The following is a 144,179-nucleotide window of genomic DNA, read 5'->3' as shown; positions in this document are numbered from 1 at the left end:
AACCACAAAAGCATTCTCTTCGCACACTGCTCCCCATTTCATTTCCTTTTATCTGTCTCTCAAACACTGAAATGCAACACACAGCAAATGCATACAGAAAATAAAGAGGGGGAAAAAAAACAAGGGGTATTTTTGGATAACTAGCGGACTACCAAAACCACTTGCTAGTCTATCAAGCCTAACGTCTTTTTGGACTTACTCGGCAGATGGAAATGGGACAATCTATGCCCTGTTTAATTATTAGCCAGGTAGACAATGAACCAGTCCAAACTTTTAAGACTATTCTACTACTAAAAATAAAAACCTTCCCCTAAAATTTGTTTTTAAGCAGCTACCAGTTAGTGCTGGATGCAGTAGGAGACCCAGAACCAGGACGCTGGGAGAAGTCAACAGGTTGCAACAGACCCAAGCCTTCTTGGGGCCACCCAGGGTTGCAGACCCTTTCCTCTGGGAAGAACAACCTTTTACTGGGTGGAGTGCTGTGACATCCTGTCGGATCATTGCATGGGCACTTCAAATGTGTGGACCCTTATTGCTGGGGGAGAACCCCTACCCGTTACAATCTATCAGACCTTTGCTCAAACTATACCCTCCAGGAACAGTGGCGTTCCTAGCCAGGATGGCACCCGGGGTGGATCGCCGATGCGCCCCCCCCCCCAGCGAAATGACCCCCCCCCCCGGGTGCACGCTGCGGCACGCTTCTGTCGGCTCCGAAAAGTTCGCTAACTTTGCTCGTTTGCTGCAGCTCCCTCTGCCCCGGAACAGGAAGTAACCTGTTCCGGGGCAGAGGGAGCTGCAGCGAACGAGCGAAGATAGCGAACTCGGAGCCAGGCGCGTGCCGCAGCAACCCCCAGCGGCGTGCACCCGGGGCGGACCGCCCCCACCTTGGTACGCCACTGTCCAGGAATACCTATAAATAGATGCATTCTTCACATACCTACTATACATGCAGGAAAGAGCTTTACACTGAGATTAAAAAAAAACTTTTATAAAATTTAAAATTACCCTCTATCTGAGCAAAGTGCACAGGAAAATGCTCCACTGCAAAATAAATATTTAAAGGAAAGTTACCAGAAGAAAGCTATTTTTTCCCCGAGTTTGTTTTTCTCAATATTCCTGTCCAAGACGTTGTAGCAGATGTTGGTCGTAGCACCCTTCATACATTCCACAAAGATCTTCCCTTTCGTGACATCGAAGTTGTACCGCAGGAATGGTGCAGAATGGTGGTTTCTCCAGTAAAATTCCTCAGCAATCTCGCCCCAGAACCCTGTGAAAATAATTGTTCCAGATTAGCACGATACACCATGGTGCTTATTTCTGAAGCACCGGATTTCTTAAAATACCAACGTGGACCGTCCATATGCTTGAAATGTCCAAATCCCAATTTTGCAAAAGGCAGAAAAGGGACGTCAACACTGTAGTACATCCAAATAGCAAGGGGGGGGGGGGGGGGTGCGTTTTGGATGGGACTAGGGAGAGACCAAAATCAGGACATCTAGCAGCGATGACCAAATGGGAAGAAACATTCAAGCCGAAAAAGGACGTCTTGTAGGCTTGTTTCAGTCACATCCAGGGAACAAAGGGTGCTCTGATTGGATTAAGGGCATGAACACTTCCTTAATCCCCACTAGCAGGTGCTGTCCACCTTCCTCTCCTCTGAAAGAGAAGCTGAAAGGGGAAACCAGGTTCTAGGACAGCTTCAGGAATTATGGGCCATTCTTAGCAAAGCAGGAAGCAAGTCTGAGAGGAGCAGTGTAGTGGTAAGTACAGCGGACTAGAACCAAGGGACCCAGATTCAAGTCTCACTTTAATGCTTATTTTGTCAGCCACTTGCATGCCTGAAGGCTATTGGTGTACATTCGGGTTCAGTAGGTATTTTTCTGTTCCTGGAGGGCTCACAATTACAAACTAAGGGTATATTTACTAAGGGGGACTAGGAATTGCCGTTAACATAGATTTTAGCATATCTATATATATAAAAGGCAACCCCAACGTTCAGAAGCCTCCACGGAAGTTGAGGCGCCCGAGATATCCGGTGTGCCCTGGAGTGTCTGCACCGCCCTCGCGTCAAAACGTCATGAGGCGTCATAACGTCATGACGTCGAGGGCGGAGCTACTGACACTCGAGGGCCAAAATGGTCCACATCGAACAAGGCAAGTAGCTTCGAGGGACGGAGGGAGGGGGCCCCTTGCTAGCGCCCGTTTCATTCCGCTCAGAAATGGGCATTTTTTCCTAGTGTTAACTATAAATCTAATGCTATTTTTTTTTTGTTGGGGAGGTGGGGATGTTTCATGCAGGTCGTGCGTTAACGGCAAGGTTTTAACACGGGAGCACTTAGCAACTCATATAGGAATCGGTGATCCAGTGTTAACTCAGCTGTTTCCCATTAGCATGCGTTAATGAGGATGTACCAACAGGATTATTTTGCAAAGCCCGTATGATGTCTTCTCCCAGAAAAATTGCTGTTTGAATATTTTACTGCTGTTAATTATCTATTGCTTATGTTTGGATTTACTCTTGCTGTACACCGCCTTGAGTGAATTCCTTCAAAAAAAAGGTGGTAAATAAACGAGCAGATCAAAGTGACATCCAAAGAATGTCACACTATATATATCTTTTATTTTTTGTTTTGATTACACAATCCTTTGGATGTCATTTTGATCTGCTCATTTATTCTCCATGTTGGATCTTGCAGATTGTTTGCCTTGTTGTTTTTTTTAAAAAGGTGGTAAATAAATCCTAATATTATTATTATTATTATTATTAGCATTTGTATAGCGCTACCAGACGCACGCAGCGCTGAACACCTGATACAAAGAGACAGTCCCTGCTCAAAAGAGCTTACAATCTAAGTAAATAAAAATATTACCACAGAATACCTTAATGCAGTTAACCCTGTCAGTGCCCGTTAAGGGTCCTTTTACTAAGGCATCCAGGCGCCTACACGCGTCTAATGCACAGCAAATTGGAACTACCGCCCGGCTACCGAACGCACCAGGAAGTAATTCCACTTCTGACGCACGTCTAAAACACACGATAGAAAATACTTTCCATTTTCTACTGCGGAGCGCTTACCCGGCGGTAATTGGCAGTTTACACATGCTGATGCTTACTGCTCGGTTAGTGCGCGAGACCCTTTACCGCAAAGTCAATGGGTGGCGATAAGTCTCAGGCCAAACATGGACCCCTGCTGATTTAAACTTTGCCACAGGCCTATTTTTGGCCACAAAAATTAAAAAGGCCTTTTTTCCAGATGGGCTGAAAAAAAATGGGTATGCGCACATCCAAAACATGTGCCTACACCAGTGCAGACCGCTTTTCGGTGTGCCTTAGTAAAAGGGCCCCTTAATGCTCTTTAGTAAACAACCCTATAAAAAAAAGTTAAAGTAGGATTTGAACTTGGGTCCCTGGGTTTAAAGTCCACTGCATTAATAACGGTCGCCCCTCTGCTCTGCAGGGACGTCTGTCTGGCCATTCTTCTAAGGATGCCAGACAGACGTCCTTGTCCCTGATTTTTTTTGGTGTTCTCTCTCTCCTGCTCCTGTTGGGACCCCATCACATCAAACTGTTCGAAGTTTCCAGAACATGGATGTCCGATTCACATGTATTTTAGAACAAGCTGTGTCCTGGTCTAAGATACATGGCGACATCATGACTCAGACATCTTCAAAAATACCGCTCATAACCATTAAGAACACTACATGGTTTCACAGTAGGTTTTGCACAAGAATCTACAACAAATATAATAATATACACATCTGAATGAAAGGGTATGGAAGCATGGGTGGGGGGAAGATTTGGGGGAAGAATACAGAGTATGCCTCATGGAACTATTTCTTGTCTGAAAGCATTTACTATATCAAAGTATCTATGCTGATAGTGTTTCTCCTATAAAAATTAATTAGGCTAGTATGGGGGGGGGGGTGGGGGGGGGCTTTATTTCTGTGGAACTCCCAGTAAAACATTGCGTTTGAGTTATTCCCTTAAATTTTAAGTTGTGTCCCCAGATGCTCATGACCCCTTATGTATATTTAATAACATCCACGACAGCAGAAACATTTCTGATTTTGTGTGGAGTCATACTAATATAACAGAGGACAGCAGAAACAGGAACTGGTTCGGAGTTCCTGTCCTTTATTTTGTAATTTGTAAACTGCTTTGCTGTCTTGCACAAAGGGTGGTATATTAAGATTAATAAACCAAACCACTGGCTGCTCCATTATTCAGGTCCCCATTGCTCAGGAAACTGTCCTGTTGTAGGATACTGTTCCTTATCCCACTCGGTTTCCTGTGGTCTTCCACCAAGTTAGATGCAAGCCCTGCCTAGGCAGTTCTTAGTCTAGCTGGTTAGCCCTCCCAGCTCTATGGATCACACATCCGCTAATAAATCAGCTTATTTCCCATTCAGCATCCATATGTTATTCCAGGGTTTGTGGCCACAGGTTGCCAGAACCTGGTCTCTTCCTGCATCTCACATGGGGGAATTCCACCTTCGGACACCACTTCCCTGTTCAAGACTTTTTAGGGTCATCCCTTCCTCAGGGGTCAGCTCGCTTGGGCTCTAGTTCCTCCTTGTTAAGTTCTGCCACCACCAGCAACCATGGGCTCAACCCAAGGGGATGGCAGCCTCTGCAGGCAGAAGCCATCCTCCACTTGGTCTAGCTGGAGCCTCCTAGACAGTCAAGTTGTCCTATGACTGCTGGTTCCTCCAACAAATATGAAGATTACATATGGTTCACAACTGCCCAAAAAAATAAGTTTTAACAAAATTAATTTACTACAATCCAAATGTAGCCAACTGGAAATCTGCATATCATCTGCATATAGCATGCAGTTTAACCCCATGCTACAATGTAGAAAATTAACCGCTGAACATATATATGAAAAGGTAGAGGCTCCAGAACAAAGGACTTGTGGTAGGTCTTAGAGGATCTCTCCACCCCACCCTGATTTTCAACTTTGATAGAAACAATGGGGGTGGGGGTGGGACGGGTTCTTAGCCACTGGCTCCTAAGTCCAAAAAAAAAATGTCAAGGGCTGATTTACATGTGATATCTGTTTTATCGTAATCTACTGGGTACTGTTGGTTTATTGATATTCTTACATAAATAGAAGATTCAGTAAGAAGGTGGTGCCCATTTTCATGGCTTCGTAACTAACTTTTTTCCATATGAAAAAAAACCCCATCAGGAAATAGTCTAATACAGAAACCCATATATGGAATACACAGTTTATGGATATGGGGGGGGGGGGGGGGGGGGATTCATCACCAAAATTATTCTTGAGCTCTAAAATAAAGGAAACCAACTTTCCCTTATCAGAGTAACACTGAGATCTCATAATCACTGTGTAAACAGCATAAACTTCCTTGGGAGAAGGATCTCCTGAAACCAACTGCCTTAGACACTGCAAATTATGTTTGTAATTTACCAAAACCAAGTCTACCACCACCAGATATTTTTCAATAGATCCATCCTAGAAATACTCCAGTCTGTCTAGCAGGGCAGTTGATCACACACATAATCCTTTGACGAGACTTGATTCTGCAATATTTTGGTCTCCCTAGCACAGGGGGTGGGCAACCACTGTCCAAAGGCCACAACCTAGTTGGGTTTTCAAGATTTCCACAATGAACATGCATGAAATTGCACACAATGGAGGCAGTACATGCAAATCAAATAGATCTCATGCATATTCACTGTGGCAATCTGGGTTGTGGTCCTCAAGGACCATGGCTGCCCACCCCTGCCCAAATAAATCTCATGCATATTCACTGTGGCAATCTGGATTGTGGTCCTCAAGGACCATGGGTGCCCACCTCTGCCCAAATAGATCTCATGCATATTCATTGTGGCAATCTGGGTTGTGGTCCTCAAGGATCATGGCTGCCCACCCCTGCCCCAGAATAATCAAATTGTCTTTAATGACAGACCCACTGAAGATTTCACGTCTCCCATTTTCTTTTCCAAAGCATCTACACAAAGTCACTTTGTAATTCTAGCTTTCAAGTCTACACTATTTTCTAGGTCCTCCACTTTCCTCTAAAAGTATTTATATCAATTCATCCACAGTCTGCCATTACATCCTACAAGCAGGGGTTCTCAACCCAGTCCCCAGGCAACACCCAGCCTACTGGGTTTTCAGGTGGGGCCCAGGGCAGAAACTGAGGGAGCCCCTGATCCCCCCCCCCCCGATCTCCCCACCTACATTGCTACTACATGATCCAGGCATCTCTTCCCCTTCCACCCACCACAGTCCGTCCCCTTCTCCTCACATTGCGGTATTATTTAAAAATTTTATTTCTCTTCTCATAGGGTTCCCGGCGCGGCAGACATCCTCACAAGCTGCCCTGAAACTTTCCCTCTTTGCCGCAATCCACCCAGGTGGAAACAGGAAATTGCAACAGACGGGGGCAGATCGCAGCAGAAAGAAAGATTTGGTGTATCCGGAGGCAGCTTGTGAGAATGGCTGCCGCACCGGGGCCCCTCTGAGAAGGGAAATAAAGGTTTAAGGAAGGTTGGGAAGGAAGAAGATGACTGTGGTGGGGAGAAGGGGAAGAAATGTCTGGATCGCTGTGGGGCCCAAGGCAGCCCCCTGTGAATATGCATGTGCATACCAAGGAGGCAGTGCTGTCAAGTTACCCATTCCAGGAGGGGGACTTTTTGGGCGGTCCTGGTTTTCAACTTACATTCCAAAGCAGTGTAGTATTTGTAGTCCATGACTCTAACCACTGAAATCAATGCTGCAGGTCCCATAATGCACCAGGATGAGGTTGGCAGAAATCCGGGACTGGCTAAAAAGTCTCTCTTCTGAAATGGGTAAATTGGCAGCTCTGGACTTGTGAACAGTCCTGCACGCCAGTGCTAACAGCAACCACCAAGCTAACGCTCTGGTATCAGTGAGAAAGTTTCACTTGGAAGTGACCTGGCAAGAGGAAAGCTTCCAGATCTCAAGCTCAGCAACAGCTCTGCCTCTAACCATCAAAGGGTTAATAGACTTACTGCTGCTTTATCTCCCTATGCTCCCATAACCAGGCATTGCATTCCCTCTACACCATGGGAATTCGTGAACCTGCTTGCTACAAACATTACCAGACTAGCGGAATTACCCACTGGTCCTCTGATAACATCTTCTCAAAAAATAAAAATCTGGATTCCTCTTATGTTTAACTATAATGAGAAAAGCAAGAACTACCCTTGAAAAAAAAAAAACACAGTAAGAAAACAGAGGAAGTCTGCCAGCACTTATCTTTCCTCTATTAAAATTTTCTCTTTTTTTTAATGTAAGATTTCACCTTCCTGCATGTCATTAAAGCCTTTCAAAATACCAAAAGCTTTTACTGCCTGGTCGTCACACCATCCTCAAGGACAGCAACAGGTCATGTTTTTCAGGGCTGCAAGTGAAGGCCAAGGTTTTAGCAATTCTCCCTATCCTTATTTTTCTCCACAGACTACATTTTAAATACAAATGCTTCAAAAAACAAATTTAATTTGACCAGTCATTTCATCCTAAAGTAACTGTCAAACATTATGTTGAAAAAGGCAAAAGGAGTTATACTGAGCATGTCTGGTCCAACTCTGTTGGGTTTTTTGAGCGCATATATATTTTTAATGTTTACTGTGGGATGTTATTAAAGGTATGTTTTTTGTACAGCCTGGGCACCTTTTTGGGACACGCTGACTTCAGTAGCCCGCAGTAGAATCTTGAATTCCTGAGGATGGAGGGGGGGGGGGGGGGTGATGTCAGTTCGAATGGGAGGGAGGTGTGAAAATGGGAGGGGGAGGGAGGGGGAAAATCTTTGAAAAATTGGTACTTGCATGAGAGAGGACTGGTTTAGATCTGTATTGTAAAGTTTCATATATTTCTTGTGTCCTGTTACTGTGCTTTATGTTAATAAACATGAGTTAAAAAAAAAAAGGTATGTTTGAAGACCACCGATATACCGGTCCGTGTTTCACATATGCTTCAGTAGGAAACCTCCACGTTGGGACCAGTGCCAGTGAATCTGAAATGGACTTTTGCAAAATGTCAATAAACTCATTATTCTACATTTTTTTTCAAAACCTTGATGGTTAACACAATTTTGGATGATTATTTTCACAAACAAACACGGTAACTCTCACAGCTGATTGTCTCAGTCTACATAAGCTGAGCGGATTCTCAACATTTATGTAGAGGAGTGTGGTAGCCGTGTTAGTCCACTCTTAAGGTTATCAATAGAAATCAAACAAAATAAAACATGGAAAAGAAAATAAGATGATCCCTTTTTTATTGGACATAACTTAATACATTTCTTGATTAGCTTTCAAAGGTTGCCCTTCTTCCTCAGATCGGAAATAAGCAAATGTGCTAGCTGACAGTGTATATAAGTGAAAACATTCAAGCATTACTATGACAGTCTGACAGGGTGGGAGGATGGGGGGTGGGTCGGAGGTATGCATGGGGACATCAAAGCATATCATTGATATTCTAACAGGATGGGTGTGGATAGGTGAGGGGTGGGGTGATCAACAGAGACATACAGCTTTATGGTTTATAATGGGCTAGGAACCCCAGGTCCTTGTTAAGTCCTTTCTGTTGGGTGTTAAAATATTCAATCATTCTGACTTCAAAGGTCTTACGTTCTTGTATGGTTTTAAATTTACCTTTCAGTATTCTTACTGTGAAATCACTGGTACAGTGTCCTGGTTCTGTGAAGTGCTGTCCCACCAGGGTGGGGGCCCTACAGGAGGATGAATTACTGAAAGAGATATTCCCATCCCCACCAGTACTGGCCTTCCGACAGCCACCCAACTTAAAACACAAGCTAATCAGAAGTAAACTTCCATCACAGACTGAAAAGAAACAGAAGGGCACACGTCCCTGTAATTTATCCAGTTGCAAACTATGCCAAAATATTTCACAGGACCCCACAGTTATCCACAAAGGAAAGATATTCAACATAAAGGGATCTTTCACTTGCTCATCTTCCAATGTGGTATATATCATTCAGTGTAAAAAATGTAACGAAGGATGCTATATTGGAGAAACAGGCCAGATGCTTAAGACAAGATTCAATTTACATAGACATCATATGAACAATACAGCCAGTAGGGCCCCCACCCCGGTGGGACAGCACTTCACAGAACCAGGACACTGTACCAGTGATTTCACAGTAAGAATACTGAAAGGTAACTTTAAAACCATGCATACCTCCTACCCACCCCCATCCTCCCACCCTGTCAGACTGTCATAGTAATGCTTGAAGGTTTTTCACTTATATACACTGTCAGCTAACACATTTGCTTATTTCCGATCTGACGAAGAAGGGCAACCTTCGAAAGCTAATCAAGAAATGTATTAAGTTATGTCCAATAAAAAAAGGTATCATCTTATTTTCTTTTCCATGTTTTATTTTGTTTGATTTCTATTGTCAACATTTATGTTTAAATCCTTTTTACTGCGTTCAAGATCATCAATTTACACAACCACAAAGTGCCTTTCCAAATATACTTAAGTCTCGGTACACATATTAGCAGACAAAATAAACACTGCACAGTGATTTAACATAAATCCCCTCTCCTCTCTCTCTTGCACTGCTGCATCTCTACTATATCTAAAGAATTAAATTCTGTCAATTGTTCGTGATATGGTTATCTGCAACTGGGATTATCGTGGGTCAAACTTTTTCCCATATTTGATGAAATATAATTTCTGGCTAGATTTTTTTTAATATGGATTTATTTACCGCCTTTGTGAAGGAATTCACTCAAGGCAGTGTACAGTAAGAATAAACCCAACATAAGGAACAGACAATTACAGCAGTAAAAATATTCAAACAACACAAAGCATGGCATAGTATACTACTTGCAATGTCAACAGCTGCACCTTCCCAATTGCAAAGGACAAGTACAAAACATATCATGCATCTAACTTCCCCTACCTGGGATCCCAACTCTGGAATGCTCCGCCAAGACACATTCGGTCAATAAGTGAATATCTTCACTTTAGGAAACTATTGAAAGCCCATCTATTCAAACAGGTTTACCCGAATGACCTGACAGTACCATAAGTAATCATAAGCAATCCATCTGTTTACCGGTTCAACTAATTATTAACAACAATGACTCCGAAAACATCTCCTACCAACCTTCTTACCCTCCATGCTCTTCCCAACTTCTCCTTTATCGCCCCACCTCCTTACCCATCCCCTCTCTCACATCTCTTCTATTCCATTTACTCCTTGTTCATTTGTCCTACCACATACCTTCTTTGTTGATTCTGATACTACCGATTGTATTCCCTTGTTTCTATGTAAGCCGCATTGAGCCTGCGATGAGCGGGAAAGCGCAGGGTACAAATGTAATAATAATTAATCTCTCTATATAAAAAGCAACACCAACGTTCTATGAAGCCTCCAGCCGGAAGTGTGAAGGGGGCGAGATATCCGGTTTCCCTATGAGTGTCTGCCCCGCCCTCTCTGTAACACAGTCAGTGAAGGAAAACAGCAGAGCACGAAATCAAATCGCTGGCTCTGTAACAGTGAAGGACTCAGAGGGGGGAGGGGAGAGAGGCCAGAGGGCAGGGACACACACACTCCCACATGCACACAGAAGAAAACATTGCTAGCCCCCGTTTCATTTGCATCAGAAACGGGGCTTTTTTTACTAGTAATAAATAAAACACAATCCACAATAAATTAATAGACAAAATAGGGTGTAAGCAAAGATGGAGCACATAGACAGATAATGTAGAGAAACAGGAATCTACTATAATAAAAAGCACCCTCAACGTTCTGAGGACACTGACGTCACTGCAGGCACTCACACACCGGTTCGTAAGTTCATGGTGGTGAAGCCACAACACTCACCATGAGGCATATTTTCAAAGCACTTTGGGAGGCTAAGTTCCATAGGTTTCTATGGAACTTTGGGAGGCTAAGTGCTTTGAAAATATGCCTCCATGTCTTCATGCCCCACCCTCGCGTCACACATGACGACGTCGAGGGCGGAAAAAGAAAACAAGGCAAATGAACGCACGGGGAGCAGTAGGGAAACACGCTCCGCTTCCCTACTCCTCCCCTTTCAAGAAATCCCAGGCGCCGCTGACGTGCCCATCACCCCGGCCCCTTTCACCCCACCCCTTTCAAGGTACCGCCCCGCCCCCCCGTAGCACACTCGTCCCCTCATCACCTTCCCTCCCTCCTGTCGCCTCCCCTCCCGCCACTATCCCTGGTGGTCTAGCGGTACCTGTTCGCTCGGGCAGGAACGAAGGAACCCCCGCTTTCCTGCCCGGAGCACTGCTGCTAGCTGCCCGGCTGCATCGTGTCTGAGTCCGGCTCTCGGCGATTCAAAATGGCCGCTGAGAGTTGAAGCTGCCTCACGAGACTTCAACTCACGGCGGCCATTTTGAAACACCAAGAGCCAGACTCCCACACGATGCAGCAAGGCAGCTAGCAGCACCGCTACGGGCAGGAAAGAGGGGGCTCTTTCTTTCCTGCCCTGACCGAACAGGTACCTCTATACCACCAGGGAGACTAGCGTAAGGGGAGAGGAAGGGACTCCCGTGCCCGCTAGCGCCCGTTTCATCAGAGGCAGAAACGGGCCTTTTTTACTAGTAAGAAAATAAGGTACTAGTTAAAGAAAGTTGCAAATGAGGTCAGAAAGGAGGTTGAGCATCATCTTTGCTACGGAAGGAGTGGGTAAACATGTCCTGCTATAATATGTGCAGCTGGTGTCATTTACTTCTTCCGTTAAAGGCCTGGTTGAAGAGCTAAGCTTTCACCTGCTTCCTGAAGTAAGAGTCTTGTGTTAAGCGAAGCCTTTCAGGGAGTCCATTGCAGAGCATGGGGGCTACTCCGGAGAAGGCTTGCTTGCGGGTATCACAGTGTGATGTCCTTTAGAGAGGGTGTGGTTAGGGAAACTCCTTGAGAGGATCTTAGTGACCTTGAAGGTGTGTAGAGGGGGATTCTGTTCTTCAAGTACTCTGGGCCATTTCCTTTAAGGGCCTTGAAGGTCAGAGTTTTAAATTTAGCCCTGTATTGTACTGGTAGCCATGAATTTTATGCAGAAATGGTGTGATGTGGTCACATCACTTACAACCTCCTGTTAGTCTTGCTGCAGCATTCTGAATCAATTGGAGCTAGTGCAAACCCTTTGTAGTCAGACCAGTGTAGAATGCATTACAATAATCCTGTCTTTTGATGTTATCATGGCACGCACAACTGAGACAAGGCTTGCCTTTTCAATGTAAGGAGACAGGCAGCTTAAGTTGTCGCAAGTGACGGAAACTGCTTTTTGCTTGGATTTGGGGGATCAGAGTAAGTGCCGAATCGAGCTGTATTCCAAGGTTCCTGACTTGTGATTTGAGGGGGAGTTCATATTTTCCAAAAGAGATTTTGACGTCAGGTCTGTCCCCATTTGTGACCCATAGACGCTCAGTTTCACTTGGGTTCAGGTGTTGTTTTTAAGCTCATTCTTGAACTGATGTTAGACAGGTAGTCAGTTTATTCAGGGCTGTGGGTAAGTATTGCGTTGCAAGACTCAGTCTTCATAAGAGTAATCATTTGAGATCTGCAAGCTTGAATTGACTATGCATTAAGTGAGGCCATAGAGTAAATATAGGGTTTTTTTTTAGCCATTCGCGCTGAGAATGGAGGCGACAATAATAAATCTGTCAAACAGAATTGATGGGGTCAGCTGAATCCTACAGGTACAGGGATCTGAAATTCAAGCAATTGTCTTGACACCAAAACAAAACCACCACTGGGCATTGCCAAAACATATAAGTTAGTGTTGCAGAGTCATTCCTGCATTTAGGACAATGCCCTGTGGTAGTTAATCCAGCTAGAAGAGCACGACGAAGGGTCGAATGCGGTCTAAGACCAAATTGATATCATAATTCCCAACACTGCGCATTATTCATGAATTTCCGCACTCCAAGCACACGTGCCTTCAATAGGTCACCAGTGAAAGCTAGATGCAGTTCCTTGTTCCATTTTCCGGACAATCTAGCTCAATCTGTTTCTGCAGTTCTTTCCGGGAGATATTTATGGTGAAACGCCAATGGTACTTTTAATTCAGAACTAAAAGGTGTCATTAACATCTCTTGAACATCCTCACAAAGATCTTCCCATGGCAAACTTGTTACATAATGACAGAGTTCGGAGTAGGCAAATAAATCTTTATCCAACAAGGAGAACTCGTTTGAGATCTGAAAAGGACTTCGTTTTACCCTTTTTCAGTCACAACACGCAGCAGGTCTCTTCTACTTTTATTCTCCCAGGCTTGAAATGACTTATTGTCAATGCCTGGAAGAAAGGCCGGGTTGTAAAAAAAAAAAATGGACATAAACGGAGTCACCTTTGCAGAAAAAATGATGGCGCCTAAAAAGCCAGCACCATATTGCTTTCAACGTTCTCTCAAAAAAAGATATAGTGGAATTAGAAACGGTTGACAGTAGAGCAACCAAAATGATAAAGGGATGGAACTCCTCCCGTATGAGCAAAGGCTAAAGAGGTTTGGCCTCTTCATCTTGGAAATGAGATGGCTAAGGGGGGGATAAGATTGAGGTCTACAAAATTCTGAGTGGTATACAATGAGCAGAAGCAAATTGATTTTTCACTACAAAGACTAGAGGAGACAATGAAATTACATGAAAATACTTTTAAAACAAAAAGGAAATTTTTTTTTATGCAAATAATAGCTCTGGAACTCACTGCCAGAGGATGTGGTAATGGCAGTTAACACATCTGGGTTTAAAAAAGGGTTTGGACAAGTTCCTGGCGGAAAAGTCCATAAGTACTTTGTGTACATTAATTACAGATGGTCTATTTTTAACCAAACTCACTTGGTCTTCTCCAACAAGAGTCAGTAGTATTCTAGCAGTCGATCTACTAACACTCTAGTTAATAGATCGACGGCCATTTACTCTTCAGAAAAGCTTTGAAGACCCATCTCTTTAGAAAATCCTACCTCAATGATCCAACTTACCTAAAGTCCACCCACATGATTCTGTACCGATGACTGTTATACATCGACCATCTCTCCTATTCTCCTTATGTTCATCCCTCCATCGCTTTCCTCTCCATCCTTCCTTCGCCCATCTCCCTACGTTCATTCCCTTCTACACTTAATCCCTCCTATTACTTCTTACTTATTCATTAACCACATTATTATTATGTTTTCTACAATTTGTACAATCTTCTTAAAGACTTTGTTATTTCTTTTTTACTTGTTACTATGTAAGTCGCATTGAGCCTGCCATGTGTGGGAAAGTGCGGGGTACAAATGTAATAAATAAAATAGTTTAATACCAATGGTAATGAAAGATATCGGACAACATGAATCAGCTAATTCTTGTAGCTGATTCAGCTTTGGGATTAAAGAAATCAGGGCAGTATCGGCATGTTGCGGAAAACAGCCTTGCTGAATTACCGCTACATAATAAGACAAAAGGGGCCCCACCCAGCATCTACAATTGCAAGAGCTTGTAAAATTCACCAGTGAAACCATCAGGCCCTGGCGCCATGAACACACCCGTGCTACAATATTTTCCATTCAAGGCCCAGACCTTTGGAATTCCCTACCCAATTCTTTGCTCAATGTAGACTCTAGTTGCTTTCAAAAAAGAACTTAAAAACATTTCTATTTCATGATGCATTTGCCTAGGTATTTGAATATTTATAATTGTTCCTCTCTTCTCTGAATACTTAAGAGCATCCCTTAGTGTTTATCCCCCTCCTCCTTTTTTTAATATTGGAGTTCTTCCCCATCAACATCAGTTCTATATTCATTAATAATTTTATCATGAAATTGTAAGCTGCTGAAAGAAGCTATAAATAGGGCCACGAACCTTTATGTAAGGAAAGTAAATAAAAGCAAGAGAAAAAGGAAACCGATATGGTTCTCCAAGCAAGTGGCTGAGAAAATAAAGGCTAAAGAGTTGGCATTCCAAAAATACAAAAAAAAACTCAAGAAAAGGGACACGAGGAGGAATACCGGATGAAACTGAAAGAAGCCAAGCGAGAGATACGTCTGACAAAAGCGCAAACAGAAGAACAAATGGCTAGAAATGTGAAGGCAGTAGAACTAGAGGACATGAATGAGATTGAAGGGGGGCAGACACAAGAAAAATGTCAGGAAGTATTTTTTCACGGAGAGAGTAGTGGATGCTTGGATGCCCTCCCGCGGAGGTGGTGGAAACGAAAATGGTAACGGAATTCAAACATGCGTGGGATAAACATAAAGGAATCCTGCTCAGAAGGAATGGATCCTAAGGAGCTTAGCCGAGATTGGGTGGCAAAGCCGGTGGCGGGAGACGGAGATGGTGCTGGGCAGACTTAAACGGTCTGTGCCAGAGCCGATGGTGGGAGGCAGGACTGGTGGTTTGGAGGCGGGGATAGTGCTGGGCAGACTTATACGGTCTGTGCCAGAACCGGTGGTGGGAGGCGGGGCTGGTGGTTGGGAGGCGGGGATAGTGCTGGGCAGACTTATACGGTCTGTGCCTGGAAAAGGACAGGTACAAATCAAGGTAAGGTATCCACAAAAAGTAGCACATGTGAGTTTATCTTGTTGGGCTGACTGGATGGACTGCGCAGGTCTTTTTCTGCCGTCATCTACTATGTTACTATGTTATGTTACTATTGTACTTCCGGGTTAGTAAGAAATAATAAACTCAAAACTTAACTTTTAATGATTTTATCATTTTCTGTAATTCTTTGGCCTGTAATGGTTTATTCAGTGACTCCAGTGACCCATTTGGTAGGTGTGGAATACCTGATCTACAGAGATATTCTAAAATCTCCATACCTTGCACGTTCCCCTCGGCATATAAACATTGTAAATGTTCAGAATTTGAGCTACTTCCTCACTGTTCTCAACATTTATGGGCACAAACTATTTCAGAATACAAAGTTAAGTGTTTAGACTGGTCTAATTAAGTTTGTTTTTTGAAGCACTTAGATTTGATTGAAAGTACATAATTAGATTGCTGGGTTATTTATTTTCAATGGATATTTCTGACCCTCTGTGTAGTTTTTCACCCTGGGACACAATGGTGTATTTAAAATGTAAAAGCCTTAGCTCCAAGATGCTCCTGTTTTTCAATCAAACAATAGCATTTGCAATTACTACTACTACTATTTAGCATTTCTATAGCGCTACAAGGCATACGCAGCGCTGCACAAACATAGAAGAAAGACAGTCCCTGCTCAAAGAGCTTACAATCTAATAGACAAAAAAAATAAAGTAAGCAAATCAAATCAATTAATGTGTACAGGAATGAGGAGGGTAGGAGGGTAGGTGGAGGCGAGAGGAAAGAAAAAGATCAGAACATCAAATCCAGTTTTTTGGTGGATTACAGTATGTTTACTTTATAAATATGAAATGAAAGCACCTGAAAAAAAAAAACACACACAACGCATTGTAATGACAATATAGAAAACTATGCAAGACTATTTTACTAATGACTAATTTTAATCCTTGTCATTTCATTTGTACACAATATTTTCTTTTTGTTGAACTAACAGGGACTCCATTTGTTTACTGTATTTTCTTAAGTATTGTTTTGTATGCACTCTTCATCAGGGCAATGCAAAAAGATACCACCTACAGCTTAAAGACCTTTATTGCAACTGTTTATGAAGGGCTAAAACAACAACTACCCTACTTGGGGGTCAACAACAACTGAAACCACAGCTGGAGTTGGCTGACCTCTTTGAAATTAGCACAAGAAATGTTAATTAACTCAAAACACCGCCTTGCCCATTGTATTAATCCCGACCAGAAACTGCCAGGACAAGGAAAGGTTGCCAGACTTGAGCAGCTGTTGCATTCTGGCAAAATGAGCACAGTGAAATCCCAAGCAGGTCATAGACATGGTCATAGGAGCCGACTCTGTCCCCCAGATTGGGAAAATTGCATGCATGAGTCCAAGGAAGGGTCGTTTCCTTTAGGCTTAGCAAAGTTGGCTGCTATGCACATGGTTACTTCTCTTGCTTCCTTCTCCTATGCCTGTAGTGAAAGGCTAAAAGCGAAATTAATAGTATCCTAAAAGCGCTGCAACCACCTGGATTCAATCCTCTCCATTGCCTTTAAACAGAGAACTTTTTGCAAAGCTCAGATGCTTCGAATTGCTGTCTAGCCCCCATGCAACAACTCCAATGCAGCAGCAGAGGAAAGTTTCCGGACTCACCTGTGGGGTCCTCCAGGGAGCGGCGGTACAGCTCCTCGTAGCGCTGCAAGGAGGACACATGGGCCGCCCGGCAGAAGTCCGGAGCCGCCTGGTACAGCCCGTCCTGGCCGGACCCCTTTGGCAAGGCCATGCTGGGGACAGGAAACGGGTCAGAGCACCGGTGGCGAGGACTCGGCTGCTCCCAGGACCAGAGAAGGGAGGGAGGTGTGTCGTCGTCAATCCGGCACCGCCCGATACGGTCAATGTCACACCGCGCGCGCCACGGGCGGCCCAGATCTCGCGCTCGCTCGCTGGCTGCTGAGTGACGCCTCCTGCGCGAGACCTGCCAATGAGCGTGGCAAGGGGGCGGGGCCAGGCTGCAGCAGGCGCCTTTAATTCTGAGCAAAACTTTTTAGCCGGCGGGAACTGGGGTTTCATAGTGGTTTTTTGCCCTTACGCCAAGCCCCCTCCCTACCCATCTTCAAATCCCTCTTCAATGTTGCTTTCGGCACCTAACCTTTAGACCTTTCAGGAAATCTAGACTGCCCCAATTTGACTGACTGTACATTTGTCTTTTAGATTGTAAGCTCCTGTGAGCAGGGACCGTCCTTCCACGTTAAATTGTACAGCGCTGCGTAACCCTAGTAGCGCTTTAGAAATGTTAAGTAGTAGTAGTAGTATTACATATAGCAGTGATTTAACCAGAGCTGAGATTGTGATGTCATAATGCCTCATTCCACCAATGCCTAAGAGCCAACCTCATCAGTGATGTCACAATGGCTTGATTGTCCTATATTTGTCTCACTCTTATCTATTAGATTGTAAGCTCTTTGAGCAGGGACTGTCTCTCTTTGTTAAATTGTACAGCGCTGCGTAACCCTAGTAGCGCTCTAGAAATGTTAAGTAGTAGTAGTAGTATTACATATCGCAGTGATTTAACCAGAGCTGAGATTGTGATGTCATAATGCCTCATTCCACCAATGCTTAAGAGCCAACCTCATCAGTGATGTCACAATGGCTTGATTGTCCTATATTTGTCTCACTCTTATCTATTAAATTGTAAGCTCTTTGAGCAGGGACTAGTAAGTAAGCAGGGCACTAGTAAGTAAGGGGAGGGGAGGCTAGCAATCTGCCCATTTGTCCAGAAATCCGGACAAACCGGCAGATTGGCAAAACCCACCCGGTTACCCAGACATGCCCTCAAAAAGAGGCCATGTCCGGGTAAATCCGGACATATGGAACCCTACAGCAAAGGTACCTTGCAGCGGGGGCAGGGTCAAAAGTAGGGGGGGGGCGGACTAAATCTGTGAGGGCCCATGCCCCCACCTAGCTATGTACCGGGGCAATGAAGGATTAGTGATTTACCCCAAGTCACAGGAGCTGCAGTGGGAATTGAACCCAGTTCCCATCCCGGAGCCAACTCTTTCACTAGTACTAAATATGCACCTTGCACTGCAATCCAACACTTCTAGTCCCCGTACTAACGCAGCAGGAAGGATTGTTAGAAATCTAAGCGTGCCCTAACATCTCATTGCAGGAAGCAGAGGTGGAGCCTGGTTGGGCAGAGGCCAATCCAGCAGCATAGTAACATAGTAGATGACGGTAGAAAAAGACCTGCATGGTCCATCCAGTCTGCCCAAGACAAACTCATATGTGTATACCTTACCTTGAATTTGTACCTGTCCTTTTCAGGGCACAGACCGTACAAGTCTGCCCAGCAGTATTTCCCGCCTCCCGCCTCCCAACCACCAGTTCCGCCTCCCATCACCGGCTCTGGCACAGATCGTATAAGTCCGCCCTCCCCTATCCTCGCCTCCCAACCACCAACCCCTCTTCCCCCCACCTTCTCCGCCACCCAATTTCGGCTAAGCTTCTGAGGATCCATTCCTACTGCACTCTTAGTGTAATCGGTAGCATTCCCACAGTAGGACCTAACTCCGTTTTCCCCAACCAAGCTTAGGAGAATGGCATTCTGTGCACCTTTGCAGAGCTAAAGTTGTTCTTCAGCTGGAGGGGCTTTGAGATCCTCATCCCTAGTTCAGGTATTTATATTGTGGATTAAGATGAGGTGGGACAGCTATTCCTAAACCCACCCAAATGTTGATGTACAGAAAGTCTGAGAATAGCTGTGTGCAGAGGAGCCAACTGAGGTGGTGCTCAGGACCCCCCAAAACTCAGCAAGCTCATTCATTGTGTCCAAGAGTAACTTGTATCACCCCTCTCCTCAAGTCACTTCATTGGCTTCCGATCAGGTACCGCATTCAGTTCACGCTTCTGCTACTAACCTACAAATGCACTCGATCTGCAGCCCCTCCTTACCTCTCAACCCTCATCTCCCCTTACGTTCCTACCCGTAACCTCCGCTCTCAAGACAAATCCCACCTTTCAGTACCCTTCTCCACCACCGCCAACTCCAGGCTCCGCCCTTTCTGCCTCGCCTCACCCCACAAGTGGAACAAACTCCCCGAGCCCATACGTCAGGCCCCCTCCCTGCCCATCTTCAAATCTCTGCTTAAAGCCCACCTCTTCAATGTCGCTTTCGGCACCTAACCACTACACCTCTACCCAGGAAATGTAGACTGCCCCAACTTGACATTTCGTTCTTTAGATTGTAAGCTCCTTTGAGCAGGGACCGTCCTGCTTTGTTTATTTTGTACAGCGCTGCGTAACCCTAGTAGCGCTCTAGAAATGTTAAGTAGTAGTAGTATTGTGTTTGGCATCCCCACTTATTTTAAAATGTTAGCACCTGTGTCTGTGTGACTACAGGGATGAAGCTCCCCAAAATGTAATTTACTTCCACAAAGTGAGACTTTTCTTCAGACAGTGCACATGTGGGTAAATTCAAGAAAAGTCACCTAAACAGACACCATCCATAGGGGGTGGAGTCAATTTTGTAATGCAAATTCCACACAGAATTTGTTGCCGGAGAACCAGTCTTACATAACTTTCTGCATCTTGTTTAGCTAATTTTTGTAATTTACTACTACTACTTATCATTTCTATAGCGCTACTAGAGGTACGCAGCGCTGTACACTTGAACATGAAGAGACAGTCCCTGCTCCACAGAGCTTACAATCTAATTAGGACAGACAAACAGGACAAACAAAAGATAAGGGAATATTAAAATGAGGATGCTGTGCTCTTCTCCACCCCCACCACTGGCTGCTGTAAGGATCTCTGGACTCCGGTTACCTGCCTCATGTTCTGCAACAAAGACTTTGTAAGTTAACTTATGATTCAGATCTGTTATCTTGTCGCAAATTTCTCCTGTAGCAAGATCCTTAAAACTACCTCATTTGTAACCTTATTACATTACCTGTATTGTAAATAAACCTTTTAAAATTTGGCCTTTTATGTTCTGAGCGCATGTTCTTAAACCTTGCAGTGCAGGTTAATGTAATTCAACAAATATAATATTTAATTCCCCCTTATTCTTGCAATTGTAAATCTTATTACCTTATAGGTAATTGGTGGAGAATAGAATCAAAATATATCTTAAAACTTAGAAATACAGCACATGTTGCAACCACATGCTCTGAGCAATTCCCTCTATTCTTAAATATTATATTAGGACTGTAACACATTCTGCTCCTATAGAGAAATATAACATATAAAATATTTTATTTCTTTCTGATTAACCTTTAGATAATTTGTCTCCAGTATTTTCCTGAAATCTTGGATCACATGTATGGACTTAAGTATAATTTTCCTGTTAATGTGAAGCTTAAGCTTCACTTTTTATTTCCTGTTTGTTTTATTATTTTTACATAATTTGTAGATTATTAGATACTTTTCCTGAACAAGAGGATTGTCTTGTAAAATATTGGATAATATTAATAAATATATAAATAAATAAAAAATATTTTATTTCAACTCAAATAATATTTAAGGTAACATTTTAAAGAACAGAAAGGTCACTCATAGTGTAGTCAATACTTTATTAGACTAGGTTAATGTGTGTTACTGGCTTTTGAGAGTCAATGCAGAAAAGTATCTCCTGACACCTTCGTTGCTGACCTTTCTTTCCACGTTTCCCAGTGGACTACTATTAAACTGAAAATGTAGTAGTGTGGTTGTTGTACGAAGATTAATGGCAAGTGAAATATAAGTTAATTGGCACTGTGAGCAATATCCAAAGACAACAGAATGCTGTGGACAATTTTGATTACAAAAACGTGCAGGTAAGGCATATTTCTTGCACAACTTATCTGGCCTGTTACTGTTCTAGGGATGAATTAGTTTTGCAAGCTGTAATGGAATAGAATTTTAAAGATTCTTTTTCAACCCTGTCTGGACCGACCAGTGCACTCGGGGGGTCTGTATTGTTAATTAGAAGTAGTTCCGTTTCATTTATTGTTTAAATGTTATCTTAAAGGATTGCTTTTCTACCCTGTTTTTGCCGCATAATGCACTCTGAAGTCTTTTGCCTTTGACTGAAAGTAACTTCTCTTGGAATGCAGGAGATAAGACACAGCTCTAACCAATTTGGGATGCAAAGGGGAGGATGGCACTTGTTTCCCCAACACCAGCTCGGCCACCTGGACTTGGGAAAGCATGCGATCACATTCCCACAGACGTAAGCAGAGAAGTATTCCGTAATTTCCCTTAGCTCTGAACGTGAGCTCAGAGCCTAATAAAAGGGAGGACTTGTCACAGCACAGTGGGGTTCATCTGTGAGTAACGTACGGACTGCGCAGAGATATGGTCCTGGTCTAAAGCTCCTAGCTCTCACGCTGCGTGAACCGGGCCCCCCCCCCCCCCCCCCAGCTGTTGTTAATAGCCTGGATGATGGAGAACCAGTGATGACTGTATGTATAGTGTAATTATTGTTTACTAGTAAAAAAAAGGCCCATTTCTTAACGCAATGAAACGGGCGCTAGCAATGTAATGAGTTCGTGCCATTAATGTTTCCACGGTTGTATTCTGAATATAATTGTTGTTTACATATGTAAGATTTCTTTATATACAATATTTTTTGTGTAAACTGTGTTACAATGTGGTAAACGTTTTCCTTGTTCAGGCCCTTCAATCAGTTTAACAATCACATCAGAAGAGCTCCTTACTCGTGAGAATGGAACATACAGTTGCCCATGTGAGAGACTGAGAGTGACAGTGTGTTTTACAGACGGTGTAAGAGAGAGATACACAGAGTAATAGAGTATGTGCGTGTGTGTGATGTCTGTGTGTGTGTATGTGTTTGAGTGACAAAGTGATTAAATGTTTGTCTTCCCTTCCCTCCACTGATGTTGGTACCTCCCTGTATATGATTGTTTGTTAGAGATTCAATCCACTCCACTTCCCTCCTCCAAGTTCCGTTCTGTCTGACTGGTTCTTTGTTCCTGTGACGTCGCGTTTGTTTGCTTGGCAACTATGCAGCGTTCCGTTTCCTCGACGTGAGGGCGGGGACAGTGAGAGCCAATGAAACGCTGAACTACAGACTTACGAACCCTACAGTGCCACAGAGTCAGCTTCAGAATGTTGGAGGTGCGTTTTATTATATAGGATATGACTAGTTGTGTTGATTTCTTTCCTGGTCTAATAACTCTTTCCATTGCTTAGATGTAGAGACCAGTGATGTAATGATTGTTTATACAGCTAACCACTGTATATATGCTAACCATTATATACATATATATACGAATCCAAAATAATCCACGGTATTTATTGAGCAGTCTGTGTTACTGAGACAGGTGTAAATCCATAGCAGAACACAAGCCTTCTCACAGTTGCTGGTCTTCAGCTTCATAAAGATGTTCTGCAGGCTGATGCGACAGATGCATTAATCTGCCAAAGGGAAAAAAAAAGTAGACAAAAGAAAAAAAAATTGCAGGAAATTAATGAAAAATGACTGCATATTAATCAGTGTTTGTTTAAACAGACTTTGAAAAATGTGTGGTATCTTCTGTATCATTAGACAACTCTTACATTTATCAAATACAATAGAAATACACAAAACACAAACCAGAGATCATTTATTTTTGTTTGTTACCTAATGACAATACAATTAGAGTAGGTATTCTCAGTCCAGCCCTTGGGCACATCCAGTCAGGCTTTCAAGATACCTACAATGAATATGCATGAGAAAGATTTACATGCACTGCCTACTAGCAATTCCCGTGAAGCCCATGCAAAGTGAATGGGCTTTGTGAGCATTGCCACGCTGGGAATCACTAACACTGTTTGGTAAAAGAGGCCCCCATATGTTAAATCTTTATCATGCCCATTGATTGTGGATATCCTGAAAACTTGACTGGCTGGGTGTGTCCCAGTTTGAGACTAGGTTGAGAACCTGTGCTCTAAATATAAACAACCACTGCAAAATCTACATCACATGGCAGTAGAGAATCCACCACAGAAAAAGGGGGTGGAGAAAAACACGTCAAGTGCTTTGCTTCCCAGAAAACAGCCTTTATTGAACACTAGTAAAAAAAGGCCCGTTTCTGCCGCTGATGAAACGGGCCCTAGCCGGCACCAGACTCCCTTCCCTTCACCTTACGCTTGTGTCCTTGGTGGTCTAGAGGTACCTGTTCAGTCGGGGCAGGAAAGAAAGAGCCCCCTCTTTCCTGCCCGTAGCAGTGCTGCTAGCTTCCTTGCTGCATCGTGTGGGAGTCCGGCGCTCGGCGTTTCAAAATGGCTGCCGAGAATTGAAGTCTCGCAAGGCAGCTTCAACTCTCGGCGGCCATTTTGATTCGCCGTGAGCCGGACTCAGACACGATGCAGCCGGGCAGCTAGCAGCAGTGCTCCGGGCAGGAAAGCGGGGGTTCCTTCGTTCTTGCCCGAGCGAACAGGTACCGCTAGACCACCAGGGATAGTGGCGTAAGGGGACGGGAGGTGACAGGGGGGAGGGAAGGTGATGAGGGGAAGAGTGTGGTACCGGGGGCGGGCCGGTACCTTGAAAGGGGCCGGGGTGATGGGCACGTCGGTGTTTGCGGCTGGGATTTGTTGGAAGGGGAGGAGTAGGGAAACACGCTGCGCGTGTTTCCCTACTGCTCCCCGTGCGTTGATTTGCTTTGTTTTCGTGTTCCGCCCTCGACGTCATCACGTGTGACACGAGGGCGGGGCATGCCGACATGGTGAGTGTTGTGGCTTCACCACCATGAACTTACGAACCGGTGTGTGAGTGCCTGCAGTGACGTCAGTGTCCTCAGAACGTTGAGGGTGCGTTTTATTATAGTAGATAACATGCTAGTTTGGTAGAGATTTGGACTTCCCACCTTTTGTTGGTAGTAGAGAATCCACACCATGGCATGGTACGAAGGCAACAAGCTAATAAGGAAACAAAGCAAATCCTGTCTGCTCCGAGGACATTCAGAGCCAGATTTTATACTAGGTGACAAATCCAGAAAGGTGCCTAGTTGAAGACTAGTTTATAAAGTAACAGAGACACTTATTGGAGAAATTTGGACTTCCCTGTTAAAGTTTCCTTTCTTAAGTCCAGCCAGACCAGTCTAAACAAGTGGGTGGGTTACGTTCCCTGCCACCAGATGGAGCCAAAGGAAAAGCAGCTCAAAGATGACTTGAGTGTTTGCCTTCCCCACCTCAGAAATAATGTAACTTTTTTTTCTCCTTTTGTGGGCTGCTCCTGTTTTGTTCTCTTTAGCGTGTTTAGCCCTTATTATCTTACTTGTAACCCCTTATTGAGAGACTTTGAGGCATATTTTCAAAGCCCTTAGCCTTGCAAAGTTCCATAGAAACCTATGGAACTTTGGAAGGCTAAGTGCTTTGAAAATATGCCTCTTTGTATATCGCTGAGATACCACCAATCAAAGGGTATATTAAAGTAAACTGATTCACTTACATGAGCGCACAGCTCTGGAACGCATTACCACGTAACCTGAAAGCCGTCCATGAACTAACCAACTTCCGGAAGCTACTAAAGACCCATCTCTTCGACAAGACCTATCACAAAGACCAAGTCATGTGAAATTCTACGACAAGACCTATCACAAAGACCAAGACATGCGAAACTCACACTTATAGCATGAATGTAAATCAAGACCTCTTGTCTCTTACTCTAACGCTTTCCATCACCATCCAACACAAACCCTGCTGTAACTCCAAATGCTTAACCTCTTCTCATTTCCACTATCCATGTTGAATTGTAAGCCACATTGAGCCTGCAAAGAGGTGGGATAATGTGGGATACAAATGCAATAAAATAAATAAATAAGTATATATCATTGGATAATTTTATTAAAGGCCTTTTGTGCGTGTAAAAAAGCCTTTATAAAATTAATTCCCCCCCCCCCCCCCCACCCATGAGAGTACTTTCAAAGCTATTTCCACAGGTAAAGTGGTAGAAGTGGGTTCCTATGAAATGCCACTCCTACATGCATACTGCCATTTCACATGTACTTTTTTTTTTTTTTTAGGTGGTGGTGGGATTTGGAATGAAAGGCACATGATGGTGGTAAAATTATGTATCATACCTGATAATTTTCTTTCCATTAATCATAGCTGATCAATCCATAGACTGGTGGGTTGTGTCCATCTACCAGCAGGTGGAGATAGAGAGCAATCTTTTGCCTCCCTATATGTGGTCATGTGCTGCCGGAAACTCCTCAGTATGTCGATATCAAAGCTCCATCCGCAGGACTCAGCACTTAGAGAATTACACCCACAAAGGGACACTCTGCCCAGCTCACTACCGCCAAAGCGGGGGAGGGGAATCCGTCCAGCTCATCCCCGCGGAGCGGGGGAGGGACACCACACCCGCCAATACGGGGGGATCTGGCTTATCCTGCTACCGCAACCGCGAGAGGAGCTGGCTTACCCAAACACCGCCGAAGCAGGAGGGATACAAAGCTACCCTACTGCCGCACGAAGCGGGAGGGAGCGCCGGCATAATTTAGTTACCAATCCAGCCACCGCCGAAATGGGGGGAGAGGAATGCAGCAGCTCACTGTAACACAGAATCGTTTCAACTCAAGGAAAATCCAACTGGAAGAACTTGAACACGAAGTCTTCCTGAACAGGAACTGAAGATTAAACTTGAACCTGAAATATAACCAGAACAAAAACAATACAGATATCTGGGCAGGGCTATGGATTGATCTGCTATGATTAATGGAAAGAAAATTATCAGGTATGATACATAATTTTACCTTCCATTTCATGAAGCAGATCAATCCATAGACTGGTGGGATGTACCGAAGCAGTACTCACCCAGGGCGGGACATTGAAATCCCTGAACGCAAGACTGAAGCTCCAAACTGGGCCTCGGCCCGAGCAGCCACATCCAAGCGGTAATGTCGCGAGAAGGTATGAGCCGACGACCAAGTTGCCGCTCTACAAATCTCTTCCAAGGAGACGGATCTGGACTCTGCCATCGATGCCGCTTGTGCTCTAGTAGAGTGCGCCTTCAGCTGAATAGGCGAAAGCTTCCCTGCTGCCACATAAGCTGCCGCAATCGTCTCCTTGACCCAACGTGCCACAGTAGGTTTAGATGCCTGCAGACCCTTACGAGGGCCTGCGAATAGCACAAACAGGTGATCCGACTTCCGGAAGTCATTGGTCACTTCCAAGTATCTGAAGATGACTCGTCTCACATCCAGACATTTGAGAGCCAGGTACTCCTCTGGGTAATCCTCCCTATGAAAGGAGGGTAGACAAAGCTGCTGATTCACATGGAAGCGAGAAACAATCTTGGGCAGAAAGGAAGGCACTGGGCGAATCAACACTCCTGCCTCAGTGAACCGCAGGAACGGCTCTCGGCAGGAGAGTGCCTGGATCTCAGAAACTCTTCTGGCTGAAGTGATGGCTACCAAAAAGACCGCTTTCAACATCAGGTCCTTCAGAGATGCCCTCGACAAGGGCTCAAAAGGCGGCTTCTGCAAGGCCCGTAGCACCAGATTGAGATTCCACGTAGGCACTATCGAGTGCAGAGGAGGGCGCAGGTGATTAACTCCTTTGAGAAAGCGCACCACATCTGGCTGCTAGAGCCGCCATCTGGACTTTTCAGCGAACTGAGAGATAGGCCTTCTCCAGACCCTCTTGCAGGAACGCCAACACTGAAGATATTGGAGCAGTGGAGGGCGATAGAGAGCCTGCCTTGCACCACGATGCAAAGGTACGCCAAATCCTGGCATAAGTAGAAGAAGTAGAGCGCTTCCTCGCTCTCAGCATAGTGGTGATGACCTTGTCTGAGAAGCCCTTCTTCCTCAGCTGCTTCCGCTCAAGAGCCAGACCGTAAGACCAAAGGGAGAGGGATCCTCCATCACCATGGGACCCTGATGCAAGAGGCCCCGCTCCGCTTGCAGCCTCAGGGGGCCGTCCACTGTGAGCCCGATTAAGTCCGCATACCAGGAACATCTGGGCCAATCCAGACCCACCAGGATCACCCGGCCCGGATGCTTTGCCACACGGCCTAGAACTCTGCCCATCATGGGCCAGGGCGGGAACACATAGAGAAGCTCCTGAGCCGGCCACTGCTGGAGAAGAGCATCGAATCCCAGAGATCGAGGGTCCTGTCCTCTGCTGAAGAACCGCGGCACTTGGCAATTGGCCGAGGACGCCATCAGATCCAGGCTCGGCAGGCCCCAGCGCCTCGTGATGTCCAAGAACGCCCGAGCCGACAGCTGCCACTCTCCGGGATCCAAAGTATGGTGACTGAGAAAGTCCGCCTTGACATTCATGACTTCCGCAATGGGGGCCGACGACAGCTATTCCAGATTCGCTTCCGCCCACAGGCATAGTTTCATGGCCTCCTTGGCTAGAGGAGCGCTCCTGGTACCTCCCTGGCGATTGACATAGGCCACTGCCGTGGCATTGTCCGACAGGACCCATACTGGTCTCAGCACCAGGGCCGGGAGAAACTCCAGAAGCGCCAACCGAATGGCTCGGAGTTCCAGGAGGTTGATAGACATCTTCGCCTCTGCAGGCGACCAGAGCCCCTGCGCTGTCCTTCCCAGGCAGTGGGCTCCCCAGCCCGTCAAGCAGGCATCCGTCGTGACGACAACCCACTCCGGGGTCGTGAGAGGCATTCCAGCAGACAGCTTGTCTGGCCTCAGCCACCAACTCAGCGCCTTGCACACTGTTGGATCCAAGGGAAGGCGTGCAGCGTAATCCTCCGATACTGGAGTCCACCGCTGCAGCAGGAAGTGCTGTAGTGGTCTCATATAGGCCCTGGCCCAGGGCACTACCTCCATCGTGGCCATCATGGAGCCCAAGAGCTGCATATAGTCCCAAGCCCGAAGAGTAGAGGCTGTTAGGAACTGGTACACTTGGGCCCGAAGCTTGACGCTCTGGCTGTCTGGCAGGAACACTCTGCCCACTAGGGTGTCGAATCGAACTCCCAAGTACTCCAGGGACTGAGTCGGGCGCAGCTGACTTTTCTCCCAGTTGATGACCCATCCCAGGGAGCTCAGAAGAGCAATCACCCTGTCCGTAGCCTTCCCACACTCTGCATAAGAGGGGGCTCAGATCAACCAGTCGTCCAGATAGGGATGAACTTGTACTCCTTCCTTGCGGAGGTAAGCCGCGATGACCACCATCACTTTGGAGAAGGTCCGTGGAGCAGTCGCCAACCCGAAAGGGAGGGCTCTGAACTGGAAGTGTCGGCCCAGGACTGCAAAGCGCAGGAAGCGCTGATGAGGAGGCCAGATAGGAATATGTAAGTAAGCTTCCTTGATGTCCAAGGATGCCAGGAATTCTACTTTCTTCACCGCAGCTATTACGGAGCGGAGAGTCTCCATCCGGAAGTGCCGAACTTTCAAGGCCCGATTGACTTCCTTGAGGTTGAGAATAGGCCGAGCAGAACCTCCTTTCTTTGGCACCACAAAGTAAATGAAGTAACGCCCCTTGCCAAGTTGATCTACTGGCACCGGGACCACCGTGCCCAGGCGGATCAGGTTGTTCAAAGTCTGCTGCACAGCAGCTGCTTTGACCGGAGACTTGCAGGGAGAGTTTAGAAACCCGTCTCTCAAGGGCCGGCAGAGCTCCAGCTTGTAGCCGTCTCTGATGACTTCCAGAACCCAAGCGTCTGAAGTTACCCTAGTCCACTCACCCAGGAATGAGGACAACCTTCCTCCTATCTGCTCTGGGCCATGGACCAGGGCCCCGTCATTGGGTACGCGACCTTGGGGGTGGGCCGGAGGACGAACCTCTGGGCCGGTGGTCCCTGCGAAAGGAATGCTGCTTGGGGGAGAAGTTCCGTTTGAAGGAAGAGGAAGCAGAGGAGCCCGACTTGCTCGGGCGATACCGACGGGCCTCCTGAAATCGGCCCTTGGAGGAACCAGGGCAAGCACTGCTGGCCCGAGCCCTGACCTCCGGCAACCTCTTGCCCTTAGACGTGCCGAGCTCCGTCACGATTTTGTCCAGCTCGTCCCCAAAGAACAGCTTGCCTTTAAAAGGCAAGTTGGCTAAGCGAGATTTTGAGGCATGGTCAGCAGACCAGTGCTTAAGCCAGAGCCACCGCCGCACAGAGACTGTCTGAGCCATACCTTTGGCCGAGGCTCTCAAGACATCATACAGCAAGTCTGCCAAGTAGGCCAAGCCCGACTTCAGGGCCGGCCAATCCTCCTTCAAGGAGGAATCTGAGGGGGAAGCCCGCTGCAAAACAGTCAGGCACGCCCGAGGGGGAAGCCCGCTGCAAAACAGTCAGGCACGCCCTAGCCACATAGGAGCTGCAAACCGAGGCTTGCAAACTCAGGGCAGCCGCCTCAAAGGGCACCTTTAAGGCCACCTCCAATCTCCTGTCCTGAGCGTCCTTCAGGGCAGTGCCCCCTTCCACCGGCAGCGCCGTTTTCTTAGTCACGGCAGTGATTAAAGAATCTACTGTAGGCCAGATAAAGGCTTCCCGTTCCCCCTCTGGCAGAGGATACCAACGGGACATAGCCCTGGCTACCTTAAGGCTCGCTTCAGGGACATTCCATTGAGCCGAAATTAAGGTCTGCATGGCTTCATGAACGTGGAAGATTCTAGGCGGGCGCTTCGTTCCCAGCATAATGGCAGAGCCAGCAGAGGCTGAGAGAGGGCCTTCCTCCGGAGAGGAAATCTTCAAAATGCTCATGGCCTGCACTAGAAGGTTGGGCAAATCCTCTGAGTGAAAAAGCTGCGCTGCAGAGGGGTCATCTGCTCCATCCGAGCGAGGATCAGTCTCCTCCATAGAATCCGCTAAGGACCTCTGGGAGAACTCAGACACGCTGCCGTCATCCACATCAGAGGAGACAGAGTCCCCTAGGGCCTGAAGATCCACCCGAGGGCTTTTGATCATAGAGGGCTCATCACCCTTATCAGACAGGGGAGCAGGGGCAGCGTTTTGCATAAGAAAGGCCTGATGCAGCAGCAAAATGAACTCAGGGGAGAAACCCCCCAGCCTGTGCACTTCTGTAGCCTGGGCCACGGCCCTAGAGGCGCTCTCAACCTGTGCTCCTAAGAGCGGGGGAGAGGCACGCTGCACGTCCAAAATGGCGTCCGGCACGACACTCCGCGAAGGAGCCGTGCGGGAAGAATGGCGCTTTAATTTCGCCGACTTTTTACCGTCGCCCAAGTCAAGGGCGACCATACTATTAACGTCTCCCACCTCGAGGGCGGCCCAAGAAGAAGCCGTCCGAGCAGCATGGCCGGCCACAACCGGGAGGGCGGCCAGCGGGGGATGGGCGCCTAAGGCGGGAAAAACCGCCGCACCGGAGGAAAACCTGGGGAACTCTCCCGACTCCGAAAAGGCGCCCAAAAAAGGCGACTCTGCCTTCGGGCCCCCCGCTTCCCCGCTAGACGCGTTCCGGAGACTGTCTTTTCGAGCCCTTGCCATCCGACGCCATTAGCCACGTGGAGACCGTTCGGGGAACCCCCTGCCCGCTAGTAAAAGGTAAAATTACCTGCTTCTCGCTCCGAGCTGCAACGATTTGGAGTCCCAGTGAGCAGCTGCAAAGAAAGACGTTTTTCTCTCAAAGACGTCTTTCTGTTTTTTGTGTTTTTTTTTAAAAACGGAGCCAGCAGGAGGGGGGAGAAAAGGAGGGACCTGGCACCACCAGGTTTGCACTTGCTCACGAAGAGCCCTCAACCCCAGGTACTCAACAAAACCTAAACAATTAGGCTTGGAGACCTAGCCAGAGCTGCTGCTGTGTGTGACCACCACCTGCTGAGATAGAGAACATACTGAGGAGTTTCCGGCAGCACATGACCACATATAGGGAGGCAAAAGTTTGCTCTCTATCTCCACCTGCTGGTAGATGGACACAACCCACCAGTCTATGGATTGATCTGCTTGGTGAAATGGAAATTTCTGTTCTTATTCCATTTAAGTCTATCTGATATAAATCATTCTACTCTTCAACACTGTATGACATTAATAGCACATTGGCTGTTAGATTACAAGCTAAAATTGACTATTGAAAAATAAATTTCTCTGTTTTCATGCTAAACCAGAAAATATCCCAAAGTCTAATTAGTATTGGTCAGGTCAAGTATGAATTTTTTTCATCAATTAAACTTCTAGGGATCTACTACTACTGCTACTATTTAGCATTTCTATAGCGCTACAAGGCGTACGCAGCGCTCCACAAACATAGAAGAAAGACAGTCCCTGCTCAAAGAGCTTACAATCTAATAGACAAAAAAATAAAGTAAGCAAATCAATTCAATTAATGGTTGATAGTTCACTATCTTTAGAAAGTCAGGTTTCTTCTTTAGTGAAAAAGTGTTTTTTTTTTATGATGAGAAAGCTAAGATGTGTTCAGAATTACTTTGAAGTAGAGGAGTTTAGAGTTTTGGTTCAGTCACTTTCGATTCCACAGTTAGATTACTGCAGTCTTACATATTTGAGTTGCAGTAAAAACCTGTTGAAGAATCCAGACAATTCAGAACACAGCTGTTCGCCTAATTTTTGGCCTTACAAAGTTTGATCAAGCTACGTTAAACTTCACTGGCTTCCAACTGAACCCAGAATCATTCCATGTAGAAGCCTGCGCGGCCACATTGGTGATCTGCAAGGGCCGACTTCTACATGGAATGTTGCTAGAATCTCAAATAGTAGCAACAGTGGAGCTAGTGGTTAGGGTGGTGGACTTTGGTCCTGAGGAACTGAGTTCGATTCCCGGCACAGGCAGCTCCTTGTGACTCTGGGCAAGTCACTTAACCTTCCATTGCCCCATGTAAGCCGCATTGAGCCTGCCATGAGTGGGCAAGTGTGGGGTACAAATGTAACAAAAATAAAATAGATACTATTGGAGATTCTACATGGAATGTTGCTACTATTGGAGATTCTACATGGAATGTTGCTATTCCACTAGCAACATTCCATGTAGAAGCCTGCGCGGCCACATTGGTGATCTGCAAGGGCCAACTTCTACAAGGAATGTTGCTAAATAGCAACATTCCATGTAGAATCTCAAATAGTAGCAACAGTGGAGGAGTGGCCTAGTGGTTAGGGTGGTGGACTTTGGTCCTGAGGAACTGAGTTCGATTCCCAGCACAGGCAGCTCCTTGTGACTCTGGGCAAGTCACTTAACCCTCCATTGCTCCATGTAAGCCACATTGAGCCTGCCATGAGTGGGAAAGCGCAGGGTACAAATGTAACAGAAAAAAAAACGTCCAAGAGAAAAACCACCCACAACGTAGCCGCTGGGATGTCTGGGGGCCACATCATTCTTAGTAAAGTGGCCAAACAGACATCCCAGCAGAGCAGTCGGGCAGCCTTGGAGGCAGTGCAGTAGATTTCACATAAGAAGGTCCCAGGTCCACATCTCATCGTTACCCATTATAATTGTATGCTAAGCCCTCCAAGAGCACAAAAGTATCTACTGTATACCACTACAATAGCTCTCAAGCTTGCGGGGTTCAAATGTAACAAAAGAAAACAACAATATAGTAATAGTAAGAGTTTAAGAATGTGTGAATTAACATTGAGAGGTGAACAAGGATAGGATAAGCAAGGGGAAAAGAGATTGGGAGGCATAGGAGCCGGTGCTGTGGGTGCTGTGGGTGCTTGAGCACCCCCAATATAGAGAATACTCATCGAATGTGACCAGGGAGGGGTTATTTCCACTGGGCTTAGCACCCCCAATAATTCTGAAACGTTGGCTCCTATGTTGGGAGGGGTATGGTGTAGGGAAGATTAAGACGAAAAGACTGGGGGATGAGCATAAGGAGATTTGGAGACATGGTCTAAGGTATAATCATCATCAAAACAGGAGTCATATGGGTGGGTCTATAAGGTTAAGTTGGGTCGTTAGGGTAAGCTTTCTTGAAAAGATGGGTCTAACATTTTTCTGAAGGGTAGATAAGTCGTTAATTGTTCGGATGGATCTTGGTAGAGCGTTCCAAAGCTGGCTGCCCAAAAAGGAGAAACTGGATGCGTAAGAGGTTTTGTATTTGATTCCTTTGCAGTTGGGAAGGTGCAAACTGAGGTAATTACGTGAAGACATTGATCTGTTTCTGATTGGGAGATCGATCAGGTTATTCATGTAGCTAGGAGATTCTCCGTATATGATCTTATGAACCAGTGTATGGACTTTGAAGTTTATTCTTTCTCTGATTGGGTTGGTTTTGAACATCAGACAGGTGAGAACAAATTTACCTCTCAATTACTCCTCCGAACCCTAAACACTAAAACTGAGCATGCATGTGACGAAAGAGGAAGCAAGGCAGGCAATGCGCAGAGAACAGCGGTAGAGAAAGGCTTCAGCTGGAGGGGTTTGTGGCAGGGAGGCAGGCCATATTGTGCCCCCCCACCCCCACTTTGGGGTCAGGACTCCCAAACACTGAGGTCTGGCTACACCCGTTTTGGAGCACCCTGGGGGCCGAGTCAGCACTTGGCCGGTTAAGTTTCGATATTCAGTACTCAATCAGCCAAGAGTCCTATCTTTAGGCGGTTCACCATGGTTGATTAAGTGCTGAATACTGCAGTTAACCGGCTAAGGTTTCGCCGGATCTGTAAACCCAGAAATTCAATGCCAGAGCCCAGGCACGGCCCAGCAGTGGATTTCCAGGTAGAATGCCGGCGCTTGAACTTCGACCTCTATGTGTGTATTTTTCCACTGCCAGATAGGAAATACACAAATTCCAAAGGTTCAGCCAAGCCACACTCTGTCCATGCTTCCTTCAAATCAGAGAAATACTGAAAACGAAAGCAAAGACCAAGACCGTATGGCCCATCGGGTCTGCAGATAAAGGGATAGGCTCATGTGGAAGCTGAACCCAGAACCTTTCACACCCCTAAGCAAGAATCATAGACCAGAGGTGGGCAACCTAAAGCCCGCCACCCATGGAAAGTGTACACAGAAAATGTCATTAACCAGAGTTTTGGCAATTTGAAATACTGTATTTCGCAAATATTTTCAGAATAGCCAATCTAGCAGTTTCCACTGTTTTTAAAATGTTTGCTGATTTGTCTATCACAGGTAGTCTGTGGAGCTGTGTGCGTTTCTGGTTCAGACATTACGTAACGTTGTGGCTCGCTAGGCAGAGTATTGACCTTTCACACGGCCCTCTGTTTATAAAGGTTGCCCACCCCTGTCCTAGGCCAGCAAGCCACTGCTTGTACATCTTAAGCAGTTACTTTTTTTAAAAAATCACTATTTAGGGGGTAAGCCCAACGCAGGTTTACCGCTCGCTAAACCGGAAGTACCGCTGGGCTACAGCGGCAGACCAGCGGTAGCTCCCACCCCCAGCGTGCGCCATTTCCGGCACTACAAAAATACTTTTTAAATTTTTGTAGTGCCAGTGTTTACCCAGCAGTAAAACTGCCCGGTTACCGCGGGAGCCCTTACCACCAACTCAATGGGTGGCGGTAACTGCTCCCCCTCCCTCCTCCCCCCCCCCCCCCCCCGAAATGGCTGCATAGTAAGTGCTTCACTTGCCACACAGCCATATCTTTAAAAACAAAACAGCCTTTTACCCACTGCGGTACAAGGGGGCCTCACCGCACATCACAAACACGCACTGATGCCAACGCAGGGCCCCCTTTTGCTGCATCTGAGTAAAAGGACCCCTTATTTATTTGCTAGCCGTTAAGCCCGTTAAAACAGGCGAGATTTGTGTTTTGCAAAATGTAATAATTCTCCCCTCCATCCATCCATCCATGTCCAGCAACCCTGCTCTCTCCCCTGCCCTCCCTCCCATGTCCAGCAGCCCCTCCTGTATCCCCTGGCCTCCCCCTGTCCACCAACCATCCTCTCTCCCCTGCCCTCCCCCCATATCCAGCAACCCTCCTCTTTCCCTTGGACTCCCCCCCCCTGTCCACCAACCCTGCTCTCCCATGCCCTCCCCCCATGTCCAGCAACCCTCCTCTCTCCCCTGCCCTCCCCTCCCCTATCCATGTCCAACGACCCTGCTCTCTCTCCTGCCCTACCCCCCATGTCCAGAAGCCCTCCTGTCTCCCCTGGCCTCACCCCGTCCACCGACACTCCTCTCTCCCTGCCCTCCCCCCATATCCAGCAACCCTCCTCTTTCCCTTGGCCTCCCCCCCCGCTCTCTCCCTTGACCTCCCCCCATGTCCAGCAACCCTCCTCTCTGCTCTCTCCCCATGTCCAGCAACCCTCCTCGCCGCCGCTCCCCCCACCTCCGTGCAGGGCCCCCTGCACTGACATGAGAACGCCTCTCACCTCCGTGTGAAAGCGCTGCAGGCAGCAGCAGATCGCTCTGCTGCTGCCTGCAGCGCTTCCACACGGAGGTGAGAGGTACTGTCATGTCAGTGCAGTGGGCCGATACGGAGGAGAGCGGCGGCGGCGGCAACGACGTCAGGGATGGGAGGGGTGGAGGTTGGTGCGCCGGCGATGATGCTTCGTTTCCAGGCTCCAGCGGCAGCTTCCCTCTCTGTTCCGCCCTCTGACGTCATCACGTCATGACGTGAGGATGGGACAGAGAGGGAAGTCTCTACTGTGCATTTGCGGGTGAGTCGGTCACTTGTCATTTATATGTTTGATGTTCCAATCAATCCACTGGCTCTTAGCAGATTAAACACGTACATACATAATATTGTCACAAACTGAACTTGACAAAAGAAAATTACATACTTACATGTGTAAATGGTATCTAGCTATATTAAGGGGACAACATTTCCAAGCAGAACCCAATATAAATGTGTACTTTGCTATTCTGAAGCTACTACTCAAGTTAAAATAGAGCTCTTTTGCACCCACATACGTATCAGTGGTGAATAAATGTACGGTATTTTCTTCTCTTGCTAATACGGATACCATACCACTGTTTTGAAATTCCTAACAATGGTCTTAACTGTCCGGGGTTGCTGCCTCCCAACTACTTACTGCAATAACCATGAATATTTAGAATCGGTACAAACCTGGAGTAAGTCTGGACCAGTTTTGTTCTGACGGAGAACTGTAGCTCTTCGTGTCAAAATTTTTCGCATGCGGTCAAAGTACGTTTCTTGGCAGATGCAAGGATTTGATTTGCATCCTATTTCTATGGCTACGTCTAACTGTTTCTCATCTTCTACAGAAGTGCAATGTAAGTTCTCCAGTGTATTGTTGCGTTCAACTGCGTCATCGTTAAAATTCCTAGCGCGATCAAAGGGTCTTGAAGCGTTTTCACTTTTCAAACAACTTGAACTATTTTTCACTCCTCTTTCAAAGAATAAAACTCTTTCTTTGAATTGGTTTGTCTCGGACATTAACTTGGATATGTCATGTACAGACGAAAAACGGGCTAAATTATTACCACTGCTTGAAGGCTCGCTAGCTTTACCCAATATAGTCTTCTCATTTTGGCAATCTGCTATTATTTTGCAGTAACAGATCGTTTCTATTTGCTGCTGCTGTGGAGCTTCTCTCTCTAAACTGACCTTCTTTTTGGCTTTTAAAAGTACCTGGCTTCCAGGTCTACTTGGCAAAGGTACACCCTGTGGTATACGGCCACATTTGCAATAGGGTTCACAGTTAAGCTCCACACTTCCTGGCACAATGGAATAGTCCGGTTTCGTTCGGTTTGCACTTACATCCTGCTCTGCATATTCCTCTTCTGATTTACTTTTTTTCATATCGCAGCATACTTCATACAGACTTATTTTATAGGCTTCCATTTTATTTCTCTATCCAACCTCAAACGCGTCTCGGGAAACCTTCACTTGAAAGCAGAACTGGTAAAAAACCGCCTCGGGTGCATGAATCTTTTTTTTGTTTTTTTAAATGCGACGTCTACGGAGAAAGCTGGTAATTTCTTTGAAGAAATCTCTGGGGCGATCAGAAAAGCAAGAACTTCCTTATTGCTACTGTTGCTTGGTGGAATTACAAGGCGCCGTTTTCAATGTGGTTTCTCACATTCTGTACCTACGAAGAAAGACAATGCTCTAGGTCACTTTCAGTGTTTGAGAATCATCAACTGAATTGTTCTTTAGGAGTTAAATTTGTTCTGGAAACTTCAATTCTAAAAGAGAAAAGGTAGGCTAGCCTAGTGGCAGTGCTGTATTCATCTCTGCTTTTGCTATGGGGATGCAGAAACAGCCACTAGGGGGAGGGTGTCTCAGACATCACTTAACAGTGACACTTACTGGTCAGATTTAGGACCAGAGGGAGTCACGGTCTGTTATACCTGGCCAGTGACCTTTACTGCAATGGATGGCTAAAGAAGAGGTCATAAAATAGGGGAAAATTCCCAGATAGACGCAAATGAAGGCTCATAGCATTGTAGCCTGATGGAGGCTAATTTCAACTGAGTTAGAAACCAAGAGGAACAGAAAAACAAAATCTGTCAGGCAAAAAATATGAAACACAGGGATGCAGAGGACAAAACAAAGAAGAAATTAGGTCTTACCTGATAATTTTCTTTCCATTAGCCCTTCCTGCTATTCCAGAACCTTTGGAATAGTTGTGTCCATCAACCAGCAGGTGGAGATAGAGAACTGAAAACTGAGCTGAGGCATCTCTCTCTTGGCATCCAGTCCAGCTCCTCAGCAAGTACATAGGCAAGCAGTAAGAGAAACTCAAAATAAACACAGCCACCTTAAACAACTCACCAGATGAGCGAACACTTGTGGACCTCTCTCATCTCTTGACAACTTGTAGAGAACAAGAGACATACAGAAAGCACCATGCAAGGCGAGTCATTATTTGACCCATTACTTTGTACAGACTAAACATCTCAGAAACCTTGGGCGGGCCTCTGGAATAGTGGGAAGGACTAATGGAAAGAAAATGATCAGGTAAGTTCTAATTTCTCCTTCCATTACACATAGCTTCAAACTGCACTTGTGGGATGTTTAAAAGCAACCCCTAGTGGGTGGGATCCTGGTGCCGCCGCCCTGAGGGCCAAAGCCCCAAAACTGGCTCCACCCTGTAGTACTTGGCAAAGGTATGCAGCGTCGATCACGTCGCCGCCTTGCAAATATCTGCCAGAAACAGTAAGCTGGTCTCCACCCAGGATGTCGCTGTACGCCTCGTAGAAAGGCCTGAGGAGACTGCTTCCCCACAAGCAAATAAGCTGATGCGATAATCTCATTCAGCAGCCATCTAGCAATCGTGGGCATGAAGCCATAAGGCCAAGCCTCTTGACCAAAAAAGTACAGTCTGTCCGATTTGCAAAACTCGCTCATGACTACCAGATATTTAAGGAGGACTCTACTTACATCGAGAAGCTTCAAGGAAGGATACTGAGCCTCCTTGCCCTCACTGTGAAATGCTGATACCACTTTGGAAGAAAGAAGGAACCATGAGCAGGGAAACCCCTGCCTTCGAAAAGAAAAAGGATCCCAACAAGAGAGCCTGAAGCTTCGAAACCCAATGTGCTGATGCAACAGCCACCAAGAACACTGTCTTTCAAGGAGGCCTTCTGAAGTGGCTCAAAAAGGAGGCTTCTAAAGAGCCCGAAGGACTAAAATTAAAGGTTTCACTCTGGACATGGCGTATGAAATGGAGGCTGAAAGCGAACGATGTCCCGGTGAGCCGCAAGAGATGTCTTCTGTAGTCGGCCCCTGAAACAGGCCAAAGCCGCAACCTAAACTTTAGAGAGACCAACAACAATCCTTTCTGAAGGCCTGCCTGAAGAAATGTTAGGATGTGCACAATCTAAGCAGAGAAGGGAGAAAGTCAGCAGCCCTTGAATGTCCTCCCTACACCTTCACATACACCATGAATGTAGAGCATTTCCAAGCCTGAACCAAGGTAGCAATGATCAAATCAAAATAACCTTTTCAGCTCAAGCGATGCTGGCGGGTTCCACAGTGGGAACACAAATGCCTCCACAGGAGTTGCCATTCACCCCCAACTGTCATGAGCACACCATAATATGTCCCAAGCAGCGAGTCAGGATTCCTCCCCTGGCTGCACCCAAATAGAACTTGCAGCCCTCCAAGAAGTTCTCAGTGAAACTAGTCAGTCTTACCATTGCCAGCTGCTCCCTTCAAGTTCTCAGTCGCCACAAGTCTTAACACGGATGAGAAAGGTTAAGGACTGATACACTGTCCCATGCTCTCCAACAAACCTCTTTCCTTTTATTTATTTACTAGCCGTTAAGCCCGTAAAAACGGGCGGGTATTGGAATGTTTTTTTTCCCCAAGGCCCCCCTCCCGTTGCAGCTGCAAAGCCCCTGCCATCCTCCTTCCCTGCCAGCTCCAAGGCCCCCTCTGTCCCTCCCTCCCAGCTCCAAGGCTCCAGTCCTCCCCCCTTCCCAGCTGCAAGGCCCCCTGCCCTCCCTCCCCGTTCCAAGGCCCTCCCCCCCAGCTCCCAAGGCCCCCTTCCCTCCCTCCCAGTTCCAAGGCCCCCTGCTCTCCCTCACAACTGTAAGGGGCCCCATTCCCTCACAACTGTAAGGGCCCCCCTGCCCTCCCTCCCAGCTCCAAGGCTCCAGTCCTCCCCCCTTCCCAGCTGCAAGGCCCCCTGCCTGCCCGCCCTCCCTCCCTCCCAGTTCCAAGGCCCCAGGCCTCCCCCCAGCTCCCAAGGCCCCCTGCCCTCCCTCCCACCCAGTTCCAAGGCCCCAGGCCCCCCCCCCCAGCTCCCAAGGCCCCCTTCCCTCCCGCCCTCCCAGTTCCAAGGCCCCCTGCTCTCCCTCACAACTGTAACAGCCCCCCTGCCCTCCAGCTCCAAGGCTCCAGTCCTCCCCCCTTCCCAGCTGCAAGGCCCCCCGCCCTCCCTCCCAGTTCCAAGGCCCAGGCCCCCCCAGCTCCCAAGGCCCCCCCAGCTCCCTCCCTCCCAGTTCCAAGGCCCCCTGCTCTCCCTCACAACTGTAAGGGCCCCCCTGCCCTCCCTCCCAGCTCCAAGGCTCCAGTCCTCCCCCCTTCCCAGCTGCAAGTCCCCCCGCCCTCCCTCCCACCCAGTTCCAAGGCCCCAGGCCCCCCCAGCTCCCCAGGCCCCCCCAGCTCCCCAGGCCCCCTTCCCTCCCTCCCTCCCAGTTCCAAGGCCCCAGACCCCCCCAGCTCCCCAGGCCCCCTTCCTTCCCTCCCTCCCAGCTCCAAGGCCCCCCTCCTTCTGAGACGCCCCATGTCCCCCCCCCCCCCAAGGTAGCCGCTCCCGCCCCCCCCACGCCGGAGTCGCCACCACCCCCCCCTTCACCCGGCCCCTCTCTTCGTTATTCAACTTACAGCAGCGCCGAAACAGCAGCAAGCAGTAGCTCCCGTTGGCCTTCCTTCACTGCCTGTGCCTCGCCCTCGTGTGACGTCACGTCGGCGAGGGCGGGGCACAGGCAGGGAAGGAAGGCCGACGGGAGCTGAAGCTGAGCTGCTTGCTGCTGTTTCGGCGCTGCTGTAAGTTCAATAACGAAGAGAGGGCCCGGGCCGGGTGAAGGGGGGGGTGGTGGCGACTCCGGGGGGGGGGGGGGGGGGAGCGGTAGCGACGTCAGCGGTTCCCTCCCTCCCCTTCAGCGCAGTTTCCCTCTCTGTCCCGCCCCCCTTCCCCGTCATCACGTCTTGACGCGGGGGCGGGACAGAGAGGGAAGTCTCTACTGCGCATTTGCAGGTGAGTCGGTCACTTGCCATTTATAGGTTTGATTTAAAGGCTGTTGTGCTGGAAAAGGAGAGCTCCACAGGAAACAGGGGAAGAGGTGATGGAAGGGAAGAAGTAAATTTGTGGGGCAACAGAGACAGGGATCCGGAGATCTCCAGATATGACTCTCCAGACTCAAGCCACTCACAAAGCTCAACTGGGGACCAGCTGACCAACTGGACCAGGAGCAAAGCGCTCAAAACAAGAGGCTGAAAATGTGTCCATTAACCTGCTGAAGATAGAAAATGCCAAGGAGCTTGGATGAAAACAGGTGAGCCTATCTAGTTCATAGTAACATAGTAGATGACGGCAGAAAAAGACCTGCACGGTCCATCCAGTCTGCCCAAGAAGATAAATTCATATGTGCTACTTTTTTATTTGTACTGTCCTCTTCAGTGCACAGACCGTATAAGTCTGGCCAGCCCTATCCCCGCCTCCCAACTCCCAAACCCGCCTCCCACCACCAGCTCTGGCACAGACTGTATAAGTCTGCCCAGCACTATCCTCGCCTTCCAACTACCAGTCCCGCCTCCCACCACCAGCTCTGGCACAGACCGTATAAGTCTGCCCAGCACTATCCCTGCCTCCCACCACCGGCTCTGGCACAGACCGTATAAGTCTGCCCAGCACTTTCCCCGCCGCCCAACCACCAGCCCCAGCACAGACCGTATAAGTCTGCCCAGCACTAGCCCCGTCTCCTAACCACCAACTCTGCCACCCATTCTAGGCTAAGCTCCTGAGGATCCCTTCCTTCTGCACAGGATTCCTTTATGTTTATCCCATGCATGTTTGAATTCCGTTACTGTTTTCATCTCCACCACCTCCTGCGGGAGGGCATTCCAAGCATCCACCACCCTCTCCGTGAAAAAATACTTCCTGACATTCTTCTTGAGTCTGCCCCCCTTCAATCTCAATTCATGCCCTTTCGTTCTACCGCCTTCCCATCTCCGGAAAAGGTTTGTTTGCGGATTAATACCTTTCAAATATTTGAACGTCTGTATCATATCACCCCTGTTCCTCCTTTCCTCCAGGGTATACATGTCCAGGTCAGCAAGTCTCTCCTCATACGTCTTGGAACGCAAATCCCATACCATCCTCGTAGCTTTTCTTTGCACCGCTTCAATTCTTTTTACATCCTTAGCAAGATACGGCCTCCAAAACTGAACATAATACTCCAGGTGGGGCCTCACCAACGACTTGTACAGGGGCATCAACACCTCTTTTCTTCTGCTGGTCACACCTCTCTCTATACAGCCTAGTAACCTTCTAGCTACGGCCACCGCCTTGTCACACTGTTTCATCGCCTTCAGATCCTATCACCCCAAGATCCCTCTCCCCATCCGTACCTAGCAGACTCTCACCGCCTAACACATACGCCTCTCTTGGATTTCTACTCCCTAAGTGCATCACTTTGCATTTCTTCGCATTGAATTTTAATTGCCATTATATGGGATGAAGCCATTAGGCGGAGCTTGCCGGCAGTAGGCAGAGCTTGGTGCCGTTCTACTACACCCAAAATAATAGCAACCACTATTGAAAACAATAGCAAACGATTATCAGAAATAACGGACTGCCTAGCTGTAGTCCACCTGTAAAAACTCTAAAGCTTCCCATATCTAGATATAAATATTATGAAATAAAAATTGAATATCACTAAAACAGCTTAAAAAATTATGTCAGCTGGTAGAAACACTATTCTATACAATACAGATGGCCAAATTTCAGTGAGAATATCCTGTTTCCTAATGGGTTGTTGTAATCTGCCTTGGAAAGCCCTGGTGTTGTAAAGATGGAATACACTGAAATGAAATGGAAGTAAAATTAAACTGTACTTTCATTGGGGCACATGGAATCACATCTTCATCTGTTTTGTAGAAGTTTACATTTTAGATACACAAATGGATTATTCTGTTTTGAGCAAGTTTCGGGGCAAGTGGTTTTATTGGTTAAAATAAAAATAAATATTTTGTTTCGTGCAGATCTCTTTTTTTTTTTTAAACATAACTAAATGGGCTATAAGTCCATTGATTTTATTTTATTTTGTTCTTGAGATGCCTTATACTGTGCCAAACTGAAAACTCTTCTCTCTATCTGGTTGATAACAAAAGGAGCTCAAACACTATCCACCTAAAAGGTTGTTTTTGTGGCTGTACATGAAGAATTGTGATATTGAATACATAAGTATGTTTGTGTCCCTAATCATGCATCCAAAGTTTATGTAATCCTTTCAAGAAAGCCAGTTAATCACAGAGGCATGGTATGGTCGCATTTTCAATATGGTAATACTAGGGCCCAGCTAAGGAACAGGTTATTTTGAGTTAGACTTCACTGGACCAAACTTGCTCTCCTTGTGCCATCACCATCTAGCTGGACAGGCAGTGTCTTAAAAGATGGAGGATAAAGGATTTAAAAAAAATATTTATAATCACACATTATCCCAAGCAAAGTCAGGTTCAATGTGGCTTACACTTGAAAATACAGTGAGACAGAATAATAAAATTCAATTATATCATGAGAGCGGATTAGCATATATACCCAACTGGGCATTTAAAAGTCTGTCCTTTAATGATGCCGCATGCTTAGAAATCATAACTACAGACAGTTATTCAAATATTATCACATGCATATACCAGAACAGGAATCCATACACCCGTTGCAAAAGTAAACAACTTCTACAGAGTACATCCAAAACTTAACTATACAGCAGATGTACAGATAAGCAGGACCCAAAGCAGTACAAAACAAGTAAAGTCAGAGACAACACGGTTCATACCTAATTGTTCAACCACTCATAGGATTCGCCTTTGGGTTTAAAAAGCAAAATCATGTGCATGTAAGAACTGGATAAACAAATTAAAACAAGGTTTAAAGCAAATGCCCTTAATATGTAATATTTGATAGCAATAATGAAACAGTGATGGAATATTCACATAACAACAGATTTATTTTCCATTGAACATAAATCGACTTTGTATGAACTTGGCGGCTAATAATGTGCTCAACTGGACAACGTTGGCACGTTTAGACCGACACTGGACTTCTGCATGAAGGTAGCTCTGCCCTCATTATTTAATATGTCTTTTAAATAGTAGTAATAAAAAAATATCAAGTGTATTTTTATAATATACCACTGCAATCCACAAAACAAAAGGACCTACCTCCCAGAAACGCCACAAGATCATCTCGCAAATTTCTCAACCTGCACTATCCCAGCTGCAAAGGACTTAAATACAAGCTGATGCATGGCTCCACCTTCTCCTACATGGGCACGCAATTATGGAATGCATTGCCTACAGACTTAAAAGCAATCAACGAAATAAATATCTTTCGAAAATCTCTGAAGACATTTTTCTTCAACAAGGCCTACAAAGAGAACCTATAACCTCACCGAACCACCTCAGCAATCCACTAAACCATGAACCCCCACCTTATATAACTACCCAATCACTCCCTTCCTTCCTTTTTCTTCCTTTACCTAATCGCCACACATCACTAATTGTACTTGACATACTGAAACGTCAATGTAAACAAAACTATGTAAGCCACATTGAGCCTGCAAATAGGTGGGAAAATGTGGGATACAAATGCAACAAATAATAATAATAAGTTCCCACATACCATCATCTAGGCACAGGTTAAAAAAAACAAAAAACGATTTTAAACGCTCCCAAGTTTCAATCTAATTTATGTTTGACATGGAATATAAATGCCATAAGTAAAAAAATAAACAGAAGCTCTAACCCCCCCCCCCCCTCCCCATTTACAAAGCTGTGCAGCAATGCTGACAGCCCATTGATAGTGGATGGGCTGTGTTTGCATTACTGTATCGACAGCTGCTAGCGCGGATTTGTAAACAGGGGCCTAAATGTTGAGCAGATGTTTCTCATAACATGACGGCTATTTTAGTGGCCCTTTACGAGGAGAGAAAGAATCTCTGTACAAATATAACACTTGCTAGGGTGTCCCCTTAACCCAGCCCCTCCAAATGCCACACTGATTACGATTTATAACAAATTACTACCCTACCCACTGGAGCTGGCTCTGTGGGTGCTGGAGCGTCCTCAACAATGAGAAAATTCCTGGAATGCGTCTAGGTAGGGGTTATTTCCATCGGACTCAGCACCCCCAATAATTTTGAAAAGTTGGCTCCTATGACTCCACCTATGAAAAGTTATTCCATTGTTATACATCCTCTGTGTACAACCGTATCCTGCACAAGCTGGCATTTTTTTAAAATATAAGTGAGATTAAATAAAAATGCTACCGACAATAAAGGACGACAACGTGGATGCAGCAGTTCATAGGTTTGTTTGCGTTGAGTGTACTGGGATGACGGCTACACAGGGAAAGGGAAACAGAGGCTAACCTAACTGGCTTCAACTTTTTGAAGTCATCCCATCTGCTGTTTTCATCCTAACTCCTTTCGAAAATACTGAGGAGCTGGACTGGATGCCAAGAGAGATGTCTCACTCAGTTTTCAGTTCTCCATCTCCACCTGCTGGTTGATGGACACAACTATCCCACAAGTTCTGGAATAGTGGGAAGCTAAGTAATGGAAGCCCGTGCAAGCCCTTAAGTGCTGTTGTGAGAAACAGCAGACCCAAGCAAAAGCACAGGGTTGACGTCTGTTTCCTGTGTCTAAATTTAAAGTATCCATGCTAAAAAAAAAAAAACACCCAAAGTGAAAATGCACATTGGTGTGTTTCCTGTGCCTAAATACGTGTCCAAGCTAAAAAAAATAATTACAAACGCTTATATTTAGGCACAGAAAACAGATGCCAATGTGTGCTTCATGTTCAGGTTTTTTACCAGGCGAATGCGCACAGGAGTCGAGCTTACAGTGGAATTCTGCGCATGTGCCATGCACAATCCTCCTGCCGAACTCCCTAATGCTCAATGCTATGAGCGCGCCTATTTTTGCATCTCATCAGCATTGAGCATGACATTGTTCTGGTGGTATTTTTACAGTGTTATTCGGAACAGCGCTAGAGTTTTGAGCATCAGGGCCTCAGTGCTTGAAAGGCAGGAGCACAGAAAAGCTGCTTCTTGTTTTAAAGGCATCAATACAGGCTAGAGAATGACATGGGGACAAAGTCTGTCCCCGTTCTGTGGGTTTGGTTCCCGTCCCCACGGCCCTTGTCTCTGTCCTCGCAGGTTTTGTCCCCGTTCCCATCCCTGTGGGCTCTGTCCTCAACCTCATCTGCAAAAGCCTCGAACACTTAGGATTTTATATTTAAATCTTTTTATTAAAGTATAAAAAGGAACAATATGCTAGTGTTGATTATAAATCACAAAAAGAAAACAATAATAAAAACAAGCAACCTCCCCCCCCCCATGCAAATTTTGCTAGTTGTGGTCAGCATGTTTGCTTGTTTTTCCAAAAAAATCAAAATATTGTCATCTGCATCACTCAAACATAAATAACAGTCCAGTTCATCAACAGGCTTCAAAGTAGAAAATGACATGGGGACTAAGTTTGTCCCCATCCTCGTGGGATCTGTCCCCGTGTCATTCTCTACTACAGGTCTCTAATATGCACAGGACAGATATACTCACCCTCGAGACTGGAAAAATGCAACTGACTTTCAATCTTCCTGGGAGAGCTTGTTTCTTCATGATTCAGTCAAAGGATGTTTCACCTCCCTGTTTATTATGGCAGAGAGATGGTAAATCGTGGGTCAGAGGCAGTTTTAGTCTCTCAAGGAAGAAGAGAGTCAGACCGTACTGGACATTATGGTCTTTCATTCATTATCCGATTATGTGTTACTTTTTCTAGTTTTCCATTACCAATACTAATGTATCTTTGCTGGTTGTTGTTATTACTTTTTCCTTGATGCTCAGGCTGCGAGGGAGAGAGGGAATACGCGGGAGCAAGAGGACAGAGACAGGTGGGGGTGCTCATGGACCTACAGCACCGGTGCAAATGCCTCCAGGCAGGGGCGTAGGTTGGCCGGGACATGGGCCCCCAAAGATTTAGCCCTGGCCCCCTCTACTTTCGACCCTCCCCTGCCAGCCGTAGTCTTCTTCAGCGCCGGTCTCCGGTGTGTTCGCAGATCAGCGAACACGCCAAGGGGGTTGGGGACCCCCACCAGCAAAGGTACTTGGCGGCGGTGGGGGGGGGGGGGTCTGAAATGGTGGCGGAGGCTAAAATATGCCCCCCCCCACCTTGGGCTCTGGACCCCCCTCCCTCCTGGCTATGCCCCTGCTTTTCCCAGGCTCACTGAAACTTGGGGGACTGACTATATTGATTCTAAAGTACTACTACTTTTCATTTCTATAGCGCTACAAGGCATACGCAGCGCTGCACACCACACACAAAATGCCAGTCCCTGCTCCAAGAGCTTACAATCTAGTACCCAAGCGTTTCACACCTAGCAAGCGACCGCCTGAATTATGCAACACCCCGAGCTCTGTCTAATTGAGGAGCAGAGCGGCCACGTCTTACCTCGGAGCTCGAGTCCGGTCCTCCGACCAGCTCCGGCACCGATCACAGGCACGTGCTCAGGTCCTGGCGCTCTCGCGCGCCGCTGTACTACCCTCCTCCCTGCAGCACCCCTGCACCTGTCGGCATAATGACGCCTACGTCAGCACCGCGGGGCGGGCTCAGCTGTGCTCCAGGCCGGGGAGGGGAAGCGAGAGTGCTTTCTCCCCCCCCCCCATCGGTGCACTTTCGCTTGTCACCTTTAGTTTAAATCGAATGCAATGCGTTCCACAAAGCCTCCCCCAAGTACTTTATACTGAGGCAGGTGGGCGGAACCTGGGGAATTTTTGCCGTCCTCCAAATTGCAAATGCATTGCTTTGGCTGAGTAAAGTGAGGTTGCTTACCTGGAGTCGGGGTTCTCCCTCGGACACCAGATAATGCAGACGCACTTGGTTAAGTTCCCTTTCTAGCTTGATACCTTAAAGCAGTAGCCAGTGCTTCCCACTTGCTGATTTCATTGATCTGCTCAGGTAGTCTATAATGAGTTTGCTACAAAGGAATACAAACAAAAAAGTATTTGGAGCCTTGGCATATTTTCAAAGCACTTAGCCTTCCAAAGTTCCATAGGTTTCTAAGGCACTTTGGAAGGCTAAGTGCTTTGAAAATGAGAATCCTTTGTAGTCAATTAAGTTACTGTATTTCTGGATACAAGGATGTCGACTAGTGTTGCAAAACAAATTGCGTCCTTCTGTCTTCTCTCTCTCTCTCTTTTTTTAAAGGGAAGATGTGTGCATTATCCTGTTCACAGAGAACTGTTATAGGTAACTACCCTTACTTCGTGCACAACTAGGATAATGGCCCAATGGGAGGCACCAAGTGTGACTGCATTGTCCCAGTTGTGCACGGAGAAAGTGAGCTTTCTTTTAACGTGGGTTCTCTGTGAACGAGATAATGCAACCTTTCTTGGTGCATCCCAAACAGAGTTGCCCAGGTGAACAACCTGAGAGAGAGAGAGCAGGGGTGGAAGCAAAAGAACCTCAAGCAAAAAAGATTCTTAAGCATGGCTGGGCCAAACCTACCAGCTGAAGCTGCTGCACTGTCAAGGGAGTAGTATTTTATAAAAGGCCATGTTGCAGCTCTACAGATGCCTCGGAGATGTGCCATAGAGGCAAATGTTACTCGCAGACGATTTGCTCTAATTATGCTAGGTAGCTCTACATTAGCTTGCTGGTAACAGAAGAATATCTGCTAGCCAAGAACATAAGCGTTTTGAGAGAATCTCCCATGGACTGAAGATGGAGAGAAACAGAGATCTTTGCTATGGTTTAGACAGTAAAAACAAAAAAAAGTGCTCGTCTGCAGTATAAATTATGTAGAGAATCTTCTTCTGTATGATGTTGAGGCTTAAGAAAGAACATAGGCAGTACAATGTCTTTTGGTTATTATGAAAGGCTGATACTGCTTTACGTAGGAAGTCGAGATGAGTGCGCCATTGGATTGCTTTTATTTTATATCTAAAGCCAATTAAACCTGTGCATAAAACAAACCTACATACGAGGAATATCCAGCTTTCCTTACTCTCTTTCGAATGCCTAGAACCTGCAAACTCTGTCTCTCTCACAGGACTGTAAAGTACTCTAAACTAAACCAACACACAGAAACAAGTACCATTGGTGACACCAGAATGAGGCTTGGAATGCAGTCTGAGAGAGGCCATTGGAGCACTAAAATGAGGCTTGATGAACACTGGAAGAGTTAATTGGATCACTAGAGTGAGGCTTGGCTTTGCAATGCTCTGCCAGTGGAGCACCAAAAAGAGGTTTGCATATACCCTGAGAAGCCATTGGAGCATCAGACTGAGCCTTGAAGTACCTTGAGAGGCCATTGGAGCACCAGAATGAGGTTGGGAATGCACAGCTGGAACCTCAGACTGAGGTTTGAAGAACTCATTGGTTGAATAGTGAATACCGCCCCCCTTCAAAAAAAAAAAAAGAGACCCAGAAATGCACAAGCACACACACACAACCCGTCACAGTGCACAAGTCTGCAGCCAGCCATCAAAAGTAGTTCAATTTGGTGGGCAACCCTGGTGGAAATTTATTTTCTGTACTCCAGTGGTAAAATCAGTGCAATCTGGTTGGGACGGAATAACTGGAAGTTGGAATCTGAGCAGGGGGTAGGAAGAGTTGTAATTTTGGTTCAGAGAGGCTTTGCAGAATAAGCTTCTTGTGATGAGGTTATGTGACAGCCACTGAAGCTCTTTCTGTGAACTTTGAAATATTGTAACCATGTGATTTATCTTCTTTACTGAGTGCAGTGAAATGTGTGTTTCTGTTGCTGGAGGCAGGTAGGCAGTTCAGTGGTTCTCAACCCAGCCAGTGGGCTTTTCAAAATACACTACCCGCTTGGTATGTATGAACACATAGCTCATGGGTGTTCATTTTGGATAGCCTGAAATTATGACTGGCTTGGAGTGCCCTGAGGACTAGGTTGAGAACACCTGAATGAGTTTGATACTAGGTGTAATTTGTGTGTGGATTCTACTTCTGGATATTGTGTCTGCAGGCAAAGTGAAGTATTTTCTCTAAGATATTAAGCAAAGGGAAGATTTGACTGGATTAAACTTAATACGCAGTGACAAAAATATGCTGGTTTCAGGGGAAGAGTTAAAAGAAAAAAATGCAGGAAGGAAGAAGCCTCAGAGAACTTACATTTTGAACCGTGGGTTGGTTTCCCATTTAATCCGATTAAATTTAAGATAATTATTCAGGGAGGAGCTAGGGAGCTTAACCTGGACAGAAGCATAGTTTGAGAGTTCATCTGAAAAGAGACTGTTTTGCTAGTTCTGCAGAACAGCCCAAACTAGAAGTTAAGGACCGTAACCTGAGCCAGCCAAAGGTGAAACATGGCCCGTGTTGGCAGCGGGTCCATCAGAAAATTAAGACAAGTGGCGTTGAACTTATATATAAAATGTAAGAGAGAGAAGAGATTTTTTTTTAATGTTTGCTATTACAATGATGGCGTTATAAATGGTAATCAATAAACAGTGACCGATGAGGAAGCAGGCAAACTGTGGATTGAGTGGTCCATGTGAAAAAAGTTGCCACTGAGGTCCAGAAGACTGTTATATGGTGTTGTGATAATTGAGCTTTTAGTGTTGAATGAATCAATATATAACATAATATTGGACACAACTTTAAATGGTCCCTAATTCAATTAAAATATCTAGGAATATGGCTTAATTAAGATTTAGAACAAACTATATACATTAATACAAAAAAAACCCCAACTTTGACCATCCTAACTCTTCCTTTCCCTCTCTAAGTTCTCCCCAATTGTCTTTACCATACATGTATCTCACTGTACCATAATATCACCTTGATATTAATCGCAACTTGTATTTGTTCATACCGAAAATCGGTTAACGCCGATTACAGTACCATGTAAGCCACATTGAGCCTGCAAAAAGGTGGGAAAATGTGGGATACAAATGCAAAATAAATAAATAAAAAGCTACCACAAAATGGTAGATACAATCAAAATGGTACTAACCCCACAGATTACTATTAATGAATCTTTTTATTGATTATAGACACCCAAAAAAACTGTACCATGTGAACACTAATGAAAAACAGTGTTTGGTACAAAATCATACAACCAACTTCACCCCCTTCCCGAGACACCCCCCCCCCTCCTTTAAATTCTGTTGACCATCAGCAGAAATAAACTTAAGTAGTCTGAGGCCTGGACACTGATGACCTAGAACCGGCATCAAATCCTCCCAACTATAAAAAGGATGGTGATGGCTTTTATCATAAAGTTATGTTTTGAATGTTCTGTTGGTGATCATTGTTCTTCAAAAAGATACTGATGTATTACCATAATCTGTCATCAATAAAAATGTTGAAATATAGAGAGGTACTCTCTAGTAGGACCTTGAAAGGCATTCAGAACTTGACTTCTCGTTCTGGGTAATTATTGAGTTCAAATAAGGTTCTGAATCTGATACCTATAGATGAATTATATATTGATGATGCTACCTGGGTACTGCTGTAAATAATTTTACAAACAAATTGGTTCAAATTGTCTAAATTCCTTTGGGAAAACAAGCCTCCAAGGATGGCTATTAAAACAACGATAAGGATGGTATTAACGTTCCTGATTTCTATTCTTATCACACTGCTTCAATATGGTATCTATTGGCTAGCATCAGATGCGTCACGAGCAAGAATTTATATGGTTGCAACTTGAACGGGAAATGTCTCCTCTTACTTTACATTGACTCCCAACTTGTATAATAACGTCCAAGGTCATAGATCTTAGACTATTATTAGAGACTCATAAAGTCTTACTGTTATTAGACAAATGTCTAAAATCGGCTGTTGAAACTCCCTTAACATGTCATTTTGGTATGATCCCAAATTTAAAATTGATCCCTCAATTATATTTTTGCTCCTTTGTCATTCTCATGGTATATGGTCTTTGAAAATAACTTTTGCCTTAACAAAAAAATATAACTCCATAAATTTTGAAAACTTAACAAGAAACCTCTTCTATTTATGATCCAACTAAAAAAAAATTCGTAGTGGAAGGCAAGTTTGTCTCACCCATCTACAACATTCTTAATAATTTCTTTTTTTCATGCATATCTTGGACTTCAAAAGTCTGGGAACAAGATCTGGAAATTACTGCTCAAACTGTAAACTGGGAATACCTTTTGGTATAAGTCAACATAAAATGGAGGCTGAATATTGACACTGTTTAGAAAATGGAGGCTGAACATTGACAATACCGAACTTTGCTGGCATTGTAAACAAACTAATGGCACCTTAACTAATATGATCTTTGACTGCTCATGTATTCATACTTTCTGGCAAAAGATACGGTCAACTGTTCAAAAAATTATAAAAATCAACAGCTCAATTTCACCATCCATCATCCTATGTTCAGAAATTCCTTTACAACTAGATGATAGAGAACGATCTTTCCGTTTCTTTTATAAAGCCATTCTAGCGATTCCCACGTGGCAAATGAGAAGACACCCGTAGGAATTGAATGGGCTTCTTCTCATTTACGTGCAGGTATTGCTAATTTGGTGCCTTCTATTTGGCTTATTAATTGCTCTTGCAATCCAAATGATTCTTGGAAGACTGACACAGACCTGAGTATCTTTTGTGCTTTTATTTTTTGGTTCTGTTTGGTTCGTGTACTTTAGGCCCTCTCTTTATTGATATCTTTTGGTGGCCTACAATTCGTCCTAAGAGTCCAGACAGCGGGTCACCTTAGTTGTAGTTCAAAGGCAGTGGGTTACAGTAAGGTAGGAATAACTTGTGAATCAGGATCACAATTTTTTTTTAATGTTCATTATCCTGTATTAGTTTGAGATCTCTGCCAAAATTAGTTTTTATCAGTTTGGCGATTTGATCTTGCCTAGATTAATTATAAAAATCGTGAAATAAGATGGATAATGAAGGGTTGGGTGGGAGGTTGGGTTGGAAATATAACTTGTTAAAAATGTTGAACAACACATGTTTTTGTTCGAATTAGTGTTATCTTTATTCATTTGCTCAATAAAAAATTGTTTCCAGTTAAATACGAACTTAAGGCTGCAGAAAAACAAAACAATAGATACCATATGATTTGTAAGATCTGGAAACCTCTTGAAACGTATCTTTCACGGATTTAATCCATCTCATCAATGGCTATTATGATTGTTTTTCTGTTAGTTGTAGTATTTCTTCCCTTCTGACATTCACAATGATATAATCTATATATATAAAAGGCACCTCCAACGTTCCAATGATGCCTCAAGCCGGAAACTTGAGGCGCCCGAGATATCCGGTTTGGCCTTCAGTCAGTTTAGCTTCGCCCTCGCATCAAAACGCGATGACGATGAGGGCGGGGCTGGGAAAGGCAGGGATTCAGTGAAACGCGATGACACAAACTCGCAACCAAGTGAATGAAGGAGGGAAGGACAAGGGGGGTGTGCAACTCCGAAGGGAGGGACGGAGGGGGGGTCTGGAACTCGGGAGGGAGTGGGGGGGGGATTACCTTGCTAGCGCCCATTTTATTTTTTCCCGAAACGGGCATTTCTTACTAGTTATGTTTATAATTCATGTTTTATATAGTTCTCTTCAGTTGTATTGTTTCTTATAAAAAATTCAATAAAATGTTTGAACTTAAAAAAAAAAAAAATTCAACAACCAACGTTGATTGGTGCAGCTCTTCAAGATTTGGGAAAATGCTTTTACACAACAGCATTATTTTCAAGATTTGGAGATTTGATTGCTTTCGGTGTTTAATGCCCAAAGCAAATGCTGTTTCTTTTGATGCTTCTACTTCCCAACGTACTGAACTGGTGACAATTAAAAAACAAAAAACACAGAAAAGAAAAATTAAGAATTTAAAGGGTGCTGTATCCTTACTTGAGTTGGGTTTTTAGTCTGACTTCTCTGGTGCCACCTTCCCTGCACCTCATGAATATCCCCTTGGATATTTTCATTTAATATGACATTGTATTACTACTCTTAACCAGTTGCCCAGTACAAAGCGGTTTACAGCCAAAAACCAAAACAAGAATGTTATAAAATCTTACAAATAATGAAAGTGATACAACACGACGCCCTCAAAAATAAGAAATAGTGGAACAAGCATTTGTGCTAAAACATGGCTTTATCAGGAGTTCTATTAGTCATTTGTTGGTATGAGATTACTGTCAGGGGCATAATCGAAAAAGGACGCCCATCTTCCGACACAAGTCCTTCTCTCAGGGTCGCCCAAGTCGGCATCATCGAAAGCCGATTTTGGACGTCCTCAACTGCTTTCCATCGTGGGGACGACCAAAGTTCATGGGGGCGTGTCGGCACGGTACTGAAGGCGGGACTGCGCGTGCTTAAGAGATGGACGTCCTCGGCCAATAATGGAAAAAAGAAGGGCGTCCCTGACGAGCATTTGGCCGACTTTACTTGGTCCAATTTTTTTCACGACCAAGCCTCGAAAAGGTGCCCGAATTGACCAGATGACCTCCCCTTACTCCCCCAGTGGTCACCAACCCCCTCCCACCCAAAAAACATTAAGAAACATTTTTTTCCAGCCTGTATGCCAGCCTCAAATGTCATACCGAGCTCCATCACAGCAGTCTGCGGGTCCCTGGATCAGTTTTTAGTGGGTGCAGTGCACTTCAGGCAGGCGGACCCAGGCCCATCCCCCCCCCATCTGTTACACTTGTGATGGTAAATGTGAGCCCTCCAAAACCCACTGTACCCACATGTAGGTGCCCCCCACTTCACCCCTTAGGGCTATGGTAGTGCTGTACAGTTGCGGGGAGTGGGTTTTGGGGGGCTCAGCTCCCAAGGTAAGGGAGCTATGCACCTGGGAGCAATTTGTGAAGTCCACTGCAGTGCCCCCTAGGGTGCCCGGTTGGTGTCCTGGCATGTGAGGGGGGCCAGTGCACTACGAATGCTGGCTGGCTCCTCCCACGTCCAAATGGCTTGGATTTGGGCGTTTCCAAGATGGGCGTCCTCGGTTTCCATTATCACCGAAAAGCGAGGTCACCCATCTCTAAGGTCGACCATCTCTAAGGTCGACTGAAATGTTGAGATTTGGGCGTCCCCGACCGTATTATCGAAACGAAAGATGGGACGGCCATCTTGTTTCGATAATAAGGGATGCCCCGCCCCTTCGCGGGGACATCCTCAGAGATGGGCGTCCTTAGAGATGGGCGTCCCCATTTGAAAATGCCCCTCCATGTAAGACTCTATGGGCCCCATTTACTAAGCTGCGCTAGAGGTGTGTTAGTGCTTTTAGCATGCATTAACCATTAGCGTGTGCTTACTGTGTAGGCACCCACAATATTTCTATTGGCGCCTACACAGCGTGAGCTAATTTTGTGCACGCGGTAAAAACGCTAGCGCACCTTAGTAAACAGGGCCCTATTTATTTAAATGTTGTTATAGTGATACGTTATTTTCCTGTTTTGTTCCTTTTAGTAATCTCACAATGACAGCACCATGGGACGATATTTTACTCAACAAGCAGCTGATTGAAGACGTGGTTCCGATTGCTGTGGATGCAGCCCTGCTTCAAGGGGTCCTGATGAGAACGAAGGAGGAGCCCAATGCCTCAGATGTGCGTAGAAAGAAATGTTTGGACGTCAAGAAAGCACGTTTTTTTTATGCTGCAAAAATTGCAGCCAAAATCTAGCACACTTCATATCCCAATTGTGTTTTCCCCTCCCCGCTTACCTATCATATATTGTAGTTCCAGCCGTGTTTTCCCTTCACTGTCGCTACCATCTTGGAAACCATGGGAATGCAGTGGAGCACATTTTTCTAACTGTATAAATAAACTGTATAGTGGTCTTTCCATAAAGTCTAGCACGACCTTGCAGCCAACACCTACATGATTTGTGATTGCTGGTTTGCCTTTTCTGCCTCACAGGAGCTCGATTCAGAAGAGCAGGATAAATTCTGGCTCCTGCTTGTTTACTAAAGCGTGGTAAAGGGTGGCAGTTAACAGAGAGGCATTGCAATTATTGGGAAACATTCTGGGAATCTGCTCCTACGCTTAGCATGCATTAAATGCCCTGCTTTATAAGGTGCTGTTATTTCTGTCTCCCAGTCTAGTCTCTAGAAAGAAAATAGATAGAGGATGCAAATATTTGGATATCTAGCAGACTTCAATAAAATACAAGAAGGTAGCGTTTCTCACAGAGTGAAAAACTCCAGGAGTAGGGATAACCTTATGAAATGTTAATAATACAGTGGGTGGGCATCAATAGGCAGACTGGTTGAACCAAGTGGTTCTTGTCTTCCAGCATTTTGTCTGTTTCTGAGTAGGGCAATGCTCAAACTTTCAGGGTAGGTAAAATATCTCTTTTTCTTTCCTGAGGTCACTGTTCAGTGCTCATGTTGTGTCCCTTATACCAAGGGTGTTACAGACCACTAATGTGTCCTCCACCCGAGACCACCCTTTGTGCTGTATTTATGATTTGAGGTTTCCTGGTGTGTAGCTGTTATCTCCCCTGAAGTCGCTCTTTGTGTTATATTTATGGAGTGGGGTTCTTAGTGTGTAGCTGTGATCTCCCCTGAGGCCACTCTAGGGTTCTTAGTGTGTAACTGTGATCTCTCCTGAGGCCACTCTTTAGGGTTCTTAGTGTGGTAACTGTGATCTCTCCTGAGGCCACTCTTTAGGGTTCTTAGTGTGGTAACTGTGATCTCTCCTGAGGCCACTCGTTAGGGTTCTTAGTGTGTAACTGTGATCTCCCCTGAGGCCACTCGTTAGGGTTCTTAGTGTGTAACTGTGATCTCCCCTGAGGCCACTGTTTGAGGTTCTTAGTGTGTAACTGTGATCTCCCCTGAGGCCACTGTTTGAGGTTCTTAGTGTGTAACTGTGATCTCTCCTGAGGCCACTCGTTAGGGTTCTTAGTGTGTAACTGTGATCTCCCCCGAGGCCACTCGTTAGGGTTCTTAGTGTGTAACTGTGATCTCCCCCAAGGCCACTCTTTAGGGTTCTTAGTGTGTAACTGTGATCTCCCCTGAGGCCACTGTTTGAGGTTCTTAGTGTGTAGCTGTTATCTCCCCCGAGGCCACTCGTTAGGGTTCTTAGTGTGTAACTGTGATCTCCCCCGAGGCCACTCGTTAGGGTTCTTAGTGTGTAACTGTGATCTCCCCCGAGGCCACTCTTTAGGGTTCTTAGTGTGTAACTGTTATCTCCCCCGAGGCCACTCTTTAGGGTTCTTAGTGTGTAACTGTGATCTCTCCTGAGGCCACTGTTTGAGGTTCTTAGTGTGTAGCTGTGATCTCCCCTGAGGCCACCTTAGCTGCTGGTACTGTTTTTCATATTGAGGATATCCAGTTGTGTTTATTTTCTTTACTTTTAAAAGAATGCTCATGTGGAACAGTTGGAGCTTTCAACTTTATGCATTCCTTTGCTAGAGAAATTAAATAGCGTGCTGAAAGTTATTAGGCTTATCTTTTTTTTTTTTTTCTGCAGATGGTGAATTACGCTCCATTTTCCTTGTTCCCATCTCCTGTTCCTAGAACCCTGTTTGAAGAGGCCAGAGCTGTTCAACAAGACTTCAATCTACTGGTGAACTTAGTCAGCCAGGATTTTAGGTTCCTGAAACAAACTCTTGCTAGGTATTTAAAAGCAATTATATGTTAAATTATTTTGTTCCCTCATCATGAGTATGTATGGACTTGGCGAACGCCTTTATGGTACTACTACTTATTTCTATAGCGCTACTAGACATGAACATGAAGAGGCAGTCCCTGCTCAACGGACCTTACAATCTAATTAGGACAGACAAACAGGACAAACAAGGGATAAGGACAAAGAGTAGCAAGATTCCGGAATCCCAAGAGTAGAAAGATTCTGTGCAGAATCCCAAAAAGCAGCAAGATTCCGGAATCCCAAAGAGTAGAAAGATTCTGTGCAGAATCCCAAAGAGTAGCAAGATTCCGGAATCCCAAAGACTACTACTACTACTACTACTTATCATTTCTATAGCGCTACTATACGTACGTAACGCTGTACACTTGAACATGAAGAGGCAGTCCCTGCTCGACAGAGCTTACAATCTAATTAGGACAAACAAACAAGACAAATAAGAAATAAGGGAATATTAAAGTGAGGATGATAAAATAAGCGTTCTGAACAAGTGAATAAGGGTTAGGAGCAGTGGTGTGCTGGAGCAGGCTCTCACGGGCTCGCGAGAGCCGTTTGTTAAATTTTGAAGAATTTTGGGAGCTGGTTGTTAAAGTAGGCCCTCCATGGCTACTTTAACCCTTGGGCCCCACCTCAATTCTCTGTTACTTTGCTGGTGGGGATGCTGAGCTTCGCCAGCCAAGTGAATAGACTGCTGCTGCTCCCCGCTCCTGATTTCCAGCTCTGAGCAACAGACTGAGACTTCTCCTGCATGTGCAAGAAGTCCCAGCTTACTGCTCAGAGCCAGAAACAAGCAGTGGGGTGTGGTGACAGTCCATAGCATGCCTATATGAGGTGGAGAGAGAGGGGCATGCGTTGTCCCCCCCAGTCCACCCATGCCCCCCCCCCCCCCCCAAATTGCAGGGCTGGCTATGCCCAGAGAGAGAGAGCCCGTTGTTAAAAATTTACCAGCACACCCCTGGTTAGGAGTTAAAAGCAGCATCAAAAAGGTGGGCTTTTAGCTTAGATTTACGGTATACAGTACTATGTAAGCCACATTGATCCTGCAAATAAGTGGGAAAATGTGGGATACAAATGTAACAAATAAAATTATAAGAAACATGAACATTAGGCAAGCAGAGGTGGTCCTGGAAACCAAGATGTACCACTATAAATTACACAAACAGTTTATTAAAACTAATAAAAGTGCAACACCCAATATGGCCGTGTTTCACTAATACATGTGCATCAGGGGTGTAAGGAACCATACAACACGCACCAAATTTCCAAAGAGTGCTAACAGAAAGTGATTAGCTCCAGACACAAACTGGAAATATAGGGGTTCATTTTCAAAAGAAGAAAACTGTCTTGGCAGAAGGACGTTTTTCTCTCAAACATCCAAGTTGCAATTTTTTTACACCCCAATTTTAGATGTTTTGCTCCACGGTTCGTCCAGATTTCAAGGGGGTGTGTTGGGGGTGGGGCCAAAAGAAAGATGTTTTTCTGCAGTAGTGGAGCAAAATGAAAACATCCAGGGCCCAAATTAAGATCTTTTTAGATAGACCTGTTTGAATCACACCTAAGTGACCGAAAGTTGCCCCAAATGACCACTGGAGGGATTAAGAGATAACACCCCCTTACTCTTCCAGTGGTCACTGACACCCTTCGAGCTCCCTAAGGTACATAAGTACATAAGCATCGCCATGCTGGGACAAACCAAGGGTCCATCGAGCCCAGCACCCTGTCACCGACAGCAGCCAAAAGAACAAGCAATTTGTCCTGCCCATCCTAGAAATACTGTATTATTCCCTCGTCCATTCGATAATATTCTTTGGCTTTTTCCTCCAGGAAGCCGTCCAACCCTTTTTTGAAGTCCGCTAAGTTCACCACCTTTTCCGGCAGCAAATTCCAGAGTTTAACTGTGCGTTGAGTGAAGAAACATTTCCTCCGATTCGTTTTAAATTTACCACACTGCAGCTACATCGCATGCCCCCTTGTCCTAGTATTTTTGGAAAGCGTAAACAGACGCTCCACATCGACCCGTTCCATTCCACTCATTATCTTATACACCTCTACATATCAGGTGTGACGGTGATAGTACATACCAAAGTCTATGACGGCTTCAGATATATTGTCCATAGCTATAGAGCTTCAAGCAGGTCCCAGGAGTAACTTAGTGGTCAGTGCAGTGGACTGTAGTGAAGGGGACCCAGGCCCGTATCCTGGTACACTTTGGTGGACCATGTGAGCCCTCCAAAAACACTAAATATCTACTGTACCTTCATATTGGTGACACCTGCAAGCTTGAGAGCTATTGTAGTGGTATACAGTAGATACTTTTGTGCTCTTGGAGGGCTCAACATACAATTATAATGGGTAACGATGAGATGTGTACCTGGGACCTTCTTATGTGAAATCTACTGCACTGCCTCCAAGGCTGCTCGACTGCTCTGCTGGGATGTCTGTTTGGCCACTTTACTAAGAATGATGGCCCCCAGACATCCCAGCGGCTACGTTGTGGGTGGTTTTTCTCTTGGATGTTTTTTTTTTCTGTTACATTTGTACCCTGCGCTTTCCCACTCATGGCAGGCTCAATGCGGCTTACATGGGGCAATGGAGGGGTTAAGTGACTTGCCCAGAGTCACAAGGAGCTGCCTGTGCCTGAAGTGGGAATCGAACTCAGTTCCTCAGGACCAAAGTCCACCACCCTAACCACTAGGCCACTCCTCCACTGTTGCTACTATTGGAGATTCTACATGGACTGTTGCTATTCCACTAGAAGTCGGCCCTTGCAGATCACCAATGTGGCTGCGCAGGCTTCTGCTTCTGTGAGTCTGACGTCCTGCACGTACGTGTAGGTCGTCAGACTCACAGAAACAGAAGCCTGCGCAGCCTTCTACATGGAATGTTGCTAGTGGAATAGCAACATTCCATGTAGAATCTCCAATAGTATCTATTTTATTTTTGTTACATTTGTACCCCGCGCTTTCCCACTCATGGCAGGCTCAATGCGGCAGGCAATGGAGGGTTAAGTGACTTGCCCAGAGTCACAAGGAGCTACCTGTTCCGGGAATCGAACTCAGTTCCTCAGTTCGCCAGGACCAAAGTCCACCACCCTAACCACTAGGCCACTCCTCCACTGTTGCTACTATTTGAGATTCTACATGGAATGTTGCTATTCCACTAGCAACATTCCATGTAGAAGTCGGCCCTTGCAGATCACCAATGTGGCCGCGCAGGCTTCTGCTTCTGTGAGTCTGACGTCCTGCACGAAACAGAAGCCTGCGCAGCCTTCTACATGGAATGTTGCTAGTGGAATAGCAACATTCCATGTAGAATCTCCAATAGTAGCAACATTCCATGTAGAATGTCCAATAGTATCTATTTTATTTTTGTTACATTTGTACCCTGCGCTTTCCCATTCATGGCAGGCTCAATGCGGCTTACATGGGGCAATGGAGGGTTAAGTGACTTGCCCAGAGTCACAAGGAGCTGCCTGTGCCTGAAGTGGGAATCAGACTCAGTTCCTCAGATCCCCAGGACCAAAGTCCAGCACCCTAACCACTAGGCCACTCCTCTACTGTTGCTACTATAACCACTAGGCCACTCCTCCACTGTTGCTACTGTTTCAGATTCTACATGGAATGTTGCTATTCCACTAGAAGTCGGCCCTTGCAGATCACCAATGTGGCCGCGCAGGCTTCTGCTTCTGTGAGTACGTGCAGGACGTCAGACTCACAGAAACGGAAGCCTGCGCAGCCTTCTACATGGAATGTTGCTAGTGGAATAGCAACATTCCATGTAGAATCTCCAATAGTAGCAACATTCCATGTAGAATCTCCAATAGTAGCAACATTCCATGTAGAATCTCCAATAGTATCTATTTTATTTTTGTTACATTTGTATCCTGCGCTTTCCCACTCATGGCAGGCTCAATGCGGCTTACATGGGGCAATGGAGGGTTAAGTGACTTGCCCAGAGTCACAAGAAGCTGCCTGTGCCTGAAGTGAGAATCAAACTCAGTTCCTCAGGACCAAAGTCCACCACCCTAACCACTAGGCCACTCCTCCGCCATTTTCCAAAGTGGTCCCAAAGGAAAATGGACTGAGCAGGGGGGGGGGGGGGGGGGGGGGGAGGGGCAGCGGCAGCCTTGTACCAGTTGCTTGGGCCAAACAGTCTCCCATGGCAACGGCAGTTTCATTTTTTCTTTCCCTCCGTGTAATTAGCACCAAATTTTTAACCAAAGAACCTTTTTGTATATTTTTCAGTACAGTCAAAGTGGATGAGTTTGTAGCTCAGCTCTTTAAAATCTACAGACACGTTCTTGAAGAGGGAGTGGCTCAGGTAAATGAAAACCGATATCTGAGTAACTAAGAATTTAATAAAACATTCTTATGTGTTCTGGTACATCTTATGTTTCCAGTGGCGTACCAAGGGGGGGGGGGGGGGGCGGTCCGCCCCGGGTACACGCCACTGGGGGGTGCCGCGGCGCGCGCCTGCTCTGAGTTCGCTGACTTCGCCCGTTCGTTGCAGCTCCCTCTGCTCTGCCCTGGAACAGGTTACTTCCTGTTCCGGGTCAGAGGGAACTGCAGCGAACGCGCAAAGTCAGGGAACTCTGAGCAGGCGCGCGCTGCGGCACCCCACCCCCCAGCGGTGTGCACCCGGGGGGGGGTCCACGCTGCATCGGGGGGGGGGGTGCTGCAACCGGGGGGGCGGGGCGCCGCCCCAGGTGTCCGCCCCTCTAGGAATGCCACTGTATGTTTTAACAATTTTTATTGATGATGTCACATGATAGCACGCTCATTTGTTTTGTTTTTTTTATTTATTTTATTTTTATAAACAGTGCATCAATGTGTGCTCGCAGGCACTTTAAACTTACAAATTGCAGTTATACTTAAAAACACAGAAATCGCAAGCTGAACCTTCCATATCAATTAAACAATGTTTACCCGCATGGCCCACACCACACACTGTATTTTCCATTTTCCCCCCTCTTCCTATCCTGATCCCCCAGAGTCATCCTCCATTCTCACCATCCTATCCCATTCCATTGCCCAACAGTCATATCCCATTCACCCCCTCCCCCCCTCCCCCTCCTCTACATCCCCTTGTAAAGATAACACTCTTAAACATTCCGTCCACATGCTATGATATTGTATAGTAGCAAGCTTTGATGCGTTAGAGTAAATGCGGCACTCATTCTCCCCAAATGCTCTCATCTTAGCATACCACACCTCCACTGGAGCGCTCTCCGTGGAGGTCCAGAATTGTAATATCGTTTTCTTTATCAATAGGAGAGAGGTATATGAATTTCCTGCATGGTTTAGAAAGGCCCTGGGCTATGAGTATAGTTTGATCCCCCAATAATAAGGATGCATAATCCCATTCAATCTGCCTTTTTGTGACTTCTCTGATTACCTGAAATGCCCGGTTCCACACAGAGAGAGACGGGCATTCTAGAAAAGAATGTGTGAGACTCCCCCATCCCTGCCTACATTTAGTACATTGGCCTTCCCCCCATAACCCCATGGCCACTCCCCTAGCCTTAGTAATGTATGCCCTTTGCAGTATCTTATATTGCGTTTCCTGCAAATCCGCTACCTTTACCATGTCATAAATAGTGGGGAAGAGCTTACTGAATTGTTTTGTGGTATAGTTCATATTCAACTCTTGATTCCACTGGTCTGTCAATCTCTCCATCCCCCCTATGGGCCCATTCATAAGTAAGATTTTGTACCATGTGGAGAGGCTGTTTGCCTTGAATGGTGTACGTAGCAGGATCTTATCTAAAGGCCCCCATTGCCATTGAACCCCATATGCCCTTACTAGAGAGGAAAAATAGTGGCGCACTTGAAGGTACTGTAGGAAGTGATGGTTGGGAATGTCCCACCTGTCTTTCAGTTGAGCAAAAGATTGTAAATGTTCCTGCCCCTGTTCCATAAGGTGACCCAGCATCACACAGCCCTGATCCCTCCATTTATCAAACACAGAGTGTCGTATTCCTGCAGGAAAGTCCGCGTTGCCCACCATTCCTAAGAAAGGAGAGACCTCCGGTACCCGATTCTGGTGCTCTCTCCACCACTTCCACGCCCTCCGCAAGGGTTGCAAAAAAGCCAGCCTCCCTGCTGTGTCATATACAGTACTGGGTTTCATGTGTAGCACGCTCATTTGATTAAGGACATGACAGGAATGAAATTTGTCGATCTTATGTACAATAATCTTAAGCTGCTATCATCAAATTTTGTTTTGTTACAGTTTCCTCCCCCATCCCCCACCCCCTTACTCCTTATTGCCTTTAACATACGCCTTGTGCAAATAAAGAAACAGTATACAGCAATGAACATTAAACTCAAACATTAATTAGCTCATGTTTTGTTCTGTGTTTGATCGCCTTGTTTGATATTAATCCCCCCTCCCACTCATCTCCCTCAACCCCTTTCTGAAAAATTCCCACACCACGCTTCATGGTCTATTCATACGTGTTCTGGTACATCTTAAAGGTATACCGTTAAGAAGGCTTTCTTTCATTCTTTTTATATTGAACTTGTCACTTCTCATCTTGAGGTGGAGCCCCAGAGATATGCTTGGTTGGTGGACAAGAGGCCTAAGAATTCTGCTCCAGCAGAGACTTCCACTAGGGGAGGGGGGGGGGGGTCGTCTTTCTTTTCCATGCCTATGCTTCATTACTTGTCATAGCCAATATTTTGGTGAAAGTGAGAGAGCACAGGAAAGGACAGGTCAGGATTCAAGATGGCAGATTGAGAGTGTCGGGCTCTGAAACGCTGCATTTGATTTCCTGAAAATTCTCGTCTTCTTGCTTACCGTATGGGTAAGAAACGTAAAGGATGGCGGAGGCGCTTTATGGACTCTTTTCTGAGTCAGGCCGAGGCAGTAGCAGCTTCTGCTCTGGAGGACTCGCTTGGAGCATCGCTGGCAGAAGGTGGGTCAGTAATGGAGCTGGAAGTTTCTCTGTCTCCAGAGCGACGGTTCCCCCTGTTAATGACACGAGTGAGCCATATCCTGGAGCCAAGTGTTTCAGGCTCCATGGAGGAGGCTCCCGTGAAGCCCAGAGTTGTTGGAGTGGCCGGGCAGGATACCAACTCGGCAGGGGGATTGCAGCAAGCAGTGGAGGGTGGTTCATGCTCTAGAGATGGGTCACGTCACCCGCAAGCTCTTTGTAAGTCTAAGTGCTTTGAAACTGAGCCCCATAGTCTCAGAGACGGAAAAAAACGTTCAAGATTGTTGTTGGAAAGAAGCAGCAGTGGTCAAATGTATGAGTGTGGTGCATCGGAGATTAGAAGCGTTAGAGAAATCCGAGATTTATTAACGTTCCCCGTGTGCCAACTATATCTGCTTTGGATATGTATAAGAAGTTTGTTATTACTGTTTTGAAGGTGTCTGTTGAATCGGTTCAGTTTTGACGTTTGGATTCAGGAGTATATATCCTGTTTCTTGAATATGTTGTTAGCCCAATGCCTGTGAATAAGGACATTTTCAGAACACTTGAGAGGTCTTTTAGAAAGCGGTGGCATAGCCACAGGTGGGCCTGGGCCCACCCAATTAAGGCTCAGGCCCACCCAACAGTAGCACACGTTTAGCGGTAGCTGGTGGGGATCCCAAGCTCCGCCAGCTGAAGACTTCCCCCTGATGGTAATGAAAACGCTATTCTCCACGATACTGGTACCTGCGCATGCTCAGTTTTCAGCGCATGCCTGCTGTGGACTACTAAGGTGGAAAGAAGTGTTTTCCCACCAGCTGAGATTTTTTTTGGTGGTGGGTGAAGGGGAGAACACTTGATGCCCACCCACTTCTTGCCTAGACCCACCAAAATCTGTTGTCTGGCTACGCCCCTGGGTGGTAAGCCAAACGCAGGCGGTAGTTCTGGCTGGAGCGCACACCATTTCCGGCACTCCGGGAATTTTTTTTCCCCGTAGCATGGTGCTAACCTGGCGGTAATCAGCCATCGCCACATTTTACCACGTGGCCATTTTTTTTTCTTTTGGGCATTTTACTGGCTGTGGGAAAAACGGCCCCTGCTGCTACCTCAGGGCCCTTTTTCCCGCAGCTTAGTAAAAGGACCCCTTGGTGAAGAATCTAATACTTTCTATTCCCCAGACAGTTATTAGTATTGTAATTTTTTATGGTACTTTAGCAATGTGTAAACATACACAAATCTTGTCAATCTTTACTCCATTTTTTTAATTTTCAAAATGTAAATAAAAATGTCCGTTGATGCCATTTTGGGGACTTTTGAGTAACACTATCGAGGTTTTACTTATTGGCAGTAAGGTACAGTGATATGACATCAAAACCAGTGCTGGGCAGACTTCTGTGGTCTACGCCCTGATCATGACTGAATAAATATGGATGGGCTTGAGTGTAAATTTATGGGGCTTTGACGTTAGCTTTAGAACTTTTAGTACAAGAACAGTGCTGGGCAGACTTCTGCGATGTGTGCCCTGAGAATGGCAAGGACAAATCAAACTCTTGTATACATATAAAGTATCTTGTTGGGCAGACTGGATGGACCGTACAGGTCTTTATCTGCCGTCATTTACTATGTTATGACATCTTTAATGGTGATATTGGAAAAATACACTTTTCCCTTTTATGTGATTTTTCTAAGATTAAGCAGTATTTTAAATCCATTGTTGAGGTAATTTCTAAAGCTGTTCCTGCCTCACATTGGGTAAAACATGCACTTTTGACCATATTGCACATAATTTTGCCCACTGGGAAAGAAATCATTCTTGGAGGTGGATTTGGAACTACATTCATACTTAGGAATTTTCAAAAGTTATGTGTGTTTCTGCTCGGTAAAGAGATCCACACAAATTACCAGGTCTAAATATGCATGTGGGTACTTTTACCTGGGCCAGACGTCACGCGGAGTCCAAGGAGTGAAAAGATTTTGCTTTTTACAGTACAGGAATTGATAGAATTGTCTCTTTTACCAGTGTGTTTCTCTGTCTTTTTTTCAGTCTGTGTTTTTAGGAATAAATCGTTCTGACTACATGTTTGACCGTGGCACTGATGGGATTGTAGCCCTGAAACAGATTGAGATTAACACCATTGCTGCCAGTTTTGGGGGACTGGCCTCAAGAACCCCAGATGTACATCGGTGAGAGAATCCTGCAGTGAGATTTGCTGCAGACCCTTGACGCTGTGTTGCAATGAGGAAGCAGAAATCCCCACTGTTTCTTCTGCAGCAGAAGCCAGATGAAGGGAAAGAGACTGGATAAAGACTTGGGGGTACATGAGAGAGATAGAGACTGAGTAAAGACTAGGGGAGTACACGAGAGAACGCGAGAGAGACTGGGCGAAGACTCGGGGGGGGGGGGGGGGGGGGGAGGTAACATGAGAGAGAGAGAGACTGGTTGAAAGCTGGAGAACGGACAATGCACCGTATTTTGCCACTATTTGACTGAATGCAGCAAAATATGATGGTGTGTATTTTACTTCTCCGAATGTTACAAAATGTAAAATGTAGCCTTGATAGAAAAAGTTGGACAAACCTGGCTTAGACCGTAGGAGACGTAAAGAGGTCCCTCATTTATTTTTAATGTTTAAATTTGTTTATTAATTTTCATTAAATACAAAGATATCATCTTTGATAAGATACACCAATATAAGTCAGTTTTTAAAGGAAATTATATAAAGAGGCAAAGTTATAATATTATATTAGTTAGAGGTCCCTCATTTTAATAGACAACTGTGAACTAGGGAATAAATTTGTTAATAAAGAAGTGGGTGTCGACAGAATATTTATCTTACTAATATGAGCAGTCTACTTTAAAGGGACCATATAGAGTAAGTGTGGGGATTAAATCAATCAACAATCTTCATATCATCCCAAACACTAAAGAATTAAATCATTTTTAGTATTCTCACAGTGTGTCCATTACTAACTCCTTCATGTTTAAGTAAGCGGGGATCTTCAGAATTTATAACAGCAGAAAACCATCTAAAAAACTTTTCAGTTATACTGATGGTCATAGATCAACCCGTTTTCTCCTCATTTCTTATTTATTTTCAATCGTTTCTTGAATAAACGTCTTCTTAAAAATTTCTTAAATACTTTTTAAATCTTTTTTCCAGAAGAAATGGAATAATGTAACTTAGCTTTGAAGAAACTTAAAGCAGCATTGTATCTCCAATTTAAACCTCTACATTATTCCATTTCTTCTGGAAAAAGATTTAAAAAGTATTTAAGAAATTTTTAAGAAGTTTATTCAAGAAACGATTGAAAATAAATAAGAAATGAGGAGAAAACGGGTTGATCTATGACCATCAGTATAACTGAAAAGTTTTTTAGATGGTTTTCTGCTGTTATAAATTCTGAAGATCCCCGCTTACTTAAACATGAAGGAGTTAGTAATGGACACACTGTGAGAATACTAAAAATGATTTAATTTTTTAGTGTTTGGGATGATATGAAGATTCTTACTAATATGATGCATTTAACTGATACAGGGAGATTAAACATTGCTTCAGCTGCTTTATGGGAGAGCTTTCCGTAAATTTTATGTAAACCATCTAGATAATTAGCTAATAAATGTGGACGAATCTGTACATTTTCCCATCGATTATGCACCCAAAATGGAGTCATTAACAGCTGTTGAATTTCCTCTGACAGGCATGTGCTGACTGTACTGGGGAAATCGGAAGAAGCTTCCCGTTTATTATCAAATCATCCAGCCGAAGGCATCGCTGCTGGCATTGCTCTGGCATGGAAGCTGTATGGTTCAGACAAGTAAGATCTATGGGGACAGGTTTTTAAATGTTCACTTCTATATGCAGAGCACTGTACGAGATCTGATTCATGTTCTAGTCTTTCCTTCTGAAGAGTTTGTGTGAACATAGACATTGGAGAGACAGTGATAGAAAGAGAGAGAGAGAGGGAGGGTTGTGACACCTTCAGCCATCTTTTTGCTTTGGCGCCAGCCCACATCAGCTGTCAATCTAACCAGCTCCCCTCCTCCCCCAGTGTCTGTCTGTATCAGCCCCCTTCCAGCCAGACAGCAACCTCACAAAGGTTGCCTTCTTCTTCCCCCCCTCCCCCCATGGTGTCTTCCAGTGCATACATAGACACAGGCATGCAGCTCTGCTTCCTTCCCTGCACCACCCCAGTAGCTGCACTCTGCACACACCCTCCTATGACGTCCCCAAACTTCCTTTCTCCTGCTTTTCTCTCTCCTGCGCTTTTCATTATAAATGGAAGGGGAAGGGAGTGGCTGTATCCTTCCGAAATCAGATCCAGCATGGTGGACTTTGATCCTGGGGAACTGAGTTCAATTCCCACTGCAGCTCCTTGTGACTGTGGGCAAGTCACTTAACCCTCCATTGCCCCTGGTACAAAATAAGTACCTGAATATATGTAAACCGCTTTGAATGTAGTTGCAAAAACCTCAGAAAGGCGGTATATCAAGTCCCATTTCCCTTATGACATCACAATACCAGAAGTGAGCCAAGTATCGGGCAATCAAGCCATTGTGACATCAGTGATGAGGTTGGCTCTTATTGGTGGAATGAGTGGAGGAGTAGCCTAGTGGTTAGTGCAGTGGACTTTGATCCTGGGGAACTGAGTTCTTCGATTCCCACTGCAGCTCCTTGTGAATCTGGGCAAGTCACTTAATCCTCCATTGCCCCTGGTACAAAATAAGTACCTGAATATATGTAAACCGCTTTGAATGTAGTTGCAAAAACCTCAGTAAGGCGGTATATCAAGTCCCATTTCCCTTTCCCCATTTACCTTATGACATCACAGTATCAGAAGTCAGCCAAGTAAGGGGCAATCAAGCCATTGTGACATCACTGATGAGGTTGGCTCTTATTGGTGGAATGAGTGGAGGAGTAGCCTAGTGGTTAGTGCAGTGGACTTTCTGGGGAGCTGGGTTCAATTCCCACTGCAGCTCCTTGTGACTCTGGGCAAGTCATATAACCCTCCATTGCCCCTGGTACAAAATAAGTACCTGAATATATGTAAACCGCTTTGAATGTAGTTGCAAAAAAACCTCAGAAAGGCAGTATATAAGTCCCATTTCCCTTTCCTCGTCCATTTCTACAAAAAGTGCAGGAGAGGGATGGGAGAGAGAAGAAAGGAGGAGACCACTTTACCCCTATGATCAGAGCTAATAGTGTGGCCAGATTTGCATGCTATTAGCTCTGATCATCGGGGCATTATTTCCCTGTGCTGTTCTGGCGCTAATTTTAGAGCGCTGGTTGGAACTGCACAGGGCGTCCGATGCCTGTATTGCCACCGAGCACAGGTCTGACTGAATATTCACCTGCCTTTGTACCTGACTGAGAGACCTTCCCCTCCTCCTAAACCTGTCTGAGCACAGGTCTGCCTGGGATCCCTGGACCATCTAGTGTAGCCAAGTGTGAGCCGGCCTGAGAGCACTCATCTGGGCTTTGCACGATTGCTGAATTTGAACGCGTCTGAGACCCTTAGCGCCTTTACTGCTACCAAGCAGAGAGGAAGTGGCCTATTGGTTAGAGCAATGCTGTTGAAAACCAGGGTTCAAGTCATTTTCTGCCATCAACACTCCTTGGACAAGTCACAGACTCTGAGGTGGGGATATTTTATACCTGAATACTTACTGCACTGTATAACACCATCGGTGCTATAAAAATAAATGTTATTATTAAGCACAGTCTAACGCACTCGTTGAATGAAATGCTTGTGTGTCTGTTTCAGGGCTGTTGTGTTGTTCTTGGTGGAAAACATCCAGAGGAATATTTTTGATCACCGTTATATAGAAAATGAACTGTGGAAGAGGTAATCATGTGAAGCTGGTTAGACGGAAACTTCCATAAGTTAGACGGAAGCTGGTTAGACGGAAACTTCCAGTATTGCCATACTGGGAAAAACCAAAGGTCCATCAAGCCCAGCATCCTGTTCCCAACAGTGGCCAATCCAGGTCACAAGTACCTGGCAAGATCCCAAAAAAGTACTGCTTATTCCAGAAATAGTGGATTTTCCCCAAGTCCATTTAATAATGGTCTATGGACTTTTCCTTTAGGAAGCCGTCCAAACGTTTTTTAAACTCCGCTAAGCTAACTGCCTTTACCACATTCTCTGGCAATGAATTCCAGAGTTTAATTACACATTGATTGAAGAACAATTTTCTCTGATTCGTTTTAAATTTACTACATTCTAGCTTCATCGCATGCCCCCTAGTCCTAGTATTTTTGGAAAGCGTAAACAGACGCTTCACATCTACCCGTTCAACTCCACTCATTTGATAAGTAACGTAGTAGCTTTTGCAGGGCTTAATTTGTAGACATAAGGAAGTGGAACTGTGGGGAGGGGGCAGGTGGTTAGGCCAAGGGCAGGGGTAGCAGGAGAAGGGAGGCTGGATTAGGGAGCAGAGTGATTGTTTCAGACTCCCTCCCTCTTCGCCTCTTCTCTGCAGGCTGCCTGGAAGGGAGGGGCCAGAGCACAGCAACCCTGCTGCTCTGGATTCTGGAGTCCAAACAAAAGCGACAGAACTGCATTCCAGCCCTGAGCGTTTTGTATTTATATTGAATATGTTTTGGCTTAGATGATCATTTTAAGATCGGGCAAGTGGTATAATTTTTTTTTTTTTTTTTAGATAAGTCAACATCTAATATAGCTGTAACCCCCCTGTATTCTCAATTTAATATTATTACTTGGGTTATTTATTTATTTGTGACATTTATATCCTGCATTATCCCATTGTGGCTTACAATAAACAGTATAGGATACGTAACAAAGAATAATGCATACGAAAGTAATTTGTTGTAAGAATCCAGTTTTACAATACAGTATCATAAACATACTCTCGCCTTAGGAGGGTCATATACTTTGAAGTACCCATGCAGATGCCTGGTAACAATTAATAATGCTAGTTATGTTTTTCTTGACCCCAAAAAGCTGGCTGAATTTATTATTTCTAAGGAAAAGGGAAATGTTCAGCCCTGAATGACCCCATAGGATGCTGGTTGTACCTTCTAGTGGGCGTCTAACGCTCACCCCTCTGAGTGATTGCTTTTAAAAGGAGGATCATACCTCCTCTGTTTTTTTTTCCTTCTTGTTTTATTTTTCCTATATCTTGTTCCTAAATTATGGTGGTCAATATGTATAAGAAATATTTCTTGTTTATTTAATTTAATGACGAGAGATGTATCTCTGTTGAATATCATTTCCAAATCCTGCATTTATATTAGTATGAATGTATATATATCCAAGTATGTTTTTTTTAAAATATTTTATTTATAATTTTTCAAAAAACAATAACATAACATAGTAACATAGTAGATGACGGTAGATAAAGACCTCAGAAGCTTAGCTGAAATTGGGTGGCGGAGCAGTTGGGGGGAAGAGGGGGTGGTGGTTGGGAAGCAAGGATAGGGGAGGGCAGACTTATATACGGTCTGTACCAGAGCCGGTGATGGGAGGCGGGACTGGCGGTTGGGAGGCGGGAAATACTGCTGGGCAGACTTATATGGTCTGTGCCCTGAAAAGGACAGGTACAAATTCAAGGTAAGGTATACACATATGAGTTTGTCTTGGGCAGACTGGATGGACCATGCAGGTCTTTTTCTGCCGTCATCTACTATGTTACTATGTTATGTTATTGTTTTTTGAAAAATTATAAATAAAATATTTTAAAAAAAACATACTTGGATATATATATATATATATATATATATATATATATATATCAAGCCAGGCACTAATGTGAATAAAATACCTGAATTACTGCTGAATGTGAGTTACCACATTTGAATTAATGACCATTTTTGACAATTCACATTATGCAGGCATTGGGATGATTTTCAAGTAGCCTGTGGTGCCTGCAGGTCTCTGAGTGCAATATTGGATGCACCTATGGGTCTACAAGTACAATATACTTGCAAGCTTGCCATTTTCAAAAAGCAAACCCCCATATAGGGTTTCCTTTTGAAAATGCAGGCTGGCTGGGAGCAGGACTGTATCTGTACATTTGCAGTCCCGAGTGCAGGCTTGGAATGCACTTTCCGTTGAGCTGGAGTTTCAGAAAAACAAATTGAAAACCTATTTGGTAATGGTATTTGGTAGGAATGAGTTTTTGTTAGCTTTGGTGCTAGGAGACTGCAAGAACTGTTTTAAATTGATGGTTTGAGTGTGATGTTTGTAATTTTATTATTTGTATTGATTTGTTACTCACTGATGGATATAAATCAGAACTGTTTTTTGTTGTTCCTCTTTTTCTTCTCCATTTCGCAATCCCACCCCTGCATTTCTTCCCTTGCTAATATGTTTTTAAAAAGATATCTTGTCACATTGCTTTACTGTCTTAGCTATACAAGATCTCCACCTCCCTGTGTAAAGTAAGCTTTTGTATCCCAATGTGGTGGTTAATTGTGTATTGTTAATGTGCATATGCAAGAAAAATTTAGTTTGTTTTCGTTTATTTTTCCCGACTTGATGTATTTTTTTTTTCATTTAGTTATGTGCATTTGTTTTAAATACAGAAATTTCCATTACGTAGCTTCCCACTATTCCAAAACCTGTAGGATGTGTTTAATAAAATTTATGTTTATATTTAATAAATTTGTGTCCATCAACCAGCAGGTGGAGCTAGAGAACTGAAAACTGAGACATCTCTCTCTTGGCATCCGGTCCAGCTCCTTCACTATTTACGTTGACAAGCAGTAAAAGAAACTCAGAATAAACTACACCGGCTACCGTTGAAAGAACGAACCACATTCAAAATCTGCACGATTGTTCATAAAATCATTTACGGAGGTGCCCCGACTTACATGCTAGGCCTCGTAGACCTGCCACCCAGAAATGCTAAGAGATCTACCCGCACCTTTCTTAACCTACACTTCCCCAACTGCAAAGGAATAAAATACAAACTAACACACGCGTCTAGCTTCTCTTATATAAGCACGCAGATGTGGAACTCTCTCCCAATTAACCTAAGAACGATCAAAGAACTGACCGATTTCCGCAAATCCCCAAAGACATACCTCTTTAGCAAAGCCTACCACGAAAACCCTTAACTAACGACAACACAATACCTAACCAAAATAGCACAGAATGTATTTTCCAATAATGACTTGTTCAAACCTACCTGTATTCCTTTACCTCTCTGTAATACCAATTGTTTTCGCTAACCTGGTATAGTTATGCTATAACAGGTCTCTGTAAGCCACATTGAGACTGCAAATAGGTGGGAAAATGTGGGATACAAGTGCAATAAATAATAATAATAAACAACTTGTTAACCTAACACTAACCAGACGAGAAAACGCGTGTGGACCTCTCTCATCTCCGGACAACTTGTAGAGAACAAGAGATATGCAGAAAGCACCATACAAGGTGACGGTTGTTATGTGACCCATTACTTTGCACCAACTAAACATCTCAGAACCCTTGGTTGGGCCTTAGGAAAAGTGGAAAGGTCTAATGCAAGGAAAATGATCAGGTAAGACCTAATTTGTACTTCCATTATTATAGCTTCCCACTTTTCCAGAAATGGGTCAGATAACGACTATTACCTTGCATGGTGCTTCCTGCATATCTTTTGTTCTGTACAGGTTGTCCGGAGATGAGAGAGGTCCACACGCATTTCGTCCGGTTAGTGTTAGGTTAATAAGTTGTTTAAGGTGGTTGTGTTTATTCTGTGTTTCTCCTTACCGCTTGTCTATGCAAATACTGAGGCGCTGGACTGGATGCCAAGAGAGAGATGTCTCAGTTTTCAGTTCTCTGTCTCCACCTGCTGGTTGATGGACAGAGCTATCCCACAGGTTCTGGAATAGTGGGAAGGACTAATGGAAAGAAAATGATCAGGTAAGAGCTAATTTCTCCTTTCGTGCACACTAAATTGATTTAACACACACTGCCCGACTCTAAGTTGATTAGTGTGTATTAGATTTAATATGTGCTAAATTGAATATTTTTTTTTAAGGCTAACAAACCGAATGTGTACAGTATTAACGAATGCACATCCCTGTGATGTGTCCCTGTAACGCGATTCTGAATGATCTAATGGTTATAAAGGTGCCGCCAGCCTGAGTGCTGCTTCTAATGAGGATTTATATTACAGTGATACTGTCTTTGTGATTATTCACAGGAAGATCTCTGTCATCCGGAGGAGGCTGTGTGACGTGGCTGAGAGAGCATCTTTAGATAAAGACAGAAGACTTTACATGTAAGTGCACTTAGACTAGTGTCTGCCCTGGCAGCATTAATACATACTTTGACTGCTCCCTGAAAAGTGCTCTGATTCTTCACTGATGGAAGGGGTTTGTCATTTGGCATTATTGAATCCTTGGAACCCTTCCTTCTTATGAACTTCTCTGTCCTGAGAGAGAGGAGACAAATCACAAGTTCTGTCACAACAAGCCTTTTAGCTCCAAGAGAAAGAAGCAGTGGAGGGGAAAAAAAAACCTTAAACAGATCTCAATTTTAAATATAGATTTGAGGCATTTTGGCCAAGAAAGACTGAAGTAAGATTATGCACGCTTCTAGGAGCAGACACGTTTAATTTATTGTTTCAGGTTTTATGAGAAACACTTTTTGAAATCTTACGGTATCTCAAATTGTGAGTGCTGCTTCTGCAGTATTTTTTGATCCTGACTCATGTAACCAGGTGTGAATGTGTGAGTGGGTGTCTGTATTTCCTGAGATTAACAGACAATAAACAATCTGGACCATTCTAACCCTTGAGGTAATGTTTCCAGATGGGTTAGTTTCATGCATACCATGACAGAATGAACCTCATGGCTACGTCAGGGTATGTTGAAGAAAATGTTTCCTTAGCATTACTAACAGATCAGTCCAAAATGTGAGGGTTATGCCCATTGACCAGCAGGTGGAGATGGAGAGTATAGAATTGTGCTGAGCTCATAAGAGCCCTAAAAACAAGATCAAAAAGAGCACCAAGGGTCGTCAAGCTCTTTTTGATCTTGTTCTCTGTGTTCTGTGCTTCGACCCTCTTTTTGTTGCTGCTCCTAAGAGCCCTGTGCAGTTCTCACTATCATTAGAAGTTATGAGAGTCCTTACGAGATATCTTGATGTCGCTAGTGAATTCTGCTTGTCCAATTGGTTGGTTGTCCTATTTGTAGTAGGTCCAAAGAAAAGGACAACCAACTTCCAAGATAACTATTTCATGTTGACTCGTGGCATACAGGGAGCAGGCATTGTTTGGCATTTACTACTTTCTTCAGGCGCTTTGGGTTCCTGCCCTAGGTGAAGACTGCTTGATTACATCCCACATGTTCTGGACTGATCTGATGGGAATGCTAAGAGAGAAGAAATTGGGTCTTACCTGCTAATTTTCATTCCTTTAGTACCACCAGATCAGTCCAACTTGCTCCTATTAATGTTTCTCCTGTTCAACAGTGTTTCCTCTCTTTACTCGATTGTTCAGGCTTTCCGGTTGATAGTGTTTTTGTTGCTATTAATTTTTTTTTTTTATATAGGCTATGGTACAGTAGTATATAGAAGGAAAAGTCCTAAAGTGGGCTCCCTCTGCTTTGTTACAAATATTGAATTTTGTAGAAAAACATACAATAAAGCCGTGTGGATGGTTCTCTACCTCAACAATAATGAGAAAAAAAACCCCACTGCTTTGATGCGCTAATCAAATCGTAAGTAAATTTTAAACACAGTTAAATCGCACTGTTACATGAAGGAGGTGACTGAATGCATGCGCGTTCGTTTTGTGCGGAAATGGCAGCCATATTGTGTGTCCAATGGGAAAACATTTCTATTGTCTTGCACATGTGCTGTCATGGTGGATAGCCACATAAAAAAATATGATGCCCTTACAGATATGCACCTATAATCTTGGCTTCCACCCTGCGCACGCTGAAGGTGCTTTAAAATTGTTTTTTTCTAGTTTACATAAAAATGTTATTCTATTCCAGTGGATTACAGAACACACGGCTGTTACAGTACTCTGAAACCCACACACAACACTAAATTAACCTTCTGGGGCTTCTTTACTTCCGGGTCTAGCAAAGGAATAATTTGCACATATGCTTTGCAGGTCTGTGAAGAACTTGCATGCAAGATTGGCATTAAGACATGCACAGGCTTCCAGTAGCGTAGCCAGAGTTTAATTTTTAGATGGGCCTGGAGGTGGACTGGGTGGGCACAGGCCTCGCATTCCCTCTCTACGCGTTACCACCACCCTTCCGCCGCATTTCCTCTCCATCCGCCCACCGTCACCGCATTTCCTCTCCACGCACTACCACCCCCCTGCCCACTCTCCCGCCCTCCGCCGCATTTCCTCTCCATTCGTCCGCCGCTGCATTTCCTCTCCACTCCCCCCTCCCCCCCCGCGACAGCCCCCTGCACATGGTCAGTTCTGGTCATTTTTACTGACCTGAAGCGCTGTTCTCCCTCCAGCACCGGCGATTCCCATAGCCAGCCTTCTGCCAGCGCGTGTCGTCGGAGCCTCTTCTCAGGCGCGTCCCGCCTACTCTGCAACTTCCTGTTTTCCCGCAAAGGTGGGACGCAGGAAGTTGCAGAGTAGGAGGGACGTGCCTGAGAAGAGGCCCCGACGACGCGCGCTGGCAGAAGGCTGGCTATGGGAATCGCCGGTGCTGCTGGAGGGAGAACGGCGCTTCAGGGCAGTAAAAGTGAGCAGACCACGCGGACGGGGAGAGCGGGCAGAAGAGGCTGGGCGGGCCTGGAGCAAAAGTGGCTGGGCCTGGGCCTGTCCAGGCCCACCCGTGGCTACGCCCCTGCAGCCTTCTGCAGTGCAGACACTTTAGACCATTTCTACGTTGCCCCTGACCTAATGAAAGGTTTCTCATGTTGCAGGCCATGATTTCCCTCCCAGCATTGTAGTGGTTCTGTCTGTGCATTGCAATAGATATTTAATGGCCTCCTTACCATCTGTTTTTAATATATTTATACCTCATACGATCACTATACAACTTTGTATTTGTTATCCACCGACTGGGCAAACGCCTTTGACAGAACTATGTAAGCCACATTGAACCTGCAAATAGGTGGGAAAATGTGGGGTACAAATGCAACAAATAAATATTTCAGTCCTGTTTACAGCGATCTTTACAGTACACGTAAGCACTTGCAGCTACCTCTTTCCTGTTTTACTCGGCTAGGAACAAGCATGTAAACCCCACAGAAACCATGTGGTTAGACGTACACTTGCTTTCTGCACAGAGCCCAGGATCCTTATAGGCTCAGCACAATCCTGTACTCTTTTCTCCACCTGGTGATCAATGGGAGCAACCCACACATTTTACACTGATCTGGTACTAAAGGAAAGAAAATTAGCAGGTAAGACGTAATTTCTCCTTCACTGCTAATGATCATCTTTAAATTTGTTCATGTTGATTTCAATTTAAGGTTTATTAGAAAACTTTTTTTCAGGGGGTACTCAGTGGTATTGAATACCAGCACCTTTTCCCGTTGACCCATGGCCCTCAAGTATTAATGTATTAATGAAAGTCCAGACTCTGTATACTCCAGACACTCGCATAAAGATTGCCCCCTCCCATGGGAGGTGAGAGAAGCAGTCTATATAGCTGATCCCTGCAGCTTTAGGGGAGAATTTAGATGCAGCAGCCCACACGTAACTCAGTCTCTGCAAAATGTGGGAGACATGGTCTAAGGCGGCTGAACTGTCCATACAGTGAAGGTAGAATACATTTTTTTAGTTATCATTTAATGATATGAATATACCAGCTCTAGGAATCTGAATGTGCAGCATCTCCGATATCTATATTTTGCACAGTACAGGAGGAAATGCATGTCTGTTTGTTTCTTTGGTTTTATACTGCAGGTAGAGTCCAGCATCTTAGGATTTTCAGTTCTGTTTTTGTCTAATTTCTATTTTTAGTATGTGATCATGTATTCTGTAGTTGGCAAGACTAGATCCATGTTCTGCAAGGTGAGGTATTTTGTGATCACAAATCCTGTACAGGGGTTTGTAGCTGTCTGGCTAGTGTGTTCTAAGGACTGGTATAATATTTGCAGTGCTGCCTTTTCGTAGACTCTGTGGTTCATTCAAGTAATATTGCTGTGGTGGGGATGGGTCCCTTGGTGGTCACCTTACCCCATAACAGCTGCCCTGCATTTGAGTACCAGCATCTATTTTGCAAGAAAAGCAAGGTACTACATTTTATAGCATACAGATAAGGGCCGGGTTACCCTAGTTATTTTGTTAGATCTCGCCGCAGTATTTGATATTATGGATCATTCGCTACTTTTACATCGTTTGTCAGAGATTGGAATACAAGCACACGCTGTCATTTGATTTAGTCCATTCCTGTCCGGACGTTCATTTATTGGGGAGAGGGGAACATGTGGGTCTCTTTGCATGTTGTTGCCTGAGTACTGCAGGGCTGTTTTGTTCAATATTTTATTAGTCTCCTTGTTTTCCTAATTCAGGAATATGATATTAGGCTTATTTTTATGCAGATGTTATTTTATTTGCTGCTTTTTTTTTTTTTTATAATGACCTTACATCATTACAACACTAATGTAATGTAAGTTCATAGAACTAAAATCTATGAACAGTGATTCTTTTGATCTTATGTTTTGCACGGAGTGATTTTTTTGAAAAAAGTATTGCAGTGGACAAGAACTTTGCAGGAAGAAGATCTTTGGTTCTGCACAATCTCTACCTAAGCTAACTACTACTATTTAGCATTTCTATAGCGCTACAAGGCATACGCAGCGCTGCACAAACATAGAAGAAAGACAGTCCCTGCTCAAAGAGCTATGTAATAAAAGTGAGCCAAGTATAGGACAATCAAGCCATTGTGACATCACTGATGAGGTTGGCTCTTATTGGTGGCCTGAGGCATTATGACATCACAATATTAGCTCTGCTTACAAGAGACTACTACTACTACTATTTAGCATTTCTATAGCGCTACAAGGCGTACGCAGCGCTGCACAAACATAGAAGAAAGACAGTCCCTGCTCAAAGAGCTATGTAATAAAAGTGAGCCAAGTATAGGACAATCAAGCCATTGTGACATCACTGATGAGGTTGGCTCTTATTGGTGGCCTGAGGCATTATGACATCACAATATCACCTCTGATTACAAGAGACTACTACTACTACTATTTAGCATTTCTATAGCGCTACAAGGCGTACGCAGCGCTGCACAAACATAGAAGACAGTCCCTGCTCAAAGAGCTTACAATTTAATAGCTATAAGTAGCTGTTATTCAATATATTTTTTTTGAACATTAGTTTTTTAACATCATTTTCTGGATATTGTCCATTAATTAAATATTGTGATCAGGATGGAGGTAGGATGTGCTATGATGTAAATGTGGTGTCCCTGCAAAGCTTGGACTTCTAGTCCACAGCAATACACCAAAAAAACTGAGCACAACAAATAAATATTTATACAATTTTATTGAGCTTTTTACAAAAAGTAATTATTTATACAATATGAGTAAATGAGAATATTTCTAATACTTTAAAGTTCTAATCAGGGTTTCTGTTATAGTTTGTTAATCGTTACAACATTGTCAAACTAAGAGGAATGAATGGTTGTTCCAACAGCACTTAGAATTGAACTGTGATAAACTTGTTGGGTAACAGGTTATTTCAGTTCTCCTTCTTTAGATTGTAAGCTCTTTTGAGCAGGGACTGTCTTTTTTTCTTCATGTTAAATTGTGAAGCTCTGCGTACGACTGGTAGCGCTATAGAAATGATTTATAGTAGTAGTAGTCCTTCTACATCATTGACCTTGCGGGATTCCCCTGTACCCATTGTGCAATCCTTTTAAATATCGAGGGGTTCTTTTTGATTCCAAATTGTCCTTTAAGGGCTATGTGTCATCTGTGGCTGTCAAGAAACGCCTAGCACCCGCTTGGGCTTACCCTGCAGCCACTTTGAAGGGTCTGCCTAGCACTGCCCAGCCTCGCCTGCACTTGGACTCATGCTCTATACTAGCACCCTCCATCCACTGACTGGGTCCCAGGGTCCCACTTGCCTCTGGGCTACTCTCCCTCTCAGCTATTCCCCAGTGATTTCTAGAACACTGGGGACACACTCCAGGGCTTCCACAGTTCCTAGAAAGCACCCACAGACCTGAAAACACAAACCAGGATTCTTAGTCCAGGACAGTAGAGTCAATAAACTAAATAAGGTTTATTGTCACAGAACTTGAACAGAAAAAAGGTGAAATCAGCACGCAATAGCAGGTAACTGAATATGGATCAATTATAAAACTATCTAAACATTTGTTTACTATCTGGGTAGTACCTGGGGAGGTCAGGGTAAAATCCAGAACCTTCAGGCTAGATTTGAAATCCAGGGCCAATCAGAGCCCAGGGCATCAGTTTTGATAGTAGCTGCCCAATGGTACTGCAGATTGCCTTTCCATAAGCTGAAAATGGAGGACAGAAAGTCTTTTTCTGCAACAGCTTTACAACTCAAAACAATCACCATCTGCTGGCCAATTAGGAGAAATATACTTTATGAAATAATATGGTTTTCAGGCTCAGAAACCCACTGTTTTTTCAAAGTGGCTGAAGCAGGATTTTTAGTACTTTGACAGCTTCAATCTATGCAGAGTTACTTGAATTTTCATATGTCCTCGCTTTGCTTATGTCCTGGTTGGACTATTGTAATGTAGTCTACGTAGGTATTACACAAAAGCAACTCGGTCGCTTGCTGTTACTACAGAATAAGGTGGAACGGATGCTTTTATGGGGCTTGCAAGTTTGATCATATCTCTCCCCTTCTGACTAGATTGTATTGGTTACGTGTTTCCTTTTGATATCAGTTTATGATTATGATTCTACCTAGGGTACTAAATGAAGGTGTCCATGATTATTTGTCTGTTTTAACTTCACCTTATGTCCCAGGTCAAATACTTAGATCACTCCACAAATAGCTGGATCCATCCCTGTGCTATTGGAAATGGAAGCGTGCTGTGTCTGAACGTGAAGAGGATGCTGCGAACTGTGTGATATAGTCATTTACTCTGTTTCAGGGATGGCCAGGAGGTTGCTGTTGCTTACTTCAGAACTGGATACATGCCTGAGGATTATGATACACAGGTGTGTATTTATTACAGCTGCTTACGCTGTTCTGTGTGGTCATGTGCTAGAATGAAAAGGTGTAGCTGCTGTCAACCTGATTCATATACTTTGCGTCTGGGTGTCTTCATACAGGCCTCGGCTTACTTCTGTTCAACTTTTGTGAAATCAAGTACAGTCTCTCTCCATTTAGATTTCAGTCTGACTTTGAGGTTGTTATTGTCTAGACCCCTCTCCTTATGCTTATCCTTCTGATTCCTAGTAGGATTCTTCATGTACAGTACCTTCAGCCTTTTCTCATGCAGCCATCATCACTGCCTTTCTGCTTGATTCTTCTCCTCAGCCTCCTATTAGGAAATTATAACATAGCTTTTGTGGGTCTTTCCCACCTTGTTTCTGTCACAGACCTGACCTGTTAAGGCCTCATATGGAAAGTATCACCTACTCCTGAGAGAAGACTTTATCTATTTCTGTAGATGCTTACAGTCATGACTAGGTGCCTTTATTGTGGGAGACATATCTTCACACCTTAGCAGATGATTTTTTTTTTAGCCCAGGAAGCAGAACAGCCAGGAATGGTACCAGGAAATTCTTCATGGAAGCTCAGAGCAATAACCACCTCACAGTTTTTTATAATGTGCTGGAGCAACAGTAGGTGGGAGAGCTTTTTTTTTCCCAGTTATTTTTCAGGGTTTTTTTTTTAATTTTGTTTTTCTCCCCTACCTTTACTAATAATTGAAACGAGTGATTGGGTTAGATGAGTAAGGGATGCTTTTTCATAGGTCAGATTTTTTAGAGTGTTCTGCTTAAAGGGTTCACTTCTGTAGGATAAACAGTACAGGGAGATATCACTTCTTTCCTAATGGGTTGTAGGTTTTGATGTATTGTACATAGGGGCACATAGATACCATTTTGCAAAGGTACAAACCAAGGAGTATTGATAACTGGGGATGGCATGAGCCTATCTGGCCCATTATGTGGGCTGAAACCAGTAGGCGGAGCTTATTGCCCTATCAATTTCATTGTTTTAGGTGTACCAAGATGGTGGCAGCTGTATTGGGGAGAATTAAAATTTCCTTGGGTGGAGTGGGTGGAGACCGGCTTCAGCCTTATGACATCATGCTGTCTCCTGTTATCAAACCTCCTTGGTACAAACATTGTTGTGATCTTGAAAGATCAGAGGTTCACCACAACATTATACAGCTACAGCAATTTCTATAGCTGTGAAAATATTCATTCAGGACCCCAACCGTGGTGTGATTTGCCCTTACACTGCTTTTTTATGCATAATATGATCTATGTTACTCATATTAGGACTGAGAATTAATGTTATAGGATTTTGCATATTGCTTTGAAGGTGTCATCGCATTAATGTTACAAGGGTCATTTTGCTCTTCTCTGGGCATAGAAGAATTTTCATCAAAATTTATTTTTTTTTAATTACATTTGTACCCCGCGCTTTCCCACTCATGGCAGGCTCAATGCGGCAGGCAATGGAGGGTTAAGTGACTTGCCCAGAGTCACAAGGAGCTGCCTGTGCCAGGAATCGAACTCAGTTTTGTCATCTCAGGTGCATAAATTTTGAAAAAGCATTCTTGGGTCCCTGTACCTCTGGCCTATGCGTAGTAAACTTATTTTTGTTTATAGAGGTTGTTAGACCTACCTTAGCTCTGTAGTATGTAACATATAATTAGGGTCATTACACTATGTAGGAGGTTCATTATGCCTTTTCAGACATTTACTGATGCTAGTAGAAGAAGTGGATAGAGCATGCTCACAACTTTGATATTACCCAAACTTTAAACATGGCTCTGCTTCATTTAAATGTGCTCTGAAATTCAGCTCTGCCCCATGTGAAACAATAGAGAGAAAATGGCATTAAAGGCCAACTGTAAAGTCTGAACTAAAACGATGGAAGGGAGAAGACTTGAATAACTGCTATCGTTGAAGACTTGCATGTCTGAAAATCTAGCAAAAGACCTTTTATGGTCCATGTTATCTGTCTTCTCCTTAATTGACAGCTGTTCTTGCTGTTACAGTACAACACTTTGGATGACAGATGATACCTTTCCCTTCCTCAGAGTAACCATTAGTCAGCTCTACTGCATCAGAAAACGGCAGGACAGGTACCTTCAGAGTACACTCTCATGGTTCTTCCTCCACACCTATCCCGCTCTCCGTTGGAGTCCCTCAGGGTTCTGTCCTTGGACCTCTTCTTTTCTCTATCTACACCTCTTCCCTGGGCTCCCTGATCTCGTCTCATGGCTTCCAGTATCATCTCTATGCTGACGACACCCAGCTTTATCTCTCCACACCTGACATCACTGCGGAAACCCAGGCCAAAGTTTCGGCCTGCTTATCTGACATTGCTGCATGGATGTCCAACCGCCACCTGAAACTGAACATGGCCAAGACCGAACTTCTTGTCTTCCCACCCAAACCCACTTCCCTTCTACCTCCACTCTCTATTTCGGTTGATAACACCCTCATCGTTCCCGTCTCATCTGCCCGCAACCTCGGTGTCATCTTCGACTCTTCCCTCTCCTTCTCTGCGCATATCCAGCAGATAGCCAAGACCTGTCGCTTCTTCCTCTATAACATTAGCAAAATCCACCCTTTCCTCTCTGAACACACCACCCGAACTCTCATCCACGCTCTCGTTACCTCTCGCCTTGACTACTGCAACCTACTCCTCACTGGTCTCCCACTTAGCCACCTATCCCCCCTTCAATCCGTTCAGAACTCTGCTGCACGTCTTATCTTCCGCCTGAACCGATACACTCATATCACCCCTCTCCTCAAGTCACTTCACTGGCTTCCGATCAGGTACTGCATTCAATTCAAGCTTCTGCTACTAACCTACAAATGTACTCGATCTGCAGCCCCTCCTTACCTCATCTCCCCTTACGTTCCTACCCGTAACCTCCGCTCTCAAGACAAATCCCTCCTTTCAGTACCCTTCTCCACCACCGCCAACTCCAGGCTCCGCCCTTCCTGTCTCGCCTCACCCAACGCGTGGAACAAACTCCCCGAGGCCATACGCCAGGCCCCCTCCCTGCCCATCTTCAAATCTCTGCTTAAAGCCCACCTCTTCAACGTCGCCTTCGGCACCTAACCTCTACACAGGAAATCTAGACTGCCCAACTTGACATTTCGTTCTTTAGATTGTAAGCTCCTTTGAGCAGGGACCGTCCTTCTTTGTTTATTTTGTACAGCGCTGCGTAACCCTAGTAGCGCTCTAGAAATGTTAAGTAGTAGTAGTAGGTAATAGTAATGGCAAATGCAGCTTCTATTCATCCATCTCTGCCTCACCTACACTGCAGGTCTCTGTCTAGGACATCCCCAGTAATTATATATCCGTATATCGACATCTTGCCATCAGATAATAGACCATTGCTGACAAGACCCAGTAATCTTCAGCACATTTTCTATCCATATTGAATCACTAATTATTATTATTATTAATGATATTTGATAGATATACGGTACTTAAGAAATTCAGTCCCTGCTTCTAGAAGTTTACAATCTAATAAAGACAGACAAAACTGCTGAAGATAGATTAGCCTGGATGGGTAATATATCAGTTTTTCATAAATAAAATATTTGAGTGGGGTCTTTGAGTTAAAACAGACAACTGCAAGGGGTGAGGTCACTTGACAGCCTGAGAGCTGCAGTAGTGGGCAGAGTTGAACTAAAGAGAAGAGACTGCCCTACATAAGTAGAAAAATCTTTGCATAGGTCAGGGTGGGTGGGAGAGAGCCCCATAAATGCCACCAGCAATTACGTCTCGATTATTCAAAGGAGTGCAAGCGGGCTGGACGGCTTCTGCCTGCTGAAACCTTGATCAGCGGGTGACTCCTGGACATTCAGTGGCCCTTAATGCCACGTGCTCAGCAGCACTGTCCAGGTAGTGCAGGAGTGGTCCAAAGCTGGAACTGGGGCAGAGCCAGCAGAGTCACGCAGGCACCGGTAAGATTCAGTGCCCTCACCGGCATAGCTAATCGGATGAAGATTGTCTGTCTTTTGTGTGATCCTATCATTGACCAGTTAGCTGTGTGGGTGTTGGCGCTGCTTTGACCCCTGTTGTCTGCATATTGATCACGTAGAGCACAAGATCAAGTTCTGTCCCATCAGTTTTGAATTAGTTTCTGGTACTAGCACAGATATAATGAGTTCTCAATAGAAGAGGAATGGGTTCTTGCCACATCTGCCAAATCCTGTGCACTGACTGCAGGAGGTGTGGCATCTATTCTGTAGCAGGCACCATGCCTCAGGGAAAATGATTCAGGACAGTAAGGCTCAGGCATGGGCCCAATGTGTAGCAGTCTTTTGTTTTGGTGCACCCTGGAGCCCCCTACTGGTGTAACACCAGGCACCCAGAGCCTCAAAAAATCATGCTTTATGATGGCTCTGGCTGTACTATAATGAGTTTTGTTCAGTATATGGTCTTATCCATGCTCTTTCTCTACTGACAAGGTCGCTTGGTGTCTGTCCCAAGCAGGCTTGAATACTGCTGCTGCTATATTGTGCATCCAACTTCTCCATCATAGGTAGCCAACTCTGGAACGCCTTACCAAGATCTATTCGAATAGTCAATGACCACTTACTCTTCCGGAAGCTGCTAAAAACTTACCTCTTCAAGCAAGCCTATACAAATAACCTGACTTAAATTAGGAGGCCACCTGCGCTACCCAGATCAGACTATAAGACAGAACCTGAAATTTACTTCCCTACTTAATCCTTTCTAAATTTCATCCCTCTTCCAACCCTCACTATACAATCTTCCTTAATTAACAACACACTATCCCAATACATACCCTCCTCCCTTACCCATCTTACTTACCCACATCTAATTGTCCACCTCTTTATACACAATATTACAGTTGTTATCCATTCTATGTTACTTTGTAAACCTGTTATACTATGTAAGCCGCATTGAACCTGCTAATAAAGTGGGAAAGCGCGGGGTATAAGTTATAAATAAATAAATATTGATTCCTTCTACCTCAAATCGATGGCTCTTACTGTTTCACTGAAAATGTATATAAGGCAACAGGTGCAAAGATGCTTCAGTTCAAAATATTTCATTGTACAGTAGACGTGCACAGGGCAGAAAGTTTGTTCATAGTTTTGGACATAATTTCTGGTTGTTTCAGATGTTTTAATAAAAAACATTTAAAAACACATGTAAATTCATAGGTTAATGCATGCACTTGATTTTTAAAATACGCACACTGAACAGGGAGGGAAAAGTCTCAACTTTAAGCTGTTATGTTAGACGTACAAAAAGTCATCATAGACTAAAAAACCCTCGTGCAATATTTTTTTAGAATAATTTTTAGAATTATTAATACAAAAAAGTTAATGTATTGATGAGTCAAATAGACTGAAAATATATATATATCATCAGTAAATGTATCCAATCTCAATGACTCAAATGCACTTACCTTGCAACTTGACTTTTAAGACACACTAAACAAACTGGATTTGCATGCCTATTGCGTACTTGTTCCTGTCCTATCCTTGGCTTTATGAGCTCCTCAAGAGCCTTTTTACATACTCGAGATATAAAATTTGGCCACTTTCCAAACAGCTGTTCACTCGGATTTCCTTTTCAGCCTCTGTATGAGGGAACTGATCTCGGTATATATTTTGCACATGAACACTGCGAGCTGTGATTACATTAATGGTGCGATGTTTGTTTTGCGTATTAGGGCTGGGACGCACGATTGATGATGGAACGATCCCAAGCTGTGAAATGTCCAGACATCGCCACCCAGCTAGTTGGAACCAAAAAGGTGCAACAAGAATTGAGTCGACCAGGAACTTTAGAAAGGTTTTTGCCCACTAATCCTGAGGCAGTTGCTCGAATACGAAAAACGTTTGCAGGCCTCTTCTCTCTCGATCTAGTAAGTACCTATTTTCTTGCTCTCAGTCTTCAGCTTCTGTTCATTGAAACTCTTTAGATTCACATGACTCTCCAGTGCTTTTCCTTTGTCATGATTAGGCTGTGGAACCACAGGCAGCTCTGTTGTTATTATTATTAAGACATTTATATCCCACATTATCCCAAACAAGCTCAGATTTTTTTTTTTGTTACATTTGTACCCTGCGCTTTCCCACTCATGGCAGGCTCAATGCGGCTTACATGGGGCAATGGAGGGTTAAGTGACTTGCCCAGAGTCACAAGGAGCTGCCTGTGCCTGAAGTGGGAATCGAACTCAGTTCCTCAGGACCAAAGTCCACCACCCTAACCACTAGGCCACTCCTCCACTGTTGCTACTATTTGAGATTCTACATGGAATGTTGCTATTCCACTAGAAGTCGGCCCTTGCAGATCACCAGTGTGGCCGCGCAGGCTTCTGCTTCTGTGAGTCTCACATCCTGCAGAAGCCTGCGCAGCCTTCTACATGGAATGTTGCTAGTGGAATAGCAACATTCCATGTAGAATCTCCAATAGTAGCAACATTCCATGTAGAATCTCCAATAGTATCTATTTTATTTTTGTTACATTTGTACCCTGCACTTTCCCACTCATGGCAGGCTCGATGCGGCTTACATGGGGCAATGGAGGGTTAAGTGACTTGCCCAGAGTCACAAGGAGCTGGCTGTGCCTGAGGTGGGAATGGAACTCAGTTCCTGAGTTCCCCAGGACCAAAGTCCACCACCCTAACCACTAGGCCACTCCTCCACTGTTGCTACTATTTGAGATTCTACATGGAATGTTGCTATTCCACTAGCAACATTCCATGTAGAAGTCGGCCCTTGCAGATCACCAATGTGGCCGCGCAGGCTTCTGCTTCTGTGAGTCTGACGTCAGACTCACAGAAACAGAAGCCTGCGCAGCCTTCTACATGAAATGTTGCTGGTGGAATAGCAACATTCCATATTTTATTTTTGTTACATTTATACCCTGCGCTTTCCCACTCATGGCAGGCTCAATGCGGCTTACATGGGGCAATGGAGGGTTAAGTGACTTGCCCAGAGTCACAAGGAGCTGCCTGTGCCTGAATTGAGAATCGCACTCAGTTCCTCAGGACCAAAGTCCACCACCGTAACCACTAGGCCACTCCTCCACTGTTGCTACTATTGGAGATTCTACATGGAATGTTGCTATTCCACTAGCAACATTCCATGTAGAAGTCGGCCCTTGCAGATCACCAATGTGGCCGCGCAGGCTTCTGCTTCTGTGAGTCTGACGTCAGACTCACAGAAACAGAAGCCTGCGCAGCCTTCTACATGAAATGTTGCTGGTGGAATAGCAACATTCCATATTTTATTTTTGTTACATTTATACCCTGCGCTTTCCCACTCATGGCAGGCTCAATGCGGCTTACATGGGGCAATGGAGGGTTAAGTGACTTGCCCAGAGTCACAAGGAGCTGCCTGTGCCTGAATCAATGTGGCTTACATTCGAGAAAAAACATCAAAATATAATACAGTCAGATAATTAATTATAGCATTTTAACATATTAGGAATAACCGTGTGTTTGTCATGAAACTAGGCTAAGAGTATTGGTTATGTTATAGATGTGCCCAGGCATAGGAGCCAACCTTTCAAAATTATTGGGGGTGCTAAGCCCAGTGGAAATAACCCTTCCTTGGACACATACAAGGAATGTTCTCAATATTGGGGGTGCTCAAGCACCCACAGAGTCGGCTCCTATGTGCCCAGGTAAAGTTGCTAATTATTTTAAAATTAAATTGGTACATAAAATTTGTTTTAATTTTTATTCACCTCCTTGCACAGAAATAAAAGTCAAGTTATCAAAAAGAAATGTATATAAGGTTAGACTTGAGAAATCCAAAGAAAATTTCCCCTGGCTCCAGGATTTCTGTGCCACCCACCTGTGTAGGAATTTCCCTGTCACTGAAGTGAACCTGGACCAGGAACCTAAAAGAACCTACTGCAACACTAGTTAAAAACATTCTTCCGCTGCTTTGCTAATGCATCTGATTTTAAAGGACTCCCTGGGGCCTGCTTTTGAAATTCAACGCAAACTGACTCAGTATATGCAGATGAGTACACCAAGAGCTGCCCGGCTCAGATGCCAAGGTTTTTGGGTTACGAGAGCAGATGGCAGTCTGTGGTTTGCTACATTGCAGCTCAGGATTTCTCAGAGGCACACGTGACAAGAATACTGAGCTATAAAGATTAAAAAACACTAAAGTTGTGACATGCCATGCTCTGTCCTGTGGGACGGTTTTCTAAAATCACTGAGGAAAGTTGAGTAAGAGCAACTTTGTGAGTTTATATTTTTTGTTAGCTACTAAGAGTGACTGTGTTTTTTTTCTGCAGTGGCTTTTTCTCTGTTTATTTTTCACTTTAGAGTTGTTTTCCACTGCAGTTTTTGCAATCCTTTTTTAAGCCAATGACAGATAGCCCCGTTGGGGTTGGATATTGTAAAAGTCTATGACTTTCCTCGGGGCAATTGAGGCTTAATTATTTAAGTATATATGCTATTAGACAAGGTTGCCTTTCTCAATCCAAGAGCGAGATATTTTTTATAGTACTGGATATTTATTTATTAATTGCATTTGTATCCCACATTTTCCCACCTTTTTGCGGGTTCAGTGTGGCTTACAATAAGAACTGAATGATGGAAGTACAATTTGTTACAAATTGGTTATGGATTACATTGTGCAGAATTATGCGAGACAATCGAAGTGTCGTTAAGGAGTGCAACAATGGAACACAAACATTGAAAGGAGACAATGGGAGCTTAAAGGGCAATACTAAGGCATAAAGACATATGGTATACATATTTCTGTGAGTAAAGGTATGAGTGATGTGGGATTACGGGGGATGAGAGTTCAGAAGTGGATGTAAAGTGCATTAATGAACAGTAAATGTGGACTTTATGTGTTTTGGCTCTTTCCGTAAATTTTTTTCAAAGAGATGTTTATATGTTTGCTTTTCCATTTTTTGTTTATATAATTAAGCTTCCATTTTAAAATCACTTCATTATATTTATCTTTACAGAGGCAGGTCTTATAAACATTATTTCCTGTTTCGAAGTCATATTTATAGCTCTAGCCCTGCAGCAGAGTAACAATTTCTGCTCGCGAATCATGGTGTACTACATTTAAAACTGAAAGTGAACAGAAAGGCACACGTCCTTGTAATATATCTAGCTGCAAACTATGCCAAAACATTTCACAGGACCCCACAGTCATGCACAAAGGAAAGAAATTCAACATAAAGGAATCTTTCACATGCTCATCTTCCAATGTGGTATATATCATTCAGTGTAAAAAAATGCAATGCAGGTTGTTATATTGGAGAAACAGGCCAGATGCTTAAGACAAGATTCAATTTACATAGACATCACATGAATACTGGTGCCAGTAGGGCCCCCACCCCGGTGGGACAGCACTTCACAGAACCAGGACACTGTACCAGTGATTTCACAGTAAGAATACTGAAAGGTAACTTTAAAACAATTCAGGAACGTAAAACCTTAAATCAGAATGATTGAATATTTTGACACCCAACGGACAGGACTTAACAAGGATCTGGGTTTTCTAGCCCACTATCCTATAAAATAAAACGCACCTCCAACATTCTGAAGCTGAGAAAGTGAAGCCTTGAAGCATTCCTGCAACGTTCCGGAACTACGTGTCATCAATTGAGGAGATGGAGCCTTACAGAGCACACAAATGCTTCAAGGCTTCACTTTCTCACACACAAACACTCACTCGTCTCTCACACAAACACGCTCTGTCTCTCATTTTCTCTCACATACACACTCCATCTCTCTCACCCACACACTCCCTCTCAAACATACACACTCCGAGGAAAGGGGGGCATGGAACACGCTGGGGAGGAGAGGGAGGGCCAAGAACTCAGAGGGGAGGAGAGGGAGGGAGGGGGGTCTACGCCTCAGACGGAAGGGGGGCCTGGCACTCGAAGGGGAGGAGATGGAGGGAGGGAAGGCGGGGGTCATGAAACTCGGAGCCCCACATACACACACTCATTCTCTGTCTCACATACACTCTCTCACACACACACACTCCCTCCCTCACTCACACACACACTCCCTCCCTCACTCACACACACACACTCTTTCTCTGTCTCACATACACTCTCTCACACACACACTCCCTCACTCACACACACACACACACACACACACACACACACACTCTATCTCTCTCTCTGACACAAACACATACACACACTCTATCTCTCTCTCTGACACAAACACATACACACACTCTATCTCTCTCTCTGACACAAACACATACACACACTCTATCTCTCTCTCTGACACAAACACATACACACACTCTGTCTCACTCATTCTCACTCACACACACTTTCTCTCTCACACACACTCTCTCTCTCTCTCTCTCTCAAACATACACACTCCGAGGAAAACCTCGCTAGCACCCATTTCATTTGTGTCAGAAACGGGCCTGTTTTACTAGTAAACCATAAGTTGTATTTCACTGCTTATCACCCTCCCCTCCCCTCCCCACAAACATCCTGCTAGACTATGGAATGCTTTGAAGTCCCCATGCACATCTCCTACCCACCTTGCTAGACCATCTATGAGGGACTGATATATACACTGTCAGCTAACACATTTGCTTATTTCTGATCTGATGAAGAAGGGCAACCTTCGAAAGCTAATCAAGAAATGTATTAAGTTATGTCCAATAAAAAAAGGTATCATCTTATTTTCTTTTCCATGTTTTAATTTTGTTTGATTTCTATAGATTACCTTTAAGAGTGGACTAGCATGGTTAACACACCTCTTTATTTAAACAAATGCAAGAAACTATATTCTCACTCAAAAACTGAAGCTCTGGAATTTATTGCCAGAGAAATGTGGTTAAAAGCCATTAGCACAGCGAGATTTTTAAAAGTTTGGATAGTTTCCAGAAAGAAAAGTCCATAAGCCATTATTAAGATGGACTTGGGGAAAATCCACTGCTTATTAAGCAGCGTGGGCTCTCTTTACTCTTTCGGGGTCTTGCCAGGTGCCTGTGACCTGGATTGACCACTGTTGGAAACAGGATACTGTGTTTGATGGGATTTTTTTTCTGTCCCAGTACAGCAGTGCTGACGTACTTATTTTTCTTCATCACGTCTCTGCCATGCTTGTGCAATGAAAACTTGGAAGAGAGGAAGACCACTGGGGTCTCATTAACGCTTTGTTTCCCTTGACAGGGTGAGGAGGGAGATAAGACGGCTGCCATGGCCATTGCTACCCCAGAGAAATTTGTGCTGAAGCCTCAACGGGAGGGTGGAGGTCTGTACCGTTACTTACATTTCTCCATTCAGGTTTTTCAATTGTATCCATAATTTTTATTCCCCCCCCAAAAAATTATTGTATAACAAATAGAAAAATCCAAGCCGCATTTAGTTTACATAAAAACTTCCCATCATGGGTCTTAGTTACAATACAGTGCTGCTATTAAAGGTTGAGACTGTTAAGACACCAACACCCCAAGGTCAACTCTAAACAGTATAATTGAGACCTTGCTCCTGGATTACTGTTCAGAGAGGCTTAAAAGAGAGTGAATTATTTGGATTGGCCCTGAACAACGAGCTCAAGAAGTGTTGTACTGTCCATTTTCAGGAAACAATATCTACAGCGAGGAAATTAAAAAGGTTCTGGAGAAGGCTGGAAACTCGGCGGAACGAAGCTCCTATATCCTGATGGATAAGATCTGTCCCCAGCCTGTGAAGAATTACTTACTAAAAGCGGGTGGTGCCCTGCAGTTATCGGACTGCATATCTGAATTGGGTATTTTTGGAGTCTACGTCAGGTAAGAAATTGCTTTAACAATTTACCGGCCAATATTCAGCCAATGGCACTCAGTGTTTCTTAAGCCTTGACTGGTGCTGGCTAAATTAGATGTTTGTCCATGTTTCCCCCCACCCCCTTTCTGGGAGGGAGGCAATCCTTGGTATTGTAGTGGGGGTGGGAGCAGAAGTGGTCCCCTTCCTCTCCTATCCCGTTTAGCTCCAGATTCATAATGGCAGCCCTGACCCCTAGCAGTATTCTCAGAATGTGGGCGCTATGGGGGTCAGCATCACCATGTTAAATGCAGAGCCAGAAGGGGACCGACCACTCCTGCCCTGTCTCATTAGACTACCAGGGTTTGCCTCGAGGTCAGGGATGGGCAGCCAAGGTCCTCACGGGTCTTCAAGATTTCCACCATGAATATGCATTGTGGAACTCTTGAAAACCTGACTGGGTTGTGGCCAGGGTTTTTTTTTTTTTTTTTGAGGGGGTACTTAGTACCCGCACCTTTTTCATTGTCTGCTAAAATGGATCCATGATCCCCAAAGTTTTAATGAGAGCTCAGGCCCTACACACCAATTCTGCCATGTCATAGATTCTGTGACTGGTTGCAGGGGGCCTGGCTGCTGTGGGGTGGGTCCCTCAGTGATCACCCCTGAAGGGTGGCCTGACATTTGAGTACCGGCACCTTTTTCACTAGACAAAATGCACTGGTTGTGGCCCACCCTTGACCTAGGTAAGTCCTGTAGGGGAGATGGGACAAGTCACACCTGCTGGATGGTTTAGGTGATTTGGGGGGGGGGGGGGGGGAGTGGAGAATCAGTGCATAAGTGCTAGCTCCTCCACTGCCTGATTTTTGAATGGGCCATTAGAGCTGATATTCAGGTGCACTATCTGGTTATTGCTTGAGACTAGTGGCTAGTTCACGCCGCTTAGTTTAAGCAGGCAGGACCCTCTCCTGATGGGTTAAACCAGGGGTGTCCAACCTCGATCTCCAATCTAGTTGGGTTTTCAGGATTTCCTCAGTGAATAGGCAATTAGATCTCATGCAAATTCATTACTGAAATGCCAAAAACCTGGCAAGGGCCAAAGTTGGACATCCCTGCATTAAACCCTTCTGGGCCCTTAAAATACAAACACTATAGGACAGGGAATTCCTACCCCAGGCCTTGGGACAAACCCAACCAGTCAGGTTTACAAGATATCCTCAGTGAATATGCATGAGGGAGATTTGTATAAACTGTCTTCATTATATGCACATCTCTATGCATGTACATTGTAGATATCCTGAAAACCACACTGGCTGGATTGAGAACCATTACTTTAGGGCCAGGGGAGCGCTGCATACTCTCATGTGGAGAATATGAGTTTGAGTCGTAGGTTAGAGCTTTGCTTCGTCTGCCCAGCTGACCTGGAGGATGGGGCTACTTGTCTTTACTCGCAATCGATATAAAAGTGTATGTACATGAATTATCAGTGGTTCAAATATTTCCCTCATGTGTGTACATCAGGGGGATTGACAGAGATGTGGTCAGAGTTTGCTCTGAGCCTGGGGGGGGAGGGTATTAGTCACACCTGCTCTCTTTTATTCACAATTAGCAGAGAGTTGTGTGCTGTGCTTACAGAATGCAGGTGGATAAACCAGGCCCCATCTTCTCTTCCTTAGTCCAGTGCTTTTGTATCTCTCCGTAGGCACAGGAAGGAATTGCTACTGAATGAGCAAGTGGGCCACCTGCTGAGGACCAAGGCTGTGCAACATGCAGATGGTGGGGTAGCAGCAGGTGTGGCTGTGCTGGATAACCCCTTCCTCTTGTGAGCAGGTCCGACAGCACAAACTGTAAAAGAGGTAGAACCGGGTTCAGCTGCCGGAGCTGCACCTCTTCCGTAGGAATGAGAACCACAGACACTCTCGTATCTTTTACCCTTACCAAATTTTATAAATAATGATATTCTGTAACAGAGATGTAAATTTTCCAATGACTGACTGAAAGTGCTTTATGTATGTACATTCTGGCATTGCTCACTCATCCCCTCTGGTTCAGGAGGAGGATTGTAAAACATAGATTATATGCTTTCTCTAACCTTGAATCTTTTGAAGTTAAAATTCAAGACTTGAAAATAACTAGAAAAATATCACTACCTTGTTTGTTGTTCACAGCAAGATACTGAAAATTTAATTTAACACATCGATGAACCTTGAATACTGAATGCTGTCTGGTTATCATAGCAACCCAAATCAATCAGGTGTTGTCTACGTTACATAGAGCATAATGACATTTCAAATACTATTGTCAGTACAAAGCACAATGTCTAGAACTTCTGTAACTGAAAACTTGTAATAAAGAGAAGTGTAGCAGGACCCAAAAGTGTAATTACGTTTGTAATCAAGCTTACACAGTAACGCTTTTCCTTACATTACCTCCATTTCTAGAGAAACCAACTGAGACGAGTTTAACAGTTATGAACTTTTTGAACGTTCTGTTCAGGAAATGTCATCAGACGGGTTAGTTTTCCGCATACCTTGACAACGAAGAAAAAACTGCAATACAGTTAGCGCCTTTACTGTCTGAGTCCAGTCCATTGTAGTTACTGCTGTGGGTTGACAGACCAGAAGTTCACTTGCTCTGCTGCCCAGATACCTGCGCTGGAAGTGTTAATGCCCTCACGGGCCCTACCGCGTCAGTTAAGGGTCAGCAATTGTTTATCCTGATGGGAGCACTGTGAAATGTTTTCATTCCTACCATAATTCAGTTGCAATAATAACCTCCTAAGGGTTGGTAAAGGGTATTGTGTTGTTGAGTTTACTATATAAGACTTGGGAGAGAAATATATTCCCCCCCCCTCCCCTATTCAGAAATAAAACTATAATTAATCTCTGTAAAGCTACTTTTTTTTTTTTTCCTTTGAGTGTACAGCTTCTTTATACATTTTTGATATAGTCCCAAGGTGGCTAAATGTACTTAAATATGGTTGCATCAGGCTACTTTAAATATAGAGCAAAGAAAAGTAATGGTAGACAACATTTTCTCATTCGATTGGTAAGCTTGAGAGACAGAAGGGAAGCTGAAGGCGCGCCAAGCTAGCACGCTTTTCACTGGTGCTGTCGCTGCTGACACCGCCTTAACCCCGAGCAGGACAGGTATGAGTTTTAGATTTCGGGGGGGGGGGGGGGGGGGGGCGGGAACTGGACGGCGCGCGGTGCCGCGATTACTTGGGTTTTTTTTTCTTTTTGTAGCACGAAGGATGAAGGGAAAGTGGCTGGGCGCCCGGGCGACCTAGTGCTCGGTGGGTGGGTGGGAAGGAAGAAGGCCTGATGGTGGGTGGGTGGGAGGGAGGCTGGGTGGCCTGGTGCTTGATGCTGGGTGGGAGGGAAGGGTGCCTGCCTGATGCTGGGTGGGAGGCCTGCCTGGTGCTGGGAGGGAGGGCAGGGGGGAGATGAGGGTGGCTGGACAGGGATGGAGGGCAAGAAATGAAGAAGAAAGGAGGAAAGTAAAGAAATAAATGGAAAGGAAGCCTTGGAAACGGAGTTAAGAGAACAGATAGAGAGCAGCAGAATCAGAGCCTGGGACCAATATGGATAGAAAAACAAAATCACCCGACAACAAAGGTAGAAAAAATCATTTTATTTTCATTTTAGTGTTTGGAATTTGTCTTATTTTGCACTGGGTATACTGGAGCTGTAAGAGCTTACAGAAATGATTTATAATGAAAAAAAAATCATATTTTTTTCTCCTATACTAGTATAATATTTTCAATGATGTCTTTATATGCACCATGGCTGGTGTAAGGGGTGTGGCTATCATAGGGGTGGGTGGAGTCATATGTGGTGACCCACCCGTAATGAGTACTGGCACTTTGCGATAAATAATTAGATTTTGGGTTGCTGTTTGGGCACTCGGTCTCTGAAAGGTTCGCCATCACTGACTTAGAGCATTGTATCAGTGCAGTTTAGGGTACAGTTTAGATAGGTTTTAGGTTTCATAAGACACAGGGAAAGTAGTATATGATAAGCCTGAGTGAGGTCCAACCACAAAAACTGAGTTGGTGTTGAAGGTAGCCCTCGATACGTGTTAAGTCAGCTAAGGGTGAAGGTGTAGTTTATAATGTATCACAAAATCATGGCCAGAGGAACAGGAAGGGATATTACTCTCCCCATTCAGATTCTGCGAGGGTATTAGCCCCAACCTTAAACAGATAGGTAAGTCTAAAAAGAACACTGCTGCCCACCTCAGGTTCACCAAAAAGCCATTCAGATAACCCACATGACTTCTAGAATAATATTCTATGGCTAGATAATCACAAACTGAAGTTTGTCACAATATCAAACACTTTGTTTAGTGAAGACCAATTACTACCATCTAAAATAAGAACCTCTAGACCCTGAGTTATTGAATTTACCATTATTGTTTCACCAGGAGTCTAATTTGACATCATTTACAGGTCAGCTGAAGGTATTTTTGTTCACTGCTGCCTTTGGGCTATGATACTTGTTCAATTGTGTTGCTTCACAGGGTACCCTTGACAGTCTTCGAGTCTGTTGTATATGCAGTGTGTTTAATTTTAAGATGCTATTTGTTGTTATTTCTTTCCTGTTCAAAACGGCGTTCCTTTCTTACTTTGTTTTAATTGATATTTTTATTATTGAAATCAGCCTAGCATTTTATTATGCGATATACCAAATTTTAATAAACTTAAACCTAACCTCGTCTTGTGAAGTGTGGTCATAAATGCATCATGGTGTGGGGTTACTTTGTTCATCATTACCTGGATGCCTTAACCATGAACTCTGCATTATATTAGAAGATGCCAGAGCTGGTCAGGCCCTCCGTGAGTTGAAGCTCAACCAAAGCAGATCATGCAGCAAAATAAGAACCCTACACACTGGAGTAAATCTACTACAGAATGGTTGAAGAAATTTTTTGTGTTGGATTAGCTGAATCCCGGTCTATACCCTTCTGAAATGTGGCAAGACCTGAAGTGAGATAACTATACAAGAAAGCCTTCAAATCGTAGCGCTTAAATGGTAGAATGAGTCAGAATTACTTAAAGATCTATAGTTACAGAAAAGGTTTAATTGAAGTTATTTCTGCTCAAGGATATACCACCAATTACTGGATAGACTGACATTTACTCAAAAACAATTATTGGTACGTGAAAAAGTAGTAAAATATACTTTGTGTTGTAGTTCTTTTTCAGTAGGGTTACCTTTTCTTCCTTTGTGTATATAAACCAAGAACAATTTAGCTTAGAAATGATCCCAAGGGGGACCCGTTTCATCTCCCAGGCTTCTTCAAGCCTGCTGATGTTTGTAAGTTAGTGACAGAACTCTTCCTGTCTTGAATTCTTGGATTAATAAAGGAGTGACTGATATTAGGAATCGCCATCCAGGAAAAGATCTTAGTTCAAAGCCTCAGCCCACTGTGCTTATGGAGCATTTGACCACCGTAAGACATTCAAAGTGGGAAAAGTTTGAGGAGGGGGAGTTTCTTGCTTAGTTATCAGCAGATGGCTTAAGCTGAGGGGAGGGGGGAGGTTGTAGGTCTTATGTTTTAAATAAGTGATGTGTTTATTGTGACTGTAATGAAGTTATTTTCAATAAAAGTAAAGTTAAAAAATATTTTAAAAAGCATACCAGGAATTAATTGGAAGGGAATGGAAAATAACATAAATGCCTTTCTGCAATGTTACACTGCAGCCACCCTTGATGCCCCATCTTGAGAAATAGGAGGAAGGCAATGAAGCTACTCTATTTTGAAGAAAGCCTGAAAACGTTAAGGCTCTTTAGCTTAGGCATAGATGACCGAGGGGGGGGGGGGGGGGGGGGGTTCATGGATTGAAAGTGGATGTGCACATTCAGAGCATAAGTACATAAGTATTGCCATACTGGGAAAGACCAAAGGTCCATCAAGCCCAGCATCCTGTTTCCAACAGTGGCCAATCCAGGTCACAAATACCCGGCAAGATCCCAAAAATGTACAAAACATTTTATACTGCTTATCCCAGAAACAGTGGATTTTCCCTAAGTCCATTTAATAACAGTCTATGGATTTTTCCTTTAGGTAGCCGTCCAAACCTTTTTTTAAACTCCGCTAAGCTAACCACCTTTACCATATTCTCTGGCAACGAATTCCAGAGTTTAATTACACGTTGAGTGAAGAAAATGTTTCTCCGATTCATTTTAAATTTACTACATTGTAGCTTCATCGCATGCCCCCTAGTCCTAGTATTTTTGGAAAGCGTGAACAGACGCTTCACATCTACCCGTTCAACTCCACTCATTATTTTATAGACCTCTATCATATCTCCCCTCAGCCGCCTTTTCTCCAAGCTGAAGAGCCCTAGCCGCTTTAGCCTTTCCTCATAGGGAAGTCGTCCCATCCCCTTTATCATTTTCGTCGCCCTTCTCTGCACCTTTTCTAATTCCACTATATCTTTTTTGAGATGCAAGGGATGCTTGTCAAGCATAGAGCTAAGGGGTTTTGTAAGGAGAGGGTCATCTCTCCCCCCCCACCCTTTTTTTTTCTGAAAGTACTTTGGACCTTCAAAACACATGCATGTTTGAAAATGGTGTGGGCTTTACTGCCTGATCTATGTGTATTGTTGATCACAACGACCTGTAGATAAAATGGGCAAATAGCTTTTGACAATTAACCTCACTACAAGCAAGGATTAACACGCTTTTGCTGTCGCATTTTCAAAAAAAGACATAGAAAAATTGCTTGCTGTTCAAGCTGTTGCCTAACCCTGTTCCCAGAAACACCTTCCCCCAAATGCAAATAGGAGCACGTGTTAAGGAATTATAGGCATATTGTTGTACAAATCCAGGATAAGCAACTTTCAAACAACTGATTTACATAAGCAAAAACATTTATACCTAGAACTGCCCTCCCAATGGTTGCTGAATCAAAGCACTGATTGTCACTAAACTCTTTCTTTCGTTAAGGATGAAGAACCAGAGTGGCATTACCCACCCGTTCGATCTGCTGCACAGACCCACCAGGTGATCTCTCTGGCACTGGACAGTTATATACTAAAATCTGAGCTGCAGTTATAAGGTTAAGTACGTACAGCAAGAAAGTTGTAGGTGATATTTATTAGACTAATTTAATACACAACATACGAAGTTAGTCAAATAAAAAGGTATCACCAACTTATTTTCCTGAGCTTGGTTTCTAGCTTAAAATACCTGGCTGTTAACTCAGACAAGTAGTACTGCAAGGTGATTGTATTGACTCTGGAAACCTCACATCCAAATTCTATCACCAGATTAAAAGAAAATGTCACCAGAACATTTCCAAATTACAGTAGGAATTGGCTAAAGGAATGGTTTTATCTTGCTGTAGGGTAAGGGATGGACAAGGACTGTGGAAAGTACACATGCAAAAAAGAAAGCCACAAATTTCTGAGTTCTGTAAATTTTCTTGCCTTTTAAAAATTCTCTTTGTAACAATTTTTTTTGGAGGAACATCAAGCAGATACAAAAATTGATAATAGACGTATAGGATGAAAAAAAAATTCTGCAGAAACCACCTTTGCATAAAATCCTCTGAATAAAAAAGAATAATTTATAGAGAATTAACCAGAAATGTTCAGTTTCACTAGTCGTGAAATGTTCCCTGGCTTTCCAGCCAAACAGTTATCATGTTTAGCTTATTTATAAGTTCTCACGTCTCCGAGTTCATCTGCCCTGTAAAGAAAATAACCAGCAACTAACCTCAGGCACTGGTCTCCCAAAATCCTGGGGGCTTACATCATACCTTTTGCCTTCCTTTTTATCCAGCTGCTGTCCAGTACCTTTTCTGTTGGGGAGGGGGAGGGAATTCTAGATTGGGTCCTAAGTAGGCCAGAGGCCTGCTTCTCACACACAGACTGCAAAGTGTCGTACCACAGAGCAGATAATGTCCAAGACTGGTGGGTTTCAAGGAACCACCTCGGCACTCGGTGCATCTATCTCCAAAGTGTCCCTTTGCTGCTGCTGTTATTTCAAGACCAATGTAGCCTCAGTTCCATCTTTTCTTCTCAAATACAGCCCATGAGTCAGGTGGTATTCTCGCCGTAGATAGGCATAAAAATAGTCAGAAACGAGCAAGATCTACAAATGAAAGCAATACAAAAAACAAAATCACCGTGAAGGACATGGTTAGATGATCACAAATTCAACTGGCTTTTCATAGGTGGTATACTTTCTAATTTGCAGTGTATCCACAACACTAGACCTGGAAACTTGTGTGACTGAGTGAATTAAAAATTTCAACCCTACCTCACATTTGCAGGTATCAAGCATCAAACATATAAACGGGGAGTGACAGACTCACTCGCAAATGCGCAGTAGAGACTTCCCTCTCTGTCCCGCCCCCGCGTCAATACGGGATGACGAGGGCGGGACAGAGAGGGAAATTGCGCTGCCGAGGTTGATACCGCTCCCCCCGCCCGAGGTCGCCGCTACCGTTACCCCCCCCCCCCCCTCTCCGCTACTAAACTTACACATACATTCGCCGGAAAGCAGCAAGCACATCAGCTGAGCTGCCGTCGGCCTTCCTTCCCTGCCTGTGTCCCGCCCTCGCTGACGTTACGTCACAGGAGGGCGGGACACAGGCAGAGAAGGAAGGGCCGACGACGGCAGTTCAGCTGATGTGCTTGCTGCGTTCCGGCGAATGGATGTGTAAGTTTAGTAGCGGAGAGAGGGCCCGGGCCGGGTGGAGGGATGGTGGCGACTCCAGGGGGGGGGGGGGAAGGGGGGGGTGGCGAACTCGCGGGGAGGGGGAAGGAAAACCCCAATACCAGCCCGTTTTTACGGGCTCAACGGCTAGTCTGACATAAACCGAAGGCTGACAGCATTAAGATGCCCATCACATGCAGATACTTAGACTAAAGTGGATAAAAATAATAACTAGGCCCAGTCAGTCAACCTACATTCATTCCTGGAGCATGGCCACAAATAAGTTTTATTTATTTGGTCATTTTATATAACATTAAGTCAATAAATCTCATAATAGTTTGATCTCTTGCTTTCCTGTCACCTTTTACAATTAAAGTTGCCCTGTGCTAACTCTGTGCTTTCTTGAATTTTGCTAGTGCAAGACTGTTCTGTGCATTCATCAGCGTGGCAGGAACCCCTCCCTCCCCCACACAGGCAACAAAGCAGATTTTTCCACTTAGAGGGGGTTCTGGGAAACAGTTTTAGTTTATCTGACAGCCAGTGGCGTAGCCACAGGTGGGCCGGGGCCCACCCAATTAAGGCTCAGGCCCACCCAACAGTAGCACACGTTTAGCGGTAGCTGCTGAGGATCCAAAGCTCTGCCAGCTGAAGACTTCCCCGATGGTAATGAAAACGCTATTCTCCAGACTACTAAGGTGGGTGAAGGAGAGAACACTTCATGCCCACCCACTTCTTGCCTAGGCCCACCCAAAATCTGTTGTCTGCCTATGCCCCTGCTGACAGCACTGATCTCCAATGCCATCCTGTTCTGCATAACCAGATAAGCTGGGCCACATAAAGTTATCCAGATAACTTTATCTGGTTATATTCAAAGTTTGTAAAGTTATCCATAGAAAGTTCGCTGGAGACTGGCCCACTTAATATTAGACCCAAAAATAATAGTAAGTGATCAGTGAAAAAAACCCAACAGTAAGATCTAAACCCCGCCCACCTTATTTTGCACAGTGCAACAGCTTAAGTGCAAGCAGGGCACCTGATCACAGCGCCAGAGGTTCTGTTCTCCCTGTCCATGCATGTCTATGAAGCACCCGGGCCAGATCGCCTTTGAACAGGGGACTGAAATCTAGATTCCCCAACGGGGGTGGTAGCAGCCCTCTGCCTTTTCCCGACTAGTATATTGCTGTACACCAGTACAGACGGGGTTAGACAACATGTCGTAACGTGGCTGAAACTCAAGGCAGTCTGGAAGTACTACATAGCACCAGGCAAGTTTCAGTTTCACTAACCTGGCCCACATTGAAGGAAAGAGTGATTGCATAGTAAAAGTTAGAATTGGCACTTCCTGCATAAATCCAAAGATGCCAGAGGACCGGGAACAGAAGGGAGCAGACAACCAGCACACAGGACACAATAAAGATGTTCCGCAGGACTGGAGAAAGGGGGAGAGAAAGCATTTTTTTCATTCTTAAACATATGCACCAAACACAATCATTTCTGTATTTTGACAAGAAGATATTACCAAGCAAATGCACAACAGAAAAAGATTATTCTCGTATCCAAGATGTTAAGCAGGTACTTTGTAACAAGGCACATAGGGACGTGTCTAGTAAAACTGCCTCACCTAAAGATCCTGCAGAAAGTTGCACCTCATCCGAGGCAGAAATACATGGATTAAGTGATGATCACACAGTTATGTCACAAGATATAGCTCCCACATATAACAGACAAGTCTCTAAACCCGGTATCCACGTTTCCTTGTGCTTAAATGTTTAGAACAATTGCACTTATGTAGATTATATCCAAGGGCGTAGCCATACCTTGCCGGGAGCGGGGGCCACAGCCCGAGGTGTGGGGGCACTGTTTAGCCGCCCCCCCCAAGCCACCACCGCCGCCACGATCCCCTTGAAACTCCCTTCCCGCCACCAACCCTCCCCCGCCATCGCCGCCCGCCCCGCCGCATTGGACCCCCCTGCTGATAATTCCCTTGAACCCCCCCTCCCGCCACTAACCCTCCGCCGTCGCCGCCCGGCCGCTGCATCCGATACCTTGTTTGCTGGCCGGGCCAGCCGAACAGTCTTTTCAGCGCCGGAGTAGCGCCTTTGCTCAAGGAACTTCCTAGTTATGAACGAAGGCGCTACTCCGGCGCTGAAAAGACTCTCTTCGGCTGGCCTGGCCAGCGACGGAGGGGGAGGGTTGGTGGCGGGAGGGGGGTTCAAGGGGATCGTCGGCACGGGGCCAGGGCCAAATCTACGAGAGCCCGGGCCCCCTCAGGCCCCACGTAGCTACGCCAATGGCTAAATCATATCCCGGTCACTGCACATCACAAAAGTAGGACATGACACAACTCATTTGTGTAAGAACCTGTTAACTCCACTCACCTTAAAACCACCAGCTACAGCCTCTCGGTTTCCCATTTTCATGGGCCCAAATACATATTACTATGCAAAACTATCTGTAGAAATTAATTAAATTGACCTAAACTAGCTCTTTCAAATTAATTATAGCAGTAGTTAGCAGATACAGAAATACTGTGCATGCAAAGTGATTAATATAGTAGGAAATTAGCCTTTTCTAAAAAACATTCTTCTCCTTTGGGACCCCTCTTGTGGACTTAACAGGATTTTGCACAAAGCCAAAAGGTACAATAAAGTTCTGCAGAATAAGTAGATAATGAACAGTCCTATGAAAAAATGCATTGGTAAGAAAATCTCAGTTCTTCCCCACAGTATGAAACAGCAACGGTTTCAGCAGGGAGGCCCAGCATGGGAACTGAACTACCCTAATTTCAAATCTTTTTTTCACTATAAAATGTGGACATACTGCTCATTTTTCACATTGATGCATCTGAACCAAATGTAATGAGAACTGAATACAAGGAAAAAATGGGTCTTACATCTGCAGAGATGACTCCACAGTGGCAGGAAGGCCATGTACAGCGATATATCCCCTACAGTCGGGTAGGACTTAAATATACAGATGATGGCCAGCTGAACAAACATCAGGAACATGGGATGCTCCCTAGATAACAGAAAGGCAAATTAAGTACACAGAGAACAGAAATGGGCCCAGGGAGAATATCCCAGGCCTTGTGCTGACCAAATAATCCAGTAAGCTACATGCATGGTACAGCCATCCTTTATACAGTAACTGTGCAAGCTTGCTTTCCTTTTGGTTTTAACATTTTAGGTATAATTGTTGTTTCACACAAAACTAGCACTATACTGCACCGCACTGGGTGAGATTCTCATCACCTTTCTTCTTCTATCCAGCCTTCTCCTGTTTCATTCCTCTTTGATCTGGATTCATTCTCTCTCTCCCCCCACCCCCCTTAGCATTCGATTTTTCTAACCCTAGCAATTCTCCCCCTTCCCTCCCCCAGTACTATTCTCACCCTCCACAAATCCAGCACTCACTCCCTTCCTGCCCAGGCTGAACTCAGCTGTTTTCTTGTTCACTCCCCCCACTGATTTTACCCCAGCACTTTGTCTCCTTACCCCATTCTCCAGATCCAACCCCAGCACTCACCCATCCCTTGCTTCTTTGCCCCAGGCCCTACTCGTGCATCTCCTCAGACACCTTCCATAACATAAGAATAGCCATACTGGGTCAGACCGATAGTCCATCCAGCCCAGTTATCCTGCTTCCAACAGTGGTCAATCCAGGACACAAGTACCTGGCAAGATTCTAAACTGCTACCCTTACAGAAAGATACCGACGCCATGTTTTTTGTTAAAGAAGTCATGAATTGCATATCCCGGGGGCAGAACTAATTCAAAACATTATCACTTCAGATGAGGATTCTGAAACAGATACATGACGATTTAGATATACAATTCACAACTCCTTATAAAAGTTATTGATACTCATTTTAATGGACACTGGTGTTGTATGGTGAAGTTAGGTACAGTAAATATATTTTAAAGCAGCATAATAAAACATTTTGAAATCCGGATGGACCTATGATAAAATAGTAATGGTGAAGGTCATCGCTATGGACACCACCATTACAAGTGTTCTTCCGAGCCTTATTCTTAATGTACTGTGAGGGGTTTATGCGAATTTCTTCCCATGGGAGGGAGCATGCCCCCTTGAATAGGGTTGGGGTTGGGGGCTTTGGATTGGAAGGGGATACTTAGCTGACACGTTTTGTTTCGCTTCCATTTGTGAAGGAGCGCACTAAGAATCTAGGGTGTAACTTTCGGGAGGGGGGGCAGTCGTAGGTTTTGTATGAGGTTGGCGTCAGTTATTGAGGGGGAGGAATAAGAATGTGGAAGGTATATAGATGTTTTGGGGGAGCATCAGGTTGTGGGCTGCGCTTCAGGTTTGATATCACTCAGAAAGGGCTTAATTTGGGTGTGGGTAACTCAGTTAAGCAAAGATGTGTGGTGAATATTATAAATGACTGTCCTTGTGCTATGCAACATTATGAATTTTTTTCCTGGGTTTTGATACCTGAAGTTGTACCGGTAATGTCATTCTCTTGTTACCAATTTATTTTATTAATAAAAAAAACAGTTGAAACAAAAAAAAAAGTGTTCTTCCATTTTGATGGTCCATTCTTAATATTCTATTTTATCTGGTTAAAGTGATTAAGTAGGGTTACGTATACCTCTCTCGGCATAGTAGGTAATAGACTGTCTATTATAATTAATACACTTATGTGCCTTTATAAAATTACTCCACTGGAAAGCAGATACAGGCACTTGCGGCCCCACCTGTCTGCAGATATACAAATGTTATAAAGGAGATGCACATCTATCTCGCAACGCCACCTCGGTTTCACCCAGCCTCTGTTCACAGAATGCCTACACATATATCAAGTACGACGACACCAGACAATGAGATAAGCTCCTATTTCTGCATGGAGGGCAAAAAAAAGTACCCCTTTAATTTGAAAATTACAGCTACCCATGTTTTTGCCCTCCCCTGACCAAACTCTGCCTCTGGGTTAAAGAATGCGCGTTGCAAATCCTCTTTTGTGTACAAAAGGTAGAAATTGTCACAGAATCTGCACCTTGCCCTCATCAGGGCATTGATAGGAACCTTTTCACTGTAGAAATATACAAATACCCACCTTGAACTGAGCACCCTGAGCCCACTTACTTTAGCTTCACAGCCAGAGGAATCGTGTAGAAGAAAACATTGATCTGAAACACGCAGACGAAAAAGAGGCTGAAGTGTTCAAACATCTCCGCAAAGAAGTACCAGAAGAGACCAATATTTGGTGTCAGGTCAGGCACGGAGAGGCTGAAAATACAAGTGACAGAAGTAGATTTGTTACCTGCAGCTTTCTCCTTTTCCTTCAGGTATCTTGCTTAATGGGCTATAGTGCCAGGAATCTTAATTCGCATCTACCCAGTGTATTCCCTTTCCTTTTTTTTTTTATTCCACTTCTGCCACCCCCCCCCCCCAGGTCTATCTCTGCAATCCACAATGATGTTACTCTGGCTAATTGTCAAGCATATGCTGCTCTCAGTACAACCTAGGTGGAAAAGCTGCCTCCAGCCCTAGGCATCTGAGTATCAGGAGGAGAGGGAGTTTTAGGACGGGAGGGGCCTATTCCAATGAGTTGGGGTCCACCTTAATCTGGAAGGAACCTGGCTGCCATAATTAAAAATAAGACAGAGCAGCTTTGGAGAAACTGACAGTTGTTCAAATGTACGTTTTGACCTGGTGTCAGCTAAGACTACTGTTAAATAAAGAAAGGGAAGACATAATTAAATATGCTAATAGTATGCAAGAGCTTATTAGGAATTAGAAGACTAACAAGATTGTGATGACGTGGGTGAGTTTGAGCCCTGAACCTCTGAGAGGCCTCTAAACAGCAAAAAAAAAAAAACACCTTTAAATCAGGACAGTAAAGTAAAACACAAAACCAAGAGCCTGTCCTATCCTTGCAAAGCCAATGCACATTATATACACACACTGTCCTTTATTTGATAAACTGCCAATCGCCGAAATGGCATCAAAGCAGTTTACAATAAAAGCTTGAGCTGAGAAAGAGATAGAGAAGGATATTGGGAAGATACCCACGCTTGAAACAATCTCTTAAAAGTGATTCAGATGTACATCCAGCAGTCTTTCATTGAACGAACCAAGAAATTAAGAACATAAGAACTGCCTGTTTACACCAAAGGTCTGTCAAATCCAGGTCACAAGTACCTGTAAGATCCCAAAGAGTAGATCCATATCTCATAGTTCATCCCCAGTGACTTCCCCAAATCTATATGGCTAATAATGTTTTGTTTTTTTAAACCCAGCTATCCTAACTGCATTGACCATATCTTTTGGCAACAAATTTCACAGCTTAATTGAGCCCTTCAGAGCAAAAGCAGGCCATGTCCACTTTTTTTTTTTGCATTAATTCAGCTATGCACTGATTCACAGCCTCCATGACCTAAAGACTCCGAAGGAAAACATGGGTCCATACCTCTGCCATCTGAAGAATGGCTTTTTATGCACTTAGCACTTTCTGCAGAGTCTTTGGAAGAAGAAGGAGACAATTCTCTAATGTCCATATGGCTTTCGTCCTCAGTATCTCAACTGTCTACACAGTGAAAAGCAATTTTTTTCCCCTTGTTCTAAATGTGTTACCTATTACCTCTCATCTTAGTACTCTTTGAAAGGGTTGACCTGTTCCACCCCACTCATTTTATAGATTTCTATTGTATCTCCTCTACGCTGAAGAGCCCCTAATCAATTAATCCTTTCCTCATACGGGAGTTGTTCCAACCACTTTTAACATTTTGGTTGCCCTTCTCTGTACCTTTTTGGAATGGGGTGACCAGAACTGTACTCAGGGTCTAGGGTTGTACCACACTTTGGTACAGAGCCATCATCATACTCCGATTTATTCTATACCCCCGTTCTGAATCTAAACATACTATTTGTTTTTTGGCCTCCACCACACACTAAACCAATTCCTAATATGGGACCCAATTAAATACAAAGCCTCCTATGCATCCAGTTTCTCATTTTTGGGCAGCCAGCTTTGGAACGCTCTACCAAGATCCATCCAAACAATTAACGACTATCTACCCTTCAGAAAAATATTGAACACACATCTCTTCAAGCAAGCTTACCCTAACGACCCAACCTAACCTTATAAGCCCACCCACACTACTCCTGCTCTGAAGATGATTATACCTTATACCATGCCTCCCAAACTCCTTATACTCATCCCCCAGTCTTCTCGTCTCCATCTTCCCTACACCTTACCCCCCCCCCCCCCAATCTCTTTCCTTTTGCCTATCATTCCTTGTTTACCTTTCCATGGTCAATTCACCTATTCTTAAAACCTATTACTATGTTTGCTACAATTTGTAATATTCTCATTCAAAACTTGTAATTCTATTTACTATGTAAGCCGCATTGAACCTGCTATGTGTGGGAAAGCGCGGGGTACAAATGTAATAAATAAATAAATAAATCTCTGCATCTACATATGACTTTTCTCACAGACGTTATAAAATACATAAGTACATGTGTGCAGTAGGGTAGGTGTAAAATTTGTACAAGAGCATTGGCGCACTATTCAAGGTTACCGTCCAAGCCAACTATAAAAGCCCCAATGCCTGCGTTGCCTTTCTAAGGTGCATTTTTTTAACATTTGCATAAGCATCCTGTTAACGAGGACGATAAATAGGAACCACTGAGGCCCTTCTTCAACATTTACATTTGGAAAGGGAAGGCCTAGGCAGTAACTCTTATAGGGTCACTAAATTAGTTGATTCAATTTATTTTTGACCCAACAGTACCCTTCCTCAGTTCTCTTTATGAGCTATACAATGGTACATCTTCCTCTACAATTTTTCAGGGTGCTCCCTCTCCCCCAGTTTTTATACCCTCCTAACTCATCCCGGGTATAACAGTTCTTGCTTAAAGTTCATACGTCCGAGTTCCTTCTCAAATACTGCGTTTAACCACAGCTAGGGGCAATTCACAAGACAGTTGCCTGTTGTAGAGAGTCAGTACATGTATACGCACAAATGCAGATATACATTACAGGAGGAGGACTGAAACTGGGGGGCAGAGGGCCAAGCTTCAGCACCCATGAATAGCAGAGGGGCAGTGAAAGAGAAAAAAAAAACCATGCAGTATTGGAAGCAGTGTGCCAGCAGGGACCCTTTCCTCAATTGCCACCAGCAGAAGTAGCAGGCAACGCAAACAGGCTGGACTCTGTGCCCTGCCACTTGAAGCAGAGCTGGTAGGAGTTGAACTGAGGAAAGAAATAGTGGCTGAGAAGAGGGGGAACTGAACAGAAAATGGAGGATGTAAGGGAGAAAAGTGTGCAGTACAGATTCCCATCACAAAGAGAGACAAGCCATACAAACCCCACACCCCCTGACACCCATGCATAAATCGTCCCCGAAAAACACCCCCCCCCACCTCATGCACACAAACCAGCTCCACATCCATAAGCACCTATATAAAAATGTTCCCATGAAGGAGTGGCCTAGTGGTTAGGGTTGTGGACTTTGATCCTGGGGAACTGAGGAACTGAGTTCGATTTCCACTTCAGGCACAGGCAGCTCCTTGTAACTCTGGGCAAGTCACTTAACCCTCCATTGCCCCATGTAAGCCGCATTGATCCTGCCATGAGTGGGAAAGTGCAGGGTACAAATGTAACAAAAATAAAATAGATACTATTGGAGATTCTACATGGAATGTTGCTACTCTTTGAGATTCTACATGGAATGTTGCTATTCCACTAGCAGCATTCCATGTAGAAGGCTGCACAGGCTTCTGTTTCTGTGAGTCTGACGTCCTGCACGTTTTAGGACGTCAGACTCACAGAAGCAGAAGCCTGCGCAGCCACATTGGTGATCTGCAAGGGCCGACTTCTACATGGAATGTTGCTAGTGGAATAGCAACATTCCATGTAGAATCTCAAATAGTAGCAACAGTGGAGGAGTGGCCTAGTGGTTAGGGTGGTGGACTTTGGTCCTGAGGAACTGAGTTCGATTCCCGGCACAGGCAGCTCCTTGTGACTCTGGGCAAGTCACTTAACCCTCCCATTGCCCGCTGCATTGAGCCTGCCATGAGTGGGAAAGATCGGGATACAAATGTAATAAAAAATATATATATATATATATATATATATACACACATCATGCAACATACGTACATCACACCCCCAAGCCGCAAAAAGGAGAAAGGGGGAACATCACTGTATGTGTGGTTTCCCATTTCTATCGGTAGCAAAACGGGAGGGAAAATTAGCTGCGAACAAGTTTCTCATCTATCTGCAGCTGCCCGAAGTCCTTAGTATTTCAAACTACTCCATACTGCATTGAGACACATGAGAAACCCAGAAACAAGATTCAGCAGCAGGAACAAAAAGATAATTGTCTCTACTTTATCCTCATCAGAGGCCCCACAATTTGTCTTTGGCTTTAAACAAACAGAACTTCAGCATAACTTTACCTATACATTACAGCAGAAACTTCGCAAGAGAATAGTTATTTCAACTTTCTTCAAATCCATTTCCTAGCAAGTTTCATCACTCATACAGCAGAGCTTCGTTATAACGGACCCTGATTATAATGGATGCTCGGATATAGTGGACTAAATCTTTAGTCCTGGCTGAGAGAAAAGGACATCCCATGTATTTCAGTTTGGTTATAGCAGACTTAGTTATAAGAGATCATTTCATACAGTCCCAAGGCTTCGTTGAACCACGTATATAAGACTCACATGGCAGTTGCGCTATGAGTGAACTGTCTTAAACATCTCTTTTAGCTGAAATGCAAGTGTGAAACTTCTTTGCATTTACATATACTGTACATTTGGTTGTTAACAATAAACAGAGGATGAAACAGAAGGCTGTGAGCTGTGTTTGAGTAGACAAGTTCATTAATGCACAGTTTGGCTATAAGGGACAATTTTTATCAGTCCCCAGAAGTCCCTTATAACAAACTTCTACTGTACACTACTACTACTCAATTACCTCCCCTTGTTCCTTCTCACCCAGTACTTCCCTCGCCCTTAATTGTCTTGTCTGTCTGTGTTATTTTTAGATTGTAAGCTCTATTGAGCAGGGACTGTCTCTCTATGTCAGGTGTTCAGCGCTGCGTGTGTCTGGTAGCGCTATACAAATGTTAATAACAATAATACACTCTTATTTATGGCTCGTTGCGGGGAATTAGCAAGTTTAATCATCAAAAACACCCACGTTACTTACATAAAGCTATAAACCGAGGGAATAAAATCCCAGGAGTGGAGGAGGAAGAAGCACAGACAGACAAGGACCCCCAGACTGCCCAGATACATCACACTGTACTGGGAGGTGTAAAGCCAGAAGTTTTGGCTTTTCAATTTCACTGGGATGTATTCCTTCTGCAATAAAAAGAAAAAGCAAATAGTAAAATCACATAAACCAGGGACCCTCAATGTTTTCACTGGCCTGCACCTGCAGAGAGCATTCCAAATTATAGTCCAGAGGTGAAGCCAAGTTTTAACAAGCTTAGCGGAGATTAGATGATAACACCAGTAGTTGGAGAACAATGGGCTGAATGCAGAAAAGAAGCATCCATTTGGAAAAAGTGTTTAACTGAACCTAGAATTTGGCTGCTGGGTGTTTCCTTAATTTAAACAACTTTTCACACCAGCAAAAAAACCTGTCTTAACTGATCCTATAATCAGACCCCCCCACACCACCCTCAAATTATCATTTCTGGGCTCTGGGGCCTCCTAAGATGCACTGGCCTGGACCTCTGAAAAGCCCTGGCTGTCCTAACTTTACTCAGATAGTGATCCGGTAGCGGATTGAATATCGCCACTATTTCCGGCTCCGCTTCTGTACCTCCCTGGTACTATCTGGGTAGTACTGAGATACAGTCTAATGATATTCATGGGTACTAACCAAATAGTGCTGCTAATATTGGTGGATAGCTGTAGCCAAGGGAACTATCTGGAATTCTGTAGGACTTCTCTTTAGATTGTAAGCTCGCTTGAGCAGGGACTGTCCCTCCCCTTGTCTAAATTTGTACAGCGCTGCGTAACCCTGGCAGCGCTATAGAAATGCTAAGTAGTAGTAGTAGTAGTAGATATTTTTACCTGGGAAAACAGCAGACAATTTTAAGGAAGCCAATTTATCCAGGTCAATGGCTTTTGAAAGTTAACCCTCCTACACTTCGGTTAAAGAACTTTGATCCATGTTCCCATTTGCAGCTAGTGTTATAGACCTCTCTGCTGAGAATGCCAGAGGGAGATTTGTTCTTTCATCCCGGGTTTTAATACATCAGCACGTTTATACTGACCTGTAGCAGATATAGAAGAGCTGGTGCAAACAATGTGAGTGGATACAGGGACTGAAACGTTGCTAAGGCCAGAAATATGGCACTGAGAATAGCATTGCCTGGAGAGAAAATAAAATGCAGTATATATATATATATACACACACACACACTATCTGCTAACACATTTGCTTATTTCCGATCTGAGGAAGAAGGGCAACCTTCGAAAGCTAATCAAGAAATGTATTAAGTTATGTCCAATAAAAAAGGTGTCATCTTATTTTCTTTTCCATGTTTTATTTGGTTTGATTTCTATAGATTCTACATGGAATGTTGCTATTCCACTAGCAACATTCCATGTAGAAGTCGGCCCTTGTAGATCACCAATGTGGCCGCGCAGGCTTCTGCTTCTGTGAGTCTGACGTCCTGCACGTACGTGCAGGACGTCAGACTCACAGAAACAGAAGCCTGCGTAGCCTTCTACATGGAATGTTGCTAGTGGAATACCAACATTCCATGTAGAATCTCCAATAGTAGCAACATTCCATGTAGAATCTCCAGTTGTAGCAACATTCCATGTAGAATCTCCAGTTGTAGCAACATTCCATGTAGAATCTCCAGTAGTAGCAACATTCCATGTAGAATCTCCAATGGTATCTATTTTACTGTCATAGTAATGCTTGAATGTTTTCACTTATATACACTGTCAGCTAGCACATTTGCTTATTTCCGATCTGAGGAAGAAGGGCAACCTTTGAAAGCTAATCAAGAAATGTATTAAGTTATGTCCAATAAAAAAGGTATCATCTTATTTTCTTTTCCATGTTTTATTTGGTTTGATTTCTATAGATTCTACATGGAATGTTGCTATTCCACTAGCAACATTCCATGTAGAAGTCGGCCCTTGTAGATCACCAATGTGGCCGCGCAGGCTTCTGCTTCTGTGAGTCTGACGTCCTGCACGTACGTGCAGGACGTCAGACTCACAGAAACAGAAGCCTGCGTAGCCTTCTACATGGAATGCTGCTAGTGGAATAGCAACATTCCATGTAGAATCTCCAGTTGTAGCAACATTCCATGTAGAATCTCCAGTTGTAGCAACATTCCATGTAGAATCTCCAGTAGTAGCAACATTCCATGTAGAATCTCCAATGGTATCTATTTTACTGTCATAGTAATGCTTGAATGTTTTCACTTATATACACTGTCAGCTAGCACATTTGCTTATTTCCGATCTGAGGAAGAAGGGCAACCTTCGAAAGCTAATCAAGAAATGTATTAAGTTATGTCCAATAAAAAAGGTATCATCTTATTTTCTTTTCCATGTTTTATTTTGTTTGATTTCTATAGATTCTACATGGAATGTTGCTATTCCACTAGCAACATTCCATGTAGAAGTCGGCCCTTGTAGATCACCAATGTGGCCGCGCAGGCTTCTGCTTCTGTGAGTCTGACGTCCTGCACGTACGTGCAGGACGTCAGACTCACAGAAACAGAAGCCTGCGTAGCCTTCTACATGGAATGTTGCTAGTGGAATAGCAACATTCCATGTAGAATCTCCAATAGTAGCAACATTCCATGTAGAATCTCCAGTTGTAGCAACATTCCATGTAGAATCTCCAGTAGTAGCAACATTCCATGTAGAATCTCCAATGGTATCTATTTTACTGTCATAGTAATGCTTGAATGTTTTCACTTATATACACTGTCAGCTAGCACATTTGCTTATTTCCGAGCTGAGGAAGAAGGGCAACCTTTGAAAGCTAATCAAGAAATGTATTAAGTTATGTCCAATAAAAAAGGTATCATCTTATTTTCTTTTCCATGTTTTATTTGGTTTGATTTCTATAGATTCTACATGGAATGTTGCTATTCCACTAGCAACATTCCATGTAGAAGTCGGCCCTTGTAGATCACCAATGTGGCCGCGCAGGCTTCTGCTTCTGTGAGTCTGACGTCCTGCACGTACGTGCAGGACGTCAGACTCACAGAAACAGAAGCCTGCGTAGCCTTCTACATGGAATGCTGCTAGTGGAATAGCAACATTCCATGTAGAATCTCCAGTTGTAGCAACATTCCATGTAGAATCTCCAGTTGTAGCAACATTCCATGTAGAATCTCCAGTAGTAGCAACATTCCATGTAGAATCTCCAATGGTATCTATTTTACTGTCATAGTAATGCTTGAATGTTTTCACTTATATACACTGTCAGCTAGCACATTTGCTTATTTCCGAGCTGAGGAAGAAGGGCAACCTTCGAAAGCTAATCAAGAAATGTATTAAGTTATGTCCAATAAAAAAGGTATCATCTTATTTTCTTTTCCATGTTTTATTTGGTTTGATTTCTATTGATAACCTTTAAGAGTGGACTAACACGGATACCACACCTCTCTACTTCCAAGGGTTGAAACCCAACATAGTTCAGTAGCTCTTACATTTGGTGCCCATATACATCCTTGAGTTTACAAGGACAGCCCAAAAGAAACAATGCCCCTAATGACAAAGTTTCCTGTCTTAAAGCAACAACAAAAAAAAGCTTTTATTCTCCCAGAGTTTGTCTCATCACATCCAAGTACATCCAAACTCTCTTTCCAAAGAAAGGTTTCTGGGAATTATGGAAATATAATTTCATTACTGTGTTCAAATCCAGTTTAGAAACGAATTAAAAACAAACAAAAAAAGTCTCTCTCAGAATCCTCCGATAAAGAGGCCTCCAAAAACATCTAAAAGCTCAGATCTCATTTTTTGACGGGGAGTTTTTGAAAATATATAATACTAGCCGTTGAGCCCGTAAAAACGGGCTGGTATTGAGGTTTTCCTCCCCCCGCGGTCACCACCGCTCCCCTCCCCCCCCGCGAAGTCGCCACCGCTCCCCCCCCCTCGAAGTCGTCGCCGCCGCCACCCCTCCACCTGGTCCGGGCCCTCTCTTCACTTCTGAACTTACAGATCCATTCGCCGAACGCAGCAACGCACATCAACTGAGCTGCCCCTTCCTTCTCTGCCTGTGTGTGTCCCGCCCTCGCTGATGTTACGTCACAGGAGGGCGGGGCCACAGGCAAAGAAGGAAGGGCTCACTGCAGCTCAGCTGACGTGCGTTGCTGCGTTCGGCGAATGGATGTGTAAGTTCAGAAGGGAAGAGAGGGCCCGGGCCGGGTGGAGGGGTGGCGGCGGCGACTCCGAGTGGGGGGGGGGGAGCGGTAGCAACCTCGGCGGCGCAGTTTCCCTCTCTGTCCCGCCCCCCCCCCGTCATCACGTATTGACGCGGGGGTGGGACAGAGAGGGAAGTCTCTACTGCGCATTTGCGAGTGAGTACGGTCACTCGCCGTTTATATGTTTGATACTTTATTTAAAGGCAGCAAAGCTACCGAGGGAAAACAAGTGGTCATTTACTGCTTTTGCGCTACTACAAAACTTTTTGGTAACACATGAGAAGGCAGAAGAATAGACCAGACCAGTTCATCCCACCTTTGGGGAGTTGCACATGCTAGACCCAAAAGAGGCTTCCTGTTAGAAAATGAAAAACAAGCAAAGCTGCCTTCGAGTCATCTGCGCATCCATGCTAACTGTTGTGATTTTACTGGCAGAGAGTTTGGACAAATCTAGTTAACCATTAGGCTACTCCCCGGCATTCCTACTGGGCAAGTCTGACGTTGATTTTGATCTGAAAAATTTTCAGCCTGTCTTCATTTCATTCTCTGCCCACAGGTGCATTTTTTTTTTTAACTGAAGATTACTGAATAAAGCAAAACACCCCACACAAAAAGAAGAATCAAATGGGTCCTTCGGTCCTTACCTTTAACTGTAGCCAAGATAAAGAAGGCCAGAATAGTGTTGTTGATGGCACAGGTAGATTTTGCAACACAAGCCAGCATGGTGTAAGGATTTAACAGGTAACTGAAAGTTAAAGGAAACCTTGGTCAGATGCACTGAGAATTGATAAAACTTTTCATGCATGCACAAGACAGTCCCCAAGATGATCTTTTTGGCCTTTCCCCTTTCTGAGCTGCCCTTTTCAAATCTTTTGTCTGGATGGGGTGCCCGAGTGAGAGACCCTCGCCAGCCCAAGTGCTGGAATGAAGCCTCTTCTGGGAACGTGTGTTGTATTGTTCTTTAGCGATTCTTTGCTACTGAGGGCCACAACATGACACATCTTCTGTTATGTTCTGGGTCAAATGGCCCAGAGAGGCAGAAAATCCTTCCTTCCTAAGCCTTGGAGTCAGCCCTTCTATTTTTCCCCCCTTTACTAAACCCCCTACCCAGGAATATGTAGGCACATTGGCCAACCACAAGCGATGAAGCTATTTTCCCTCAACCATCCCTCGGCTGACAGACTTTCAATATAATTTATTTTATTTTTCAGGCTTATATCACTTCTCCCAAGATTACAAAAGCAGTTTACAATAAGATCACAAGAAACAATATATAAAAGCAAATAAAAATATCAAGTTAAAAATCTTTTTTCAAAAAGGTCAAGCACTACATTCACCTTGGTCACCCCTGTAACATGTTTGACCCTTCCAGTCAGTCTCCTGAACTACATCCTGAGTGAGAGAGATACCTTGTTCAGTTAAATTGTAATATAAATTTACTAGTAAAAGAGGCCCATTTCTGGAGCAAATGAAACAGGCGCTAGCAAGGTTTTCCTCCCCAACGCCCCCCCCGCTCCCTATCTACCTACCGACCCCTTCGTCGTTCTGACGCCATTGCTCCACACCTCCTGAACGCACCGTACGCCATTGCTCCGCCCTCGGTGTGTGACGCCATTGCTCCACCCTCGACGTCATCACGTTTGACGCGAGGGCGGGGCCCCAAGACTTGGCGATTTCGGTGGCTTCACCACCACGAACCCTTCGAACCCGTCTTGAAGGAAGTGACGGAAGTGTCGTCAGAACGTTGAGGGTGAGTTTTATTATATAAGAAAGTTGCTGCAAATGAATTAGCCAGATTCGGCACTTTCTATATTCTTCTTGCAGGAATAATCTAACATGATAAATGGTCATTGCAAATACTAATCTATTTGGGGATCTCTCTATCAGCCTTACAAACTGCAGATCAGTTTTATCCTGTTTGCCTTTATCTGGGAAGTGTAGCCAATATAGGCCTGCTGCTCAAGCAAAGCAACCTGAGAATATTCCAAAGTTTTATCATCACTCCATTCTAGTTGACTTCGCCACTTCGCTGGGAGCCCCAAAACAGTCACCTTTAATGTTCTGGGCTGAACAAGGAGTCATGTCAAGCTAACATCCAGGATTCCATTTCTTTTAGAACTGGTCCCTTTATATACCCTGTATGCTTAGAGTGGATGACTCATCTAATTGGTTAAAGCAGCAGACTACGAACCAGAGAAGCCAGAGTTCAAATCCTGCTGCTGCTCTTGTGACCTTGGGCAAATCACTTAACCCTCCCATTGTCTCAGGTACAGATTTTAAGACCCCCCAGGGACAGGAAAATACAATACCTAGTGTACCTGAATGTAGAGCTAAAATTGAAAGACGATGGGAGCCAAATCCAGATCCCCACAAAATGGCTGGAGTGGACTTCGATGGCTTGCCAATTGTTCTGTTTGTGATGCCAGTGTTCATGATTGAAAGAGTGTAGCCTGTACAGGTGGCGGATGTGGCTCTGGTCACCATGTAGGTCTTTATCAGCCATCATTTACTAGGTATATTTTATCATGGTTTGCTCACTACTGCCTCCGCTGGTCAGTTATGAGGGTGGTGGATGCCTAGAATAGTTCTTTCAAGACTCCTTCCCATCAATTTCATATTATGCCCTTTTGTAGTTGGGTTTTTCCTTTTATGGAGAGGGGTAAGTCAGAATGATTGAATATTTTAACACCCAACAGAAAGGACTTAACAAGGATCTGGGGTTCCTAGCGCATTATAAACCATAAAGCTCTATGTCTCTGTTGATCACCCCACCCCTCACCTATCCACACCCATCCTGTTAGAATATCAATGATATGCTTTGATGTCCCCATGCATACCTCCGACCCACCCCCATCCTCCCACCCTGTCAGACTGTCATAGTAATGCTTGAATGTTTTCACTTATATACACTGTCAGCTAGCACATTTGCTTATTTCCGATCTGAGGAAGAAGGGCAACCTTCGAAAGCTAATCAAGAAATGTATTAAGTTATGTCCAATAAAAAAGGTGTCATCTTATTTTCTTTTCCATGTTTTATTTTGTTTGATTTCTATAGATTCTACATGGAATGTTGCTATTCCACTAGCAACATTCCATGTAGAAGTCGGCCCTTGTAGATCACCAATGTGGCCGCGCAGGCTTCTGCTTCTGTGAGTCTGACGTCCTGCACGTCAGACTCACAGAAACAGAAGCCTGCGCAGCCTTCTACATGGAATGTTGCTAGTGGAATAGCAACATTCCATGTAGAATCTCCAATGGTATCTATTTTACTGTCATAGTAATGCTTGAAGGTTTTCACTTATATACACTGTCAGCTAGCACATTTGCTTATTTCCGATCTGACGAAGAAGGGCAACCTTCGAAAGCTAATCAAGAAATGTATTAAGTTATGTCCAATAAAAAAGGTATCATCTTATTTCCTTTTCCATGTTTTATTTTGTTTGATTTCTATTGATAACCTTTTATGGAAAAATGTCATTTTGTGCTTTACTGAAACCTGATGGATGGCTGAATGTTTCTACCAAAATCCCCTTTTCTTCCTGCTTCTCTCCAGCAAGTACAGTTCTGAGTATCTTAAATCTTAAAAGGATTTTTCTCTTTAGCATTACAGCTATTTTCTCTGCCTTGCCCTGTGCACCATTCAGTACTTGTTTATTTCATGCTGCAAGACAGAGGAAGATAGATTATAAATCGTGACTGTGAACTATGTGCATTATTTTCCTGTCACTGGAGGGCTTTACAATCTAAGTCTGTACCTGAGGCAATGGAGCGTAAAGTGACTTGCTGAATATCAAGCAGCTGAGTGGGATTTGAACCAGACTTTCCCGATTCTCAGGCTGCTGCTCTAACCATTAGGCTACTCCTCGACATTCCTACTGGGCAAGTCTGACGCTGATTTTGATCTGAAACATTTTCACCCTGTCTTCATTTCATTTTCTGCCCACAGGTGCATTTTTTTTTAACTGAAGATTATTGAATAAAGCAAAAACACCCCACACAAAAAGAAGAAACAACAGATGTATAATGAGTCCTTCAGTGCACCCTCCCCTTACATCCCCCACCCCTTCAATCCTCCTTTCCAAAACATACAATACAAGCATAAGGAACTCAAACAGAAGTTATTAACCTTCCAATTCTGGAAGTACATAAGTATTGCCATACTGGTTCCGACCAAAGGTCCATCAAGCCCAGCATCCTGTTTCCAACAGTGGCCAATCCAGGTCACAAATACCTGGCAAGATCCCAAAAATGTACAAAACATTTTATACTGCTTATCCCAGAAATAGTGGATTTTCCCCAAGTCCATTTAATAACGGTCTATGGACCTTTCCTTTAGGAAGCCGTCCCAACCTTTTTAATACTCCGCTAAGCTAACCGCCTTTACCACATTCTCTGGCAACGAATTCCAGAGTTTAATTACACATTTAGTGAAGAAACATTTTCTCCGATTCGTTTTAAATTTACTACATTGTAGCTTCATCGCATGCCCCCTAGTCCTAGTATTTTTGGAAAGCATGAACAGACGCTTCACATCTACCCGTTCAACTCCACTCACTATTTTATAGACCTCTATCATATCTCCCCTCAGCCGCTTTAGCCTTTCCTCATAGGGAAGTCATCCCATCCCCTTTATCATTTTTGTCGCCCTTCTCTGCAACATGAACTCCTCTCAAATGAGGGCAGCTTATGGTGACCAATTGCACAGCGCTGGTCCACTTTCTTTACCACCTGGGGCTGACCTGGTGGAATACAATACTTCCATTGGTTCACCAGCACCACCTTAGCTGCAGGTCATACCCAACCGCAACAGAGCATCTTCCCCATTGTCCAACGTTGCCACCCTCATATTTAACAAAGCTCCTTCTGGAACATCTGAGAAAACATTGCAAACACCTGCCACCAATAAGACTGGACAGAACCACTACATAAGTCCATATATCCCTTTGAGCCCACATCCCCTCCAACACTAATCGGTCCCAGCACCATACATTTTCACGAGTGTAGTGGAGGTACAATACCATCTCATGAGCACCTTATATCTAGACATTCCCAAACTTCTCCCCAATCAGTCACTCTCGGAACTTTCCCCAAATCAGTCTTCCAAGCCTGCATATATTTCAGTTTTGCACTCTCCTCTACAATTTAAACAAGAATTTGGGATGGTGCCCCCTTTTGACAACCAGACCCAGCAACTTCTCAAAATCACTTTTCCCTCGCTGCAAATCCTGCATGAGGAATGTACTGCAAAGATTATGCTTCACTTGCAGATAGGGAGCAGGGATTGTCTCTTTGTATCAGGTGTTCAGCGCTGCGTGCATCTGGTAGCGCTATACAAATGCTAATAATAATAATAAAGAAAAGATATTCCTCAGCACCCTGTTCCTACCTAAAAAACAAAGCTTGAGCCTTCCTGGGGCAAAAGTACACATTATAACGAAGGGACACATAACAAAAATACCCAATAACCCCTTTTGCAGCCGCCTCCAAACCCTCATGGTGAGATTTCTATAGGGGCCTCCAATCTCTAACCCCACGCATACGACTTCAAGGCTGCCATGGTAAATGCTTCAAGTGTACATCATCCCTTTCCTCTTGCTCCAGCTCCACCCATTGCTTAATTTCACGTGCCTGCCAAGCAAATAAGGCCGGAAGTTGTGCGGCCTGGTAATTTTTTTTTTCTTTACATTGGGTACCTTTAGCCCTCCCTCCTGCCTATGAACCCACATGACCTGCTGGACTACACACGGGTGACGACCCACCCAAATGAAGTGGAACAACATTTGCTGAACAAGGCCCACTCCGGAACCCCCACAGGCAGTATAGAAAAAAAAAAAGATAAAGTAGCCGGGGCAAAACCATCATTTTAATCGGGTCAATGCTCCTCACCCAGGATAAACTAAGCCGAGTCCATCCTTCCAGGTCCCTACCATACTGCCGCCAGAGGGGTATATCATTTAAATCATACAAATTAGTACCCGTTTCCCTATTAGAAACCCCAAGTACTTAATGGACAATTTAACCCACTGAAATGGAAACTGCACTTTCAGGGCAGCAACCTCCCCCAATGTCAAGGATATATTAAGAGTCTCCAACTTAGTCATGTTCACTCGAAACCCCGACACACAGCAACGGACTTCCAATTCTTGTACTACTGCCACCAAGGATTCCTGGGGGTTAGTCAGGGTGAACAAGACATCATCTGTAAAGAGACTAAGCTTACGGTCCTTACCATGAGCCCCTTAATTTCCTCTCGCTCCCGCACCCACTGGGCAAAGGGCTCAATCGCGAGGGAAAACAGCGGGGACAGAGGACAGCTCTGTGGTGTACCCCTAGCAAGGTCAAACGTCTCCGAATAGCCCCCACTGATCTTCAAGCATATCGAAAATGCCCCTCTCTGTCACATACACCCAGATTCTGTAAATGGCGACAAAAGTTGCGAATGCAACTTGATTAATGAGCCAATGAGCGCCAATAACTGGCTGCTAAAAAATCAACTGAGGTTAATTGGCCTTGATTGGGAGTTTCGCACACATTGAGTGGCCTAGTGGTTAGGGTGGTGAACTCTGGTCCTGGGGAACTGAGTTCAATTCCCACTTCAGGCACGGGCAGCTCCTTGTGACTCTGGGCAAGTCACTTAACCCTCCATTGCCCCAGGTACAAATAAGCACCTGTATATGTAAGCCGCATTGAGCCTGCCATGAGTGGGACAGCGCGAGGTACAAATGTAACAAAAGTAAAATAGATACTACTGGAGATTCTACATGGAATGTTGCTACTACTGGAGATTCTACATGGAATGTTGCTACAACTGGAGATTCTACATGGAATGTTGCTACTACTGGAGATTCTACAACTGGAGATTCTACATGGAATGTTGCTACTATTGGAGATTCTACATGGAATGTTGCTACTATTGGAGATTCTACATGGAATGTTACTACTATTGGAGATTCTACATGGAATGTTACTACTATTGGAGATTCTACATGGAATGTTGCTATTCCACTAGCAACATTCCATGTAGAAGGCTGCGCAGGCTTCTGTTTCTGTGAGTCTGACGTCCTGCACGTACGTGCAGGACGTCAGACTCACAGAAGCAGAAGCCTGCGCGGCCACATTGGTGATCTGCAAGGGCCGACTTCTACATGGAATGTTGCTAGTGGAATAGCAACATTCCATGTAGAATCTCAAATAGTAGCAACAGTGGAGGAGTGGCTTAGTGGTTAGGGTGGTGGACTTTGGTCCTGGGGAACTGAGGAACTGAGTTCGATTCCCGCCACAGGCAGCTCCTTGTGACTCTGGGCAAGTCACTTAACCCTCCATTGCCCCATGTAAGCCGCATTGAGCCTGCCATGAGTGGGAAAGCGCGGGGTACAAATGTAACAAAAAAAATAAATAACGATGTGTAACTCCTACAGCGTGTAATTTCAAGGGGGCGTATTTAGGAAGAGTTACACACACTTTTACAGAATACGCCAGATCCACGCCTAATTTAGATGCCGGCAGTTACTACTACTACTTATCATTTCTAAAGTGCTACAAGGCATACGCAGCGCTGCACACCATACACAAAAAGACAGTCCCTGCTCAAAGAGCTTACAATCTAGATAAGACAGGAGACAGATAGAACAATTAAGGGTTACACCCGGTTTCAGCAGGAATAAGAGCAGGTGCCTTAAGTTAGGACTGGATTAGGCACTATTCTATAAAGTGCAAATACCCTTTATAGAATGGTGCGATTTACTGAATCCATAATGATCAAGGTACTGAATATATAATGACCATCTTGAGACTTGTTAAAAATAAATGCCCGGTCAGCTCAGAGATCTGGGTTCCATTCCAGCGCATGGCCTCTGCCAAGACTGCTGTGGAAGCCCCATTTGTAACCCCAGAAAGAATGGAATTCTAGCCACTGCGCCAAAAGAATAGTAACTGGTCAGCCCCAAGGTGTTCAGAGACAGCTGCAATCTGTTGCCCCTGGCTGAGGGGGGTTGCTGAACTAGCTGAGTTACATGAGAAAAGCCCCAGGGAGTTGCAAATGAAGGCTCATGGTACTGGTCTTTGTAGGAGCTGGGAAGAGGCAGAAACTGCCAGGGAAAACTAAAAAGGATAGCTTTTAACACTTACAATACTGCTACTTTCAGAGGAATATAATACATGTCCAAAGGTGTCAACAAGAGTTCTGTCGTGTCTGGAGCATATTTGTTCAGCTCGAGCTGCAGTTTCTGCTTTTGAAACTGCAAAAAAGAAACAAAAAAAACAAAGAGAAATACAAGACTATTTACATCTAAAACCAAACGGCATGTTTTAATAGACCACAATGCATTTTGGCTTGCTTTGGAAATCACACGGCTTGAAGACTGCTTACCATGGCCTTGTTAAAGTCCTGGACTGCCAGGTACAGTGCAACGGCAGTAAGTGCATCTGTTATCTGTAGACAGGAGGTGGAAGAAAACAGGAAAAGTGACAAGAAATAATGCATTGTGCAGAAGATTCATAAATGAGTCTAAACTAGGTGTTTAAAAAAGCAGTTTACAGCAAAAAATACCCCATAAGTACAACAACTACCTGTGATAAGAAAAAAAAAATTCTTTTACAACCAGCGTGTTTCTTGCAACTATCATTGATTCATGATAAAGTACGCTCCAGCCTTCAAAGGTATTTTCCCTTCATCAATCCCACGTCCCCATATCACCATTGTTTATTGTAGTTTGATGTCATTGCTGAACATTTTATTGTTTAAATTAAGCTGTATTAGATTTGGGCAACTTTATTGGGGAGGCAGTGTAGAAAGTTTTGTTCCCATAGAAACAAAATGGCAAAAGCCTTTTATATACATCTGGCTCCAAGTCTGTATTGAGCACTGAGGTTCACAGCATTCATGTCATAGATGTAATTGCATTTTATTTGGCACCAGCAATGCGGAAGGTCCCTGTTTTAATCTCCAGGTCAGCTGTAAAGACAGCATTCACAGTTCCCGGAGGGCAGGAAGAGTTGTACTCATTGTGGAGAAGTAGCCTGATGGTTGGCACAGTGGGTCGAGAACTTGGGGTTCAATTCTTACTGCAGCTCCTTGCGACTCTGGGCAAGTCACTTAACCCTCCATTGCTCCAGGTACAGGACCCCAATACAAATCCTTTCTGAAGACCTGACTGGAGAAATGCCAAGATGTGCATGATCTGAGCAGAGAAGGAACACCAGCCCTCAAACCCTCGTATATGCTGTGGCTGTAAAGTATTTCCAAGACTGAAGCAAGGTAGTAATGACAATCAGAATAACCTTTTCATCTCAACCGAGTCCTTTCAACGGCCTTACCTTAAGGCCAAAGAGGCACAGATCCTCCATGAGCATCGGGCCTTTATTCAGTAGGCCTTGTACCTGTGTTATGGTATAAGCCAATCATCAGAATTAAATGTGTAGCATGATGTTGTGTTGGATCAGATACATATATATACACCAATATATTTGTGCAGCTTTTAAATATATATATATTTGACACTGCAGCAGAGAAAATAGTCTCATTCCAAAAGCCCTCTTCCCTCTCCCTTTGGGGAATATTTACAAGACAAAGGTACTGCTGCAGTGGCAGGGACCTCACCTTGCCTTTTCTCATTCCTTAAACAAAAGACTTAAGACTGCTTTAAAGTTTTAAATTGACTCTATTCCTCTGATCAACACAACAAAGATTGGACCTAACCAGAGGATGCAAGGAGACAGGCAGGGAAAGGTGTGAAATCCAACTTAAAGACAAAGGGCACCTGCTGGCTGCCCCAGACAAATCTTATGTATCACAGAGAATCAAGCAGGAAGCCTTGTACATCAAAAGATCATTTGTCAGCAAAATCCAGACAGCAAGTCTCGTGATGTCATAAGACATGAGACCAGGACTCAGGGGTCGTGTGCAAACATGAGACCAGGACTCGGGGGTCGTGTGCAAAAAACCAGGAAGCCAGCAACCAGATGCACATGGCCTGCTTCCCTGCAAAATAAGAGTATAAAAGGACAAGCTGTTTCCCAAGAGTCAGATTCTCTTCAGCTGCAAGCAACTCAGATCCATTCACTGCAGAAGCCCTCCTGTCCTAACCATGTGCTCATCAATCAGCTGGACCACAGCATGCTTGTAACAAGGACTTGTAAGTTAACCTACCTGCTACTTTGTTCTATTTTATGCACAGATTATCTGTAAAGATCTCTTAAAACCTACCTCTCGTGTGCAATTGTATATTAAATCAACCTTTTTGAAGCTAAAAATACGGTCTCTTTGTGTTCTGAGTATATGGTATCTTTTATATATACTTAATTTATTGCAATTATCACCTTTGGTGATTGGTGGAGAAATTAATATCCTAAAACTTATAAATACAGCGCCTGCTCTTAAATTATAAACAGTAGCGAGTTGCTCTAGAGCTATTTTCCCCAAAATAAATCATTTCTTGTAACACCTGCAGTACACAGAGAGGGCTCCCATCCAGCAGTCGGATCAGGTCCGCGTACCATGGCCTCCGGACACAACTATCTCACAGGTTGTGGAATAATGGGAAGCTATGTAATGGAAATAATGGTTGGCCGGAGACAGTGCTGTTCCAGAGTGGATTGGGAATTCTTGCCCGGTGGTGAGGCAGAACTTGAGAAGCAGCGTAAAGTGAAAGGAGAAGCAGCAGCAGCCACAATTGAAACTTGTCTGGCCATTCCAGAGCCAACTTAACCCCCATCTGTCCTCACAGCAGGTAGTGTCAGCATCCATCACACATTCCCCTGGAGTCTGATCTCTCTGTTGCAAGACAGCTAATATACTCAACAGTTACACAGAAAATATAGTATTACTCTTTTGGCTAGAACCTAATGGTTTAACTGTTTAATATTTAAAATAATACATGAGCTAGACATGTGAAAGACATTTCACAGTTGCTCCACAGCAATGGATTCTGAGCTAGGAAAACAATTAAGTGCTTTTTGTTATTCTTCACAGTTATGGAATGTGTTACCGAATCAACTTCTCCGATATCTGATACCCAGGTTACCCTTGTTGCTGTTTAGCATGGCTGGAAACGGGCCTGGTGCGTTACGATGGATGCTAAGCTTTCTCAAGGAGGACATTTACAGGGGTAGTTATAAAGCCGTGACATGGTGGAAGCAAAGTGGTTTATATATTACATACAGGTACTTTCTTTGTCCTTAGTGAGCTCACAATAAGTTTTTCTACCTGGGGCAATGGAGAGTTAAGTGACTTGCCCAGGGTCACAAGTGCTGTCTAGGGCTGGGGAAAAACCAACATGCTCTACCTCAGCACCCTCTACGAGTGCACCTGGCAGGGGACCGAGATGAAAGTTATTATTATTATTATTAACATTTGTATAGCGCTACCAGACACATGCAACGCTGAACACCTGACACAGAGAGACAGTCCCTGCTCGATAGAGCTTACAATCTAAAAATAGGTTTCTCAAATGAGATTTTAAGCATTAGGAATTGAGCCTCACAAATGCATCTCTTGACTGGGACAGTCACTGCTACCCTTGTGCATTGTACTATATATTACTGCTGCATCCTCGTCAAGGGACCAGGATTTATGGAAATTAAGTAAGGCTGAAACTCTTTGGGAAAAATACTTACCATAAATACCAGCTCTGCATAATCAATAAGGAAATGGAAAAGGTAGATAATAAGTGGTGTCTACAGAAAAAAAAAAGAGAAAATAAATGCTTGTTATTAGCATTTTACATCTTAAATCTTCAACCATTTTAGTAACAAATCTTCCAAGAATGACAAAATCAGGAAGAGGGGAAAAAAACCCTACAGGATGGCTACGTAAGACTTTGTACCAATACAGGTATTTAATACCCTCTGGCTATGAACTTACTAAAAACAAACTCTAATACAACCCACACATGCATACACAGAAAGCAGCAAAGGATTCAAGCATTTTACTTATTCTGATCATTGTATAGCAACACTTCACACAAGCAACGAAATACAGGGTGACAAGATTTCACTACATTGTTAGGGCAACCAAGTGTGAATTTATTGCAGACAGTCAGCGGCTGGCTCTATAGCTTAGGCCACAATTGTCTGTGCTACAGTGTGGGATCCCTCTTGTGCTGTGGCTAGTTGGGCTTTGAAACACTGCACAGATGGTTATCATATTGGGCCCTGGGGAACAAGTGGAGGAGTGGTCTAGTGGTTAGGGTGGTGGACTTTGGTCCTGGGGAACTGAGTTCGATTCCCACTTCAGGCACAGGCAGCTCCTTGTGACTCTGGGCAAGTCACTTAACTCTCCATTGCCCTATGTAAGCCGCATTGAGCCTGCCATGAGTGGGAAAGCGCAGGGTACAAATGTAACAAAAATAAAATAGATACTATTGGAGATTCTACATGGAATGTTGCTACTCTTGGAGATTCTACATGGAATGTTGCTACTATTGGAGATTCTACATGGAATGTTGCTATTCCACTAGCAACATTCCATGTAGAAGGCTGCGCAGGCTTCTGTTTCTGTGAGTCTGACGTCCTGCACGTACGTGCAGGACGTCAGACTCACAGAAGCAGAAGCCTGCGCGGCCACATTGGTGTTCGATTCCCACTTCAGGCACAGGCAGCTCCTTGTGACTCTGGGCAAGTCACTTAACCCTCCGTTGCCCCATGTAAGCCGCATTGAGCCTGCCATGAGTGGGAAAACGCGGGGTACAAATGTAACAAAAAACAAATACATCTTCTGATGCTCAGTTTAGCATCAGTCTTTGGAGCTTTCTGGGCATATGATCTGGGGAGTGGGGCAAAAACTCAAAAAGGTGACTAGGTTGAAATTTGTCCCAAAAATGTTGAGCACTAGTTGTCCACTTATCCATTTTCCCATCTTTGTAATCATAGAAATTTGTTTTTTTTTTATTTTATAAATGACAGATTATTAAAACCTTGAGCACCAGACACTGGAAAGAAAAACAGAAAATAAACCAGAAAAGCTAAATTTAACCACACACAGAACTTAATTCCTCTAATTAATTGGGAAGAAGACATACAGATAATAAGCAAGAAAAGAGCAGACCATACAAAAGAAAAAGGGAAACAGTTCATGACGATATCAGGTCCAGAAGACCTTCAAATTTTAGCAGATATCACCATGAGGTTCTATTACCAGAGTGATTTCTTTTCGGACAAGCAGTATATAAAAAAAATGTAAAAACTTGAAAGTTGGACACAACTTGGGGAAACTCCCACCATTCTTTTGTAAGCCAAAAAGGAATTTAATTGTGAAGGTTCAAAGCAAATATATTTTATTGACTGAACTCCGTGATGCATTTGCATGAATAACTGGAGAAGAAAAGAGCACCCAGCTGAAGAACCCCAGGTCTGAGGATGAGTTCTTCTTTTCCTTTTGATTTCATTAATAATCTGCATTTCAGAAATGGCAAATCACAATGCCTTAAAGGGAAATAGGACTTGATATACCGCCTTTCTGAGGTTTTTTTGCAACTACATTCAAAGCGGTTTACATATATTCAGGTACTTATTTTGTACCAGGGGCAATGGAGGGTTAAGTGACTTGCCCAGAGTCACAAGGAGCTGCAGTGGGAATCGAAGAACTCAGTTCCCCAGGATCAAAGTCCACTGCACTAACCACTAGGCTACTCCTCCACTGGCAACATTCCATGTAGAAGCCTGCCCTTGTGGCCGCGCAGGCTTCTGTTTCTGTGAGTCTGACGTCCTGCACGTACGTGCAGGACGTTAGACTCACAGAAACAAGCCTGCGCGGCTGCGTTGCTAATCTGGAAGGGCAGGCTTCTACATGGAATAGCAACATTCCATCTAGAATCTCAAATAGTAGCAACATTCCATCTAGAATCTCAAATAGGGAAATGGAAATGGGACTTGATATACCGCCTTTCTGAGGTTTTTGCAACTACATTGAAAGCGGTTTACATATATTCAGGTACTTATTTTGTACCAGGGGCAATGGAGGGTTAAGTGACTTGCCCAGAGTCACAAAGAGCTGCAGTGGGAATCGAACCCAGTTCTCCAGGATCAAAGTCCACTAGGCTACTCCTCTTTTTTTTTTTTTTTTTTTTAACTTTATTATAATTTCAAATTTATACACTTATCCAAAAAGTATACAAATACATTAAAAAAACAAAACCCCAATTATTATTTTGAAACATTTGTCTCATTTTAGGTAATAAATCATATATTTTCAACCCCCATATGGGAAATACATAAATGGAACCAAGATATATATTTATCATATTTACCAATTAAAGTAATTAATCAGAACATTACAAACTCGAGTGACATTCTCAGCCTATCTTACAGCGACCGTATGGGCAACTAAACTTTCACAATGACATTCTGTATTTCCTTAGAACAAACAAAATCCTCAAACTGTTTTGGATCAAAGAACTGGTAATTATTCTGTTGGTACACAAACCGACATACACAAGGAAATTTAAGAGTATAAGTTACCCCTATATTTAAAGCTCTTTGACGCAATGCCAAAAAGGCCTTGCGTCTACTTTGGGTCTCTCTTGCGAGATCCGGAAAAATTCTAACTTTAGATCCAAAAAAGAGTGAGTCTAAATGTTTGAAAAATAATTTTAAGACCACTTCTCTGTCCATCTCAAGTGCAAATGTTACCACAGCTGTTGTCCTTTGAGTAACCACCTCCAAGGAAGACTCCAAAAAGGACGTCAAGTTCATTCCACCATCCACAACAGCCTGATTACTTCCAGATTTAGATGTTAAAGTCTGAAGGTAAATTACCCTTGTTATGGGTGGTAGGGACTCACCCGGCATCCCTAGGACTTCCATCAAATACTTTTTAACCATGTCAATAGCCGAAATAAGAGGAGATCTGGGGAAATTGATAAGCCGCAAATTAAGCCGTCGCTGTTGATTCTCTAAGTATTCCATTTTCCGCTTGGTGAAATTACTATCTTTAATTGTGGCTTTATTCAGTTTCTCCAATCTCTGAAATTTTTCTTCATATTCTTGAGTCATAGACAATTGGTGGGCATTTATCTGCTCTTGGACCGACAGAGCTTCAGCCAGTAACTTAATTTCTCCCACATTTTTTACCAAAACAGCTTGTAGTGAAGAATGCAGTGAAAAAGTTAGGTCCCATAGTGACTCCATTGTCACTACGGCTGGTCTTGCAACTCCTACACTCAAATCAGGAAGGGGAGCCTTGGTTATCTGTTTTAAACCATCACTCAACACAGAGGAAAAGTTTTTAAAGCTCTGTCCTACCAGACAACCCTCGCTTCCATCGCGTTCGGTTGGGCTCCCTTCCTTGTAGGTCCTCTCCACTTCGGGCATGGGAACCGCCAAGGCACAACTCTCTCGCTCACTTCCTGGTTGAGGAGGCGCCGTACGGACGTCGGGGCTGAGAGAAGCCCCGTCTACGCTGCTGACCGAGTCGATTGAAGCCGGTCTGATAGCGGGAGATGAAGTCATCCGAGGTCCCAGCGTTACTCCGAAATTCTCCAGCTTCGTCTGCCTCGAGAGGGGGATCTCAGCGGGTACAACAGGAGCTTCCCTCACCTTTCCTCTCCGCTTCCCCATATCTTGGGTATTCGGAAACCACTCGGGATTCTCTGCTGGAGCGTTTACGGGTAAGTCAGGGGTAACGTCTCACATCAGCGCCATCTTGGTTCCTGGGTGCTCCCCCCTACTTGAAGTTATTCAGAGCTGAAACCCAGGATGTCACTAGCCAGTGCCCATTACATAAGCAGATATTGCAGCAGCACCACAGACACAAGACAAGCCAGGCAGCAAACCTGGTTAGTGCTGCTCCCACTGAAGACTAGCACCGCACTCCACTAGGCTACTCCTCCACTCATTCCACCAATAAGAGCCAACCTCATCAGTGATGTCACAATGGCTTGATTGCCCCATACTTGGCTCACTTCTGATATTGTGATGTCATAAGGGAAAAGGAAATGGGACTTGATATACCGCCTTTCTGAGGTTTTTGCAACTACATTCAAAGTGGTTTACATATATTCAGGTACTTATTTTGTACCAGGGGCAATGGAGGGTTAAGTGACTTGCCCAGAGTCACAAGGAGCTGCAGTGGGAATTGAACTCAGTTCCCCAGGATCAAAGTCCACTGCAATAACCACTAGGCTACTCCTCCACTCAAAATAATCCCGAGGCAATGGATCATGACCTGAGCTCAAGGCCAAGGTTACAGGAGAGGCAACCTCAGAATCAGATTTCTCCAGTAAGATGGAGACATGTGAAGCATTCATTCTCAGACACCCGTCTCTCAAGCCTCTCATATCCTGTTCCTTTTTTTTTTTTAAGTTCAATTTCTTTATTGAATTTTATATATAGCACAAATAAACCAAAGAAGAAAAAAAACAAACAACACTGTAAGTAGTATACTGTGCGGCGGGGGGAAGAGGGGTTGGTGGTTGAGAGGCTAGGATGGGGGAGGGCAGACTTATACGGGGTCTGTGCCGGAGCCGGTGATGGGAGGCGGGACATACTGCTGGACAGACTTATACAGTCTGTGCCCTGAAAAAGACAGGTACAAATCAAGGTAAGGTATACACATATGAGTTTATCGTGGGCAGACTAGATGGACCGTGCAGGTCTTTTTCTGCCGTCATCTACTATGTTACTATGTTACTATGTATTGTTAGTTGAATATTTTTACTGCTGTAATTGTCTATTGCTTATGTTTGGATTTATTCTTACTGTACACCGCCTTGAGTGAATTCTTTCAAAAAGATTGTAAATAAATCCTAATTAAATAAATAAAAACCTGGAAATTATAGTACAGATCTCAGTAAACAATCAGAAAAATCACAAAAATGATCGCTCATATTATGGCCTATAAAAAGAGAATAGCTATAAGGGCCTAGATGACTGCTCCTAAATAGAGAATTATGAAATTGCCTTACATATACCCACAATTATCAAAAGAAGATCAACAAAAAGTTGCCAAGCTTTTTCCATAGACTTAAGTGACAGAGCTTACTGGCTGCCACTTGATCTTTACAATACACATTAGCTGTCCACCAGAAAAGTACTGTTATTACCCTCAGAATGTTTCCAGTTACTCAAGAGACTCTGCAAACCAAATGAGAGGAGTATATCCAGCAAATGACCTTCTCTAGGTGATAACTGCAAAGACCTTTTAAGAAGGCCTAAAAGAGGACTGGCAAGGAGGGCGAGACAAGAGATGGGAAAAGCTTTTTAAGTGGAGCCCAAATAATTTGCCACAATGGACGAATGTTAAGTGGGAGAAAATTCCCTGGTGAAGCCCAGAACTTTCTCAAACTGAACTTGCTACATATATTAAACTAAAAAAGTATATCGAGTAGATGGATGGCAAAATATGAATCTGAACACTGTTACTCACTTCATGAAATAAATCCCCAGAGTATGGCGAAACTCCCAGGTCCAGCAGGGCCAGTCCTTCCACCACTGCAACACACGAAATAGCACATGTGAAACCTTACAGTGGCTACCAACTGGATGATAGAGTCATTTTACCGAAGTAGCAGAGAATACCTCCTACACCTGCTTTAATAAGGCTTTGTAAACTGAAGTCTAAGGAACTGTCTGAAGGGGAGGCCTCAGTGGGTTATAATTAAATAAAACATATTCCAATTTATGTAATGACAAACGAAACAGTGCTGCCATGGGGATAATGAGAAGCAGGGGTGGATTTTTGTTTTTACTCTCAAACACCAGCAAAAGAAAGACAAAAAAAAACAAAAACAAACAAGTTGTACAGACAAGCCTGCAGTTGTTTCTAATCTGTGTGCAAGGTCATCAAATAACATTTCAGTTATGATATATCAACAGTATTATTTGTTCTTTAACCTCTCATCCCTTCACCCTCCTCCACACCATCCAATATGTCAACTGAAAAACCTCACAGCCATAAGTAGAAAGAGAGCCCCCTTTCCTCTCCCACAGCAATCAGTATACATGCAGTAATTTAGACACTCTTCGGCCATGATATCCAACCCCACGTATCATTTCATTTATTAATATTTATATTCCACTCTTATCCAGAGCAGAGTACAAAACCACATACATAATAAAAAAAAAAAAATATATATATATATATATATATATATATATATATACACACACACAACTACAACTACATGCTGCACAGAAAAGGTTATTCACAAATTATACCCACCGGAGCCTGAAATTTGGAAGGGCTGAGATAAAAGTGGGACCCTCCCAAGCCTTAGTGAGAATTCACTAATAATTTGAGAGGTCTAATGCCAAACCTATACAGTTTGTACTTATCATAAAACATGATGTCTGGCCTTCTCATGAATCAAAGTGAAAAGGACTATCTAGGCACTATGTAATGCACTATTCTTTATTGGTGTTGGCGCTCTCCGAAATGCCCATTTCAACTTATCCACCCCCCCCCCCCCCGAAGTTCTAAGATACAGACTGCCAATTGCTTTCTCCATCTGCTGACATAAGCGACATCTCCCTGCATAAACAGCCTTAGCTTTTTCCCAGAATAAAGAGGCAGTCCCTACGTGCTCAGTATTATTAGTATTATCAGTATTATTAGTCGTCGTCGATGATACGCTGAAACCTTCTGCTCAGTGTGCTGCTGCGGCTAGGAAAGCGAATAGAATGTTGGGTGTTATTAGGAAGGGTATGGAGTCCAGGTGTGCGGATGTTATAATGCCGTTGTATCGCTCCATGGTGCGACCGCACCTGGAGTATTGTGTTCAGTACTGGTCTCCGTATCTCAAAAAAGATATAGTAGAATTGGAAAAGGTACAGCGAAGGGCGACGAAAATGATAGTGGGGATGGGACGACTTTCCTATGAAGAGAGGCTGAGAAGGCTAGGGCTTTTTAGCTTGGAGAAGAGACGGCTGAGGGGAGATATGATAGAAGTGTATAAAATAATGAGTGGAATGGATCGGGTGGATGTGAAGCGACTGTTCACGCTATCCAAAAATACTAGGACTAGAGGGCATGAGTTGAAGCTACAGTGTGGTAAATTTAAAACGAATCGGAGAAAATTTTTCTTCACCCAACGTGTAATTAGACTCTGGAATTCGTTGCCGGAGAACGTGGTACGGGCGGTTAGCTTGACGGAGTTTAAAAAGGGGTTAGATAGATTCCTAAAGGACAAGTCCATAGACCGCTATTAAATGGACTTGGAAAAATTCCGCATTTTTAGGTATAACTTGTCTGGAATGTTTTTACGTTTAGGGAGCGTGCCAGGTGCCCTTGACCTGGATTGGCCACTGTCGGTGACAGGATGCTGGGCTAGATGGACCTTTGGTCTTTCCCAGTATGGCACTACTTATGTACTTATGTAATCCTACCATTTCTGAATAAGAAACTTTAGAAAATCTCAATACCAGAGGTTTTCAGCGCAGTCTTCGGGGCACTCCTAGCCAGTCAAGGTTTATAGGACATCCCCACTGAATTCAATATGGATATCCTGAAAACCCCAAGGTCTGAGCTGGAAACTTCTGCTCTATATAGATATATTGCACACCTGCCACTAAGCAAAAAACCCTCCAAGTCCTCCTTTCCCCTCTATACAACACCTGCCCCCAAACAGCCAACCCCATACCCTCCCCTCCCAGTCAGCCCCCCCCCCCCCCCCCCCCAAGTCCTCCCCTCAGACACCGACCTCGCTTCCAGGAATTCAGAGGCGACACCACCTCCACTCGTTCCGAAATAAAGTCAGCCAGGCTGGACCTGAAGAGCACAGCCCGGACTGTAACAGCCACAAGCAATGCCAGCACTAAGGGAGCGGCCATCTTCCTGGGCCAGGCGTGCTCATGGGAGTTGTAGTCCCTGGATCCAGCTCTGAAAAAGACAATTATGCTACAGGTAACTCAACACGAGCAGATTGCAAAGACATTAAATGGGGAAAAGCAGGCATTACAACCATACAATCAGATAGAAAATAATAAAGTTACACAACTGATCTTTCGGTGCAACCCCAGAATGCAGAGCTATCAAGTCACACACTGTCCTCTTACGCCCTCCCCGGACCAGCACGTCACCCCCACCACCCCTACCTTCAAACTTGAGATCGCTTGCGGGGCAGCAGTAATTCATGCAGGACACCAGAGAGAGAAAAAGCCCTACCTACTTCCTCTTTCCGGCGACCCGCCGCCTAACGCAACTTCCTGTTTCCGGGGAATGCTCTGGGGTCCATCGCGTGCGTTCCGGACAAGGAGGTTTAATGACATTCGACGGCATGATCCTATCTGGTCCATTATCTGGGCTGAAGGTAGTGGGCGGAGCTTGCCGCCATATTGGTCAGAACAAAACAATAGCAATCCTTATTGAAAACATATTTAGCAAACGTGAGGTTTATATTGTTACTAGTAGAGAGGTGTGGTAGCCGTGTTAGTCCACTCTTATCAATAGAAATCAAACAAAATAAAACATGGAAAAGAAAATAAGATGATACCTTTTTTATTGGACATAACTTAATACATTTCTTGATTAGCTTTCGAAGGTTGCCCTTCTTCCTCAGATCGGAAATAAGCAAATGTGCTAGCTGACAGTGTATATAAGTGAAAACATTCAAGCATTACTATGACAGTAAAATAGATACTATTGGACATTCTACATGGAATGTTGCTATTCCACTAGCAACATTCCATGTAGAAGGCTGCGCAGGCTTCTGTTTCTGTGAGTCTGACGTCCTGCACGTACGTGCAGGACGTCAGACTCACAGAAGCAGAAGCCTGCGCGGCCACATTGCTGATCTTCAAGGGCCGACTTCTACATGGAATGTTGCTAGTGGAATAGCAACATTCCATGTAGAATCTATAGAAATCAAACAAAATAAAACATGGAAAAGAAAATAAGATGATACCTTTTTTATTGGACATAACTTAATACATTTCTTGATTAACTTTCGAAGGTTGCCCTTCTTCTACATGGAATCTTGCTACTCTTTAGGATTCTACATGGAATCTTGCTAGTCTTTGAGATTCTACTTGGAATGTTGCTACTCTTTGGGGTTCTACATGGAATCTTGCTACTCTTTGGGATTCTACATGGAATGTTGCTACTCTTTGGGGTTCTACATGTTAAATAGAGAGGTGTGGTAGCCGTGTTAGTCCACTCTTAAGGTTATCAATAGAAATCAAACAAAATAAAACATGGAAAAGAAAATAAGATGATGTCCTGTCTGTCCTAACCCTTATTTCTTACTTGTCCTGTCTGTCTGTCTGTCGTAATTAGATTATAAGCTCTATTGAGCAGACCCATGTGTCTCCATGTTCAAGTGTGAAGCGCTGCGTACGTCAGGTAGCGCTACTTTTTTATTGGACATAACTTAATACATTTCTTGATTAGCTTTCGAAGGTTGCCCTTCTTCGTCAGATCGGAAATAAGCTTCGTCAGACCGGAAATAGGCTTATTTCCGATCTGACGAAGAAGGGCAACCTTCGGAAGCTAATCAAGAAATGTATTAAGTTATGTCCAATAAAAAAGGTATCATCTTATTTTCTTTTCCATGTTTTATTTTGTTTGATTCGTCAGATTGGAAATAAGCAAATGTGGTAGCAGATAGTATATATAAGTGAAACATCCAAGCATTACTTTGACAGTCTGACAGGGTGGGGGTGGGTAGGAGGTATGCATGGGGACATCAAAGCCCGTTTCGAAACAAATGAAACGGGTGCTAGCAAGGTTTTTGTTGGAGTGTGTATGTTTGAGAGAGTATGTGTGAGATTGACTGTGTGTGAGAGTGAGAGTGAATGTGTTTGTGACAGAGTGGGACTGCTGGGTGCGAGTGTGTCTGCTCTGTCCCCTGCCCCCCCCCTGCAGCCACCCAGCGATACTCCTCTCTCCCCTGCTCCCCCTGCAGCCACCCTGCGATTATCCTTTTTTCTTCCCCCCCCCCGTATCCACCCAGGGATGCTGTTCTCTCCCCTGCCCCCCCTCCCGCCACCCAGCGAGTTTCCTCTGTCCCCTGCTCCCCCTCCAGCCACCCACTGATTCTCCTCTCTCCCCGGCTCCCCCCTCCAGCCACCCAGCAATTGTCCTCTCTCCCCTGCCCCCCCTCCAGCCACCAACCGCTTGTCCTCTCTCCCATGCCCCCCTCCAGACACACAGTGATTCTAGTTTTTCCTGTGGCCCCCCTCCAGCCACCCAGCAATTCTCCGTTTTCCCTTGCCCCCACCGATGCTCTTCTCTCCCTGGGCTATGTCCCCCCTTCCAGGCACCCGGCAAATCTCCTGTCTCCCCTGCCCCATCGATTCGCCGCTGTGCACCTGCCCTCCCACCTGTGGTTGGTCAGCTGTTGCGTGTGACGTGCATAGGGTGAGCGATGCGATTCGGTGAGTGTCATTGTTCCGCCCTCGACGTCATCACGTTGTGACACGAGGGCGGGGCAGACACTCATGGGCAAACAGCGAGCTACACAACTACACACTACTTCCGGCTTCAGGCTTCCGGCTTCATTAGAACGTTGGAGGTGCGCTTTATATAGAGAGATATTAAACCTCCTAGGTTTTGCATTCTTTCTGTTAGGAGGGAATTCGGGTGGAGTTGGGAGAGTTTTCCAGGGGTATGTGATGGGTTGGGGAGGGTTATATTCAAAATGTATTTGTCAGTTCTCCAGAGCTTGCTTTGGGCCCCTTTTACCAAGCTGTGGCATAAGGGGGCCTGTTCTGGTGTCAGCACTTGTTTCTGAAGCGCGCCGAGTCTCCCTTTTACCACAGTGGGTAAAAGGTAGGTCTTGCTTTTCTGCAGGAAATGGCTGGTTCACGCAATATATATATATATATATATATAGTACAGTTGGAAAGCAAATACATCAAATCATACGAAAGACAATACAGAAGATAGTCCAGAAATACAATGGCGCAAGCTGTCCTTACAGTGTGCGCGAAGGTAGTAAGATCAAGGATTGTAGACATCATTAAATAAAAACGTTTTTAGGCCAGGCTTAAATTTTAGAAAAGATTTTTCTAAGCATAGTAACATAGTAGATGACGGCAGAAAAAGACCTGCAAGGTCCATCCAGTCTGCCCAAGAAGATAAATTCATATGTGCTACTTTTTTTATTTGTACTGTCCTCTTCAGTGCACAGACCGTATAAGTCTGGCCAGCCCTATCCCCGCCTCCCAACCACCAGCTCTGGCACAGACCCTATAAGTCTGCCCAGCACTATCTCCGCCTCCCAACTACCAGCCCCGCCTCCCACCACCAGCTCTGGCACAGACCGTATAAGTCTGCCCAGAACTATCCCCGCCTCCCAACTATCAGTCCCGCCTCCCACCACCAGCTCTGGCACAGACCGTATAAGTCTGCCCAGCACTATCCCTGCCACCCACCACCGGCTCTGGCACAGACCGTATAAGTCTGCCCAGCACTAGTCCCACCTCCCAACCACCAGCCCCAGCACAGACCCAGCATAGAATAATAGGAAAAGCATTCCAGAGTGTGGGGCCAGACACACTAAAAATTTGGGTACAAATAAAGTGAAAATGAATGGAGTGGAGAGATGGCATCACTATGCAGCTGCTCTGGGAGGGAAAGGGAAATGGGACTTGATATACCACCTTTCTGTGGTATTTTGCAACTACTTTCAAAGCGGTTTACATATATACAGGTACTTATTTTGTACCTGGGGCAATGGAGAGTTAAGTGACTTGCCCAGAGTCACAAGGAAGCATTCTAGACGGGGAGCAGAGAATAAGGAAAGATACAGTGGGACACTTGAATACTCCATCTTATGTAATTTGTCCTTCTCAAAGGATTGAAGTAACATGATCAAATTTTTGGGATCCTGTAGTAAGTTTGACTGCAGAATTTAGTACAATTTGAAGATAGAGGCAGTCTTGAACACGGATGCCATGAAGTAGTGAGTTGCAATAGTCTAATCGTGTTATAATGAAGGCATGAGTGAGTATGCGTAACGCAGATTGTCAAAGAGATGTCGAATGGAATAAAGTTTTATTTATAAATAGAATTTAAAATTACATTACATTACATTATCCATTTCTATCCCACATTATCTGTGAAGTTCAGTGTCAATAAAAAAATGACATAACAAGAAATATAACAGAACACAAACATTTCATTCAGGAACAATACAATCTCCTTATCACTTAAGAAGTCAGGATCTTTCAGAATAGAAAAGATTGTAACACCTTATGAAATAGGCTATAGAATGGCAAGGACCTGACTTCTACCAGTAAAATATTTTACCAATGAGATGCCAAATAAGAAAAACTAGCTGAATGGAAAGTTAACCTCTGCAAAACCTGATTGGGCAGTGCAATGTAGACTAAGAGGCTCATTTTCATAGCACGTAGACTTAATGAGCTTCTAAGTCGACCAGGTCAAATGCAGCAACAGATCCAATTGAAGGAGTGGAACGCCGAATACTACCCGAATACTGCTGAACAACAGGACAACCTCATGTTTTGTGCCTACTGATGGACGTATACTTATGCACTCTACCTCTGCTTTTGGCTGTTTAGCCACACCTTATTACTGCACTGGACATTTGTGCCTTATCCAGTTTTACTGTTTACTAACGAAAGAAGGTTGTTGTTTACTAATGTAAGGACAGAATGCAGGACTATTAGACATATAGCTTGTAACAGTAGTTTGCAAGGCCTATACAAGACCAGCTTGCATGTAGCAACGCGACCTTGGAGGGTGCTGACACCCCCTGCATTCCTGAGCCGAACCTTATCTCCTGTGCTAGAAAGGAGCATTGTGTGTGTGTGAAGAATAAGCTGCTAAGTTTCGTTTTTCTTGCCAGTATCATTTCAGTGTTATGACGTGAGTATGTACTGGGACTACAATTTTGTACTGTAAGAACTACAAATGTTTACTGCGCATGCCAGTTGTGATGTGTAAGGGGCCAAATGCGCAGGCCCAGTAGGGAAGTATAAATGTAAGTGTCAGATGATTTATGACACACAGTGTCCCGAGACTACTCGGTGCTGTTCACTTGCTAGCAATAAAGTTGCCTTGTTTGGAACCAAAGTTTGCCTTTCGTCTCCTGATTCCCACCCTGTTTCATTGGCGACCCAGATGGGACAGAAGTAGAAAGGGGAATCGGATTATATTCTTCCCCTCCCCCACTGCGGTCGGGTCAGGTTATCGATCCCCACCCGAGAAGGTGGTGAGTGGCCACCGCTGATTTCAGCGTCCATCTCCCGGAGGAGGGTCGATCAACTCCGCCTGACTGTAGAGGGGGCTGTGTGGTTCCAGCAAGGCACCTTTTCTATTTCAGAAAGAAGCGTACGACGGCGCAGCCTGCGACCCCGGCGGACAGGCGAGTATACTCTACGTAGTGACCGGCCCAGTAAGGACCGAAGAAGAGGCGTGATCACCCTCTTTAGCCAGTGACTAATACGGACTATTGGTATACGACTAGGTCCCGAAACTCACTAGGCTCCGGCGACGAAACCGAGCGGCGAACGGGAGGGTTTCTTGTGGCGTATGAAAGTGTGTGAATGGGCTTGCAGTTCCAGGCCGGGCGACCGCGTCCTGGTCAGGCCGAGTGTTGACCCTTTTGTGTCTGGTGGAACGAGACCCCTTACTCCTCCACCGCCCCTTCCCCCTTTGTCCGTCACCTGTCCTTTGGCACTCAGGTTAGGATGGGCGGGGGTGGGTCTTCACCGTTAGACTTAATGACGGAACACTTTAGCGAAGTGTTCGACCAAGATAAATGTAGCAGGGCCGGGATGATACAGAGATGTCAATTTATGTGGCCAGGGCTAGGAATTGCCGGATGGCCCCCGGGAGGGTCATTCGAGTATGAAAAAGTGGCGGCGGTCAAGAATATTGTTATGGTTGAGGGAAACCCAGGCTGTCCCGAGGACATCCCATACATAGAAGCGTGGTTGGATGTAGTCCGGGACCCGCCGGCTTGGGCCCAACGGAAGGTAGAAAAGGCCGCCCTCATGGTGGTAAAGCAGAGAAAGGGCCGGAAAACTAAACTTAAGGCCCTGCCGACCCATGCCTTCGCTCTCCAAAGCTCGGCAACCGCTGCCGTTCAGAAGGCCGCAGGGCCCGCCCCCATACGGCCTACCGCCCCTAGCGCTGAAGCCACTGAGACCACGCCCCCTGCTACCATTGGTAAGGTAGGAGCTACGCCCAGTACGACCAACACACTTTCTAGAATGAAACCCCCGAAGGAAACCCTAGGGAAAGTTCAGGGTTTGCCCAAAAAGAAGCCTCCGAAGGCCCCGATACTTGCTACGGCGGAAGCATACGAAGACGACATCGCGCCACCGCCGTATGCCCCGATATACCCCGACATCGCGAGCCTGGAGGAGGGCCCGGATAACGCTGATGCTTCCGGGTCAGAGTCGGAGGCCGGAGAGACGTCCCGTCCAGACTCACCTGAGTCACCGGGCCCCGCAACCATACGGAAGAGTAAACGGGTTGTGAAGAACATTACTCGGTTCCCCCAATCGAGTCCGCGCAATGCCCTCCCTTCGAGCAGGAAAGAGGGAGCCACTAACCTATTCCCAGTTCGACAATCTACCACCTATACCCCTAACCCGGCGGAAGGGGGGGACCAGCCCATTGAATCAACAGTCTATAGCCATGTTCCCTTCTCAAGTGCCGACCTGTATAACTGGAAATTGCATGGGCCGTCCTACGACCAGAAACCCGAGCAGTTGGTGGAGCTGGTGGAAGGCATTATATACAGTTATAATCCGACTTGGGGAGACCTTAGGCAGTTGAGCGCCCACATCCTGACCACTGAAGAACGCCGCCTTTTACAACAAAATATGGAGCAAGCTGTCCGGGATGCGAACCCCACCCATGCCAACTTACAGAATCTAATAGAGACGGAGGCGCCCCTCGCTGCTCCTGCGTGGGACTACCGAACCGCTGAAGGCCAAACCCTTATTCGCCGATACCAGCAGGCTTACCTGGCCGCCTTAAAGAAGGGGAAACAGAAGGTTACCAATATGGGGAAAATTCACAGTGTAGTCCAACAAAAGGACGAGAGTCCGGGGGATTTTCTGGAACGGCTTATGGAGGCATTTAGAAGGCACAGCCCGATAAACCCCGAAGACCCCAGGAACCTCCCAACCGTAGTTATGAGTTTTGTTAGCCAGTCAGCACCGGATATACGAAGAAAGCTGCAGAGAACGGAAGGGTTTGAAGGGATGAGCCTCAGCCAATTAAAAGCTATAGCTGACCGCGTATTCGGGTATCGCGACCAAGAAGAGAAGACAGAGGCCCGGAAGGAGTCGACTAGACGGATGTGGGAGAAGGCAGATGTGTTGGCCACGGTACTGGAAGAACGCTGGAGGTCTAGACCAAGGGGGAGGGGCAGAAAGACAAGAGTAGCACGGTCCCCCATAGGACGTAACCAGTGTGCAAATTGTAGACAAGAAGGGCACTGGTGGGCTGACTGCCCAGAGGAGATACGGGACCACCCAAGAGAAGAAGAAACATGGGACCGGCCCAGAGAGGAGGAGACGGACGACCGTGCAGGGGCCCCCAGACGAGGCCGGAGCCGGGGTCGAAGAGACAGGGGACGGGATGACCGGAGGGAATGGCAGATGGCTATGGAGGCTACCCGAGACAGTACCGCATGAAGAGACCGGGAGGGCAGAGTCCCCACTGACCCTCTGGTGGAAATTCGGGTGGGGACAGAGTCTATGAAGGCCTTACTAGACACGGGGGCCCAACGATCTGTTATCACCACCGCCATAGCCCCAGCCACGAAAGAAACTATACCAATTGTGGGAGCCTCCGGGAAATCCCTTGCAGCCCCCCTCCTCAAGGAACGCCAAGTCCAGATCGGAGGGACAATGGTGTCTCATCAGTTGATA

The 144,179-nt window shown here is 44.5% G+C and overlaps 4 protein-coding genes across 9 annotated transcripts in view; 1 reads left to right on the top strand and 3 right to left on the bottom strand.

Annotated features, from left to right (window-relative positions):
* Positions 1 to 17,431, bottom strand: part of ACSS2 (acyl-CoA synthetase short chain family member 2) — a 107,719-nt gene extending 90,288 nt beyond the window's left edge. The window contains 2 exon segments of the mRNA XM_030212463.1: positions 1,072 to 1,267; positions 17,174 to 17,431. Coding sequence (XP_030068323.1) covers positions 1,072 to 1,267; positions 17,174 to 17,303 — 326 coding nt within the window. The 5' untranslated portion in view covers positions 17,304 to 17,431.
* Positions 17,432 to 22,798: 5,367 nt separating this feature from the next.
* On the bottom strand, positions 22,799 to 49,059 carry LOC115475996. 4 transcript variants are annotated; one of them, XM_030212088.1, is made up of 4 exons: positions 48,992 to 49,059; positions 46,579 to 46,665; positions 36,393 to 37,377; positions 22,799 to 22,936 (listed from the first exon to the last, which is right to left on the bottom strand). In XM_030212088.1, exons 3-4 carry the CDS (start codon positions 37,128 to 37,130, stop codon positions 22,895 to 22,897), a joined length of 780 nt encoding a protein of 259 aa, XP_030067948.1. In that variant the 5' UTR covers positions 37,131 to 37,377; positions 46,579 to 46,665; positions 48,992 to 49,059; the 3' UTR covers positions 22,799 to 22,894. The 4 variants fall into 4 exon arrangements, 3 of the variants coding, with proteins under 3 accessions (XP_030067948.1, XP_030067949.1, XP_030067947.1); XM_030212089.1 differs by lacking the exon at positions 48,992 to 49,059 and adding an exon at positions 47,849 to 47,917; XM_030212087.1 differs by lacking the exon at positions 48,992 to 49,059 and adding an exon at positions 47,468 to 47,643.
* Positions 49,060 to 49,448: 389 nt separating this feature from the next.
* GSS (glutathione synthetase) lies at positions 49,449 to 96,447 on the top strand. The gene is made up of 13 exons (XM_030211414.1): positions 49,449 to 49,620; positions 55,433 to 55,571; positions 57,438 to 57,583; positions 61,859 to 61,934; positions 66,572 to 66,711; positions 68,227 to 68,343; positions 70,291 to 70,371; positions 74,681 to 74,758; positions 81,546 to 81,612; positions 87,306 to 87,500; positions 92,768 to 92,849; positions 93,180 to 93,369; positions 95,040 to 96,447. Exons 2-13 carry the CDS (start codon positions 55,443 to 55,445, stop codon positions 95,161 to 95,163), a joined length of 1,425 nt encoding a protein of 474 aa, XP_030067274.1. The 5' UTR covers positions 49,449 to 49,620; positions 55,433 to 55,442; the 3' UTR covers positions 95,164 to 96,447.
* Positions 96,448 to 100,750: 4,303 nt separating this feature from the next.
* Positions 100,751 to 136,555, bottom strand: PIGU (phosphatidylinositol glycan anchor biosynthesis class U). 3 transcript variants are annotated; one of them, XM_030211415.1, is made up of 13 exons: positions 136,489 to 136,555; positions 136,025 to 136,203; positions 133,753 to 133,817; positions 128,007 to 128,066; positions 124,762 to 124,824; positions 124,521 to 124,630; positions 117,038 to 117,138; positions 113,268 to 113,365; positions 112,190 to 112,344; positions 107,110 to 107,253; positions 104,900 to 105,024; positions 103,293 to 103,435; positions 100,751 to 101,439 (listed from the first exon to the last, which is right to left on the bottom strand). In XM_030211415.1, exons 2-13 carry the CDS (start codon positions 136,152 to 136,154, stop codon positions 101,326 to 101,328), a joined length of 1,308 nt encoding a protein of 435 aa, XP_030067275.1. In that variant the 5' UTR covers positions 136,155 to 136,203; positions 136,489 to 136,555; the 3' UTR covers positions 100,751 to 101,325. The 3 variants fall into 3 exon arrangements, with proteins under 3 accessions (XP_030067275.1, XP_030067277.1, XP_030067276.1); XM_030211417.1 differs by lacking the exon at positions 136,489 to 136,555 and adding an exon at positions 136,419 to 136,430 and having other exon boundaries at positions 136,025 to 136,201; XM_030211416.1 differs by lacking the exon at positions 136,489 to 136,555 and adding an exon at positions 136,322 to 136,364.
* Between the last annotated feature and the right edge of the window lie 7,624 nt (positions 136,556 to 144,179).

The sequence above is a fragment of the Microcaecilia unicolor genome, chromosome 8 (genome assembly GCF_901765095.1).
Source record: "Microcaecilia unicolor chromosome 8, aMicUni1.1, whole genome shotgun sequence".
NCBI lineage: Eukaryota > Metazoa > Chordata > Amphibia > Gymnophiona > Siphonopidae > Microcaecilia > Microcaecilia unicolor.
This window is presented reverse-complemented; position numbering and strand designations above follow the sequence as displayed.

Excerpts from the sequence above, each read along its gene's own strand:
- GSS (XM_030211414.1), top strand. The coding sequence starts at position 55,443 with ATGACAGCACCATGGGACGATATTTTACTCAACAAGCAGCTGATTGAA. Across the intron at positions 68,344-70,290 it reads AAGCTGTATGGTTCAGACAA|GGCTGTTGTGTTGTTCTTGG; the intron begins GTAAGATCTATG and ends TGTCTGTTTCAG. Across the intron at positions 74,759-81,545 it reads AAAGACAGAAGACTTTACAT|GGATGGCCAGGAGGTTGCTG; the intron begins GTAAGTGCACTT and ends ACTCTGTTTCAG.
- PIGU (XM_030211415.1), bottom strand. The coding sequence starts at position 136,154 with ATGGCCGCTCCCTTAGTGCTGGCATTGCTTGTGGCTGTTACAGTCCGG. Across the intron at positions 117,139-124,520 it reads CCTCTGAAAGTAGCAGTATT|TTACCTGTTAAATCCTTACA; the intron begins GTAAGTGTTAAA and ends TTTAACTTTCAG. Across the intron at positions 101,440-103,292 it reads TTTCCTTCAATGTGGGCCAG|ATCTTGCTCGTTTCTGACTA; the intron begins GTTAGTGAAACT and ends TTTCATTTGTAG.
- LOC115475996 (XM_030212088.1), bottom strand. The coding sequence starts at position 37,130 with ATGGAAGCCTATAAAATAAGTCTGTATGAAGTATGCTGCGATATGAAA. Across the intron at positions 22,937-36,392 it reads CTGGTCCAGACTTACTCCAG|ATTAATGCATCTGTCGCATC; the intron begins GTTTGTACCGAT and ends TCCCTTTGGCAG.